This window comes from Chiloscyllium plagiosum, unplaced genomic scaffold (genome assembly GCF_037043375.1).
Source record: "Chiloscyllium plagiosum isolate Xiang-an unplaced genomic scaffold, Cpla_swu_hap1 HiC_scaffold_5, whole genome shotgun sequence".
In the NCBI taxonomy this organism is placed as follows: Eukaryota; Metazoa; Chordata; class Chondrichthyes; order Orectolobiformes; family Hemiscylliidae; genus Chiloscyllium; species Chiloscyllium plagiosum.
The window spans coordinates 33,308,417-33,452,595 of NW_028270143.1; the positions used below are offsets into that span (position 1 = coordinate 33,308,417).

At 40.3% G+C, this 144,179-nt stretch overlaps 1 protein-coding gene across 1 annotated transcript; it reads left to right on the plus strand.

Annotated features, from left to right (window-relative positions):
* The first annotated feature begins 28,990 nt into the window (after positions 1–28,990).
* macc1 (MET transcriptional regulator MACC1) lies at positions 28,991–96,897 on the plus strand. Its single transcript, XM_043689784.2, has 5 exons — positions 28,991–29,128; positions 70,379–70,487; positions 70,897–72,959; positions 93,755–93,943; positions 94,053–96,897. The coding sequence occupies exons 2-5, from the start codon at positions 70,391–70,393 to the stop codon at positions 94,263–94,265; spliced, it is 2,562 nt and encodes an 853-aa protein (XP_043545719.1). The 5' UTR covers positions 28,991–29,128; positions 70,379–70,390; the 3' UTR covers positions 94,266–96,897.
* Positions 96,898–144,179: the final 47,282 nt, after the last annotated feature.

Sequence of the window (144,179 nt, forward strand, 5' to 3'; positions counted from 1 at the left end):
CTCATCAAATTCCTTGGGCATATGACTTCCTTCAATCCTGGCTGTAGAGAGCAAGAATCACTGCTTTGATGCAAAGATCTTGTCGAGCTCTATGCCTCACGTATCTTTCCTCCTTCTCCCAGGGTTCACCCCTTTCTCTTCAGTGGCTGCCCCAATTAAATAATTTTCTGATTGCTCTACTCAGACAGCAAAATGCAACAAAACTTGCCTCCATTGGTCAGAAAGCTTAATTTGAATGAGTATTAGTTTTCCTCCCCTTGTCTAAAAGATATAAAGGAAAAATGTACAAAGTTAAAAATCATACAACACCAGGTTATAGTCCAACAGGCTTAATTTGAAGCACTAGCTTTTGGAGGGCTGCTCCTTCATCAGGTGGTTGTGGAGTACCCCGGTCCAACACCAGAATCTCCAAATCATGGAAAAATGTGAACTACCGAATGCTGAATTTTACAGAATATGTGGGCTGCTTTCTGATGGGTTCTGTCATCTCTTAAATGATTTTAAATCACTATCTAACCAACTTAGTGCTAGCAGTTAGGTGACCAATGTCTCTGTTGGGGGAGGTCAGTTTCAGTTTAGTATTTGAAAAGCTTTATCCTTCCTGGACTTGACATCAACAACCTATGTTTTAAACAGTGTCTTTTTTTCCCCAAAACAGGATATTCTCTGGTGAAAACCTTAGATTACAATAATAACCCTTCAAAAGGACTCGTTTCACAAACTTGGAATCTTTTGAGGATGCAGCCCACACCTATGATAAGACAGAACCAGTGGATTTAATATATTTAAAGTTCAGAAAGCCTTTGATAAGGTCTAATAGCGACATTAGTGTACAAACTTAGAGCATTTGGGATTAGGGGAAATATAGCAGCATGGATTGAAAACTGGTTAACAAACAGAAACAGAGTAGCAATTAATTGGTCATTTTAAAATTGGCAGATTGGTGGGGTACTGCAAGTGCTTGGGATCCAGCAAACCAAAACTATAATGATTCCCTCAATCAGCGGATAAACATAATAATTCCAAATCTGCAGAAGACACAAAATGAAGTGTAGGTAAGAGCTGTGAGCAGAATGCTAAGAGGCTTTAAGGAGATTTTGAGAAACTAAGTGAGTGGGCAAAAATTTGGGAGGTGGACAATCATGTAGAGGAGTATGAGATTATTAACTTTGGTAGGAACAAAATGAATATTTCTTAAAATGGTGAGAGGGTGGGAAACATTGAACTTCAAAGGGATTTGGGTGCCTCTGTTCATGAATCACTGAAAGTGTCATGACAATGATTATAGCCTAACATGCTGAATTCTTAAATATAACAGGTTTATTATATGTTTCAGAAAAATTCCTGTGTGGATTATATCCAGCCTTGAGAGCGAGCATGGAATGCTGGACTTTGGAGGACATCAGAGATTTTAAAAAAAGCTTCAAAGCAAGAGATACAATGCAAAAACTGGCCCATCTCTTGTGTGTTTCATCCCCAGACAAAAAACAGGGTAAAACAAAGCAGTACTGGTGAAAGATATGTCGGTGCTTCCTCCGCCAGGAATACACAAGGAATTAAAAGTCAATTATGCCCCTGCAATGTGTGTGCACTAGTTGGAGTTCTAGTGCGAATGGGTCACACTGTGATGTGAAGGTTACAGTTGAAGATCAGCTACTAGACACTACTAAGCTTACTACTAAGGAGGAAATGTCTTTCACTTCTCTCTCAGATTACTGGAAGTACTACTATACAAAAGGTTTTTTTTTCCTCTTTTCAATTTATAAAGGTATAATTTGGGATTAATGGAGTTATATTATTCAACTGTACTTAAAAGAATCTTTGAATTTATGACATACAGACATAGCTTGGTTTATTCCAAATTATCTTCACTTTTTTTTAACATGATCATAGAAATTACAGTACAGCAGGAGGACATTTGACCCATTGTGTATGTACCACCTCTCAACAGAGCTGCCCAGGTACTCCCATGCCTCTGCCTATCTCTGTGACCCTCTGAATTCATCACTTCCAAATATATGCAGTATCCAGTTCCCTTTTGATAACTCCTGAGGAATCCACCTCCACCACTCTCCTAGGCAGCATATTCCAAATCTTAACAAAAATTCCCAATATCTCCCAATATTGGACAAACCTCAGGACCTTTCAAAGCTTTCAAAAGGTAAATGAAAGCTGGAATGAGCCTATGGGAAATACACAACCAGCTGGGCCTGGGAAAGAAGGATGCTGTCTGGGACTATTGTTCAGCCTGGAATAACAATGAACACCTGCTCTCTCAAAGAACAATCAACTGAAACCAACTGATGCTAGCCCAAGACAGCTTTTAAACCTCAGGCTTAAGAGGCCAAATAGGATTAACAATAGCAGTGTTTAGAACTAAAGGTTATTATAACTAGTTTCCTAATAAAATTGAGACTGTTTCCATTGGCACCAGCTTGTGTTCATAGTGATTTGACCAGTTCAGTATTGTGGGACACCTCGACAAATTCATTCATAATATTCTGGATGGAGATGCCTAACTTGTTTTAAGGGGGCACTAGCTCTTTCTTGAAACAACAATGTTTTGGTCTCAACCACTTTTCTATGGTAGTGAATTCCACAGGCTCACTGTGAAGAAATTTCTCTTCAATCCTAAAAGCTGTACCTCAACAACTCCTTGTATAATTGCAGCGAGACATCTTTTTTCCTGAAATTGTATGCTCTCATTATGATGGCCAACACAGAGTTTAAGAAGGTTTATAGGGTCATTGAGTTTATAACTAGACACATAAGAGTATGAAAGCAAGGAAGTAATGTTACACCTCTACAAATAATTGGTCAGACCACATTTGGAGTGTTCTGTTCAGTTTTGGTATCTTATTTGAAGAAGAGAGTGTAAAGGAGATTTAATAGAATGCTACCAGGAATGAGGGGTTTTAGATATCAGGAAACAGTAAAGAGTTTTATTCTCCTTGGAGCAGAGAAGATTAAGAAGATTAAGATACCTTTTTGATATATTTAAAATTATAAACATTTTTGATTGGGTAAAGAAGGATATTCTGTTTGTATTAGTTGGTATGTCAGTAACGGGGGTCAAAATTACAAGACTGTCAGCAAGAGAGCTCTGAGTGAGACAGACGGAAACTTATTGACTGTCGCGTTCTGGTTTGCAATCAATTATTTTCTGATTTTTTTTTAAAAGTGGTTCTCATCACCTTCAGATCCCTGGTCCTAGACACTGGACCTATTTAGGGAATTTTAAATGAAGAAGGAAATAGACAGGTGTTTCAGAGCAATAGAATAAATAATCTGCATTTATTTAAAATACAAACGGCAAGTAAAATTCAAGAAAAATAGGTAAATGCAATAAATAAGGAAATTAACACAATTAATTATACAGAGAACAGTAATACTATTAAATACACTATTAGCTAGATTAATACTACAGAATCTTATCGTACAAACACTCAGAAAACAAGAGTTGTAATTGCAGAGTCTTTAATCAGAATTCATGCTCTGGAGTCCCAATGCACTGTCATCATCCACCATTCCTTCCCTGCTAGCTAGGTCGGAACTTTAGGGTCTCAGGAGTTTAAGCTCACTACTGAGAAGCATGGTTTTGAAGTGTGCCCGGTTGCTGAGGTTCTTGTCATTGATTCTCCAGGTTCAGGCCTGTGTCTGGTAGTTCTTGATTGAGAAGCTGTGATTGGCTTCCCCCTCTCAGATGTCTTTTGTTCCAAGCTTGGTTGGCTTCCCTGTTCTTGGCCTCTGTGATTCTTGGTTCCAAAGCCACTTATTGTGGGTAAAAACCTGTGGGAAAGCTGTCATGCAAAAGCTTTTTGTTGCAAAAGGCTCTCAGCTCAGGTGAGATCCGGGCTGGTAGTTATACTGACTGTGTTGTAGATATGGGTATGTTCGCTGAGCTGGGAAGTTGATTTGCAGACGTTTGTCTCGTGTCTAGGTGACAGCTTTGGAATCTCCCGTGAAACGCTATTGTGCTGTGTCTTCTGACTGTGTGCCCTGTTATCTCTCTTCAAATCTGTAATTTTCTTTAAACTCTTGACATTCTGTTCTGAAGTTAATTGGCTTTCTGATGGTTAGAGTATGTATGAATGGATTTTGATCGAGATTGAATGTCCAGTATCGCTGTCGGCCCTATACTCTCGCTGCAATTATACAAGGAGTTGTTGAGGCCTACCTGGAATATTGTACACAGTTTTAGTATCCTTAATTGACCAAAGATGTTCTTGCTAGAGATGGAGTACAGCAAAGGTTTACCAAATTGATTCCTGCAATGGCAGGACTGATACATGAGGGAGAGATTGAGTTGATTAGGATTCTAATCACTGGAATTTAAAGGAAGAGGGTGATCTCATGGAGGGTAAATGTAGGAAAGACTGTTACCAATGGTGGGGGGAGTCTAAAACCATTGGTCATAGTTTAAAAGTAAGAGGTACAGCTTTTAGGACTGCAGAGAAATTTCTTCACCAGGGAGTGGTGAGCCTGTGGAATTCACTACCATAGAAAAGTGGTTGAGACCAAAACATTGTTGTTTCAAGAAAGAGGTAGTGCCCCCTTAAAACAAGTTAGGCATCTCCATTCAGAATGTTATGAATGAATTTGTCTAGGTGTCCCTCAATACTGAACTGGTCAAATCACTATGAACACAAGCTGGTGCCAATGGAAACAGTCTCAATTTTATTAGGAAATTAGTTATAATAACCTTTAGTTCTAAACACTGCTATTGTTAATCCTATTTGGTCTCTTAAGCTTACAATACTTCCCAAATCTCTTGGAGATTTGCACAGTCGCTCTCTCTGACTCTGTCTCTGTGGATCTGCAAAGCTTTCTCTCTTTCCTCCTCTTACACTCTCTCTCTCTCTCTCTCTCTGGGTCAACTGGTCTTTCCTTTTGCCATATTGGTCTCCTCAGAAGACCTTCAGAATGTCCAAGAGATCAGTCTGTAGCTGAACCCTAGTTTTATACGTTTTTGATAATTTTCTGGAACTTTCTATAGTTCTGGCCAATCAAGGAGATTTGTTTAATAGTTTGGAACATTGACAATGATTTGGACAGCTTGCTATTGCTTCACTGTTTGTGCAGCAGGACCTGGTTCATTTCTGCCTGGGCCCTCCTTTGTATGGTGGATATGTTATTGGGGATATGTCTGTCCAGGATAACTGTTGCCTTTTACATTGTGCTAATGTCATTAGCATCTGGCTGCTGTGTTTGCACTGCACCTGGAGTCTAGGTTTTGTGATTTCAAAACTTTACTTGGCCAATGTACCCAACATCCTTGTTGTTTGGCCAAGTTACCAATCTGTGTTTTAGAAGCCATGAGGCTGCTACAAGGGGTCAAGGGATAGCGAGGCAGGACAGGATGAGGGCACTGCGCTCAATGATGAGGTATGAAGGATCGAATAGCCTACTCTGCTCCATCTTCCATGTTTCTTGAGGGATGTAGTGGTATTTGAGGCAATTCAGAGGTTCACTAGATCGACTGGAGTCAGCTATTACGAGGGGGCATAGCTTTAAATTAAGGGATGGTAGGTATAGGACAGATGTTAGGGGTAGGTTCTTTACTCAGCGAGTCGTGAGTTCATGGAATGCCCTGCCAGTAGCAGTGGTGGACTCTCCCTCTTTATGGGCATTTAAGCGGGCATTGGATAGGCATATGGAGGATAGTGGGCTAGTGTAGGTTAGGTGGGCTTGGATCGGCGCAACAATGAGGGCCAAAGGGCCTGTACTGCGCTGTATTCTTCTATGTTCTATGACTCCAGAGATGAATAGTTTGTCTTGTGAGGACAGATTGAGTAGGTTAGGCCCATACATGCTAGAGTTTAGAAAAATGAGAGGAGATCTAAATGAGGTGCGTAAGGTACAGAAGGGAATTGACAAATGAGACGTAAAGAGGATGTTTCCTCACGTGGGCAATCTAGAATGAGAGGACATCGTTGTAGGAAAGGGATAACAGATTTAAAACATAGATGAGAAGAAATTACTTCTCTCAAAAGGTCATGAATGTGTTGAATTCAATACCTCAGACAGCAATGGATGCAGCATCATTGAGTTAATTTTTGGAGCAATTGGAAACATTTTTAATTAGTAACATGTTGAAGGATTATGGAAAGCAGGGAGAAAAGTGCAGTTGCAACTGAGATGACATTATCCATGTTGTACCAAACAGCAGGGTAGGCTTGAGGGGCTGAATTGCCTACTCCTGTTCTTATTTCCTATGCTCTTAATATTAGCTGGCTCTTAATAGCAGTCAAAAGCCACAGACAAGCAGGAAACTAGACAACTTCTTTTGGTAAATGAAAGCAAAACATTGTGAATGCTGGAAATCTGAATTGAAAACTGTGAGTACTAAAGAAACTCAGCAGTACTAACGAAACTCGAGAACAAAACAGGGTTAATACTGAGTCTGAGTACAGCAATTCCTCCTTCCTTATTTGACTGGAAATATACTGATGTGGACATTCTTCAAAACACTTGATAGAAACTCATGCCTGTCTTTACCCTTACATTATTACCATCTCAATCAATGTTATACAATACAATACAGCGCAGGAACAGGCCATTCAGCCCACCAAGCTTGTGTTGATTCCGAATCCTTATTTAAGCTACTTATTGCTTATAGGTGGTTTCTATCCCACTGTATGTCTCCCATTCATGTATCTATCAAGATAAGCCTTAAAACATTGTAACGTGCTTGCTTCCACCACCTCCACTGGCAGTGCATTCCAGGCATCCATCACCCTCTGTGAGAAAAAGTTTCCTTGCACCTCTCCCCTACACTTTTCTCCTCACCTTGAACCTGTGCCCTCTTGTAATGGACCTTTCCACACAGGACAAAGCTTCTGACTATCTACTCTATCTATGCCTCTCATAAATTTTGTAGACCTCTATCAGGTCACCCTTCAGCTTCTGTCTTTTCAGTGAAAACAATTTAAGTTTATTTTTGATTTGATTTTATTTATTATTGTCCCTTGTACGGAGGTACAATGAAAAGTGTTGTCTTATGTGCTTTACAGGCAGATCCAACTATCCTCATAACTAAACCCTTCCAGACCAGCCAATCAAAGCCCACAATGACTCTATAATTCTTGTACCTCTGTGAATACCTCACAAATTTGTTCCTTCATTATCCTTATATTTTTAAGATTCACTCATAATACGAGCGTCACTGGCTGGGCCAGCATTTGTTATTCATCTCTAGTTGCCTTTGAGAAAATGGCCGTGAGCTGCCTGAATCACTGCAGTCAATATACTGTAGACTGACAATGTAGCTGGAATGGAAATATATTTCCAAGTCAGGACGGTGAGTGACTTGGAGGGGAACTTGCAAGTAGTGGCATTCTCGTGTTATCTGTTGCCCTTGTCCTTCTTTATTGAAGGGGTTGTGGTTTAAAAGTACTGCCTAAGGATCTTGGTGAATTTCTTCAGTGCATCTTGTGGTTAGTACACACTTCTGCTTTTGAACATCTGTGGTGGAGGGAGTGGATGCTTGTGGATGTTGTGTCAATCAAATGGGCTGCTTTGTTCTGGATGGTGGCATACTTCTTGAATGTTGTTGAAGCTGCATCCATCCAGACTAGTGGGGAGTGTTCCATCACACTCCTGACTGGGGCTTCATAGATGATAAAGAGGTCATGGGGAGTTAGGAGGTGAGTTACTTTTTGCAGTATTCCTAGCCTCTGACCTGCTCTTGTAACCATTGTATTTATATGGTGAGTTTCGTTGAGTTTCTGGTTAATGCTAACAGTTAATAGGTTAAAGGTGTGGGATTCAATGATGGTAATGCTACTGAATGTCAAGGGGCGGTGGTTAGATCATCTCTTATTGGAGATGGTCATTACCTGGCATTTAGGTGGTGCAAATGTTACTTGCCAGTTGTCAGCCGAAGCTTATTCAGATCTTGTTGTATTTGAACATGGACTGCTTTTGCTGGAATGTTGTCGGTCCATAGCCTTTGCAGTATTCAGTGCCTCTAAATATTTCTTGACATCACATGGACTTAATCAAATTGGCTGAAGACTGTTACGTGAGATGATGGGGATCACAAGAGGAGGCTGAGATTGATCATCCACTTGATACTTCTGGCTGAAGATTGATGCAAATGCTTCACAGCCTTATCTTTTACACTGATGTGCTGAGTTCTTCCATCATTGAGGATGGGGATATTTGTGGAGCGTCTTCCTCCGGTGAGTTGTTTAATTGTCCACCACCATTAGCGACTGGATGTGGCAGGACTGCAAAACTTAGATCTGATCCGTTTGTTGTGGAATTGCTTAGCTCTGTCTGTCACTTGCTGCTTAAGCTGTTTGGCAACCAAGTAGCCCTGTTTGGTAACTTCAAGAGGTTAACACCTCATTTTTAGTTATGCCTGGTATTGCTCCTGGCACCCCTCCTGAATTTTCCATTGTTGTTGGCATGTAGAATACACACAGTAATATAATGTTGTCTTATTTTTTCCTTAGCTCTAATTAAATAGATTCTGTTCTTGTTATCTCTGGCACACCTTCTCTCACAAACATTGTAATGTTATCATTGATCAATACTGCTACCCATCCTCCTTCCTTTCTTTCTTTCCCTATATTTCTTCAAAACCTTGCATTCAAGAATATATAGTAATTAATTTTGCTCTTCATGATAACAGGTTTCTGGCCTCGTACTGGCTGATATCAGATATCAAGCAGCACTGGAATAAAGCACTTTTAGTTAAAAGTGATAAATGTGATATGTCCCAATCTGAACACAAAGAGAATCAGAAATCACTACATAAATAACAAGAGGACAGTTTTTTTTTAATGAGGACCAACAACAACATAAAGCTTTTATATGTTCCTTGATGCAAAAGAAATCCCAAGTACTGGTACAGGCATAAAGAAAACGAATGATACCAAGTCAGAGAAAGGAGATTGATGTATTCCAAAGGGTTTTGGGTTGAGGCCCTGTTGTGCCCTCTACCTTAGGATCCTAGTACTGCTGAGTCTCAAACAAAATCTCTTTCATTTATACTTTATTTTCTTTCTGTCCTTAGCTTCTTTTTCTATCTATTTCATTTTGTTTCTCTCTTGTTGCTTACCAATTTATTTAGTTCTTCCTTACGCATCTCAATTTATTGCTTTTCTTTTCAGTTTTTGCTTTTATTCTTTCACTCTTTTGTCCACGCTCCTTCACATTGCAGAAAGAAAATTCAGTACAATTTGCAAATGACAAATAATGGGCGGCTCATCTTGTATATTTCAGAACGGAACTCCAGGGAACTCAAGGTGTGCACTTCCAGTATTATTGGTTTTTTTTTAACATTCTGGACTCAGGTGGGAATATGCAGGATGGAAAGCCTGTCAGGTTCCTGACAAATCTAAATTAAATCGGCAGCAGGGAAGGCTGAGGACGGCCTTCCTGCTGGAAGCTAATCAAGACCATTGAATATCCAATTAATGGGAAATTATGAGCCTCATCCTAGCCATTAGGTATTCTACCAAGAATGGGAAGATGGGTTGCGGTTGCATATACCAGATGGAGTGACTGCCAACTCTGCCCTTGTTATCCTCTGCGGCCTCAGCCTGGTGTCCCTCATTGGGCATACCAGTTGAAAGAGCCTTTCACAAAAATCACACCACTTCCCTTAGTGAACCCTGCTAGAGTGATGCCAGCACAACTCACCCACTCACTGGTCATCGTGAGTCTGGTCTGATGCTGATTCAGATTTCCCTGTAGTGCCAGCAGTGGTCACCATTCATTGTGGTGTTGCTGGGACTAAATAGCTGCCAGTTCTGTATGTGATTGGCCAGAAGATCTTGGAGATAATTATCTGCCTGATTGATGTTCTATTCCATCATGGTTTCCAGAAATAATCACAGCAGGGTTGTCACCAGCTTTCCAGTAGATGGATGAGCCCACTGCTGCTAACATTAAATTCAGCCCTAATTTTCATTTTTTTTCACATTTCACAGAAAACAGTGTGGAAACAGGTCATTCAGCCCATCAAGTCCACACCGACACTCTGAAGATCTTCCCACCCAGACCCACTCCCTTCACTATCCCTGCAATCCTGCATTTCCCATGAATAATCCACCTAGCCTGCCCATCCCTGACACTATGGGCAATTTAGCATGGCCAATCCAAACAGCTATGGGAGGAAACCCACGCAGGCATGGGAAGAATATGCAAATTCCACATAGCCAGTTGCCTGAGGCTGGAATCGATCCCAGGCCAATGGCACGGGGAGGCTACAGTGCTAACCACTGAGCCAGCATGGCGCCCATTTGATGAGATGAAATTAGTTAGGCATAAAGAAGCACAGGATGCAAAGCAAGAAGGCAGAAACGTATTTAGTGTTTATGAGCAAGAGAATAGGTAGGCAAAGAAGCATTCAAGGTATGCAGGAAGGTTGACTGACAAGAATTTTAATTAGAGTAGAATTGCACAGGCTGAGCAGGTAAACAAATAGCCAGAATGCATGAAGCATACTAGGAAACTGAGAAGCACTTAGTGACTCACAGATTAGGGTGGAAAGCACTCAATATAAATTAAGTGGACACGTAGTTTGGAATAGACAGAGCAGACAGAAGCAAGATAGAAGTGTTGGTAATGCACATATCTTGAATGAGTTCATTGATCGGATTTTTTTACGGCATGACTTTTCAAAACAAATGGTGTTGTGATAAGAACACACAATCCCTAAATGTCACCACAGCTGCAGAATGCAAAGCAACAATTAAAACAAGCGGCCTCAGATTGAAAATCTAACACCTCAAAAGATTCTAACAACTATTTTAAAATAATATTCAAGAAGTGTATTTTTCCTAACAGATAGGCAGTGTGTCAGAGTTAGTCGATAATAAATCTCCTCTTCTATACACAAGAATACCTTGTAATTTAGCTCTTTAATTTTGATTCAGTTAGATTTCAATTGAAATATAATCATTGTAAATTAATGAAGCATAAAAAATGTTGCAACTAATTGAGGGGTTTAAAAACAAGGGAGCTAAACATACCATTTCATCTGGTGAAAACAATGATCAAATGTATTCCTTTAGGACCTGCAAACTCTATTTGATTTTTTTCCCAAAAACTGCACATCTTTGCTTTTTGAAATCAGTCTTTTATGCTCATAAAACATCTTGGATTACAATCAAGAATGACTTTGCATACATTGAGCAAATATTCTTTATAATCTTAACTAATACTTGTTGACTATTCCTATATTTTAACTGGCCATCATTAATTAAGTATTTATAAATTATTTGTTTACAAGCTGTTTTACCAGTTTATCAAGGCCATTCAGAAGAGCAGTACAAAACACTTCTCAACACAAAATTTATGGAATTGTTTCTGACATGCAGTACATATTTAGCTGTGTTTATATGAGATCAACAGATTTTAGCAAGTCAAGAGCCTCGTAGATGTTTACAGCACACAACGAGATCTTTTGGCCCTTCGCATCCACAGAGTTCAAAGTTCTCACTACACTAATTCTATTTTTCAGCTCTTGGCCATAGTTCTGGAGAGAACAATAAATGAATTGATGAAATGCTGGAGGTCTCTCCCTCCTTGTCTCTCTCAATCTCAAAGTCAGTGCTAAAGAAAAATACAACTTAGGAAAATAGCCAATGTAAATGAATATGTAAATACTACTTAAATGTTACCAGAGTTTCTGTCTCCACCATCCTTTAAGATAGGATTCCATACCCTCACCATCCTTTGGATGAAAGAAAAACCTTAACTCCCCTCTTAATTTCCTACATCTTACAATAAACCTATGCCTATGGTTATTGACCCCTCTACTAATAGAAAAAGTGCTTTCCTTTCCATTTGATCTATGCCTCTCATAATCTTATACATTGTCATCAGGTCCCCACTCAACCTTCACTGCTCTGAGGAAAATAACCCCATCCAATCCAATCTTTTTTGATAAGTGAGAGTCTCCAGCACAGGCAGCATCCTGGTAAAACTCCTTTGCATTCTCGCTCTCTCTCACTGCTGCAATCACAGCTTTCCTAAAACATGGTGACCAGAACAGTTGTGGCCTAAGCAGTATTTTCGACTGTTCCAATATTACCTCCCTGGTCGTTCCTTTCATGCCTCGGCTAACAAAGACAAGCATCCCATACCTTTTTAACCTTCTAATCTACCTCTCCGGGTACCGCCAGGGATCTGTGGGTATGCACACCAAGGTCCTTCTGATCTTCAACATATTCCCCAGAGTCCTAATATTCATGGTGTAACCATTGTCTTTTTAGCCCTCCCCAAGTGCATTAACTCACACTTTTCCAGATTGTATTCCATTTACCACTGCTCTGCCAACCTGAATAGTCTGATGATATTCCCTTGCTGTTTATGGTTATCTGCCTCACTATTTATCACCCTATCAATTTTCAAGCCATTCGCAAATTTCATCATACCCCTGCATTTTAGTCAAAATCATTAATGTACACCACAAACAGCAAGAGCCCCAGCACCAAACTCTGAGGAAACAGACTTCCAATTATACCATCATCCTCTACTTCTTCCCTCACAGCCAAATTTGAATCCCATGTACCATCTTGTCTTGGGTCCCATAGACTTTTACTGTTTTGACCAGTGTGTTATGAAGGACCTAATCAAAAGCCTTGCTAGTGTCCATGCAGATCATATCAAATGCATAACTCTAATCAACACTCCTGGTTACCTCTTCAAAAACTTTGATCAAATTTGTCAAACACAGCCTTCTGTTAACAAATCTATGCTGACTATTCTTGATTAATCCATGTCTCTCCAAGAGCAGATATGTTCTGTTTCTCAGAATTCTTTCCAGTAACTTCCACACCACTGAGGATAGACTGACTAAGCAATTTCCTGGGCTATCCCTTCCTCCCTTTTATTATAATGGGATAACGGTAAAATTTTTGCAATCCTTGGTAACACCACACCCATGGTCAGAGAGGATCTGACCCCCTGATATCTCCTCTCTGGTTTCTCTCAACAGAATACAATACATCTCATCGAGGCCTGTAGATTTATCCACTTTTATGGCTGTAAAACCCACTCGCACCTCCTCTCTCACTATATTGTTTTCCTTTCACATTTCAGTTTTCCCATCCTGATGTTTACATCTATCCCCAGTTATTCTCTTGATCTCAATATGTAAAAAAAACCCGTTTGTATTGTCCTTCATTTAACCCACCAATACTTCCTCATGCACTTTCAAAGCTTACCTAATTTATTTTATAAGTTCCACCCTGCACTTTTTATATTCCACTAAGGGCTCGAGCCCTCACTATCTGCCTTGAACTTTTTTTTTAACCCTAACCTTTATGTCCACTGACATTGTGTTCTCTGGTCTTGATCTAACCCTTTGTCTTTATGGAACATATCTGCCCGATATGTTTGCTATTTCTGCCTTGAATGCTTTATCTGTAATAACATTCCTAGTCCACTTAGAACAAATCACATCTTACCTTAATAAAATTAGCCTTTCCTCAGTTTAAAACTTTTATTGCAAGCTCATTTTATTCTTTTCTATAACTATCTCAAATTTGAGTTATGGTCATCATCTTCAAAATGCTTCCTAATGATACAACCTCCCATCTACCTGGGTTCACTTTCAAGCAGCAGACTCATGAATTACCCATTTTGTGTTGGGCTTTCTACATACTGGCTTAAAAAGTTCGTCTGGATGCAATTTAAGGTTTTGCTCCTTTTCACCCTTGCACACTAAAACTTTCTCAATTAATATTTAGGTAGTTAAAAACCCTTTCAATTGCTGCCTTATTAATCTTACACTTCTCTGAACTATGATTATATATTTGATATTCTCTCCCTCGCTGACTGGAGACTATGGCACACAAATCTTTGCCCTTTTTCTTCAATCCATGGGGTCACATTTTATGATCTTTCCAATATTTAATTTCTCCTCACTGCTACAATTGATTGCTTCATTAATGTGATCACTCTGACTCCCGACAATTGTCACCCCAACTCCTCTGCAATCACCCTCTCTGCCTCATCTGAATAACTTGTATCAGGGAATGATTAGCTGCCAATCCTGCCCATCTTTCAACTAAGTCTTAGTCAGAGCTATGATAACATACTACCAATGTGCCCATGCCCTCAGCTGGTCTATTGTATTCCTCAAGCTCCTGGTACTAAAATACATTTCATTGTGCCTTACTCACTTTAAAAAAAAATCTAGCCTCTGTTTCCCTTGCATTTCAGACTCTCTGACTAGCATTTTAATTCCATCTAAGCTTCTCTCTCCTCTGAATTACTTGTCAGGATCTCATTCCCCTGACAATCTAATTTAAATCCACCCAACAGCACCAGCCAACTTCCCCATGAGGATGTTGGTCTCCTTCCTGTACAAACTAGTGTAGGTCCCATCACCCTAGGAAATTGTCTTCATGCATTATGAATCTGAAGTTGCATCCTGTCCCATCTCTGTAGACATGCATTAATCTGCTCTGTCCTTCTATCCTTGTACTCACTATTGTGTGGCAAAAATGATCATCTTTGAGGACCTGTTTTTCACTTCTTACTCTACTCCCTAAAGTCTACTTGCATGATCTATTTTCTCTTTGTTCCTATGTTATTGGTCCTAACATGGACCATGAACTCTAGCTGTTCATCCTCCCCTACAGAACGTCCTGCAGACATTCCATAACATCCTTTACTCTGGCACTTGCAAACCAACAGATCAGCTTGGAGTAATGTCTACAGTTGCAGACGTGTCTGACTATTTCTCACCTTAATGAATAAATTAGCAATATTGTTCTTCCATACTTTTTCCTGCCCTGCACCCCACAGATTAACACAGCCTTTGCTTTGACTGGCCTCCACAGAGGAACTGTCACTGTCACTGTTTTCCAAGGACAGAAATGGTTTGCAAATAAGATGCACTCAGGTGATCTCCTCTCTACCCATTTGGTCCCTTTCTGCTGTCTTGCAGTCACCCATTCCCCCTCTAACTGCACTTTAAGCTGCTGGGTGACCACATCCTAAAATGTGCTAACCATAAATCTCTCAGCCTCATGAATCCTCTGTAGTGTCCCTAGCTGCCACTCAAGCTCCACAGCCCAGAACCCAATTTGCTCCAGTTGGGGACACGTCCAGCACATGTAGTCAGCCAGACTACTTTGGAATAGCTAGGATTTCCCACATTGCTACACAAATCACCATCCTGAACTCCATAGTCTCATCTTACCTGAACTGAATATGGATCCTTGTTTTTATTTTATTCTGACTGCTACTTAAGTATAGGCTAGGAAAATCTTATTCTTGTTTATAACATACAATCAGAAATCTTCAACTCTATCAAGTGAAGAAATTTTGCTTTGACATTCTAAAAATCTTAAATACCAATAGAAAGTATTTCAGCTTGTACTTATGGTCTTAAATCAATATTCAGCCACAACAGACAAGATAGACATACCCACCAATAATCTACCAATTAAGGTTATTAAGTGTTGTAGAACAAAAGTTGGAAGATGAAGTTAAGATCATTAGAAATTGGAGCAGCAGTGAGTCATTTCATCCATCAAGCCTACTCTGCCTTTCAATGAGATGGTGATTTTTTTTATTAAGCGTTTAAGTCTACCTTTCAGGCTGCCTACCATAGCCCTTCTCTCACTTATCAACAAGCTGTCTAACTGAGCCTTGAATACATTCAATGATCCAATCTCCTCTGATTGCTGTGGAGAAGAATTCCAAAGATTGACTATCATCTGAGGGAAAAATTTCTTCCTCATGTCCATCATAAATGGGCAATTTCTTAACATTTAATGAGTTCCCTAGTATTGGATTATCCTTTTGTCATCTATCCTGCCAAGTCCACTCAGAATTTTGTATTTCAATAAAATTATCTAGGCCCAATTTGCCAAACCTGTTTTTCATAAAAGTTAAAAAATCACACAACACCAGGTTATAGTCCAACCAGTATTTTTGGAAGCACTAGCTTTCGGACCGCCACTCCTTCATCAGGTAGCTGTGGAACAGCATCATAAGACACACAATTTATAGCAAAAGGTCACAGTGCCATGCCATTGAAACAATACATTAAACAAATCTAGATTGCTGTTAAGTCTTTCATCTTTTAGAATGGGTTGCAGGTTTCGGTTCATTAATATTTAAATCTCAGAACTTCTTTTAAGCCACATTCTCGAGATAACTTAAGGTTTTATATTTTAAAAAGTGACATCTCAGCTCAGTCAATGTATTAAAGGTGTGAGATCAGAGTCTGTCTGTACCTTAATCTTGAGTCAGACTGATTATATTTGCAAAGTGGGAATTTATAAATTATTACATGGATTGGCTACCTGTAGAATGTGTGCTTTCTGAGCAAAATAGAATATATCTGCAAACACAATTCTGCAAATGCAAACTCACCCCATAGACATTTTGTGTGTGTGCATGAAAGAGAGAGAGAGAGAGAGAGAGACAGAATGTGTGCATGTGAGAGTGCGTGAGAGAACGTGTGTGTGTGTGCGTAAGTGTGACAAATTATAAGTCTGTCAGAGGGTGTGTATGTAGGCAAGAGTGCCCCCATATACTCCTCTCATAGGCTTATACTCTGCCACACTCACGGACACAAACACACACACTCTCTCCCTCTCTCACACACACACATGTTAATGGGGAGAATTTCCATTTGCAGATACATTTTGTTTTGTTCAAAAATAACACAACCTGCAGGCAGCCAATCCATGTTGGGATATAGACAGACTCTAATCTCACACCTTCAATGCATTGTCTGAGCTGAGATGTCACTTTTTTATTTATAAAACCTTAAGTTATCTTGAGAATGTGACTTAAAAGGATTTCTGGGATTTATATATTACTGAACCAAAACCTGCAATCCATTCTAAAAGATGAAAGACTTAACAACAAACTAGGTTTGTTCAATATATTGTTTCAGTTGCATGACAGTGTGATCTTTTGCTATAATTTCTCTGTTATGATCCTGCTCCACAGCTACCTGATGAAGGAGCAGTGCTCAAAAAGCTAGTGCTTCCAAATAAACCTACTGAACCATAACCCAGTGTTGTGTGATTTTTAACTTTGTCCACTCCAGTCCAACACTGGCACCTCCACATCATGTTTTTCATTAGCCACTCTTTCACCCCAGGAATCAGTTATGCGAACCTTCTCTAAACTACTCCTAATGTAAGCATAGCCTTCCTTAAATAAGGAGACCAAAAGTGCACACCAGCACTCAAGAATTCACCAAAGCCTTTTATAGTTGCATCAAGACTTTTCTACAGTTTTAATCCTTCCATTTACAGAAAAGGCATACATCCATTGGGCTTCCGAATTATTTATAATTTATCTGCACGGTAACTTTGCATGATTTTTTTTTGCCTTTATTCATTCACAGCATTTATTGACCATCCCTAATTGCCCAGAATCAACCACATTGCTGTGGGTCTGGAGTCACATGTAGACCAGATCACGTGAGGGTTGCAGATTCCTTCCCCAAAAGACATCAGTGAACTAGATGGGTTTTTCTGACCACCAACTATTTTGTCATGGTCATCACTAGACTCCTAATACCACATTGTTAAAAACTGAATTCAAATTCCACCATGTTGGGATTCAAACCCAGGTCCCCAGAATATTACCTGGGTTTCTGGATTAACAGTCCAACGAAATGCCACGAAGCCATCACCTCCTCGAGTACATATAGTATATCTGGAGGACACCCAGACAGGGAAGGTGGTGGCATTATCACATTGGACTTGTAATTCAGAGGGCCAGGCTTAATGATTTTGGGCATGGGTTCAAATCTCATCACAACAGCTAGTGGAATTTACATTCAAGTAATAAATCTGAAATATGAAGTTAATTTCAGTACTGGTGAAACTATTGTCAATTGTCGTAACATTAGGTCCCTTCATGGAAGGAAATCTGCTATCCTCATTCAGGCTGAGTTGCATGTGACTCCACACCCACAGCAATTCTGAATTGCCTCTAACAGGCCACTCAGTTTAAGGACAATACAAGGCAGAAACAATGGCTTTGCCAGTGCTGCCAACATCTCATGAATGAAAATAATTACAGAGTGCTGTAGTCATAGAGATGTACAGCATGGAAACAGACCCTTCGGTCCAACCCGTCCATGCCGACCAGATATCCCAACCCAATCTAGTCCCACCAGCCAGCACCCGGCCCATATCCCTCCAAACCCTTCCTATTCATATACCCATCCAAATACCTCTTAAATGTTGCAATTGTACCAGCCTCCACCACATCCTCTGGCAGCTCATTCCATACACCTACCACCCTCTGCATGAAAACGTTGCCCCTTAGGTCTCTTTTATATCTTTCCCCTCTCACCCTAAACCTATGCCCTCTAGTTCTAGACTCCCCTACCCCAGGGAAAAGACTTTGTCTATTTATCCTATCTATTCCCCTCATAATTTTGTAAACCTCTATAAGGTCACCCCTCAGCCTCTGACGCTCCAGGGAAAACAGTCCCAGCCTGTTCAACCTCTCCCTGTAGCTCAGATCCTCCAACCCTGGCAACATCCTTGTAAATCTTTTCTGAACCCTTTCAAGTTTCACAACATCTTTCCGATAGGAAGGAGACCAGAATTGCACGCAATATTCCAACAGTGGCCTAACCAATGTCCTGTACAGCCGCAACATGACCTCCCAACTCCTGTACTCAATACTCTGACCAATAAAGGAAAGCATACCAAACGCCTTCTTCACTATCCTATCTACCTATGACTCCACCTTCAAGGAGCTATGAACCTGCACTCCAAGGTCTCTTTGTTCTGCAACACTCCCTAGGACCTTACCATTAAGTGTATAAGTCCTGCTAAGATTTGCTTTCCCAAAATGTAGCACCTTGCATTTATCTGAATTAAACTCCATCAGCCACTTCTCAACCCATTGGCCCATCTGGTCCAGATCCTGTTGTAATCTGAGGTAACCCTCTTTGCTGTCCATTACACCTCCAATTTTGGTGTCATCTGCAAACTTACTAACTGTACCTCTTATGCTCGCATCCAAATCATTTATGTAAATGACAAAAAGTAGAGGCCCAGCACCAATCCTTGTGGCACTCCACTGGTCACAGGCCTCCAGTCTGAAAAACAACCCTCCACCACCACCCTCTGTCTTCTACCTTTAAGCTAGTTCTGTATCCAAATGGCTAGTACTCCCTGTATTCTATTCTAACCTTGCTAATCAGTCTCCCATGGGTAACCTTGTTGATAGCCTTACTGAAGTCCATATAGATCACATCTACTGCTCTGCCATCACCAATCTTCTTTGTTACTTCTTCAAAAAACTCAATCAAGTTTGTGAGACATGATTTCCCATGCACAAAGCCAAGTATTCATTCTCGCAGCCAAAAGTGGATAATATCATGTTTTTCAACATTGTAATCCAACTTGAAAATTTTGCCCACTCAATTAACCTAATTATATTATTTTGCAGACATTATATCCACCTCACAACTTGCTTTTCTATGAATCTTTAAATCACCAGCTACAGTACTCTCAATTTTTTTCATCCAATTCATTAAAATGAATCATATATAGTTGATGTCTCTAGCACTCTACTGATTATGGTTCACTGTAAAAAGAGACTTATCACTGCTGATTCCCATCACCCATCAGTTTTCCTAGCACATTTTCTCCAGTGTCAGTTTTAATTTCCTCCCTTCCTTTTGCCTCTTCTCTTCTCGTAATCTTGGCATGCTTCTAGTCCCATAAAGGCCATTTTAGAAAAATGATGGGGGAATCTCATGGAAACATATAAAGTCCTAATGGGACTGGACAGGCTAGATGCGGAAATAATGTTCCCATTCAGGACTGAGATGAGGAATTTCTTCGGTCAAAGTTGTGAACCTGTGGAATTCTCTACCATAGGAAGCTGTTGGGGCCAGTTCATTAGATATATTCAAGAGGGAGCTGGACGTGGCCCTTGAATCTAAAAGGATCAAGGGGTATGGGAGAGGCTGGGAATGGGATATTGTGATGGCATAATCAGCCTTGATGGTGCAGGGTCAAAAGGTAGACTTGCCTATTGCTGCACCTATTTTCTACAGTGAAGACAGATACAAAATTCTCAAAGTCTCTCCCATTTCCTTATTTTCTTTTATTAACCCATGGGTTTCTTCCGGATGCTCAGGTTTCTTCCCACAATCCAAAGATGTGCAGGTTAGGTGAATTGGCCATGCTAAATTGCCCATAATGTTAAGGTGCATTAGTCATAAGTAAATATAGTGTACGAGAATGGGTCTGGCTAGGTTACTCTTCGGAGCGGTGGTGTAAACTTGGTGGGCCGAAGGGCCTGTTTCCATAGTGGAGGAGATCTAATCAAAGCTGTGGTGGCTAACGGGATCAATTGACACGGAAGGAGGGCAGGATCAGGGTTTTGAGCTCGATGATCATCCATGATCATTTTGAATGGTGAAGCAGGCTGAGAGGTCACATGGCCTACTCATTCTCCTATTTTCTATGTTTCTATAAGCTGCACACTGCACATGGTGATGCTTTATTACTTTTCAGAAATAATGTAGCTTTTCCACTTTGTTGTTTAGCCACCACTACTCGATGAACTATGTTTCAGCATCTCATGAACCATGAATAGTTAATTAGCTGTCGGATCTGTGACCCACATGGGTGCATCTGCTTTACCATCTCCTAATCTTCATGGAATCATATCATATCACTGCATTCGTACCCAAAAAATCTTCTTTAAGTAGTGAAAATTTAAATAGTTTTGGGCAGCATATTATTTGACATGAGCATGTGATACTTGAAATATTCCATAATATTATATTTTCCATTTTTCTCCTTTGACAAAACAGAATACAAAGGAGAAGGTGTTGAAGGTGAATTGCAGTTCCCTTCTTCTGGGGATGTAGGATTGGGGCAGGTACTTGCCTAGCAAAGGTTAAAGGTCAATTTTTAAAAAGCCAGATCCTGCTGGGCTTTCTGCTGAATATGAACTTGTTAGCAGTGCTGCAGTAGGATACTCAAACCAACTGCAGACAAAGTAAGGCCACATAATGGTAAGGAAACAAAGTTGACCCTGGACTGATCTGAGGCACAAACCAGGGAAGATTTTGAGGCCCAGGAACAGGCAGCAATGTACTCCACGAAGAGTTTTCATCCAGAAATATCTTCATTCGGTCTCCACTGCTCTCCTAGGCACTGCCACCACCTGTCACTTGGTGGTCCTCAGGCCAACAAATACAAAACTAGGCAAATTGTCAACTTGCAACTGTACATTTTTATACATTGGTAAAAGACTAATGAGAAACTTTTTTTACTCACAAATATGTAGTAAAGTAATGACAGGCTCAAAATTGGACATTCTAAATTGACCCACACTGGAGAGATCAGTCCTGTCAGAAAATTAGCCAAACTAAGCTAAAAAGCAGCCAGCAGCTATTGGCTACAGAGAACAGTGGAAACAGAAGTCAGAGGTCACAAAGGTTTAGGGAGAACCAGTTACAAATAGTCCAAGGGTAGTGAAGTGGGAAAGTATCAATCAGACATTCTGACACCTTGACTTCCAGCCAGAGTCTGAGGACATGCACTTTACACCTCCTGACATTGCACCAGCGAAGGCTGTTGGCATAATCCCATTGGATAATTTGAAACCAGCTCACAATCCAATTGGCCAAAGGCCACAGAACATTCTGGAAGATCCAGGACAAGGGGGATAGAAACACACACATGAAAGCTACTCACTCGGTGAGGACTCACAAAACACACGTGGTAGAAGACCATGTGGCAAACTCAAGGAAGAGATAACCCCTGAACTGCAAGACCAACCTTTATAGAAGAGAGTCAGCCCTACAGCAGAGAGGAAAAAGATTGGCCCAGTTCAAGCACATGGATTGTTGTGGGTAATATCCTTTCTCAGATGGGTAAAAATAGGTAGAGAGTAAATATAATGAGAATTTGAGAAATACTCATATGATGCCTTTAATAAGGAATATTTTGTTAATAAAATAGAGTTGAATCGCAAACCGAATTCCATGCCCCATTGTCTACTTCACTGACAAGATCACTTGGGTAAATTGTTTTTATTACATAAACTGTTCAAAATGTCTAAAGTATGGATAACATTGTCTTTTCTGGGTGGACTTTGATTAGAAGTGTTTGTGTAAATCTCTGAAATGCAGTGTAAACCTGGATTAAGAGGGCAGCTGTCCCACGTGACTCAAGCTGGTGAAAGAGAGTAAAGGCTCTGACGACTGATTGGGCCAGAAGTCAGGAACATGTAATGTGAGGAGGACAAACAGCCAGAGTTAGTATAGTATTGGGGATGCATGGAAAAGGAAATCGAGGAAAAAAAAAGAGGCAAGGAAGCCGAATACAGGATCAGAGGACACACAACGTAGTGTGAAAACAGATATTGTTGGGGAACCATGTGGAAACAGAGAAGCTAGAGTAAGGTCATGGACCCAGAAGGTAAGAAATAGTCAAAAATGTTGGGGACCCAATGTCACAGAGAAATAAAAGAGCAGCTAATACAGGGTGAAGGACCCAGAGTAAGACAGAGTGTCAGAAAAGGAGAGAGCAGTAAATTAGAAAGAAAAAAATAAGAGGAATTGCACTGTGCTCAGAGAGGGAGGAGGTACAAAGAATGTACCTAAATAAGAAGAGGCCCAAGTGGATCAAACAAAGCAAATATTAGTTCTGAGACCTGCAGGACTGAAATGCGGGGAGGTGGTGTGGAAAGCTGAAGGGAAGTGCACTTCCAACCTCAGCAAGTCTATAGTGATAGCCAGCCGCATGGAGCAGCTGAGGGGATGCTAAGTAAGGAGCAGCAAAAGTGAGGAGAAAGTGAGGACTGCTGATGCTGGAGATAAGAGTCGAGGGGTGTGGTGCTGGGGGAGCACAGCCGATCGGGCACGGTCCGAGGAGTGGGAGAGTCGATGGTTTGAACATGGACTCTTCATTGGGAATCAGCTCTTCCTGATGAATAGCTTGTTCTTGGGGCCTTGGCTCTCCTGCTCCTCAGGTGCTACCTGGCTGGCTGTGCTTTTCCAGCATCACAATTTTCAACGTAGGAAGCAGAAACTGGAGAAAGTAAGAGTCAAAACCAGATGAACCAAGAGAACGTGGTGCACTTGTGGGGCAATCTCGGACCTCAGTGAGATAGGGCACACTGGGAGGCACAGCGTGCAATCAGTAATTGGGACACAGCCCAAAAAGCTGTGGACGAGCTGACTGAGAAATGCACATTGCGCTCAGAGTCCTGCACCAGCCAGACAAAAAAAAGAGAGCCTGTGCACTGCAGAACATTCAAAATGTCAGCGAGAGATTGAAAAATTAAAATCAAAACTTTAAATGGCACAGTGGTTAGCAGCCCTGCCTCACAGTGCTGGGTTCAATCCGGGTTAAATTCCAGCCTTGGGAGATCGTCTGTGTGGAGTTTGCACATTTTCCCCATGTCCTTGGGGGATGGGGGTGAAATGTGCTAATGCTCTTTGGAAGGGTTTAAGCTAATTCAGCAGGGGGACGGGAACCTGAATAGTAGCTCCAGTGTTCAGGAGGTTGAGAGTAATGAGGTCATGAATAAGGTTTCAAGGTTGCAGGAATGTACTGGCAGGCAGGAAGATGGTTTGAAGTGTGTCTACTTCAATGCCAGGAGCATCCGGGTTAAGGTGGGTGAACTTGCAGCATGTGTTGGTACCTGGGACTGATGTTGTGGCCATTTCGGAGACATGAAATGGTTGTTGCAGATTCCAGGGTTAGGTGTTTCAGCAAGAACAGGGAAAATGGTAAAAGGGGGGAGGTGTGACATTGTTAGTCAAGGACAGTATTACGATGGCAGAAAGGATGTTTCTATTGAGGTAGTATGGGCTGAGGTTAGAAACAGGAAAGGTGAGGTCACCTTATTGGGAGTTTTCTACAGGCGTCCAAATAGTTCCAGAGATGTAGAGGAAACAATTGCAAACATGATTCTGGATAGGAGTGAAAGTAACAGGATAATTGTTATGGGGGATTTTAACATTCCAAATATTGACTGGAAATGCTATAGTTCAAGTACCTTAAATGGGTCAGTTTTTGTCCAATGTATGCAGGATGGATGGTTTCCTGACACAGTATGTAGATAGGCCAACAAGCAGCAAGACCACATTGGATTTGGTTATGGGTAATGAACCAGGCCAGATGTTAGATTTGGTGATAGTGACTACAATTTGGTTACGTTTACTTTCGTAATGGAAAGGTATACAACGCAGGACAAGAGTTATAGCTGGGGGAAAAGCAATTATGATGCGATTAAGCAGGAGTTAGGATGCATAGGAAGGAAACTGCAGGGGATGGGCACACTTGAAATGTGGAGCTTGTTCAAGGAGCAGCTACTGCGTGTCCTTGATAAGTATGTACCTGTCAGGCAGGGGGGAAGTGGTCGAGCAAGGGAACCATAGTTTACTAAAGAAGTTGAATCTCTTGTCAAGAGGAAGGAGGAAGCTTATGTAAAGATGAGACGTAAAGGCTCAGTTAGGGCACTTGAGAGTTACAAGTTAGCTAGGAAGGACCTAAAGAGAGAGCTACAAAGAACCAGGAGGGGACATGAAAAGTTGTTGGCAGGTAGAATCAAGGAAAACCCTAAAGTTTTCTATAGGAATAAAAGAATGACTAGAGTAAGATTACGGTCGAGGACAGTAGTGGAAAGTTGTGCTTGGAGTCCGAGGAGATAGCAGAGGCATTAAATGAATACTTTTCATCAGTATTCACACAGGAAAAAGACACGTTATCGAAGAGAATATTGAGATATAGGCTATTAGACGAGACGGGATTAAAATTCACAAGGAGGAAGTGTTAGCAATTCTGGAAAGTGTGAAAATAGGTAAGTCCCCTGGGCTGGATGGGATTTATCCTTGGATTCTCTGTAAAACTAGGGAGGAGATTGTAAAGCCTTTTGCTTTGATCTTTATGTCATTATTGTCTACGGGAATAGTGCCAGAAGACCGGAGGATAGCACATGTCCCCTTGTTTAAGAAGGGGAGTAGAGGCAACCCTGGTAATTAGAGACCAGTGAGCCTTACTTAGGTTATGGGTAAAATGTTGGAAAGGATTATAAGAGATAGGATCTATAATCATCTCAAAAGGAATAATGTGAGTAGGGATAGTCAACATGGTTTTGTGAAGGGTAGGTCATGCCTCACAAATCTTATCGAGTTCTTTGAGAAGGTGATCAAACAGGTGGATGAGGGTAAAGCAGTTGATGTGGTGTGTATGGATTTCAGTAAATCTTTGGTAAGGTTCCCCTTGATAGGTTATTGCACAAAACACGGAGGCATGGAATTGAGGGTTATTTAGTAGTTCGGATCAGAAATTGGCTAGTTGTAAGGAAACAGAGGGTGGTGGTTGATGGAAAATGTTCATCCTGGAGTCCAGTTACCAGTGATGTGCCATAAGGATCTGCTTTGGGGCCACTGCTGTTTGTCATTTTTATAAATGACTTGGATGAGGGCAGAGAGGAATGGGTTAGTAAATTTGCAGATAACGATAAAATTGGTGGAATTTTAGACCAGAGAGATAAGTTGCAAAGCTGGGCTGAGAGGTGGCAAATGGAATTTAATGTGGAAAACTGTGGGGTGATTCACTTTGGAAGGAGTAACAGGAACACAGAGTACTGGGCTAATGGTAAGATTCTTAGTAGTATGGATGAGCAGAGAGATCTCGGTATCCGTGAACATAGATCCCTAAAAGTAGCCACTCAGGTTGATAAGATTGTTGAAAAGTTAACAGTGTGTTAGCTTTTATTGGTAGAGAGATTGAGTTTCAGAGAGAGGAGTTCATGTTGCACCTGTACAAAACTCTGGTGCGGCTGCAAATGAATCAAAACCTATTTCTCCCACTTTAATGTGAGCCCTGCTTTCAACTCTCTGGTCTTATTTATTCAATGCTTCTTTGCTCATAGCTTAAGTACTAATCCAGAGATCATTATTTTTGCAGGTCTGATTTTAATTAAGCTTTTAGTTGCTCATATTCCCTTCGGAAAAGGTCTTACTTAGTCTCAGCTAGGTCTTTGATAACCACATGCATCACAACAACTGGACTTTTTCAATACCATTCCAAGTATCACTCCAGACTAAAAGAGATGTCTTTCACCCTGGCGTTGGGCAAATTGGGTCTCTTGTCCTTGGCTGCAGAAACAGTACGTGTCCCTCAACTATGTGGTTCCCTTTTACTTCTGATGGTGGTGCTTTGGTCAGTTTGTTCATTCCACCTTGCACTCCATCCCATTGCCCACAGAAGCTGCAAGAACATCAAATCCAAAAGACAATTTGCAAGAGCTGAGGATCTTCTAGTCACATTCCCTTGTTCTTTACTACAGACAAAAATCTGCAATGTCTAGTTTCAGAGGTGTGACTGTCTTCTGGAACAAAACATACTAATGGGAAATCAAGTCAGAAATTATCTCATTCCATTAGAATAAACAAAAGGGAGATGAAATGGAGCATGTTTCAAGGGAGCCAAATCAAATGAGTTAGATAACTTTACTCAAATAAAAGCATAATACAGCAAATGCTGAAAACTGAAGTAAAAACAGATCATATTGCAGAAACTCAGCATCTGTGGAGAACGAAAGGATAACATTTTAATGTTTAAAAATCCTCACTGTTAAACTAGAAAAGTTATGAATTATTTATCATTTTGTGTGTTACAAACATGGGAGTTGCTGTTAACACTTAGTCAGTGTTGGAAGTAAGTCTGGAAGCTAAAACAGCGTGTATTGAAACTAAACGTGGCTATGGATAATGTTTCCAAACAGCATGTGAATAAGGACAAGGAGGGTGTCAAGATGAATCTTGGAGTACAAAATTCAAGCGAGATACAAACAGCCTGACAATTCAATAGCACCAATCTTAATACAGCAATAATATTCCAAATTACGTCCATTGTCTTTACCTGGAGAAATACGCTGCACGCCAGAATTATTGGCTGTTGTGTATGTTACTTCTTGATGTTCTGACTATTAGTAAAACCAATCAGAACAGATTCAGAAGGGTAGACCCTGCCTGACTAATGTCATTTTACTCAAAGAAATGACAACCCAAAAACACTATAATAAGATCTGCAATCAAGACTGATATTCAACTCAGTACAGAAGGAGTATATCACTGTCAGACATGCTATCTCTTAGATGAGGCACATAAAACAAAGTACGATCTGTTCTCTCAAAAGGACATATAAGATCAAATGTCGTAATTTTAAAGCACAAGAGAATTCTCCTTAATGTCGTGACCAATATTTTACCCTCAACTAATTTCAGTTCATTTGGTTATTAACACATCACTGTTTGTGGGACATTATTAGAGTCATAGTCATAGAGATGTAGAGCACAGAAACAGATCATTCAGGCCTACTCATCCATAGCGATCAGATATCCCAACCCAATCTAGTCCCACCTGTCAGCACCCACCCAACCCTAACAACATCTTTGTAAATCTTTTCTGTACCCTTTCAAGTTTCATAACATCCTTCTGACGGGCTCACATTTATTGGCATTTCTGGCACTAAAATAACGAATATACTCATAGCTGACAGCTACTTTGGTATGTCCCAAAGTCAGAAGAAACTCGTGACCAATATCACCTAAGGTTGAAGAGAGCAAACGCATGGAAACCTCACCAACTGTTAGTTTTCTTCTAAGACACACACCATCCTAACTCAGACCCACATCACTGTTTGTTCATTTTTGCTGGATCAAAATCCTAGAGCGCATTCTTGACAGCACTGTAGTGTATCTACATCCCAAGGACAGTAGCAGTTCAAGATGATAGGTGACCTCCATCTTCTTGAGGGCAATTATAGATGGGCCATAGGCCTAGCCAACCTTCTTCTGATTGAATAAAGAAAACTTCTTTACACAAGGAATGATTTACTTGTGGAATTAACTTCCAATTGATGTCATGGAGACATAGCATTAGGCGCATTTAGAGTCATAGAGATGTACAGCACGGAAACAGACCATTCAGTCCAACACATCCATGCCAACCAGGCATCCTAAACTAATCTAGCCCCATTTACCAGCACTTGGCCCATATGCGTCTCATCCCTTCCTATTCATATACCCATCCAGATGCCTTTTAAATGTTGTAATTGTACCAGGCTTCACCACTTCTTCTGGCAGTTCATTGCATACACACACCATCCTCTGCATGAATAAGTTACCCCTTAGGTCCCTTTTAAATTATTCCCCTCAACCTACGGCCTCTAGTTCTGGACTCCACCCTCACCCCCAGGGAAAATACCTTGTCTATTAACCCTATCCATGCCCTCATAGTTTTATAAACCTCTATAAAGGTCATCACTCAGCCTCCACTGCTCCAGCAAAAACAGCTCCAGTCGATTCAACCTCTCATAGCTCAAACCCTCCAACCCTGTCAACATTCTTGTAAATCTTTTCTGAACCCTTTCAAGTTTCACAACATCCTTCCGATAGGAGGGAGACCAGAATTGCACACGTTAAGAAGCAATTGGATGATACAACGTGAAAATTATAGAATTTCTCCCCAAGGGAGATTTAATATGGGCCAAAACAATCCCTTCATCAATTGTGTACATTTGCTGTCATTCTTGTGTATGTTTCTTCTTCCGATACAAAGTGACGGTCACGTTGATTCATGCTCCCCAGGACTTTGATACCTTATCCTAATACATATCCCATGTTGTGCGTAAAACGGAGACTAAACAATTCCTCAATTGGCAAAAAATATTTTTCCCAATCTCACTTCTTTCCCCCAAATAAAAAGTTATTCTGATCCTCCCCCACCCAGTATTTGCACTTTATATCACACCAGGCTGGAAACATTCTTACTACTTTCAACTTCCTGAGAGTCAATCACGTATCGAAACTTGTTTGAGGACCATCCCAAGATTCTGCACTTTCAGGTGCACTAAGCGGGCGCGCTGTGCACTCTGGGGATTGTAGTTCATAGCAGACCATTGGCAGGGGTCAATGAGCAATGTAGGGACTCCAAATCCCATACTGTAGTGGGCGAGCCGCAGGTAGGGCGTTGCCACGAGGGAGGAGCGTCTAAAACGTTCACCTGGATCTCCGAGAGTTGATTGCAGACAGCCTGAGAGTGAGCAAGGACCCAACTTTCAACTGCACATAAACATTACTGATGTGGACATCTACTCGCAGAGGGACTGTGCCTGAGGTTGATAGCATGGTAAGGGAAGGTTGCTGAGGGGGTGGGGTGGGATGGGAAAGGAAGGGAAATGCTCCGTTCTCCATTGTATCCAGCCGTTGGGACGCTTATGACATTTCGTTAACTGGAGAAATGAACTTTAAATCCTAACATAAAGAAGTCACGTCGTAGCATTGGAAATGACTTCTGGCGTAATGCTGCCGCCAATTTTGGTGTGTTTTACAGTTTGTAAAGAGGAAAACCCTGCACTCAAGTGGGCTTCTTGTGTGTTTTTAAATGAATTGATTGTTACATTTTCAAAAAATCACTTTGAGAAATGCTGATCAATTGATTGCAGTCAATGGTTGTAAATGTGGACGTTTCAGATCTCTAGAAGCTTAGTTCCGTCCTGTTCCTTTCGTCCATGCTTTCGGTAATTTTCACATTTTCTTGCTGTTCCTGCCCGGAACCACTGATTTTGGTTTTTTCAACATGATTGGCTTTTATTCAACGTGAAACACCTTTTTTTTGTTTTAAATGGCAACCTAATGTCTGAGAAGAAGCCGACTTATTCGTGGTTTTTCGAGTTCTTTGTTTTTGTGGAATATTTTGATTGCATAGCCGGATTGAGTCATACCCCTTTGCAGCTCTGTTTTGTTTCATTACTGATGGATCGGTGAAGATTTGCAATCCTGAAAGGCAAGCTAAACCCTGAGCTAATCGATAGATGTCAGCCTGGGTTGTAAAAAGTCTCAAAAGGAGTGGCACAGCCTTGTGAAGGAAGCAAAGCAAGTAGGGGGTATAGCCAACAGGATTGATAAAGGGGAACACGTTCATGCGTATTCAGACAATCCAGATTACATTTGGTCAGGCAAAACATTGCTACTTAAAGTAAACGTAATATTGAGAACCTATGAGCGTGGATAGAGAATTGGTTAATTAATAGGAAACAGAGTCTGAATAAATGTCAGATTTATTATCAGGGTAAGTGTGATTTTTTTTTGAGGTCGGCAGACTGTCACCAATATGTTCCACACGGATCAGGAAAAAGATCACAACTAACTGCAAATGCTGGAGAGCTGACACAAAAACAAATTGTTGAAACTCAAACTCAACAGGACAGGCAGCATCTCTGGGGAGAAAGCAGAGTTAATGTTTCAAATCCGGTGACTCTTCACCACTGATAGCATATTGGAAAAGTAGTATTTTATGCTGAATATGAGATGGGGGTTTGGGGGAAGAGATGGGAAATTAAAGGGATAGGCAGATGAGGGGTTTATAAGGATAGTAGGCCAGGACAGAAGAGAAGCTAAATAAGTGATCATGAGAATTGAGCTTAGGAGAGAATAGGTTGGCTGTGTTAGACCACCTATGTCATGATAGGACCGAGTGTGATGATGGGTGAAAAAACATGGGAGGGACAGAATCCTGCTCATTCAGTTACTGAGCCCTGTGCTGAGTGCTAGAGGTCATAGGGTCTCCAAGGGGAACATGAGATGTTCTTTGAGCTTGTGATGAGCCTCACTGGACTGTTGCAGCCTAAGACAAAAATGTTGGCCAGGAACAGTGGTGAGTTGAAGTGGTAGTCAGCTGGAAACTGTGTGTCATTTTTATGGACAGAATGTTGGTGTTCTGCAAAGCTGTCACCTGGTCTGTTTTGTCTCCCCATTGTGGAGCAAACTACATTGTGAGGAGTGAATACAGTAGACTGATTGCCATGCACTCCATTCAATCTACTCCTTCACCTGGAAGGTATGTCCATGGCCTTGGAAAATGAGAGAAGAGGCAGACAGGCAGGTATTGCACCTTCTGCAACTGAATGAGAAGGTGCAATAAGGGTGAGGTGAAGTGTTAGAAATGGAGATGTCCCAGAAGGAATGGTCCCTACTGAAGGCTGATGAAAGAGAAGGGAACTCTGTTGTGTCATGTATTGGTATATCATTGGAGATGGTGGAAGTGGCAGGTGATGAACCTTTGGATGCAGAGGCTGGTGGAGTGGTAAGTGATTACTGGGGGACCTTATTGTTGTTAGGGGTGAGAAGAGAAGGGGTGCAGGCAGAAGTGTGGGAGTTAGGTTGACGTGGCTAAGGTCCTGTGTAATCCTTAATTGAGAAAAAAACTAGACATTTCTCAGGTTCCCCTGTGGAAGTTGATACCATCAGAACAGACATGATGGAGAAACTGGAGAATGGGATGGAATTCTTGCAGGAAGCCAGGTGTGGGGATGTATGGTCAAGGTAACTGTTGGAGTCGAATATGCTGTCCATCAACATCTACGACAAACTATCTCCAGATGAGGAAACAGATGTCAAGGAAAGGAAAGCAGTTGGAGATGGACCAGGTGTAGGTGAGAGCAGAGTTGAAATTGGAAGCGAACTTGATAAGTTTTCCTGAATCTTAACAAAAGAGGGAAGGAGCATTGGTGATGTCATTGATATATCTGAGAAAGAGTTGTGGGTGAGGATAGGCGTAGGATTGGAACAAGGAATGTTCCATATACTCCAAAAAGAGATGGGCATTGCAGGGTCTATGTGGGTACCCATTGCCACATCTTTTGGCCTGAGGAAAGTGAGAGGAGTTCAAGGCATGAAGGAGGAGAGATTGTTTATCTACAGAGCTGGTGGAGTGGCCTAAATGTCTGCTCTGGAAAGAGATTTTTTTTATAAAATGTGGAAATTGAAAGCTGACAGCTGGAGGACTTAAGGTGAAGGTTTTTTTGATTTTCAGTAAGTGCTTGATTTTTTTTGTTTTAACACTTTTATATTTTTAATTTTTATCTTTTAACATGACTTAGATTACAATCTGTTGATAAGGAAGGATAGCTCATTTTTTATGCATTAAGTGCTACTTTTTAGGCATAATGTCACTAAGGGCATTCAAAAGATGACTAGATTTAGAGATGTGATTACATAGGATTAGTTAGTGAGATGGGTGACTCACAGGAAAAGTAAGGTAGTTCAGAAATTTCCTGTGGCTATTCCCCTATCAAACAGAATCTGTTTTGGGTACTGCAGAAGGGGATAATCTCTCAGGAAAATGTGACTGTCACATCTTGGGCACTAATAATGAATATTATGTCAAGCAGGGTTTGTCAAGATTTAAAAGAATAATTATTTTGGGGACTCTCCTGTCAGGGGCACAGACAGGAAGTTCTGTGGCAGTGAGTGTAAATCTCTAGGATAGTATGTTGCTTTCCTAATGCCAGGGTTAAGAATGTCTTAAAACATTTGAAGCATATTGTTGAAGGGTAGAGTGAGAAGTCTAAAGTTGTTGTACACATTGCGAGGAATGACCTAGTTAAGGGAATTGAGGCTTTCCAGACTGAATATAACAACCAAGATAGAAGGTTAAAATACAGAATCCCAAAGTAGTAATTTCTGGTTTACCTCCAGTGCCAATTACTAATGAGGGAAGGAATAAAAAGATAGGGCAGAAATTAATAGCTGAAGAGGTGGTATAGACATTCAGATTCTTGGATCATTGGGACCTCTTCTGGACCAGGACAAATCTGTTCAAAAAGGAAATACTTCATCTGTATTTGAAAGGGGCCAATATCCTGGAAGGGAGATTTGATATTTCTATTTAAGGACCCTGTAAACTGTTATGGAAGAGTGCGAGCCGATCCTATGGAACCATGAAAATAGAGAGACCGATGAGGATGGTTTTGAATCAGAAAAGACGACCAAGAGCAAGTCAGAGAATGAGGTAACTCTGAAGAATTAAACTGCATTTATTTTAATGCAAGGAGTCTTACAAGTAAAGCTGATGAATGCAAGGCATGCATTGAAACATAGGACTGGGAGATCATAGCTATTACAGAAACTTGGCTGAGGGAAAAGCAGGGACTGGCAGCTCATTGTTCCAGGTTTGAGATGCTATAGGGAGGTAGGAGAGTGGTGTTTTTGATTTTAAGGAAACCATTTCTACTGCAATTTAGTATATTTCTGAGGTATCGTTCAGTGAAAATATCTGGATTGAAATTAGAAATATGAAAGAGTCATAGACTTATAGTCAGAGGGAAATTGAGGAGGAAATATATAGAGATATACGTAAGAAAAGTAGGATTATAATAGAACAATTAAAACATAGAACAATACAGCACAGAACAGGCCCTTCGGCCCTTGATGTTGCGCCGACCTGTGAACTATTCTCAGCCCATCCCCTACACTATCCCATCATCATCCATGTGCTTATCCAAGGATTGTTTAAATCTCCCTAATGTGCCTGAGTTAACTACATTGGCAGGTAGGGCATTCCATGCCCTTACCACTCTGAGTAAAGAACCTGCCTCTGACACCTGTCTTAAATCTAATGCCCCTCAATTTGTAGTTATGCCCCCTTGTACAACCTGACGTCATCATCTGAGGAAAAAGGCTTTCACTGTCTACCCTAAAATTGTAGATAACTTAATTTTCCAACTATTGACTGGGACTACCATTGTGTTAAAGGTTTGGGTGGTGAGGAATTTATTAAATGTGTGCAAGAAAATTTTCCTTATCAATATCTAAATGTTCCTACTAGAGAAGGAGTAAAACTTGACCTTTTCTTGGGAAATAAGGTAGGGTAAGTGACTGAAATTAGATTAGATTAGATTACTTAGTGTGGAAACAGGGAACCAGGCCCTTCGGCCCAACAAGTCCACACCGACCCGCCGAAGCGTAACCCACCCAGACCCATTCTCCTACATTTACCCCTTCACCTAACACTACGGGCAATTTAGAATGGCCAATTCACCTAACCTGCTCATTTTTGGATTGTCGGAGGAAACCCACGCAGACACGGGGAGAACGTGCAAACTCCACACAGTCAGTCGCCTGAGGCGGGAATTGAACCCGGGTCTCTGGGCTGTGAGGCAGCAGTGCTAACCACTGTGCCACCGTGCCACCCACACCCACACAATCCAAGGATTGTTTAAATGTTCATAGGGGAATGTTTTGAGACTGATCATAATTCTATTGGTTTTAAAGTAGATATGGAAAAGGATAAGCCTTCCATGAAAGTTAAATTTCTTTCTTAATTGGAGTATTAAGAATTTTAATGTATGAGACAGAACTTTCGAAAGTATGGAGTAGATTGCAAGTAAAAAGACGAATGTCAAGCGGAAGGGTTTCAACCATGTGATGAGAGTTCAGAGGCATTATGTTGCTGTTAAAGTGAAAGCTAGGGCTGGTATGATTAGGGAACAATGGATGAATTAAGATAATGAGATTCTAGGCAAGAATAAAAACAAACCATACCAGATATGGACAACTGGGTTCTAATGAAACTCTTGAAGAATACAAAAAGTAGGGTTATTCTTGAGAGGGAAATCAGGATGGCAAAGAGGGGATATGAGAGCCTTGGTAGATAAGGTTAAAGATAATCCAAAGTTATTCTATAAAAACATTAAGAGCAAAAGTACAACAAGAGAGAGTCAAGCCCATTAAAGGTCAATGAGGTCATCTTTGTGTTGAACCTCAGGAGACGAAAGAGAGATTAAATGAATACTGTGTGTCAGTTTTGCTGTGGAGCAAGAAAGAGGCGAGAGAACACGGAAGCAAATATTGATATTTTGAAGACTGTTCATCTTACAGAAGAGGAAGTGCTGGAGGTCTTAGAAAAATAAAAGTGGATAAAGATCCGGGACCTGATCAAGTGTATCCCAGGCTGTGGGAAGTTAGGGAGGAAATTACAGGGCCCCCAGTAGAAATATTTGTATCAGCTACGAGTGAGGTGCTGGAAGATGAGAGAATGGTAATGTTGTCTTGACTTAATAAAGGTTGTAAGAGGAAGCCTGGGAACTTTAGACCTGTGTGACTAACATTGCTGCTGGGAATGCTATTGGTACTGATCTTGAAAGATGGGCTTTGCATGAATTTGGAGGGGCAGATTTAGGGGTAATCTGCATGGTTTTGTGTGAGCAAAATTGCCTTACAAATTTGGTTACATCCCCAAAAAACTCAACCAAAAAGATTGAGGGCAGAGTGATAGATGATGTTGATTTTAGTAAAGCCTTTGTTAATGTTTTGCATGGTAGACTAATTAGTAAAGTTAATCACGTGGGATTCAGGGTGAGCTTGCCAATTGGATGAAAAAAATGGTCTTTGAGAGGAGACAGAGGGTTGTTTCTTGAACTGGAGGCATGTGACCAGCAATGTTCCACAGGGATAGGTATGGGTCCACTTTTCTGTTTGTCATTTTTAAATTATTTGATTTAGAATATAGGAGGCATGCTCAGTAAGTTTGCAGATGACACCAAAATTGGTCCTTTAGTGGACAGTGTTCAATTTGGTTAATGGGCTGTACAGTGGCAGATGGAGTTTAATTAGGGTAAATGTGAGGTATTGTAGTTTGGTAAAACAAACAACGACTTATATAATTGATGGTAGGGCCTTGGGTAGTGTTGTAAAGTGGAGAGACCAAGGGTTTCAGGTACACGATTCTTTGAAATTTGTGTCACAGATAGACCGAGTGATTTAAGAAAGCATTTAGCTTGCCTTCATTTCTCAGATCTTCGAATATAGGAATTGGGATGTCATGTTGAAGTTGTATAGGACATTGGTGAGCTTGTTCTGGATTAGTGTGTAGTTCTGGTTGCCCCGTTTATCGGAAGGATATTGATAAATTGGCGAGTGTTCAGAAAAGACTGACTGGTTTGCTGGGAATGGAGGATTGGAGTTATAAAAGTAGGCTGGGACCCTTTTCACTGAAGTGTAGGAAGTTGAGGGGTTTATGAGGGGGAGAGATAACGTGAATAGCCAAGGTCTTTTTCCTAAGGTGAGGGAGTTCAAAACTAAGGGTCATATGTTTAAGGTGAGAGGCGAAAGACTTTTTAAAAGACCTGAGGGGCAATTTTTTTTTTTTTATACAGTTGTTCGTGTGTGGAATAAACTGCCAGAGGAAGTGATGGATGCAGGTACAGTTACAACATTTTAAAAGACATTTGGATAAGTACATGCATAGGAAAGGTTTGGAGGGACATGGGCCAAATGCAGGCAGGTAGGACATGTTTATTTTGGGAATATGGTTGATATGCACTAGTTGGACTGAAGGGTCTGTTTCCATGTTGTGACTCTGACTCTGAGAAGTCTTTTAAAGTGACGACAAGCTCAGACAGGCGGAGGGTGGAATTGGATGAGCTCAGTTCAGGCCTTCTTTCCAGGAAGTGGAGAGCCCTGAGACTATCCTGGTGGGGGTGGACATATAAAGGAATTGCATCTTCATGTGAAGAGAAGGCAGCTGGAGCGCACAAACTGGAAATTCTGAAACTAACAAAGCGTCAGAGGAATCATGGATGTAAGTGGGAAGGGATTGGACAAGGAGGGGGGAAAAACTTCAAGTTGAAGTAAGAAGAGAGAAGTTCTGTGGGGCAGGAACAGGCAGAAACAGTGGGTCTGCCTGGGCAGTCCTGCTGTGAATTTTGGGGGAGAAAAAGGTGGAAGGTGTCTGTACAGGGTTGGGAACTATGGATTAGAAGGTTGTTGAGGGAAATCCCCAGAAAGGTCCCTCTGGTCCTCACTTAGCATCCTACTGCCACCTACATCATAAGCCTCCATTTCCATCACTTACAAAGAGATACAAAGACCAGACACATTCTTCTCCCCTCCTTTGTCTTCATTTCACCGGGACTGTTCCCTCTAGGACACCCTGGTCTACTCCTCCTCCATTCCCAACATTTCCTCACACCACCACAGCACCTTCCCCTGCAATCATTGAAGGTGTAATACCTGCCAGTTTATGTCCTTCCCTCCTCACAATCCAAGATCCCAGACATACATTCAAGATGAGGCAGTAATTTACTTGCACTTCATTCCATCTAGTCTACTGTATTCACCGTTCACCATATGGTCACCTCCACATTTGGAGGGACAAAACAGAAATCTGGTGACAGTTTTGCCAAGCTCCTATTTCTGTCCATTAAAAATGACCATGAGTTGCCTGTCACTTTCACACGTGTTCCCATGCTAACATTTCTGTCTCTGGCTTCCTGCAGTGTTTCATCAAGCTACAGCAAACGTTTGAAGGACAGCATCTCATTTTCTGCTTGAGGATGCTGCAGTCTCTTGGACTCGACATCAAGTTCAATAACTTTGGAGCTTGATTCCATCCTTGGATGTCTTTTATCCACTTACACCTCTGGTCCTGTCATGACATGGGTTGCTTTAGCACAGTCAACTCGTACTCTCCCTCTTTCAGTTCTTTTAACATATTACGTGGATTACTTCCTGCAAAGCACTTGAATTTTCCCCTACTGTCAGCTCTCGTTATCACTATTCAGCTTCTCTTCAGTCCTCGCTTACTGTCCTTATAATCCCCTTGTCTGTGTTCCACATTCATTTCTTTCTCCTTCTGTCTCGTTTTCTGTCTCTCCATCTATCCACTCACCACTGCCTCCACCCTCGTCTTCAGCATAAATATCACCTTTTTCCATGTGGCTATCAGCTCTGATGAAGAGTCACGACTTGAGACAGGAATTCTACTTTCTCGCCATGGGCTTGCTGAGTTTCACCAGCTATTTCTGTTTTTGTTTAAGGTTTCAACTATATCACTTCAATGAAGGGGCCAAGCATATTGTTAAGTTTACAGACTGTTCAAAGTTAGGATAGTTGGACACAGCCTGCAAACCTTAATGGATCGGTTAAGTGAGTTTTTTTTTAAGAAATGGCTGTAGCAGTATAATGTTGGAATTTGAATAGTTGTCCATTTTGGGAGGAATGTTAAATGTTTTAAGTGGACAGAGACTTCAGAATGGTCTCCGACAGGGTCACGCGGGTGTTGTCTTATTTAACTCACAAGGTAATGTGCAGCTACAGCAAGTAATTAAGAAAGTAAATGGAATGCTGACTTTTAATATAACTGGGCTGGGATATAAATTGGTAACTCTTGTCTCAATTGTGAGACCACTCCGTAGATTACTGTGTACAGTTTTGATTTCCATATTAAGGGCAGATTTATCTGTTTAGAAGCAGTTCACTGAAAATTCACAGCTAGGTGTTGGGCTAAAATGTCTAATGAGTAAAAGTCAGGCAGCTTGTCCCTATGCTCATTACAGTTTAGAAGAACAAGATTCTAGGGGGGGGGGTTTAGAGGATTTTTTTTCCCCCATTATGGAATCTAGAATTAAATGGCACAATTTAAAAAGAGTGAGTCTCCCACTTAAAATGAAGATGAAAGACATTCATCTTTGGTATTCTCTTTTAGAGAACAAGAGAGGCTGAATTATTGAGCCTTTAATATATTCAGTTAGATTATTGATCATCCAAGGAAGCCAAATGTTATGAGGAACAACTAGAAAATATGAGTTAAGGCCACAATCCGATCAGTAATGATATGATTCTTTGGTGGTTTAGCAGGCTTGAGGTGCCAAATAGTCACTCCTCCCAGTTCTTATCTCCCACTCATGTGTATCTTAAGTTATTTGCAACAGGCGATAGAGATGTGTACACAGTAATGCTGACAGATGAAATACTTTGCTCAATCCTCTGCTCACTATTTTAGTTTTTGTTGTAGATGGGGTGTGGAGGCGCAAGGGATCATGGTTATGTTAATGTTTAGGATGTAGTTAAATGAAATACAGTATAGGGATATGAAGGGGAAATTGTGCTTCTACAAGAACCTTTCCTGCGTTTAGGACTCTCATTCTAATCTCTATGCCCATGGAAAATTCTTATGGCTGTGGTCCCTGAAATATATGCCAAAACATGAGATGTCATGGCAATTTTATGAAATAGATGGCAAGGGCATTTTTGACATTATGTTGCTACATCAAAGTATAAAGTTCCTTGTTGAAAGTAGTAATTAAATTCACAGCTGTGGGATTCAAGATAAGCCCCAAAGTTATCGATTGACAACACCTTCCAAACCTCTGACTTCTACCATCTGGAAGAACAAGAGCATCAGATATATGGGAACATTCATCACCCGCAAGTTGGTCTCTTCACAAGCTTTAGAATATCCTAGTTTGGACCTATGTTGCCATTTTTCAGTCTTGCTAGGTAAAAATCCTGGATCTCCTTACCTTGAGCACTGTGGGTGTACCTATATCAGAATGACTGACTGCAGCAATTCAGTATGCAGTTTATAATCGTTTTCTTACAGGTAATAAGGTAGGAGTAAAATTGCTGGCTAAGCCACCAAGGCTCACGTTCTGTGAAAGAGTAAAACCAAGTCTAGAAACAGGGTGGAATTTTAAGGAACAGCTCCGAAATAATTGGAAGAGTAAGGTAAAAGATATAACTGGGCTATTCAATAACAGGCAGTTGCAAAGTGCTGCATACAGAAAAGGAAAACAGATATTGCATATGTCCCATGAATAGTGTTCAGTCTTAGTGGCTTTGATGTTAGACATGCAAATCATAGAGAACAGTGAAAACACTACAATGTAGTTGGAGGAGATAAATGTTCTTGTGCACTAGTCCAACAAAATCTTCAGTATTGAATCCGATAGCCGTGCTACATGGTCATGTAGGAAAGAACCATGAGGCTATAGAATCTAAGCTATCTATAGGAATGCCAAAAAAAACTTTAAAGGTGGTAAAATCTTGAAATTGGGTCAATTTATCTTATTTTACTTATTTCACAAACTATGGAATTCTACTATTTCTGTGTAAGAGAGATTAATCTTGCCAAAAGCATTCTAGATTACAAAAACATTTTATGTGGGCCTCAAGGTTTTATTTTTTTTAAAAATTCCAACTTAAAATATGCCATTTGAATTTCCAAGTTCATACAGATCAATATTTTTGCTAAATATAGATTTTAAAATCCTTTCTGAAACATTAGCTTTAAGATTGGAGAGGGTTTTACCATACATCATAAAAGAGGACCAGATGGGGTTTATCAAGGGCCGTAGATCATCTAACAATATTAGAAGGGTCTTCAATATGATTCAAGTCTGTCATCTGGAAAGAATACTGGGAATAGTAGTCTCTTTGGACGCGGAGAAGGCATTTGACCGGGTTGAATGGTCATATTTTTTTTTACTCACTGGAAAAGTTCGGTGTCTGGGAAAATGCCAGAAAGATCTCTGTGCTAAATGGGTCTCAATATTGTACAATGACCCCAAAGCAGCCATGATTACTAACGATTTAGGCTCGGATAGCTTTAGGGTGGGTAGGGGCTGTCGTCAGAGATGTCCTCTCTCACCATTATTACTCATGCTCATAATGGCTCCGAGGGTTGGTTCGGGTAAACATAAAATGACTCTTTTTATGCAAATGATGTCCTTTTTTCAAGTAATCCTTTGATTTCCGTGCCCCGCTTAATCCAAGTAATCAACCAATTTAGTATGTTCTCAGGTTACAAAATCAATTTTACAAAATCGGAGGCCATGCTGATGGGTGGTCTTGTTAGTATGTCCAATCTAACGGACGGATCTTGCTTTCCCTTTCTGTGGTCTCTGGAGGGTTTTTTATATTTAGGTATTTTTATCACCCCAGTATTTGGTCAGCTGGATATAAAGCCAATTTTGTGCACCTATTAGAGAGGATAAGACAGGACCGTCAACACTGGGCAGATCTCCCAATACTCTGGTTAGGCAGAGTAGCTCTAATTAAAATGAATATTTTGCCTTGTCTCCTAATATCCTATGAAAATACTTCCTTTGATGTTGCCGAGACTGGCATTGCGTAAACTACATGTCTGGCTTGGTACTTTCATTTGGAATCATAGATGGCCCCTTATTAAACTAAAGAAGCTGCAGATCCAGTCCTCCTCTTCCAAGCAAGAGGAGGACTGGATTTTCCAGACTTTAGGAAGTATCAGTTGAGCTCTTTATTAAGCTGTGTAGCGATTGGGTCTCTGGTAACCCACAATCAATTTGGTTAGACATTGAGACTTCCCAAGCAAAGTGTCCCCTCATCAATCTCTTAGATAAGATGAGAGCTATTATGGACCATTGTAAAAACTCTATTGTATTAAATACAATTAAAACCTGAAGGATAATGCAGCAAGATGAGAGTAATTCACAAAAAACCTCTCCTTATACTCCTATAGTGGGAGCATGGGGTTTTCAACTGGGGCTCACAGATGCTACATTTAAAACCTGGAGGTCCAGAGGTGTTTCTTGCTTAGTGGATCTGTTCGATGGGGAGGTTATGATGTCTTTTGATCAGCTGGACCAGAAGTTTGGACTGTCTAATGGAGATCTTTTTCAGTATGTCCAAATTTGAGATTATATACAGAAGAAGACCACATTATTAGATAGTCCTTATAAATCGGATAGGGAGAGAAGAGTGTTATGGCTAATGGGTCCACCCTCGGTCAGCACTCTTTATCACTCGTTGCATAACGCGGTATCGAAAGACATGGAATGACTGATTAAAACATGGAATCAGGAATTGGGATTAGAAATCCCTTCAGAAATGTGGGATGATATGTGGGAAAATGCCAGAAATCTCTATTTATAATAGAGTTCAAGCTATTCAATTAAAGATAATTCATAGGACTCGTATAGCACTGGAACGACTGGGGATGTTCCTACCCTAAATTTTGCTAATGTGTCCTAAATGTAAAATAGAAGTGCGCACACTCTCGCACTGCTTATGGATATGTCACAAGATCAGCAAATACTAAGTCAGAGCAGCAAATGCTCTGACAGAAATCTTAGGAACGGAAATGGGATTGGATCCAGTATCTCTTCTCCTGGGCTTTTCAAACCTGCCCTCCCTGGATGTGCATGGGAGGAAACTATTTTCCATTCTCTCCTTTTGTGCAAGGAAAAATATCTTAGTGAAGTGGGTAGCTGAGGGCCCTCCAGGACTTTTGAATTGGCACAGGTTAATCATGGAATGTATCGCCCTTGACTTCCTTACAAATATGGTGCACCAAAAAACTGAATTATTTAATAAGATATGGCAGTCCTTTTTGAACTATATAGAAACAGATACTTCGGCCATATTGTCAAGGGCTTTTATCTAGTGGTGGTAGTGGTTCTGGCTGGTCCGGGGGCCCCCGGGGGGAGGAATCCCGTATGAATACGGATTTTATTATGACTTGATAATCCATTCTGAGTATGTACTTCGTTATTTAGTTACTATGTTTATTTCGAGTAATGTAAGATATTTTATTATATGTTTTGGTTATTTGTAGGTTTGGTTAGAAGTTGAGTTTTTTCTCTTTTTTTGTGTTTTGGTTTTTTAATATAAATATTTAATTGTATATTAATGTTTATATTTGTTTGTATTACTTTGTAAGTTTGTAAAAAAAGTTTTAAACTTTCCTTTTTTCTCCAATGAAAATATCTATTAAAAAAAAAAATATCAGTACATAGCTCAAGTTTCAGAACAGGTCTAAAACATTTAGATTAACGTTTTATAGATGAATGTTTTAGATTTGATTGAACTCCTCTCCTGAGAGGTGTGAAGAAACTTGTTTTAAAAAAGCCATGCTTGAGGTCTCTATTGATTTGATAATGTCCGACTGATGCTTGGAAATGCGTAAACTCACTGCATAATTATTAGCACATTTTTTCCACAGGACATTGGGAACTGAGTACAGTAACATAGTTAAAATGCCGATCTATATGGATTATTTCAGGGTGAAAAAATCTTGTGGTCAAGTTCAACGTGTTTCTGCTATATATGTCTGTTCAATCTGTGTAGAATCAGTCAAGCAAGCAAAAAATTGTACAGTTTTAACCTTAACCGAGTTATGTCCCAAACCACTTAAATGTGTGCTTTTATGCTGGCTCAGTATTTGATTTTCCAAAATAAGGGTTTATCCACTTTCAGTTGATGAAGCCACAATTGTGCTGATTTTCAGGTGCTGGTAGGGTCTGTTTTACAGCACAATTCAATTTAACAGACACTTGCTATGTTAATGAAACTAGTAAATGGTTGACTTATAGTACTGTTTTAAGAATTTCTTTTTTGCAACTTTGAATCTAGTTATCCATGGGTGGGAGGTAAGGCACTTATTAACATGTTTCTTTTTGGTGATAACTCCATTTTTTAAAAAAATTAAAACTGCATTAGGTTAATTAAATATATCGAATAATAACTTGTAATCAAATGAACACCACTGCATTTTAGAATTGGGGTTTATCGTCACATGTACTCAAACACAAGAGAACAGTGAAAAGTATGCAAAATTGCCATTCCAAGCACCATCTTGGGTACAAAGGTACATAGGTAAAACTCTTAGGTACAAAATAGAAAAATAAAGAAATACAGTTAAGTACAACATTACAATTCTCCTATAGCCATGGGCCTGCAGATACTCTATACTAGGCTTTCACTCTGCATTGGGCCAGAAGTCCCCACAGGAGCATAATCTCCCCTGTATTGGGCCAAGTCCCTCACCACCGATTGCCATCCTGACTTATCAGCTGTCATTTCTTGCTGTGTGTGTGTGTCTGCTGCTTTAGTTTTGCTTTGCTTTTTCAAATTGGTTTTGAGAAAGTCAGCAGTGATTCATTTAGAATAATTAAATGATACTTCAAGCAAGATGTAGAATGATTTCATTGTTTTGATTCTAGAGTTGGTCATTGAGCTGCTTCCCTTGTCACCATATAAGGCAAGAATCTAGGGACATCATGAACAGCTTCTGCTATCATATTTTGTTGTAATTTAAAGGTTAAGCATGCAAAATATGTATTTATAATTCCATTAACCATTTGTAGTAGAGAGTTGCTATTGGGAGAGATATTATTTTTAGATCTCCACATTTTTAAGGAAGAACTTCTTTATATTAGAAAACATATATTAAATGTACATAACCTGGGAAGGTTTTCAGTAGAAAAAACAAAAAACTATGCAACATGCTGAAATTGCAAATTATTGAAATTTATAAAGATTCGGAAACTTTAATTTGGCTTCTAATTTGAAGTGAACATTCTAATTCCATCCATTAAAACTTGCCTTTTGAGGTGCTTTATCCAACTCTACTTTAAAACCACATACTTGCATTGACAATGTCAAACAGCAAACTGTTCCAATTCATTTTTGTTTGTTTAGTATTTGAAAGCATATACAGGCATTGGGATGTCATGTTGCAACTATACAGGACACTGGTTGGGCTACTTTTATAATACTGCGTTCAATTCTTGTCTCCCTGCCATAAGAAATATGTTAAACTTGAAAGGGTTCAGAAGAGATTTACAAGGATGGTTTGACATTTTTTTTTCCCTGGAGAGTCTGAGGCTGACCTTGTAGAGGTCTATAAAATTGAGGGACATGGATAGGGTGAATAGTCAACACCTTTTTCCGAGGATAAGGGAGTCTAAAACTAGAGGGCATACGTTTTAAGGTGAGAGGGGAAAGATTTAAAAGGGAGTTGAGGGGCAGCTTTTTTGCACAGAGGGTGATCCATATATGGAACAAACTGCCAGAGGAGGCTAGTACAGTTACAGTATTTAAAAGGCATCTGGATAGGTACACTAATAGGAAGGTTTAAGGGGCATATGGGTCAAATGCTGTCAGATTGGACTAGATCTGTTTCTGTGCTGAATGACTGACTATGATGTGAATGCAAAAGTTTAGTCTGCAGCATATTTGAGAGCACAAGTAGGCCCTTTGTTTGGAGGGCTAGAGAAGCCATTCAGTAGATTCATAGATGATCTGATTACTCCATACTCCTGCTAACCTTTCGTCTCCTTGTTTATTGAGAGTCTTAAAAATATTCAAAGATCATCATTTTCAGGAGGACACTTCTTCCAAAGAAATCTGACCATCCCCTCATTGAGTGATTTGCTGACTCAGCAGACACATATTGGCATAAAAAACCCATTAGACACTAATTTCCCTCAGAAGTAAGGGCATGATCGTCCCCAACTCTGGGAAGAGACCATGGAGGTCAGCAATACTAAGGTGGGCTGTTTTAGAAGGCTTTTGTTGGTTGTTTTGGGGTATCACTTCGGAGCTCAATTAATTTGTGTTTTTGAAAAAAACACATGAAACCCAATTCAAGATTTTGTATGTCAAATTCTAAATCTCTTATGAAAACACAAAAAACTTTTATGTTCGGACCTGACCTGAAAGAAATCTGTCCTGGGGAAACAGGAGATAGTTTAAGCACTTGGCAAATGCTGGCTGATTAGATTAGATTACTTTACAGTGTGGAAACAGGCCCTTCGGCCCAACAAGTCCACACCGACCCGCCGAAGCGCAACACACCCATACCCCTACATTTACCCCTTACCTAACACTACGGGCAATTTAGCATGGCCAATTCACCTGACCTGCACATCTTTGGACTGTGGGAGGAAACCGGAGCACCTGGAGGAAACCCTTGTTACTCCTGATAGGATTAGAATGTCTGTCTGGTCTGAACCTGCATAATTAAGATGTGTTAGTCCTTTTGTCTTAACATTAGTAATCTTAGTAGAAATAGTAGACCTATATAATTTGAATGAATTGAAAAATTATTGCAGTTAGTAAATAAAGGTATAGATGATATTAAACTGATCTCCCGCAGCTGGGTCGTGAGATATTATCTACTTTTATTGGTTGTTGACAATTCCTGTACAGTCAGTCATGCAGTTTCACAGAAGCACTGTTTGGATAGTGTCTTAAATGGGGTAGTGGCGCTATTTAATATGCATTTTAAAAGTATAAATCCATACGTTAGTACAAGGTGGTAGTTAGTCCTAAATAAAAGTTAGAAATAGATAGGACAGTGTTATTGAAGTAGGTAGTGCATAAGGAAATTTCGAAGATAAAAAGCAGCAGACAATAGGGACATGCTGATGAGGAAACTGTTTGTTTGATGTTCTGCAGCCTATTCAGGTCCTGAGAGATAGTTACTAAGGGCTAATTAATATTCTAATCTTTCCACAGTTATGAAAAGAATGGCTGGGATGGCATTGTTCTGAGTCAGTGTGGCGCTGGAAAAACATAGGTCAGGCAGCATCTGAGGAGCAGGAGAGTCGACGTTTCGAGCATAAGACCTTCATTGTTTCATTCCTTTTTGACCGTGTCTCTGCAACATCTGCAGTCCTCGCTTTGAGTTCTGAATAGGTTACAGAATTAACACTTATTCAGGGGGTTGCCTTTGGTATAGGAACAGGTCTAAACACTACTTGCAGCATTGGGGTGATAAGAACTTAAAGGTGTAAAGAAACAGTAATGAATTAGTAAGGAATGTTTAATTTAATTTATCCTGAAAGAGTAAAATATACTACAAAAATGTGATTTTATGAATGGAAACTCGGTATTGTAAACACAGCACTTGTGAGTTTGTATTGTGACTCATAAAACAATATCTCTCAACATTTTTATAAAATTCTTTGCTATTGGAAATGATTTGAGGCAGAGACTGTTGAATACGCTGAAGGAAAATTGCTATATCTTCATCTTAAAATAGTTAAAAATGTTAAGTGAGTCTGGGATGCTTGAATTAGTTATAAATTGTCCTAGCCAATATGGTGGCATAATTGTTTCCTCTAGTTCCATGATGAATGGGTCAAATTCCATTTTCATTACGTTCACAAGATATTTTCCAAATTTCCATCCCTTTTCCCTCTGTTCTCTTCCCCATTCCAATTTTATGAATCATCATCTGCACTTGTCCATGAAGAGTAAATTCAGAAATGTTTTTGAGTTATAATCCAGTGGTACTCATGTGGAAAATTCCAGCAAATTCATTAATCTTATTATCAAATGTGGTCTGAACAAATGCCTGAGACCTAATAAAATGAAGGCCCATGTGAAATATTAATTAAGGGCTAATTGGGTGAGAATTGATTTTGTAATAATCAGTCAGGTGAGTGTTTTCTGGAGTGTAGTTAACTGAAATAAAGCTCTCACCAAAAGTATGGACTTGGACTTTGCATTTAAACAATGATCTTCTAGTGTATAACAAGTGGCAATTCACTAGAAAATTTGTCTGATTTTTGACATGATCCAAACACCCTCAAAGCATGAGAGAGAGAGAGTTGGGTAGTGTAGGGTTTAGAGTGCAACATATCCCTCTTCGACTCAATTTTATTGGCTCCCTCCCTGTCTTCCTATCTTCCTCTGTTTTTTATTATTGCTGCACTGCCCTGGTGGGTAGTGCATGGTAATTGGTATTTAACGTGATGTGGTGATTTGGTGGTTTTAAATTTTAAAAAAAAAGCCCTGTTGCAAGTGGCATGTGGAACATTTTCTACTTTATTCTGATTCAGGTAGCCTGCAATGCTAAATTTATCCTCCAATGTGTTAGTTAATAATGTGTTGCAGATTCTAATAGTTGTCATTCAGCATGTTTTAAGATTCATGATTGATTGACATTTACTGGTTAAAATCTTTGTTTACCTTTCCATCTTTCCTTTCTCAAGATCCTCAATCATGTTATTGTCACAAGGTTCCATACACACCCCTCCCAACACTGCTTGTCCGAAATCCTTTTTATCTGATCTTCTTTCTTTAATATCCAATTTATCACCACCTGTCATGTCTCATATTGTACCTTGTCCAAATTTGCTGCATGCGCGCTATCCTGAATTTCTGTTTATTCTTCCCCCGATTCATTGAGTTCTACATGTAGTTTTCCACTCACTCCGTGAACTTAATTCCCATTGCCTGCTCCCCAGATTCTTGTATTCCATATGTATCCTTTGGTTTTGGTACGGGTAGCCTTTTCTACATCCCACCATTGGCAAAACCTTCAAACAACCTTCATTCTTCTATCTGGGATTTCCTGCCTAAAGCTCTACCCCTGCATTGGCTGTTCATTTTAAAAAAAATTCCAAATCTACTCCTCCAGGATGGCATTTTGCACAACCCCCTACTGCACACAACCTGCTTTGGTACCCATTTCTTTATCTCCTTAATGTCTATAATTTTTATCCTTTAATTCTCCTCATGAGGGACATTTTCTATTTTCAAAATGCAGTAGAAGTGATAAAAATTTTAGAGCATGAGTATTGATGTGCTGTGTGAAGAGGAGTCAAACCTATCTCGGCAGCAAAGACTGCCTGCATTTTTATTGCACTTTTCACAACCGCGTGTCATACCAAATTGCTTGATGGTGAAGTATATTTTGAAATGTTTTTGCCCGTGTAATATCAGAAAGCCAACAGCCAGTCTGTGAAAAGCAAACTCCTACTAACAACAGTGTGATAATGGCCAAAAAGCCTACATTCTGTATTGCTGATTGAGGGTTCGATATTGGCTATCACATCAAGGCTAAGTAGCCTGCTGCTGTCCAAAATAACACCATAACTCTTCTACACCCATTGAAAATGTTGTCAAGACTTCAATTTTAGACTTCCTCAGGACTGCAGTAAAGTGTCAGTCTTCAGTTTTGTGTTGGAATGGGGCTTAAAATGACATCCTACACCCTCTAGTGAGGATGCTAGTTACCAACCTACAGTTGATACTTCATAAAACAAATCCACATTTAATTTGATAGTTCTTGTTAAGGTCCACACATCTGTGACCCTTATCTATGATAACTTTTTTTTATTTTGAAGACAAACCAATTTACTCTTTACTCCAGGGACAGGATTTTATTCTTCAGCTCAGGATGTTGGCATTAAATGAAGGTCACAAGCTTGTGGTGGGTGTGAAATGTGCATCAGTGATCTCCCCAGATTAGTCAATTAGTGGTCACAGCTTGCAGTCCGATTAATAATGATGGATTGGCTTTCAAGGGTGGGCAGCCAATAGGAACGCTGTCAGCACGAAAGAAGCACCATCTTGCAGCTCAATAAGGAAGCGAGAGAGACTTCTATTTTTGAGGCACTCTCTCTGAAACTTATTAAACAACTAAATTTTTTAAAAGTTTCTTTTTTCATCAGGCTACTATCATGGAAGGAGAATCTCTCCGCTGGATGAAAGCCAGCAGGCAGTACAGGCTGCAGTGCCTATCTGGAGCACTGGTCCTATGGCCCGTCACCTGGAACCTCCTCCTCAATGTCACAGGATGGTGACAGGAAGCAGTGGGATCTGAGGAGCAACTGAATAGATCTGTCAGAAACAGTTCAATTACCTTTTTTAAATACCTTCAGTTAATTCTACTTGAGGGCTGGGCCCCCCCAAACCCCACCCCCAAACCTTTATTCAATCCTGGGTTACAGCTGAAATGTTGACATTTCCACTTCCTGATGCTGCCTGGTTTGCTGTATTCTTCCAACTCCCTGGTTGTCTCCACCTCCCTCCATTTCAACACCAACTCCTGCCATGATGCTGGCTCCTATCATGATCTAGTGTTTGTATCCCCATGTCAGTCTGTCGTCTTGTTTCAAGCAATTTATTTAGCTATGCATTTTATCATTACAAATAATTAAAAGAATTGAGAATACTTAGTTTAAACAAGTTTTTTGGCACTTCTAACAACAACAATTAATATATATGTTCTGTCACATGTACATGACCAGAACTTCCCTATTTAGATTGGGTTCCAAAATCAATTGTGAAATTTCACCAAAGTAACTTAACAGAAACAACAAATAAACGTTACAACGTGGTCACTACATCACAAGCTATATCTTCCGCGATATGATCCTTCTGTTCTGACAGACTGTCAGAAGCAGCTTTGAAAACTTGACACTAACAAATTTTCCAGTTTTAAAAAAAAAATTGGGCCGTTAACAATAGCCAAATGCACTCTGGGCATTTGACAGTCTCTGTATGACCTCGAAACTAGTATTAGTTGTCATAAAACCGGTTCGACAACACAGAGCAATTACGGCATATGTAAACGAAAATGCAAAAAAGGCTTTTATATTAAAAAAAAGTTTCCTTGTGGCTGCATTGGTGCTTGCTTTGATCTTTTGATATATCAATAATTGTCATGGTGATCTCCCTAAAAGCATGACCTCTGGGAATTTATCATTGTCTTAGGATCCTATCCTTTCTGCAGAAGTTGCTCATGGAACTCTTCCATTTTCAGCTTTAATGAACCATGTGGTGAGGGAATTGATTACATGATGGAGTTTCTCATTACTTTATTCATGGAAACAGAGTTACTTCCTGCAGGATCCTTTCCTTTGAAGTACTAGCTTTTCTACCAGCACACCAAAAATTGTTTAGAACCAATAATGGCCATGTCATTTAATCTTGAGCAACTCGCAAAAGGTAGAAACCATCAGCCCATGACATCTGAAATCATCCTGCTGATACAAATACACTAAAACAAAAGGCAAAACTTTGCAAGTACTGGAAATCTGAAATTTAAACAAAAAACAAAGATATTTAACACTTCAGGCAGCATCTGTGATGAGAGAAACTGACCTTTCCAGAGATGTTGGTGTCTGTCCAGTTTGTGGTTTTTTTTATTATTGTTATAAATATAGCCAAGTCTATTTAACATTTAATGCTGCTCAATTTTACTCAGCTTATTGTGGGAGAGGGTTGAAGGAAAGTTAAACTACTGGGTTCAGAAACCTGACTCTTTCAAGTTGATCTAAAAGTTGAGCAAGGATCATGCATTGAGGCTCCCAATAAAGACGTAAAAACTATTAGAAGAATTTTACCCCAGCATTGGCAGTCCAACAAGGCCCTTTTTTAAATAAAGCTTCTCACAACTTAACACTTTTTCATTTTCATGCAGTATTTAGTACATCTCTAAAGTTTTCAAAATGCAATTCAAATGGGAGATTTAGTATTCTTTTAACAGACATTTTGTTCTGATTAGTTGCGTAGTTTTTTTTTGTTTATTCATTCACGGGATGAGAGTGTCGCTGACTAGGCAGCATTTATTTCCCATCCCTAATTACCCAGATGGCAGTTAAGAGTCAACACATTGCTGTAGGTCTGGAGTCATTTGTAGGCCAGACCAGGTAATGATGGCAGTGACCTTTTCTAAAAGGGCATTAGTGAACCAGATGTTTTTTTTCCTGACCAATGGCAATAAATTGGTGGTCATTGTTAGATTCTTAATTCCAGATATTTATTGAATTCAAATTCTACCATTTACCATGGTGGGGTTTGGACCTGGGTCCCCAGAGCGTCATCGGAGTCTCTGCATTAACAGTAAGGTGTGTACTTTATATATCTTGTAATATCATTTATTTTCAGAATTTGATTTCGAAATAGGAGCATATGGGTTAAATCCTTCGTATAGGAAGGGAGATGAATAATTGATTAACTTTCCAGTATTTCTGAAGCTATCTTTTTTAAACCTATATGTGAGAAACACTTTCAGTAGTGCTTATGGGGATTTTTTTGTTTGCATTGGAAGAGTTTAACAAGCATACCCTGCTTTCAGTTAGAAAGATAAAGACTTTTTTGCCTAGTGCAAATGCTGATGGCTTGAAACCATTTTGGTTGTGATTTGCAGATGTCCTGACTGAAGATGGATGTATGAAACAGTATCCTGGAACAAGGAGTTAGTTCAGAAAAGTTAGTGATATGCTAACTTAGTATAAAGGTTTAGTTTGAAAATTCCAGACCAGTAGTGTTTAGTTAACAACCTGAGAGAATTATTTGAAGCTGAAAAAAGCAAGATTAGTTGTGTGAATACTGAAGGAAGAGACTATCAGACACTCGTGACCAGGAATTTAAAGCGTTTATGTTTGGAGACTGTAAAGAGATGCTGATGGGATGGATGAGATATTGTAGTTGTTGGTCAGTTCACCAACCAGAATCATTTTTCTGGGATATTGTGTTTTATTGGTCTTTGAATTCTTCCACATTGTTAGATTTTTAAAAAGCTTGGTCCATTTTATTTTATTATTACCTTTGCATGATGATCTGCTTTATTATTAAAACCAATTATACAGCAATGATGCTTATTTTTCTATGTAAGACTACCTTGTTTAGTTTTCTTTTTAAAAAGTATGGTCTATTAAACTAGATTCAAGTCTGAAATTTGACTTTTCTGGTAATAAAGTCATCTCGGATCATAATACTTGAAAGTTCAGTTGTACACTCCTCTCTGAATTTGATCAGTCTTTGTCTTATTATTGTTCCAATGCTGGCTACTTTTTCTTTTGACTTCAGAAAGAATGAACATTCTAACTTAAGTGTCTTACAAGTTATAAGTAGAGTTTAATTGTAACAATCCTTCATTGAATACAAAAATTTTCTCGTGAATGGCATCAAGGTGATTTTCATCAGTGCAATTCTACTTGAGGTGAAGCTTTCAAGATACTGGAAAGTATAACATCAATTTGAATTGAACTTTCCTGTAATAGTTTTGTGTAGTCAACAGTAGATGGTGACAGTGTAGTTTGCCTGCTAGAAATGGTGGGGACTGAAAATAAAGCATTGGGAATTGGGTTCTTGTGCCAGTTGATAACCAGGTGAAAAGTAAGACTTGCAGGTGTTCTAAAGGTAGCAGAGCAGTTGCACATTTTAGTTAGAAGCAATTGCATTGTAAGTGTATTAAATAGACACTTTGCAAACTGCTATCAGAATTGCTCAAAATAGGTACCACGCTTAATATGGTCCAAGTAGTGTGTTTGTAATTGAAGTGTGTGGAAATGGTAAATAAACAGTACCATATTTACAATCTGGGCATTATTTAGAATGATGTTTCTTCATAAATAAACACATCTCTGATTTGTTTCCTCATGTTATCCAACTCCAATTCTTCAATATCCATTCTAGTAAAAAGCTCCTCAGTAAATTAGAACTGCACTTTCAAACTTCCAGTTGTTTAGCTTTTATCCTTCATGTACTATCACCCCTTCAGCTTTCAATCTGCTCAGCCATTGCACTGCCTTCACTCTTTGCAATCCTAGTGAAGCCTTCTCTTTCTCCAAACCCGACAATTCCATCACAAACAATCCTGACTCCCTATCTCAAATATTGAAGTCGAAAGTATATACAATGGAACTTTTGTCCAACTGGATTACATGTTCTAGCCTCTTCAGCTAGATTTAAACGAAGCACTAACAAGTCTTACTATCCTGTGTCAAATGTGCACACTTGTCAGTTTTTCCTAGTGAGCAAATATAACTAACTCTTGCCATTTTTTTCTTCATTATCAAACATATTCTTTCAGCCCTCTCAACCCACTCCCACAAAGAGTTTAAAACTTTTGTCACATTCTACTCCTGGCCATCAATCCTCCCTTCATCCAGCCCAGCCTCTGGTCTTGGTCACTTTCTGGCTCACTGAGTACTGGCCAGCATTGGCTCTCTCAGATTGCCAACTGCATTTAAATCTGTTCCTGGAGGTTACATCACATTGGCAAGATCCTGCTTGAAACTTGCCTGTTTTACCAATATTTTTAGTTATCACTGCTATCTTTTGGTTCAGTTGTATTTTTTTATGAGATAGGATATCTCATAGGATCATGTCCTGACTTAGAAATAACCTTGAGGTTTTTGAAGAAGACACGTGCACATGAGGCATGCTCAAGCTATTCATTGGTTATATTACATATATTGTATTTAAAACACTGGTTTGTGGAATTGTTTGAGTCCAAATCTGTGCTTTCCCGCCCCACCCCCACCAACATATTTCAATGTCAAAGTCGCCTCCTACTGTACAGGGCAGATGATGGGCCAGTTCTGCCTGAGTTGTGGTCTGTTTCACGTTCTTCTATACACCTGTATTGCCTGACACTTTGGGAATATTTTTCCTTTGTCACTGCCTGCCCTGTACTTTGATGTGATTTTATTGATCTATTTATAAATAATTGTGTAATTTAAACCCCATTGAATAAACTTCTCACAGTAGGATTATAGGCTTAACGCAGTCAACAGAGCAACGATCCCAATTGACACAGATACTTTAAGGTTAACCATCACTTTTAGATCAAGTATATTACTTAACAACAACTTACATGCTTATGAATGAAACACAGATGTCAGTGTTTGGACAAAAATAAATCATGTTTGGTTTGGGTGCATAAAGTCTTGGCAGTCTGGGTTCTTCAGCAAAATCCTGGTTCTTGCACTAGCCAATGTTTGAATCTCTAAGCTGGTATTACGTACAAGTAGACTCTTGCCTTCGAGTAGAAACAAAGGCAGAATTAAGTTTTGCACCAGGTATATTTCTGATTGAACAGTGAAAGTGTTTGGACCCATTTATTGGGATAGGGAAAGAAAATAGGATAGCTGCACATGAACCCCTAAATGTTCTAATGGCAGCTTTGGTACTCCCCTTGGGACAAGCCAGTCTTACAATTTGTTTTCTTTCTCTGCTTTCAAAATACTGCCAGGATTGTCCACTTCAATTCCAGGAATTGGGTACTTATCACAGTCGGCAAATGATTTATCTTGTGCATCCTGCAAGTTTTTGTTTTTGGATGTGACTCTAATTTAGAAGTATTTACTGACAGGTATCCTAACTTAAAGTAAAAATGTTCCATCTACATTTTACTAGAAGTTAATGCTATAAGGGCTGAGTGACCTACTCTTGCTCCCAAATCTTCTCTTCATAGGCTAGATAATTCAACAGTAAAATGGAATGTTTTGCATGTTCCAAATTCTCTCTAGCTTGGAAGTTAAGTTGAAAGATAAACAGCAAGCTTAGGACATCTTTGTTTTATATTTTGTCCATTATTCTGAAGCTAACATTTTTCAAATTCTTGTAATTGTCCACAACAGATACGGTTGATGCATCATTGTGGTTGATTACATTAGAACAAAAGAAGTAGAAACCATATTATTTATGGTACATTTGATTTTGTATAAAGACATTATTTTTGTCTAATCCAGTTTTTGACCAGTTGTTTTATCCTTATTTACAGTTGAAACATTTCATTGTGCCCTTTAAATTCATCTTTGTATGCAATTTTTTATTCAAAGTGAATCCTTATTAGAATCATAGAGATACACAGCACAGAAACAGACCCTTCGGTCCAACTCGTCCATGCTGACCAGATATCTCAACCCAACCTAGTCCCACCTGCCAGCACCTGGCCTCTATCCCTCCAAACCCTTCCTATTCATATACACATCCAAATGCCTCTTAAATGTTGCAGTTGTACCAGCCTCTGGCAGCTCATTCCATACACGTACCACCCTCTGCGTGAAAAGATTGCCTCTGAGGTCTCTTTTATCTTTCCCCTCTCAACCTAAACCTATGCCCTCTAGTTCTGGATTCCCCCATCCCCGGGAAAAGACTGTCTACTTATCCTATCCATGCCCCTCATGATTTTATAAACCTCTAGAAGGTCACCCCTATCCTTAAATGCTTCTAACATTTTATTTCTTTATTTGCAAAAGCTGGACATTAATTCCCATTCTGAAATTTTGATGTAATAAGTTATGTTGTCAGCATATTTTGAAATCAGTGGAATATGTAATAATCTCCAAAAATACTTTTCTACAAAAAAAGCTTAGATGAACAGTGGCTGTTTGTTTAGTTACATAAACAAACCAGTGTTAGATGTGTTCAGCTCTAAAGAAATTTAAAAGGACAATCCATATGTAAAATATCAACAGGAAAAAGAACAAACCATAGATGTAGATATTAGTTAGAAAGTCTGCAGGGTAAACACAAACCATGTTTTTGATAGAGGACATGCTGTATTCTTATTGACATATATTTGAGTGTCATGGAATTCTCATTTCTTTTGGATAATGTTTATACTACAATATTAAACTTGTGTGCAGTTATTTGGACAGCCTGGTGTCAGTGGTGGGTGGCCAGTGGACCTGTCATGGATGTTGGGTCCTTGTAAATATGCTAATTTAATTCCAAGTGCCAGCTTTATCCTTTTAATGCTACTAATTTGTCATATTTGTGTCCAGTTGCATTTTGAAGTTGTAGTAGAATATACATTTCAGATTTTGATCGGTCTGTGAACTAGTTTGTTGTCAATTATATGAACATCTGTAGCCTTTGGTAACAAAGACCTACTTTACTGCAGAAATTGAGTTAGTTTTGCCTGAACTATCAAAATCCGTCATTAATTTTGAATACCTGGTGGGCTTCTCTACAACCTTTTTTCCTATTTGAAGAAGAATCTCAGCTTCTGTGATCACCTCACATAATTGCAGTCCCTCATCCCAAGTTAATTCTGGTAAACCTGTGCACCATCTCCAAGGCTTTGACATCCTCAAAATGCATTGCCCATAATGTACACAGTACTCCAGTTGCGACTTAACCAATAATTTGTAAAACTTTTTCATGGCTTCATTGTTTTTTTTTTGTATTTATTGCCCCTATTCATAAAAACAAGTGCACTCTTCACTTGCATAATGGTCTTATCAACTTACTCATTTAATCTTGCACTTGGTTTTCTAGAGTACCTTCTGGACCATGCTGCCTCAGTGGTGTTCATCCCAAAGAGTATCACTTCACACCTTAACTATTTGAGGTTACATGGACCTGTGTACCTGCTCATTTCACCAGTTTTTGTGCTCCAAATGTCTGGGGGGTCTTCTAACTTTTACTTTGCTAAATTTTGAAGCACTTGCAAACTTTAAAATTGTACTCTCTTGTGGCCAAGTCCAGATAATTTTTTTTTCAATTATCCTAACGCTGATCTGGGGAGTTGAAAATGTGTTGCTGGAAAAGCGCAGCAGGTCAGGCAGCATTCAAGGAGCAGGAGAATTGACGTTTCAGGCATGAGCCCTTCTTCAGGAAGGACTGATCTGGGGAATGCCATTATATACCTTTCTCCAGTGTCATTCCCCAGTGTATTCTAAATTGCTAACTTTTAGAAGCAGATACAGAAACCTGCAAACTTGATGGCCTAAGGGTTTTCTGAGAGTTAACTTGGAGATTGGAGAGGAGTGTGGTATCAAAGAGGGAACAAGGGAAGCATTCAAACTGATATGAATTTCCCTGAAACCAATTCATAAGGATATTGATGCCAAATTTATTGGGTCATTCAGATACAAAGACATTGTCTCAAGCTCTGAAGTTAATACACTGTAGACCACAATGTAGAATGTATAACAAACATAAACCATTCACCTTATTTGGAAAAGTGCTTTGAACTTTTCAAAAATAGTGTAGTGAGACAGCCATGTTTGTCTAATTTTAAAATCTGCAATAGCTTTCTGTGGATGGAAAGCTATCAAACTGTCTGCAAATATTCAAAACAGCCTAGGTACTTAGCAACAATAGCTTTTAATTAGAAGGTTCCAACAGTGAGGACGTCTTCCAGAATCATCTTCAAATTGAAGTTCACGGGAGAGCTAATCTTCTAACAACTTTACAGAAAAACCCTCTTAGTTGCAAAGAATCCTTTGCATTATAAGACCGATCCTCACTTCAGTTTTAAAGCATCAACTTCATTCAAGCAATCCAGCTAAGCAAATAGTCTGTAAACTAGAAACTGAGTTGACTCCTAATTTGTTCTAGTTTTGCTATGTATACCTGTAATCAATCTTTATGCAGGTAAGGATAACTGTGTAAGTCTTAAATTGGGACTAAATAGCCTTCTTTAAATTAAAATTCTCAAAAGCTAGCTACTCAAATTACTAGTCAGTACACACTGACAATACAAAAACTTCTTGCCTCTTCCATTTGAATTCTATGCTGAAGCACATACTGAACACTGTTGGACCATTCAGGAAACCACGTATTTACTCGTCTTTCTGTCTATAGTACTATCTTTTAGATAAGCTGTCACTATCATTCATCTTTTCTACTTCTAGATCCAGAAAGATTTTTGAATGTCTATTTTTTTACAATTCTTGCACCACCTTCATCAGCCATCACTTCCTCTTATTTCTTCAAAAAAAAAAGTTAACTTTTGTCAGATCCGATTTGTGGTCAGTAAATACTGCTGCCTGTTCCTTTTTTTTAAAATAGCCTACACTTCTCCATTTTAAAAGAAAGTCCAGGAAAACTCCTGGATAAAATGATATAACTAGTCACTTGAGCCATTCTCCCAGCTTTTCAACTAACAATGGGAGATTGAGAGATAATCTGTGGAAACTAACAAATGGTTTGATAGATTTTATAAATTCTGTGGGTAACTAGATCCTTTTTATAGAAACTGAATAACTGCCAGTTTTTTTCAAATGACTCCCACTATCCAATGTTTCTTGTTCAATGTGAAACATGCTAGTTTTGAAATAAGGGTTTAGTAGTGAGAACTGAAAATGTGTTGCTGGAAAGGCGCAGCAGGTCAGGCAGCATCCAGGGAACAGGAGAATCGACGTTTCGGGCATAAGCCCTTCTTCAGGAATGAGGAAAGTTTGTCCAGCAGGCTAAGATAAAAGATAGGGAGGAGGGACTTGGGGGAGGGGCGTTGGAAATGTGATAGGTGGAAAGAGGTCAAGGTGAGGGTGATAGGTCAGACTGGGGTGGGGGCGGAGAGGTCAGGAAGAAGATTGCAGGTTAGGAAGGCGGTGCTGAATTCGATGGATTTGACTGAGACAAGGTGGGGGGATGGGAAATGAGGAAACTGGTGAAATCCGAGTTCATCCCTTGTGGTTGGAGGGTTCCTAGGCAGAAGATGAGGCGCTCTTCCTCCAACCGTCGTGTTGTTGTGGTCTGGCGATGGAGGAGTCCAAAGACCTGCATATCCTTGGTGGAGTGGGAGGGGGAGTTGAAGTGTTGAGCCACAGGGTGGTTGGGTTGGTTGGTCCGGGTGTCCCAGAGGTGTTCTCTGAAACGCTCCGCAAGTAGCCGGCCTGTCTCCCCAATATAGAGGAGGCCACATCGGGTGCAGAGGATGCAATAGATGATGTGTGTGGAGGTGCAGGTGAATCTGTGGTGGATATGGAAGTTTCCTTTGGGGCCTTGGAGGGAGGTGAGGGGGGAGGTGTGGGCGCAAGTCTTGCACCTCCTGCGGTTGCAGGGGAAGGTGCCGGGAGTGGAGGTTGGGTTGGTGGGGGGTGTGGATCTGACGAGGGAGTCACGGAGGGAGTGGTCTTTACGGAATGCTGATAGGGGAGGGGAGGGAAATATATGTAAGGATGCTAGGAGAGAGGGTCATGTCATTTTGTGGCAAACACATCCAGTTAGACCCCCATCTACCACTCCCTGAGAAAAAGAGCAGGAAATGACATTACCAACCCAAAGATATAAATAGAAAGCAGGAATCATATACAGTGCTTCGCCTGAGGCCCACTGAAGATGTTCCCCTACTGTTGCCCTCTGTCTTCTGTTGCCAGCCAATTCTGTATCCAGTCAGCCAGATTTCCCTGTATCCCATGCTTCCTTACTTTCTGAATGACCCTACTATGTGAAACCATAACGAAAAACCATATAAACTACATCCACTGGTCTACCTTCAATGAGTTTTGTCACATCCTCAAATAATTCAGTAAGGCTTAAGGCATGATTTGCCCCTCTGAAAGTCATGCGGATTTATTTCTAATCAAATTTATGCTTTTCCAAATAATCATAAATCCTGTCTCTCCGAATCCTCTTCAATAATTTGCCCACCACTTTCATAAGGCTGACTGATCTGTAATTCCCAGGATTATCCCTATTCCCTTTCTTGAACAAGGGAATAACGTTTGCCAATCATCTGGTACTGCTCCAGTGAATAATGAGGATACAAAGATCATTGCCAAAGTCACAGCAATCTCTTCCTTCACTTTCCTGTTAACCTTGGGTATATCCTGTCTGGCCCAGGGGACTTATATATTCTCATGTTTTACAAAACTTCCAGCACATACTCCTCCTTTAACATCAACCTGTTTGAGCATATCAGCCTGTTTCACACTGTCCTCACAAATGACAAGGTCTCCCTCACTAGTGAATACTGAAACAATGTATTCATTAAGGACCTCCCCTACATCTTCCAACTCCAGTCATGAGTTTCTGATCAGCTCTACCCTCGCTCTGGCCATCCTCTTGATCCTCATCTAGAATGCCTAGGGGTTTTCCTTAATCCTAACCACCAAAGCTTTTTCATGGCCCCTTCTAGCTGTCCTAAGTCCATCCTTCATTTCCTTCCTGGCTACCATGTAACCCTCTAGAGCCCTCAACCATAATTAAGTTTCCTCCTTCCACTTGAGTAGAAGTTCCATATCTTGTTTTTTATCCAAGGTTCCTTTACCATCCCTTCCTTACCTGATTGGGACAAACCTATCCAGCACTCACAGCGAGTGCTCCATAAACAACCTCCACATTTCTGTTGTGCATTTCCCTGAGAATATCTGGTCCCAATTTATGCTCTTGCCTAATAGCATTTTAATGCCCCCTCCCTCAGTTAAATGCTATCCCATATTGTCTGCTCCAATCCTCTCATGAACATCGCTAGATCAGGGAGTTCTGATCACTATCACCGAAATGCTCTCCCACAGAGATCTGACACCTTGGAAGTAGGACAGATGGGTCTACACTTAAAAAAATATATATTTCTGGTTAGAAAGATGCGGTCATCAATAATCATCTTGCGTCTAAAAGCTTTTTCTTTTCAACGCTGAAGGTTTTTAATCAGTGCAGTTCTCTTCCTCTGGGAGCAGCGGAGGCAGGATCATTAATATTTGTAAAGCTGAGTTAGATTTTTAATTGGCAGGTGTTAAAGATTATAGTTTTTCTTTCCTAATCTCCAGAAGTGCGCTCGCACGCAAATGAATGTTTGGTGGTTTTTTTTCCATCACCAGGTCAACTGTAGTATTTTGTTCCATTTATGAGCCACTGCCAGTAAATCACCTGTTTCCAATTGAATTATTTTACTCACAACCTGTTCAGGGCAATGCAAGCTAAAGGTGAGGGGGATAAATCAAAATGGAGTTTGAAGAGGAGCTAGAGCACTCCATATTGGTGCCCACCTCTCTCTAAATGTAAGTAGATAGGTAAGTTGAGTTGAGGCAACAATTAGATCAAATGTGATTTCATCAAGTAGCAGAGCAAGCTTGAGGAATGGAATGGAGTCTTCCTATTCCTTATTCTGTCTAAATTTGTACAAACGAAATTTTAAGTTTTGGATATTGCAAGAGCAGAAAGCACCATAAAGTTGTTTGTTGGTTACAGGTAAAATAGTGCAAAGTAAATTACCTCCAGAATGATTGACTGGAAGTACAAGATGACAGTGCTAAAAGGTGGCATGACTTTATCATTTTTAACTTTCCAAGGTGGAGAACACAGACTGGTAAAATAGTTAGAACAGTTACTACTTAAGATTGGCAAGATAATACGTTGTGTAGCCCGCATTTAAAATATGTCACAGACGCTAAGTATAACACTTATGCAGCATGTGCCTCATGGTGGCCTGGTTAGCAAGGTTTGATCATATGGAATACAGGGAGAACTAGCCATTCAGATACAGAACTGCCTCGAAGGTAGAAGGCAGAGGGTGGTAGTGAATGGAGGCTTTTCAGACTGGATGCTTGTGACCAGCATTGTGCTGCAAGGATTAGTGCTGGGTCTGCTGCTTCTCATTTAAAATAATGATTTGGATGTGAACATACGAGGTATAGTTAATAAGTTTGCAGATGACACCAAAATTGGAGGTGCAGTAGACAACAAAGAAAGTTACCTAAGAGTACAATAGGATCTTGATCAGATAGGTCAAAGGACCCATAGTTGCAGTTGGAGTTTAATTTAGGTAAATGTGAGGCGCTGCATTTTGGAAAGGCAAATCTAGGCCAGATTTGTACACCTCAATGGTAAGGTTCTGGGGACTTTTGCTGAACAAAGAGACCTTGGAGTGTGGATTCATAGTTCCTTGAAAGTGGAGCTGCTGGTAGTTGGGATAGTGAAGAAAGCATTTGGTAGGCTTGCCTTTATTGATAATATTGAGTATAGGAGTTGGGAGATCATGTTGCAGCTGTACTGGACATTGGTTAGGCTACTATTGGAATACTATGTGCAATTCTGGTCTCCCTCCTATAGGAAGGATGTTGTGAAACTTGAAAGAGTTCAGAAAAGATTTACAAGGATGTTGTCGGAGTTGGAGTGTTTGAGCTTGAGAGAGAGGCTAATAGGCTGGGGCTATTTTCCCTAGAGTCTAGGAGGCTGAGAGGTGACCGTATACAGGTTTATACAATCATGAGGGGCATGGACAGAGTAAATAGACAAGGTATTTTCCCTGAGTTGTGGGAGTCCAGAACTAGAGGGCATAGATCTGTAGTGAGAGGGGAAAGATTTAAAAGGATGTAAGAGACAACTTTTTCACGCACAGGATGATGTGTGTACGGAATGAGCTGCCAGTGGAATTGGTTGAGGCTGGTACAATTATAACACTTAAAAGGCATCTGGATGAATATATGAATAGGAAGGGTTTAGAGAGCTATGGGCCAAATGCTTGCAAATGGGAACTAGATTAATTTAGGATATCTGGACAGCAACTAAACACAATGGGCTAAATTTTACTGGAAATTGGCTGTAAATGTTTGGCACATTTCAGGAAGGGTTTCGCTCTGAGATGCCTACTGAGTTTTCTTGCACTATCTTCCCAAACCCACCTCAGTATCTCTGCAGCACATCCCTAAGTCACCCTGTCTATTGTATTCTCTCACCCACTGTAAATAGAAATACTCGCCACTGCTGATCTCCAGCCATGCACCCGACCAAGTGCTCTCAGTACAGAATCGTCTTGCTTCGTGTGAATTGCCCTAGACAGGTCAGACAGAGAAAATTTGGCACCCCACTTTGCTAGAGATAAAACAAAACTGCAGATGCTGGAATCCAGGACCTGAAGGAGGGTTACACCCAAAACATGGACTTTTCCACCTCCCTATGCTGCCTAGCTTGTGTTCTTCCCACCTCCTGCTGGTCTGTCCCACTTTGCTGACTTGGACCTGGAGCTTGGGGTAGTGCAGAGGAGGGATGTCCACTTCCTTGGGGCTAGCAGAAGAGATCACACCCCTAGATACTGTGGGCCTGGTGTGAGTTTGCCTGAATTAATGCTGTTTTTCCTCCAGTCCAGTGTAGCACCCAGCAATGCAGGAAGAAGGTCAATGACTTTTCGCACTTAGCAAGGGTAACTGTCAGCCTCATCTTTGTTTCACACACTCTTATCCCTGCTTTTTGCATATACCTCCCACTAAGGCTCATGGTCTATCACTATCACTATATTACATGCAACCCTTTGCCCTCATTCTTACCCACCCAGTCACCCCCACATCTTTAATCCTGAATGGCATCAGTACTGCCTGTGCACTTAGTTGGGGGCCTTACCACCTTTTCACCCACTTTTAAACTCGCCTGCAACAGCTGTACCCAGCCACTTTCATCTCGCTCAATTCCTTCCTTTGTCTCACTCCAGGAGAAGATTGCAGCTCACAGTAGGGCAGAGAGAGTCCAGATAAGTGCAAGAGTGGTGCCCATGACATTTGGATTCTCGCCTTCTACAAGGAAAGGGTCCAGAATCTGGCCACCCCAAATGGCCAACTGACCATTCCCAAGCCTTTGAACTGATGTCAGAGGCTGCTCTTGACTAGGACCCCTCAATGAATAGTGACTCCCTTAACTTTGCTGAGGACTAATCCCCCCCCCCCCCCCCCCAAAAACTCTGAGACATGGCCATTTGGCTAAGGTACATGCAGTATGTTTGTTGCATATGCTACAGGTGTATGGTGAAAGTGTGAGGTTAATGTGGCATGATGATATATCGAGCTTAAAAATGTGTTGCTGGAAAAGTGCAGCAGGTCAGGCAGCATCAAAGGAACAGGAGAATCGACGTTGCGATCATAAGCCCTTCTTCAGGAATGCCTTCCTTGAAGAAGCTCTCCTCGCAAATCTTCTTGCAAGGATGCCTTCCTTGAAGAAGCTTTCCTCCTCCAGTTTCTTTGCCTGACCTGCTGCGCTTTTCCAGCAACACACTTTTAAGGTCTGATCTCCAGCATCTGCAGTCCTCACTTCCTCCATGATGATGTATAGTAACATGTTCACTGTGGCTGCTGACCACCATCTCCAACTATACAAGATTATCTTGACATGCCTTTTAACCTGGAAACCTAAGTATTGAGCCTTGAAGTACTGGCAAAGTAGGCAGTTAAAGACAAGACATGACCAGGAAAAACAGATGTGAGCATCAAAATGGGCACAAAGTGAATAGAATGGTGCCAGTTTCTGTAGTCGATGGTTGCATGTGGTCACTGCCATTTCCAGTGATGTTGATTGTTCAGTTGGAGGGCCAAAGGAACTGAAGTCACCAGGTTACTCCTCTGACCACCATTTAAGAACTGTTATTGTTTAGTTTCTATGTGGTGGTTGGGAGAAATAGAAACTGCATGTAAATGAAGTGACATTCATTAATGACGAGATGTCCCTGCACCTCCCCTCAAAATGGAGTCAAATTCAGAACAAGTTTGAGAAACACTTATCTACAAAGCATAAGTTAGGACTGTGATGGAATACTCCCCTCTTAGCTGGTTGGGTGCAACTCCAATGACATTCAAGAAACTTGACACCACCCAGGATAAAGCTCCTTGCTTGACTGGCACTCCATTCAGCACCTTCAACATTTACTTCGTCCACCACTGGTACACAGTGGTAGCAGTTTGTATCATTTACAAGATGTACAGGCAGTAATTCATCAAGACTCCCCTGACAGCTCCTTTCAAACCTGCAACGTCTACCAAGGGCAGCAGACATTTGGGAGTGCCATCACATTGAAGTTATATCATTGTTTCTTCACTGTTGTTGTCAAAATCCTGGAACTCCCCTTCCAACAGCACTGCATGCATTGGACTAGAGCCCCAGTCTTAAAAGGCAGCTCACCATCACTTTCTCCAGGGCAATTTGGAATGGTAAATAAATGGTAGCCCTGCCAGAAATATCCATGTCATAAAACATAACCTGGAGATTAATTCGGTGTTGTCTCTTAATGTGTTAGTTTTTGTGCGCTGAGTAAGTGCATTTCATGGGGCCTAGATGTCTCCTTGTAAAGCTCTTATACTCATTGTTCTGATTTTTCAGGTTAGTTCTCTAGTATGGTGCTGAGTCAAAGAACAGTTCTATCTGAACTGCCAGGTCCATTCAGTTCAACTGAGGCAAACTAGCATTTTCTTTTCACTTGTATGGCATGGACGATGCTGGTTGGTCAGCATTTATTGCCCATCCCTAGTTGCCCTTGAGAAGGTGATGGTAAGCTGCCTTTTTGAATCACTACCATCCATATACTGTAGGTAGACCAACAATGTGAAAGCGGAATACTGTGGATGGGAGGAAATCAGCTAAAATAGAAGTAAATTTAGTGAAATACTCGCCAGGCTGTGCCAAAACTGTGGAGATATAAACAGATCTAACATTTCAAGAACTGTTTTTCATCAGAAATGGACTATGCAAATCAGGACTGAGTTACTTCAGATTCAGTGCAGATTATCCGGCTTAGACGTCACAATGTATACCCTCTGCTTCCTGATTTGACTGCAAATGGGGTGATAGATTTGGGTTGCTTTTGCATTGCAAGAGATCTTTTTGGTTAATCTTGAAATGCATTCACCTTATGCTGGCATTGTTATATATCGTAACATTCTATTCACTTGTTAAAATTCTTATCTCCATAAATTGCCTTCAGTATCTTACAACCTAAACCAGTAATCCAAAATTTTAACCACCCAGTATGACTTCAACACTTCTGTCCAACCCATTGGACTATACCAGGGTTGGGAAGATGGGGAAGACAATGGCGTAGTGATAATGTAACAGGATTATTAATTCAGTGACCTGTTCTTTGGACACTTTGACCAGTTTATGTAGTAAGAACTCTAACTCAAGTGCTCTTGTTAGTGAGGTAGACGAAGGAAATAGAATTTGCAATTCAGCCTGTTTTCGCTAACAAAATATTCCTTGGTAAAAACATCAAGTCAGCATTTCCCAAATTCCAACAATATTTACTTTCTATCCATCTCTGAAGAAACAGCAATATTCATGAGTGTAGCTGGGTCAAAATTTTAGAATTCACGCACTTGTATCAGAAGAATCTGAGAATTTTGTCTCAGCAGGAGTGAAGAAATGGTGATAAAGGTCCAATTTACAGGTGATAGTGTTCATATGCATCTGCTACCCTTGTTCTACTAGGGGTTGAATTCATTGGTTTGGAAACTGCTGCCAAAAGAGCCCTGATGACTTACTGCAGTGTATCATGTAAATGACATACGCTCTCCTTCCTGATATGTATTAATGATCTAGGTCTTGGAGTCCACAAGTTTTACAATGTAAAAATTCAAAAAGGACAATTTGACAGAATTAGTTGTCAATAAAGTTCATCATGGAGAAATGAGTGTAATTTTTTTTGTAGGAAGAACATGGAGAAAGCATATATCATAAAGGGACAATTCTAAAGGGGATGCAGGAGCAAAGCTACCTGGGAGTTTGTATCCAGGACACTAAAGGTGGCAGGATAGATGGACAAATGAGTTTTTTTTTAAAATTGTACTGGTCTTTGTTAATAGTGGCTTCTGTGCCCAAGTGAAGGGAGAATGTGCTGAACCTATATAAGATTAGATTACATTCCCTACAGTGTGGAAACAGGCCCTTTGGCCCAACCAGTCCACACTGACCCTCCAAAGAGTAACCCACCCAGACCCACTTCCCTCTGACTAATGCACACTAACACTATGGGCAATTTAGCATGGCCAATTCACCTGACCTGCACATCTTTGGACTGTGGCAATAAACTGGAGCACCCGGAGGAAACCCACGCAGATGCTGGGAGAATGTGCAAACTGACGTTGCTTTCACCTGAGCTGGAATGTTGTGTATTGTTCTGAGTTCCACAATTTTGCATGTGATCATAGTGGGTTGAGTGCAGAAGCGGTTGATAAGAATCATTTTCAGGATTGTGAAACTTGACCTTTGAAGATAGGTTGAGAAGTTGGGCCTTTCTCTTTAGAGAAGGTTAGAAGGCAACTTGACAGAAATTTTCAAACTTAATGCAGCTGGACAGACTAGATGGGGTAAAATCTGTTCTTGCTTGTAAAAGAATTGAGAATGAGTGGACACAGATTTAAAGTAATATGCGAAAGGAGTGCATTCTTGTCAATGGTGGCTAGGCTTTAGGGAGTTGGGAGGTGAGTTAATCGCTGCAGAACTCTCAGCTTCTGATGTGTTCTTATTTCTTGGTATTTATATGGGTTGTGCAGTTCTGTTTCTGTTCAAAGTTAACTCCCATGTTGTTAAGTGGGGGATTTTGTGACAACAGTGTCATTAAATGTCCAGGGGTGATGGCTATATTCTCTCTGCTTGTTGGACATGGCCATTGTCTAGCATTTAGATGGCAACTAACATTCTCACCACACATCAGCCCAAGACAGAATGTTGTACTGGTTTTGCTGCATATGCACAACCTGCTTTAGTATCTGAGGAGTCCCGAATGGTGTCAAACACTGTGCAAATATTCCCATATCTGAATTTTGTGATGAGGGTAGGTTATTGATGAAGCAATTGAAAATTGTTGGACCTAGAACTCTATCCTGAGGAATTCCAGCAGCAATATTTTGGGATAACCACAATCATTTACCTTTTGTGCTAAGCATGACTCCAACTAGTGAAAACTTTTCTCCTGATTCTTATTGTTCACTTTTGTTAGGATTCTTTAATGCTGCACTCAGTCAAATGTTTTTGGTAGTTGAAAAATAACACACATCTGTGAAAGGTATCTTGAAAACTGCCATAGTATCTCTAATCTGGAAATGTCAGGTCTCCAAGACATCTAAGCTCTTCAGATAGGCAGAGGCTGGATCTTTTACTATGAGGATACCCAATAAAAATATATACTACTCTCCCACTGACTCTTTGAAAGTGTACAGCTGAAGTAACATGAGCAACAGCAGCATGGGTTCAATTCCTGAACTGGCTGAGGTTACCATGAAGGACACTCCTTCCCAACTGTGGGAGGATTGAACTGTCGAGAGAGGCTGAATAGGATGGGCCTGTTTTCCCTGGATCATTGGAGGCTTGAGGGTATCCTTAAGATATTTACAAAATTGTGAGGGGCTTTGAGAAGGTGAATAGACAAGGTTTTTTTTTCCCAGGGTGGGCGAGTCCAGAACTAGAGGGCATAGGTTTAGGGTGAGAGGTGAAAAATATAAAAGGGACCTAAGGGGCAACGTTTTCAGAGGGTGATGCGTGTATGGAATGAGTTGCCAGAGGAAGTGGTAGAGGCTAGTACAATTGCAACATTTTAAAAGGTAAAAACAATGACTGCAGATGCTGGAAACCAGATTCTGGATCAGCGGTGCTGGAAGAGCACAGCAATTCAGGCAGCATCCGACGAGCAGCAAAATCGACGTTTCGGGCAAAAGCACTTCATCAGGAATAAAGGCAGAGAGCCTGAAGCGTGGAGAAATAAGCTAGAGGGTGGGTGGGGGTGGGGAGAAAGTAGCATAGAGTACAATGGGTGAGTGGGGGAGGGGATGAAGGTGATAGGTCAGGGAGGAGAGGGTGGAGTGGATAGGTGGAAAAGGAGCTAGGCAGGTCGGACAAGTCAAGGGGACAGTGCGGGCTGGAAGTTTGAAACTAGGATGAGGTGGGGGAAGGGGAAATGAGGAAGCTGTTGAAGTCCACATTGATGCCCTGGGGTTGAAGTGTTCCGAGGCGGAAGATGAGGCGTTCTTCCTCCAGGCGTCTGGTGGTGAGGGAGCGGCGGTGAAGGAGGCCCAGGACCTCCATGTCCTCGGCAGAGTGGGAGGAGGAGTTGAAATGTTGGGCCATGGGGCGGTTTGATTGATTGGTGCGGGTGTCTCGGAGATGTTCCCTAAAGCGCACTGCTAGGAGGCGCCCAGTCTCCCCAATGTAGAGGAGACCGCATCGGGAGCAACGGATACAATAAATGATATTAGTGGATGTGCAGGTAAAACTTTGATGGATGTGGAAGGCTCCTTTTAGGGCCTTGGATAGAGGTGAGAGAGGAGGTGTGGGCACATGTTTTACAGTTCCTGCGGTGGCAGGGGAAAGTGCCAGGATGGGAGGGTGGGTCGTAGGGGGGCGTGGACCTGACCAGGTAGTCATGGAGGGAAGAGTCTTTGCGGAAGGTGGAAAGGGGTGGGGAGGGAAATATATCCCTGGTGGTGGGGTCTTTTTGGAGGTGGTGGAAATGTTGGCGGATGATTTGGTTTATGCGGAGGTTTGTAGGGTGGAAGGTGAGCACCGACCGACTTGACACTGACATTTTTTTACAAACCCACCGACTCCCACAGCTACCTGGATTACATCTCTTCCCACCCTATCTCTTGCAAAAATGCCATCCCGTGTTCCCAATTCCTCCGCCTCCGCCGTATCTGCTTCCAGGAGGACCAGTTCCACCATAGAACACACCAGATGGCCTCCTTCTTTAGAGACCGCAATTTCCCTTCCCACGTGGTTAAAGATGCCCTCCAACGCATCTCGTCCACATCCCGCACCTCCGCCCTCAGACCCCACCCCTCCAACCGTAACAAGGACAGAACGCCCCTGGTGCTCACCTTCCACCCTACAAACCTCCGCATAAACCAAATCATCCGCCGACATTTCCACCACCTCCAAAAAGACCCCACCACCAGGGATATATTTCCCTCCCACCCCTTTCCGCCTTCCGCAAAGACTCTTCCCTCCGTGACTACCTGGTCAGGTCCACGCCCTCCTACGACCCACCCTCCCATCCTGGCACTTTCCCCTGCCACCGCAGGAACTGTAAAACATGTGCCCACACCTCCTCTCTCACCTCTATCCAAGGCCCTAAAAGGAGCCTTCCACATCCATCAAAGTTTTACCTGCACATCCACTAATATCATTTATTGTATCCGTTGCTCCCGATGCGGTCTCCTCTACATTGGGGAGACTGGGCGCCTCTTAGCAGAGCGCTTTAGGGAACATCTCCGAGACACCCGCACCAATCAACCAAACCGCCCCGTGGCCCAACATTTCAACTCCCCCTCCCACTCTGCCGAGGACATGGAGGTCCTGGGCCTCCTTCACCGCCGCTCCCTCACCACCAGACGCCTGGAGGAAGAACGCCTCATCTTCCGCCTCGGAACACTTCAACCCCAGGACATCAATGTGGACTTCAACAGCTTCCTCATTTCCCCTTCCCCCACCTCATCCTAGTTTCAAACTTCCAGCCCGCACTGTCCCCTTGACCTGTCTGGACTTGTCCGACCTACCTAGCTCCTTTTCCACCTATCACCTTCATCTCCTCCCCCACTCACCTATTGTACTCTGCTACTTTCTCCCCACCCCCACCCTCCTCTAGCTTATCTCTCCACACTTCAGGCTCTACACATTTTAAAAGGTGTCTAAATGGGTATCTGAATAGGAAAGGTTTAGAGGTATATGGGCCAAACATAGGAAAATGGGAATAGTTTAGTTTGGGAAAACCTGGTCGGCATGATTAGAATTGGACTGAATGGTCCATTTCCATGCTGTATGACTCTGACTTCCAGCGAAGGGAAAGTGGGTGTAGCACATTAGAGTGAAAAGTAAAACCACTTGCATCGTCTCAAGCTGACAGTTTTTTGAAGCCAGTTTCTAAGTATAGATTAGAATCTGGCTATCCACTTGGAATGTAACTTAATAGCTAAAATGTTAATGCAAAAAATCAAATTTCTCCCTCTAATAAATAATTGCATGATATTTCAGGGTATTGATAATTGCCTTAGTATATATTGTTAATTTAAATAGTAAAGTTGCAAAATATCTTTATTTTTGACAGAACTGAAGCAAAATGGCTGTTCGTTCTCCTCGACATGCACGCAGCAGATCAGAAGGAACATTAATTGACCTGGATGAAAACCCATCAACAAATAATGCGTTTTCAAAAGGTATTGAAAATTCATATACTGCAAATAAACTGTACCTTCAGTTCTGGTTTATTTCAGGCTTTGTTTGTGGATATGTTCACCTTTTTTGGTTGACTCAGCACTTAACAGTGAAATTTGTGTGGTTTGCCTATTTTGCGCCCTCAAAAGTATAGCGGACTTGGAGTTGGAAAGCCTATGTCTAACTGGTTTCCACCTATGTTCACCACTATCATCCCCACCCTTACCACAAAGCTTGTGATCTATCTGCTAATGCCCACTTTTTGATCACCATCATTTCTACCTGTTCCTGTGCATTGAATACTCTTAAGTAGATTGTGCAAGCAGGTTGTACATTCCTATATCTTAAATTTTTTGCTTTTGTTCTTTCAGAATTTATTGACTAGTTTTTTATTTCTCTAATTTTCTATAGACAGCAGCTACCGAGACACTTCTAATGGGCTAGAGACCGATTTACTGAAAGATTGGCATGAGGTCGTCTTTGATCATCCTAGCCATACGGTTTCTCAGCAGACAAATCCATTTTGGAATGGTTTGTCGGGATCGAACCCATTTTTAGATGAGATTGCCAAAATAGGCGAGAAGAAGACACCAAGCCCAGAATCTGTGTTAACGGAGGACCCACTGCTGCTGTTTGAAGATCCAAGACCTGCTGAGTCTGGCTCTTCAGCTGATGAATTGGATATTGATCACCTAATCTATATTGGAAAACCTTTTGCAAAACAGCATGGAAGATGGAAAAGTGCTTCTGATATTTTGGACTTTTCAAACAAAGAAGAAGTTCCTCAGAATAATCGTCCAGTGAGTCAATTTATGGTTCCCAATTTGGAGTCATTTCAAAATGACAGAGAAGCCTACAAAATGGCATGGCTGAGCCATAGGCAACTAACCAGATCTTGTCTCGATTTGGATATGATAAGCCAAAACCCAGGTTGGGGGCAGACACAGGCTATTGAAATGCACATTGTTTGTAAAATTGACCATAAAGGAGGATCTCTTCAGCTGCCTGAATCAGATGTAAGTGTCCACGTACCTGAAGGTCATGTTTTGCCAGGTGAAATTCAGGAAGTGGCTATAAAGTCCTTGCTTGACCCACCTCAAGTACTTAATAATGATCTTTGCACAACTATTGGTCCATTACTGGAACTGAAACTGAGCCATTTAAAGACCCAAGATTTTATTTCTTTGGAAATGAAGGTGACAGCTGAAGTGAAAACTGATCCTATGAGTCAGGTTATGACTGAAATTGTGTGTCTTTGCAGTGATGCAAAGGAGGGCCCTTTTGAGAAGCTGCACGACATTTACATTTATAAAGATGTTATGCAGGTAAAGCTGAAAAAACTGAGTCCTTGTATGTATATTGTAGCAGCTGTTCAAGCTAAAAGCATTCAACCTCCTGCATCAACAGTATGGGACTATCTGAATAAAATGATTACTTTTGGAATTTACGGTCCCAAACACATTCATCCAGTTTTTACTGCCGTTTGTGTTATCTTTAGTCACAATCAAGTTCCACAAAATCTTACAGATGTTAACAAAAGCAATAAAAATTTACCACCGGTTGTTCTTCAACTTTGGGGAAAACATCAGTTTCAGTTAGATAGGCCAGAAGATTTTGAAATTTCAATCTTTCCCACTGACTCCCGGTACGAAGTACAAGAAGCTGATCAGAATGAAAAGGTTAAAAGAAGTTTGTTAAAACTAGGTAGAACAGTTCGGCAGCCGTTTAATTTGTCTATGTGCAAATCCGGAGAAATCAGTCCATTTCAGCTCGAAATTGAAGTAGCAGGAACCAGCCATAATGTAATAACAAAATTCAGTGTCCAGACACCCATGCCAGCACCCAAATCAAATGTGAGAAGGCGTTTCCAAAGATGGAAAGAACCTATAACAGCTGTTCCTTCAGATGAAACATCTCAGCCAGTTAATTATCCCTCATTTCGAGAGAAACCTGTAAATATTCTTAAATATGGAGTGGCTCTGAAAACTGTGCTGAGGCAGCCAAAGATTGAATACCTACTGGAATATTTTAAAGGCGACACAATAGCACTTCTCGGCATGGACAAAGTTAAAGCAATTGGCCAAACAAAGATCAAAGAGTGGTATGTCGGCTTCATACGAGGAAAGATTGGCCTTGTACACTGCAAAAACGTGAAGGTGATTTCGAAGGAACAGGTCATGGACTTCTCAGATGTAAAGATTACAACCAAGATACTCCTCCATCAACTTTTGATACCATTTAAGAAGTTGACTTATATGTATTCATCCATCCGTAAACTCATCACTGAGAATATTTCCAATTGGAAAGCATTTGCTGTAGTGCTTGGATACACTGACCTCTCACTGGATAAAATCTGCAGGAGACCTGCTGAAAGTGAATCAGAACGTGTTGCATGTATATTGGAGAAGCTGAAAGAAGACTGTCACAGTAGTGACAATAGGACAAAAAGAAAATTCCTTTATGATGTTGTTCAGGCAAGTAGACTTGACAAGGCTGTTAGTTTGATACTGCAATGTGGGGGTAGCTTACTGCATTACCACTGTTCATTCTTTTGATATAATGTTAAACTGATATCTGTCTGTTCATTTGATTCAGATTATGTATGTGGCAGGGAAATTTCCTGATTTCTTCATTTATCAAGATTAATTTTACCAAAAATAATTTATTTGGGACGACTGGAAAATGACAATTAAATTCACCTGTGTAACAGTGCCTGCAACCGCTGGGTTACGTATTAAGCAATACAAGAGATTACTATTCTATAGCAGTTTGCTTTTGTTTGATAGGAAGAACTGACACTTTGAGCCGAATTTTAGAGAACTACACTACTGACCACTTTTCAGACCCACTCAATTTTGATGCAAGCAGGAGAATTTTAGGGACAGGGTCTGTAAGGAAAGCTGGTACCCTGCTCTGGCCTAGGGTGTGAAGGGGTGAAGCGGAACACCCTTTCTACATCTGGGGACTCAGTATTTCTAGTCCTGGTTAGCAGTGGGACTAAGGAGCTGCTGGACAATCTGATTAGTCAGCTGATCTCTGGGGTGGAAGCCTGTTTGCAGCCCATTGCTGACAGCGGAACTGTCATGTTAATACTCTAATGATTCTCATGTCAGAACAAAAAAAACCCTACTCTCCACTTTTTTCTTTCTGTTTTTATGTAACTTCCTGTGAAGTGGAATAGGTTCAGAATAATATTGCTACTCAGAATTTTGGGCATCTGAGGTGATCAGCAAAATATCCGACTGTAAACTAACCAGCATAGGCCTCGCTTTATCACTATCATCAAGTTAGGGGAACAGCTGTGATTTAATAGTATTGGAGAACATACCTAAAAGTGGGACACCAAACCTGGTGATGCCACAATACAGAATTATATGTATGCTAAGCACCAATAGCCATGTGTTGTAGATAGAACTAAGTAGTCCCACAACCAATTGGTCAAAGTTTTTTGCCACTTCCAGTTATGAATGGTGATGGACAACTAATTGAAAGAGAAAGAGACTGTACAAACATCCCCATCCACAACAATGGTAGAGCCCAACTTATCAGTGCAAAAGGCAGGGCAGAAGCATTTTAGAACCATCTCCAGACAAAAGTGTCAAATAACTGATTGATTCATTTCTGCTTCCTAGGTTATTAGCCTAGTCTACAGCTAATTCCATTCAGTCTGTGTGAAGTTAAAATGAGATAAAATGTCTTGATCCAGCAAAGGCTGTCAGCAGTCTAACTGCACCACTGAAGACTTGTGTTCCAGTACTGCCCACACTTTTGGTCAAACTGTCCCTGTACAACTACAACATTGACATCTACTTGGCATTGTTCAAAATTGCCCATCTATGTACTGTCCATAAATCCAAATTAGTCAATTACACTCAAGTCACATTCCAAGTGATGGAAGGTTTCACAAAAAGTATTACCACAGCAGTAATGTGCTCATTACTGATCAGTTTGGGTTCCACTCAGGCCAGTCATTTCCAGATCTCATTTTGGCCTTGGTCTAGACATGGGTAAAAGTGCTGCATTACAAAGGTGAATTCAGATTGACTGCTATGACACTAAGGTAGTATTTGACTGGATGTGGTATAAAGGAGCCCTAGAAAAATTGAAGTCAAGGGAACTGGGAGAGCAGAATGGGGGAAACCATTGAGTGATGTCATACTGATCAGAAAGCAAGATGTTGTTTTTGAGAGCTAATTTCTGTCCCAGGACTCCACTGCAGAATTTTTTCAGGAAAATGTTCTCTACCCAACCATCTTTAGTTGCTTCACAATGATTTTCCTTTTCTCATAAGTGAAAAGTTAATAGCTGCAGCTGTGCATGCAATAACTAAGGTTAAAATCCAGCCTCAAGCTGATAAGTAGCAAATGAGTGCTTGGAGGTTAGGAGCAATGAGCATCTCTAAGAGAATCTAGCTATCTTATTGAATGTTCAATGGCATCACCATTTATGAATCCTTCACTGTCAGAATATTTAGGATTACCATTGACCATAAACTTAAAAGGACCAGCTAGATTAGTACTTTGGTTACAGGAGCAGGTTAGAGATTGACTAACACCATCTGACTTGCTAAAGCTTTCCAACATCTCTTAAGCACAAGGAAGGAGCATGCTAGCATGCTTTCAACTTACCTGGATGAGGCCACTCCAACAAAACAGTAATCTTGACACCATCCAGGGCAAAACAGCCTGCTTGATTGCTAGCTGTATTTAACATTCAATTCCTCCACGACTGGTGCATAATGGCAATAGTGTATACCTTCTGCAAGAAGCACTGCAGCAGTCCACCAAAGCTCCTTCAGTAGCACTTTCCAAATATGTGACTGTACCAACTAAAATGACAAGAGGCAGTAGATGTTTGACAGTACGGTGATGTCTTTGCACTGGGGCAGTTGAGAGAAGATTTGCAAGGTTGATTTTTGCTGTTTGAAGGGTTGCCTTATGATGGTTAGGCTTTTGTTTAATGGAGTTTAGAAAAGTGAGAGGTGGTCCTCTTGGTGGAGTTTGACAGTGTGGATACTGACAGGGTGATTTTCCTTGGCAATGAATTTAAGCCCCTTAGGGTGCAAGAACAGCAAAGAATTGGAAAAGCTAATGTAACATTATCACTCATTGCACTCATTGAATATGAAAGGTTATGCTTCATTTATGCAGGGCATTCAGGGAACCAAATCTGGAGAATGTAGAGTACTGGCTACCTTTTTATTTAAGGAAGGCTGTAAATGTACTGGAAGCAGTGCATGTTTTATCAGATGAGTACTTGAAATGGGTGGGTTGTCTAATAAAGAAAGATTAGTCAAACTAGGATTGTATCTATTATCACTTAGAGTAAGAAGCTGTTTGATTGAAACACAAGATCCCAAGGGGTCATGACAGAATGGATGTGGAAATCCTGTTTCCTCTAATGGGAGAATGTAGAACTAAAAGTCATTTGTGTTTTAAAACTAAGTGATTGCTATTTAAAACAGATTGGAATAATTCTGTTTAGATTGCTTCTGCAAAAGTCTTTGAGTATACTTAAAGCAGTGATAGAGAGTAGGGTCAAGTGGCCTACTTAATTATAAGCTTGTATCCAATTTCTAAATAAGGAAGTGTACTTTTAAAATGGAAGTGAGGAATTCCTTCTCTGAGGATTAGGAAGCTTTGGAATTCTCTATTCCAAAGAGGTTGAATCATTTACTATACGTGGAAATTGACAGATTTTGAGCTACAGGGTTATGTGAATCTGGCAAGAAAGTAGAGCTGAGGCCAAAATAACTGCAGGAATGATCTTGCTGAGTCATGGAACAATCTGTGACCTATGCCTACTCCTTATGTTATGGGAACACCACAAGCTGCAAGTTCTCTTCCAAATTACATGCCATCTTGTTTTGAGATTGTATTACCAGCCTTCACTGTTTGGTCAAAATGGGGGAGTTGGCAGGAAAGTTGTAATGCTAGTGGACAAGTAATCCAGAACTGTAGGCTAATATTTTGAGATATGGTGAGTTCAAATTGCGCCATGGCACATGGTGAAACTTGAATTCCGTAACAACGTAGAATAAGAGACCGCCTAACAACATGTATGTAACCATTAAAAATTGCTGTAAATACCCAGTTCATTAATATCCTTGAGGAAAGGAAACTTGCTGTACCGACCTGTTCTGACCTACATGTGACTGTCAATCCTCAGCGATGTGGTTGACTTTTAACTGCTGGGATGGGTAACAGGTGCTGGCCCATCCAGTGACATCTGCATCTCGTGAACAAGCATGACAGCAAAGAGGGTAAGAGGCAAGTGTAGTGCTGGAAAGCATTGCCGGTCAGGCAGCATCTAAGGAGCAGGAGAGTCGACATTTTGAGCATTAGCTCTTCCTGATGTGACCAGCTGTGCTTTTCCAGTACCAACCTATTTGACTCTGATCGCTAGCATCTGCTGTCCTCCCTTTCTCCTCACAGAGAGTAAGGCTACACCACAAGAGACTGCAATTATTCATAAAGGCAGTTGGTTGCCACTCCGCTGCATACCATTTCTTCCAAATATCATAATGACCTCTTGAATGTCTCAAGTGAGCTGGCGTCCATATTCCCAGGCAGTGCATTCCATATCCTAGCTACTCACTTATGTGAAAAAAGTTTTTTTGCATTACCCTTGGTTCATTTCCACATCATTTTAAATCTCTGTCATCTGTTATTCATTGATGAGCAGGAGCAGCTTCTTTGTGTCTGCTCTATCCAGTCCACTCGTGATTCTGAAAACCTTTATCAGATTTCCTCCATCGTCATCTCATCAGTGAGAACAATCCCAACTTCAAACAAACCTGTGACCTCTATCAGTTAGAAGGACAGGTGTAATAGATGCATAGGAACACCAACACCTACAAGTCATCCTCCTAGCCCCACGCCATCTTGATTTTAGAACTGTACTCACTCTTACTGTGTCAAAATCATGGACCTGTTCCTTAATGGCACTACAGCTGTCCTAATACAGAAAGGACGATTGCACATCCCCCCCCCCCCCCCCCCACCCCACCAAACCTGCAAACTTCACTTCCTCCCACCCCCCTCTCCCCCTCCCCTCCCACGTCCTCATTATTCCAGACCCTCCCACCACCTTCATCAGCATCCCACATTCTCAAACTTTTCTCATCCTCCTGTCCTGACTGGCTCACTTTACCCTCTGAACTCCATTTCCCTAACCCATTTCTTTTCTGCTCATGACATCATTGGAATCCTACATGACACAGCATTTCTGGAATTGGATGCATGCATGGTTTTGGGATTAGCATATGCAGTGGCAAATACTGAATTTGCTTTGCCTCTATGATAATAGCACCCTGCATTTTAAATAAGTACAGTGACCTTAGCACTTCACAGTAGTAGAATCGAGCACAACATAATACTGTGCTAAAGATGATGTAAGGTCATGTGATGAATTGTTTGGGCAGTGTGATTTGGAGTGAGTTAAGGATGAATTTGCAGAGTTTGGGACCCCGAGACACACTTACCCATTCTAGGTCAAGACATCTGGGGAATGCAGGAGAAGCTGGTTGCTGAAGATAGGAGGTGGTTGGCAATAGGAAGGAGCAAAGCAATGGAGAGATTGAAAGGAAGGCAGACAAGTGTAAAATTATAGCATTACTGGACTGTGAACCAATATATCAGTGAACACAGGAATGTTGAATAAACAAAACTTAGAGTTATTGTACGCACAGTAGATAAACCCAAATTTGTAGGTGTGCATGATAGGTGGTTAGCTAGAAAAGCATGAACAGATGAGACCAGTCAAAAAGTGGGGTGGGTGTAAGAAAGGCATGTGTGAAGGGTTGGTGGAAATGGGCAAGATTGAAATCAGTGGCCGTAGTGCTAGAGGACATAGTGTTCATAGATTCAGGTCCATATCAATAGTTGCCAACATTACAAACATTCAGTCCGAAACTATCCACGGTGAAGCATAGAATCAGTGACAAGGAGAAAGCATTCATGATAGGAGCAGAAGACAATTGCTTCATTCCTAACGACGGTTAGTTGGAGTAAAGTTCAGCTCCTCCAGAACAGCTGTTGAGCATGGACTCTTAACATTAAACATTAAGTAGGAATTAAGAAAGAGGATGGTGAGAGAGTAAGGTGTTCTCAATGTATATATGAAACATGACAACTTTTCACTGAATAGTGGTGCCTAAATGGAAGGGGAGCAAGGATAGATCCTTGGATATCTGCAGATGTAATAATTTGGATGCTGGAAGATGAACCATTCCAAGGCGAGTTTAAAACTGTGTAAGAAGGCCAAATAATTTAAACAAGTCATTGATATGCATAGCAATAGCACTTCGCTTCTGTATTTTCTAACTTTATTTTGGAGGAAGAGTAGAATAATTTTAAAAATTACAGTAATAATCTTTTGCAGTCATTGCTGCTTGGCAAGAGAAACAGTCTGTAACAAATATACATTGGTGTGTGTATTTCCCAGTTTTGACATAAAATTCAAACTTTTGAGTTATGTATCAAGAGAAATGTAACCATTCTCCTGGTCAAGGACATTGCCGTTATAACATGTTAATATCAAGCTCTTTGGGACCCTTATTAGTATCATTCTCTAAACAGATCACAATGTATCAAGTTGAGAAATTTTCCTTCACCATTTACAATAATTTGTTTTGACTATCATGACTACAAGTCATCTTTAGAACCGCAGCATCTTCAAGCAATTTGTACTTGAATGGCTGAGATACTTGTTAATTGGCATTCTCTCCCTTTATTGCAAAATGGTTGCTTATTGGTATTAGCAGAGAAGCAAGTATGCATTTTGGAAAGGGACTTTTTTTTTTACCAACTACTTTTCCATCAAACTGTAAGTGATATTAACACTGGATAACTTGGTGTTCCAGCAATCTCATTCTGAATGACTGACTTTCTACAACAACTTGCATTTATGTAGCACATTCAACATAAGACATTTTACTATAATGCTTTGAGAGCATTATCAGACACCTCAGGCACAATCTGACATATATTAGAACAGGTGACCAATACCTTGTTCAGAGGTAAATGTTAGGGAGTTGCGTAGGTGAAAAAGGTAAAAGGACAGAGGTTTAGAAAGGAAATTCCAGAAATTGATATCTGTAGCTCGAGATACAGCTATCAACATTTGAACAAAGGAAATTGGAGATAACTGGGGCCTGAATTGCAGAGGCACAGATATAGGAGTTGTAGAGTTGGAAGTGGTTTGAGAAGTTGGTATCTATGCCAATCCTTCACCTTTAGTTTAAAGTTCATGTACATCCTTGCAGAAAAAAAGGAACTAGAGTAGGCAATTTGGCTTAATCTACATTTAATACTTTCACTCTTGAGTGGCATCTTATCGAATGTGCTTTAAAATCTAAATATGCTGTATTTTGTGGTTTCACTCTTAACCAACCATCCAATTATTTACATGTTCAAACAACTTAACGGAAGGCCTATTTTTTAAACGTGTTAAGTTCCAAGAACAACCAAGAGGCCGAAGCATTAAATTGCAGGAGCTTTTGAGGTGTTCATTCTACAGGCACCAAGGTTAGACTAAGCTGTTTGCTGCCCAAAAAAGTCAATGATGAGATTCTTTAAGTGATGGTCCATCATGTTTAGACAAATATATAACATCCCTTGCCCTTTACATCAAAGGTTCCTGCAATGAAGATATTCACAATAATCAGTAGGTAAGACGTTGTGGAAGATATCTATTCCTGTGTGGCTGTCAGTATACTCGAGCATCTGTTTTTCTCATTGGCTTTAACCTCTGGTATTTTAGGTATTCTAGGAACATCACTTATTGTATTTTCTTGAGATGACTGAATGTTCAGAAGTTTGCACTGTTGTGGTATTCTCTGCTAAAGTTCTGTCTCCCTTTAGATATTCCAGTGATTTTTTTCTGTCATTGGGTATATCTAAGTCTGTACTTGGCACAGTTATTTGTGGATCTTCAATTGCTGTTATCTATAGTACATTAGTTGTCAACAAGAGTGATCAAAAATGTGGAAAATATCTACAGGCATACTATTTGTAGATAACTCATCACTAGGTAATCTAGAGAGCCTTTAGCATTCCCTTGTAAGCTGGCTTGCCAATACAGGTCATTCTGCTATAACGCAGTGGCTCAGTGGTTGTCACTGTTGCCTGATGGCACCAGGGTACCAGGTTCAATTCTAGCCTCAGACAACTGTCTGTGTGGAGTTTGCACATTCCCTCCGTGTCTGCGTGGGTTTCCTCCGGGTGCTCCAGTTTCCTCCCTCACTCCAAAGATGTGCAGGTGAGTTGATTTGGCCATGGTAAATTGCCCATAGTGTTAGGTGCATTAGTCAAAGGAAAATGGGTCTGGGTGGGTTACTCTTCAGAGGGTCAGTGTGGACTAGTTGGGCCGAAGGGCCTGTTTCCGCACTGTCGGGAATCTAATCTTTAAAAAAAGTTATATTCCTCTGTAATCTTGCGCTGTAGAAAATCATGCTGGAAAGGATCGCTAATTGAAAATCGCTATATCTGTCCAGTACAAAGTTCACGTTATCCGAACAATGTCCATAATTGGTCAATTGCATTGTAGCCAATTTGTACTGACGAAATGCATGTTATAGCAGAACAAACTGTACTTAATTGTGTAACTGTGAGTTGATAGCAACAATGCCCATCTCTGCATATGGCTCACTGCTAGAGAAGGTACCCCTGTACAAGGCACAGATACTATGGTCAATTGTCTGATGTCTATTGGGGTAAATTCCTGACCATACAGGTATGGGTGAATTGTGCAATGCAAAACGTGATATTAGATTACTTAGTGTGGAAACAGGCCCTTCGGCCCAACAAGTCCACACCGCCCCGCCGAAGCGCAACCCACCCATACATTTACCCCTTACCTAACACTACAGGCAATTTAGCGTGGCCAATTCACCTGACCTGCACATCTTTGGACTGTGGGAGGAAACCGGAGCACCCGGAGGAAACCCACGCAGACATGGGGAGAACGTGCAAACTCCACACAGTCAGTCGCCTGAGGCGGGAATTGAACCCGGGTCTCTGGCGCTGTGAGGCAGCAGTGCTAACCACTGTGCCACCGTACCGCCCACGATCTAGAGCTGCTTTCTCTATCTTTGCATAGTTAATTTTGTTTTGTTTTTTTTTAAAGCTCTTGATACAAGAGCTTTCGCACGCCAGGTCTTCCAGTCTGTCTTGCTCCACTCTGGGTTTTCAGAATTTTTTTTTGATACAATAGTTACTGTCTTCTCTTCACCTCTCACTCACTCCATATACTGATTTTCACATGCTAGTTGCACTGACAGCTTTGACTCCAATTAGACCAGGACTTCATATTTTAATAGTGCTCACTTGACATGTGTAAAGGCTCTTTCACATTGATCTTCTCATTTCCAATTCTTGTTATAGTGTAATAAATTGTGCAACAGCTTCAAAACGGTTGCAAGATTTGGGACAAAACTGCCGTAGTCATTTAGCAAGCCCAAAAACAAATATTAGTCAGTTTACATTTTAGGTGTGGGAGCATTAATTAGGATGTTTGCTATACTTTTGAAGGTGACTTCTTTAGTCCATTGACGTAATGACATAGCCTAAATATTATGAGGTTTAGAAAATTCACTTTAATCTTTCTTCACTCATAGGCCAAAATCTTCAATTCTCGTAGAGTACCATCTAACTTGTCGAACGCCTTACTGAAGTCCAATTAGATCACATCTACTGCTCTGCCCTCATCAATCCATTTTGTTACTTCAAGAAACTCCAATCAGTTCGTGAGACAGGATTTCCCACACATAAAGCCATGTTGACTATCCCTAATCAGTCCTTGCCTTCCCAAATAAATCTTCGAGGAGAAAGTGAGGTCTGCAGATGCTGGAGATCAAAGTTGAAACTTTATTGCTGGAACAGCACAGCAGGTCAGGCAGCATCCAGGGAACAGGAGATTCGACGTTTCGGGCACAGGCCCTTCTTCAGGAATGATGAGAGAGGCAGAGAGCTTCTTCAAGGAAGGCATCCTTGAAGGTCATTCCTGAAGAAGGGCCTGTGCCCGAAACGTCGAATCTCCTGTTCCCTGGATGCTGCCTGACCTGCTGTGCTGTTCCAGCAATAAAGTTTCAACTTCCCAAATAAATGTACATCCTGTTCTTCAGGATTCCCTCCAACAACCTGCCCACTACCGACGTCCGGCTCACTGGTCTATAGTCCCCTGGCTTGTCCTTACCACCTTTCTTAAACAGTGGCACCATATTAGCCAACCTCCAGTCTTCCGGCACCTCACCTGTGACTATCGATGATACAAATACCTCTGTAAGAGGCCCAACAATCACTATTTTACTTTAGCTTCCCACAGAGTTCTAAGGTACACCTGATCAGGTCCTGGGGATTTATCCACTTTTGTGTTTCAAGACATCTAGCACTTCCTCAGTAATATGGACATTTTTCAAGAAGGCATTATCTATTTCCTTACAGTCTATATCTTCCGTGTCCATTTCCACAGTAAATACTGATGCCAAATACTCATTTAGTATCTCCTGCGGCTCCACACAAAGGCCACGTTGCTGATCTTTGGGGGCCCCTATTCGCTCCCTAGTTACCCTTTTGTCCTTAATGTATTTGTAAAAACCCTTTGAATTCTCCTTAGCTTTATTTGCCAAAGCTACCTCATGTCCCCTTTTTGCCCTCCTGATTTCTGTCTTAAGTATACTTCTACGACTTTCATACTCTTCTAAGGATTCACTCACTCTATCCTGTCTATACCTTACATATCTTCCTTCCTTCTTTTTCTAAACCAAACCCTCAATTTTTTTAGTCACTTAGCATTCCATACATCTCCCAGCCTTTCATTTCACTCTAACATGAATATACTGTCTGTGGACTCTTGTTATCTAATTTCTGAAGGCTTTCCTTTTTCCACCCATTCCTTTACCTGTGAATATCTGTTCCCAATCAGCTTTTGAATGTTTTTGCCTAATACTGTCAAAATTGGCCTTTCTCCAATTTAGAACTTCAACTTTTAGATCCAGTCTATCCTTTTCCACCACTATTTTAAAACTAATTGAATTAGGGTAGCTGGCCCCAAAGTGCTCCCCCACTGACACCTCAGTCACCAGCCCTGCCTTATTTCCCAAGAGTAGATGAAGTTTTGCACCTTCTCTAGTAGGTACATCCACATACTGAATCAGAAAATTTTCTTGTACATGCTTAACAAATTCCTCTCCATCTAAACCCTTAACACTATGGCAGTCCCAGTCTATGTTTGGAAAGTTAAAATCCCTTACCATAACCACCCTATTATTCTTACAGATAGCTGAGATCTCCTTGCAAGCTTGTTTCTCAATTTCCCTCTGACTATTAGGGGGTCTATAATACAATCCCAATAAGGTTATCATCCCTCTTAGTTCCTCCCAAATAACTTCCCTGGATGTATTTCCAGGAATATCCTCCCTCAGTACAGCTGTAAGGGGTTGATTTTACCATGAGATATATGGAAAATTCCAGATTTTTTGACCAAAGGTAGGGGGTTGATTTTTTACATGAGATCAACTATTACCATGCAGTAGTCTTTGAATTAGGATTGTCAAGTATTTCTGTGACTGAGAATCTGCATTCATCAGGGTGTAGGCTTGACTGATCTCAATATTTTACTTACACACATCCCACACCCTCTCTCCACCATGAGTCATCAAGAGGTCATTAATTGAAGGCAAAGGATATTGTTGAGCACCTGGTACCAGGTTAACAGCGAACTTAAAATTACTGCAAATGAGTTACCAGTCTCTCTCCTCTTTATTATTGGTACAATAAGTGTGACCAAGTCACACTTATCTATGGGTTCAAGGACTACTGTCTTCACCAGCCTCTCTCATTCTGCCTCAACCTTCAATCTAATTGTGGAAGGCCATGGTCCAGTCTTCGTGTTATCCTTGATTTTCAATTTGACATGCTTCCCAAGGAATGGTTCCTATCATTTTGTGAAGGTTCCTAGTCTTTAGATTCATTTATAATATCCTTCCTTGATGGTTATTTATGTATAAACTTGGACCAATAATGGCAGTTGGATATTCAACAAGGAATCCATTCACACTGTCTTGTTATTTGTCTGTAAAGCATATTCCTCCCCACCACTGAATATTTAGGAGCTTGAATATCTTGGTCTTTAGTGCCAGTGAAACATTCTTTGACACTTGATCCTTAAGCAACTACTTCTCCTGTCTCACTTGACTGTAGCTGTTTAAACTAACCAAAATTGATCAGTAGTAATCAGTACTTGAGACTATTTGTGATTTGTAGAATGAGAAATTTTGAGTATAATTGAAGAAGCTTTCTGCTCTCTCCTTCCATCACTTAATTTTAGTGTTTCAATGCCCCCTAGCTGTATCTTCAATAACTCTGAGACATGCACTCAGACATGACAAAAAAATTAACATAGCATAAGATACGCTGCAGAGTTTACTGCTACAGCTTCCTGATCAGCCAGAGAAATTAAAACATTCCACAGCATCCAGGTGTATTCTAACTGATTTTGATGGTACCAGTGAGTGCTACAAATGCTTAGTTTACTGGTCTTCTGACATTGACAACTACAAATACATTCACTGAAGCAAGTAATGCAAACTAAATAAGTATGAAAGCACTGATTTAAAGAAAATAGTTTTAAATGTTGTGTGAAAGCATGTAATTTAAATTACTTCCACAAATTTAATCTGAAATTAATAATTTGTTAATAACATAAGTAACTTGAGCATTAAATACATTTTTGTACTTGTAACATTTCGAGCTTTTTCAGACATCATTTTGCTTTTAACAGTTTTACTAGGTTAATCATGAATTTGAGCAAAAGTACCTTAGCTTTTTGATTTTTGTGAAGAGTCTCAGGACATGTTAACAGTGCAAGATAGCTGATTTGTTGCACAGCACAAGATTTGTGGTTACTGTTTTCGAATAAGAATGCAGTAGATTTTAGGTAGAATTCCTGAAATGTTGTACCACAGGATGAAGAAATGCCACGTTTAAAACTTGAACAACAATGTTAGACTATACATTCACATGCACTTAGGAAAAGTGCATATTATATAGATTTATATGCACTTGTATCATACAGAAACTGGAAAGCAAAAAATAGAAAGTGCAGCAATTATTCAGGTCATGCAGCATCTTTAGAGAGAGAAACTGAGTTAATAGTGCCAGTGTCTATCGGAGAACTTCCAAGCTGCTGGTGTGTCCTAACTCCCAGGTCATTTCCTCAGCCCTGAAGCTCTTCAACCATGTCCTGAAACAAACTCGCTATCACAGCCACATTTGCTTCCTCAGTGCCTGTCTCCGTAACCAACTCATCCCACACGGACTCCGGACCACCTTTAAACCAGCAGAGTTCGGACCCGAACAGGACAGACAGTACAGACTACAGATTCAAAAACACCAGCAACGGTTCTCCATCAAGATCCTCCGCTCCACGCTTGCAGCAATGCACCGGTACCTAACCTCTCTACAGTCAGCCCTGCCTCAGCTGAGGGCCACACTCTCTCAGAATTGCAAAGGACCCACTCTGTACTACATCCTCAGGAGAATTCATACTCTCAACAACCAGTATTTCAATTCCATCTCAACATTCCTCGAACATTCCAGAAGATTCCCCTGGCCTCGGAAAGATTCCCCAGCCATGCGGCTGATGCAGCTACCACCCCCACGCTTATTGATGATGTCACTTCTGCCCCTATCATGGCCACTCCCACAGCCACTTCCAGCCCTCACATCATCGCCGATGCCACACGCTCAGTGACTTCCGCCACCCCTACTGCCGTGTCTGCCACCACTTCCGTCCCCACCAACGCCACTCACCTGCATTCTGCTGACACGCCCCCCCCCACAGACCCCACTGTCACTATCCCCACCCCCCCAGAACCCCGAGGGGAACACTACCCCTGCTCATGACTCTACCCCCATTCCCCCCACCATCACACCCACTCCAGGTACTGGCTCCGACCCCACTCCCAGCTCCCAGCCCTGCCGAGTTTTCACCATCCCCCCAGACCTCCCCCTCACTCAGGACGAACGATCAGTCCTCAGCAAAGGACTCACCTTCGTCCCCCTCCGTCCACGCATCAATGAATTTAATACACGCCGTGACATTGAACAATTCTTCCGTCGCCTCCGCCTCCGAGCTTACATTCACAATCAGGATTCCCGCCCACCTTCCGAGGACCCCTTCGCCCACCTCCAACACACTGCATCCACCTGGACACCCCGTGCTGGCCTATTACCTGCCCTCGACCTCTTCATTTCCAACTGCCGCTGGGACATTAACCGCCTCAACCTGTCGACCCCCCTCCCCCACTCCAACCTCTCATCCTCACAACGCGCAGCCCTCCAATCCCTCTGCTCCAATCCTGACCTCCCCATCAAGCCAGCGGACAAAGGGGGCGTAGTGGTAGTCTGGCGCACTGACCTCTACATCGCTGAAGCCAAACGCTAACTCGAGGACACCTCTTCCTACCGCCCCCTTGACCATGACCCCACCCCCCCATCACCAAACCATCATCTCCCAGACCATACAGAACCTCATCACCTCAGGAGATCTCCTACCCACAGCTTCCAACCTCATAGTCCGGGAACCCCGCACTGCCCGGTTCTACCTCTTACCCAAGATCCACAAGCCTGACCACCCTGGCCGACCCATTGTCTCAGTATGCTCCTGCCCCACTGAACTCATCTCTAACTACCTCGACACTGTCCTATCCCCCCCTAGTCCAGGAACTCCCCACATACGTTCGAGACACCACCCACGCACTCCACCTCCTCCAAGACTTCCGTTTCCCTGGCCCCCAACGCCTCATCTTCACCATGGATATCCAATTCCTCGACACCTCCATCCGCCATGACCAGGGCCTCCAAGCCCTCTGTTTTTTCCTCTCCAAACGTTCCCAACAGTACCCCTCCACCGACACACTCATTCGTTTGGCCGAACTGGTCCTCACCCTTAACAATTTCTCCTTTGAATCCTCCCACTTCCTCCAGACCAAAGGGGTAGCCATGGGCACACGTATGGGCCCCAGCTATGCCTGTCTCTTTGTTGGCTACGTAGAGCAGTTGATCTTCCGTAATTACACCGGCACCACTCCCCACCTCTTCCTCCGCTACATTGATGACTGCATTGGCGCCATCTCGTGCTCCCGCGAGGAGGTTGAGCAATTCATCAACTTCACCAACACATTCCACCCTGACCTTAAATTTACCTGGACCATCTCTGACACCTCCCTCCTCTTCCTGGACCTCTCCATCTCCATCAGTGACGACCGACTTGACACTGACATTTTCTACAAACCCACCGACTCCCACAGCTACCTGGATTACACCTCTTCCCACCCTACCTCTTGCAAAAATGCCATCCCGTATTCCCAATTCCTCCGCCTCCGCCGTATCTGCTCCCAGGAGGAGCAGTTCCACCTTAGAACACACCAGATGGCCTCCTTCTTTAGAGACCGCAATTTCCCTTCCCACGTGGTTAAAGATGCCCTCCAACGCATCTCGTCCACATCCCGCACCTCCGCCCTCAGACCCAACCCCTCCAACCGCAACAAGGACAGAACGCCCCTGATGCTCACCTTCCACCCTACCAACCTTCACATAAACCAAATCATCTGCTGACATTTCCGCCACCTCCAAACAGACCCCACCACCAGGGATATATTTCCCTCCACACCCTTCTCCGCCTTCCGCAAAGACCGTTCCCTCCGTGACTACCTGGTCAGGTCCACGCCCCCCTACGACCCACCCTCCCATCCTGGCACTTTCCCCTGCCACCGCAGGAACTGTAAAACCTGTGCCCACACCTCCTCCCTCACCTCCATCCAAGGCCCTAAAGGAGCCTTCCACATCAATCAAAGTTTTACCTGCACATCCACTAATATCATCTATTGTATCCGTTGCTCCCGATGCAGTCTCCTCTACATTGGGGAGACTGGGCGCCTCCTAGCAGAGCGCTTTAGGGAACATCTCTGAGACACCCGCACCAATCAACCAAATCGCCCCGTGGCTCAACATTTCAACTCCCCCTCCCACTCTGCCGAGGATATGGAGGTCCTGGGCCTCCTCCACCGCCGCTCCCTCACCACCAGACACATGGAAGAAGAACGCCTCATCTTCCGCCTCGGAACACTTCAACCCCAGGGCATCAATGTGGATTTCAACAGTTTCCTCATTTCCCCTTCCCCCACCTCATCCTAGTTTCTAACCTCCAGCAACACGATCCCCTGACTTGTCCGGACTTGTCCGACCTGCCCAGCTCCTTTTCCACCTATCCACTCCACCCTCTCCTCCCTGACCTATCACCTTCATCTCCTTCCCCACTGACCTATTGTACTCTATGCTACTCTATCCCCACCCCCACCCTCCTCTAGCTTATCTCTCCACGCTTCAGGCTCTCTGCCTTTATTCCTGATGAAGGGCTTTTGCCCGAAACGTCGATTTTGCCTGCCCTCGGATGATGCCTGAATTGCTGTGCTCTTCCAGCACCACTGATCCAGAGTCCTGTCCTGCCCCAGTTAAGAAGCCTGGAGTTAATAACTTGTAATAATAAAAGGTTCCTGTCTGGATCTAGTCAGATTGAGTGATCAGATTTACTTTGCTATTGGATGGGAAATACTCCAGAAGAAATTCATTCCAGGCTGAGGTGGTTCACCTGCTTAGGATAGCGATCGCTTTAAGGATAGGATGCAACATGGTTCATGGATTGGGAATTGATTCTGGGGTACAAAGCAGATTGAGTAGAACAGGGTGGGGAGGACTAGTTATGACAGGATGGTGTGGAAAACAGGTTTGCTTTGGAAGCTAAGGGAAACATTGCTGACTCTCGGCCCACAAACAGTACTGCAAGGGGATGTAACTCTCCCATGTTGCAGTTCCCACCTGCGTATCAGCTACCGAATTTCCTGGGGTGTTTAATACCATTAAACAGCGTTGAAATTGGTGGACACGAAGTTTCAACCAGAGGTCATCAGTAAAGTAGTTAACTGAATGAATGAATTCTTTGCATCTGCCTTTACCAAGGAAGCAGATGTTACTCAGACCACCATAAAATAGAGGGAAACTATCACTGGAAAAGTTCAAAATTGATGAGGAGACTTCCAGTCAGTGATCAGTACTTAAGGTTAGGAAACTGGGATTGATTGGATTCATCCAAGGATATTGAAAGAAGTGAGATTGGAAATTGCAGAGGCACTGGCTTAGATTCGGGATGTACTGGAGAATTGCAAACCGTGTAACCTTGTTCAAAAATAGTTTCGAGGATCAGGCCAGTAGTGAAAGGACAGTTTAACTTTGGAGGTCTGGAAGCCTCTAGGAATAATTAATTAGATGGAATTAATAGTCACATGGAAAAATATGGGCTGATTGGAAAGAAACAGCATAAATTTCTTCAAGGAAATTCACGTTAGGCTAGATAACTGGAATTTTTCATGAGGTAAATACTACTGATGTAATATATGGACTTTCAAAAACCATTGATGCACAATCACGCAACAAACTTGTGATCAGAGTTGTACCTCATTGAATTTAATGGTCAGTACAAATACAAAATTAACCATTACTTGATTCCGTATTATTTGACCAGTGGGAACTTTTTCAGGCTGGAACAAGATTTGTAATGTAGTTCCATGGGGTCAGTATTGACACTCTTGTTTTTTTTTAGTGCTCTAGATTTTGGTGTGCAGGGAATCATTTCAAAGTTTGGTGATGATTCATAATTGTGAAGCATTGTAAACTGAGAGGAGGGCAGTGTAGAACTTTTTAAAAAGTCATTGACACGTTGGTGGAGTTGACAAATAGTTCAGAGTGAGATTCATTTTGGTAGGAAGAACATGAAAGATACTTCTCTGAAGAGAGTTCAAGAGCAGAGGGATATGGGGTATCCCACACAAATCATTTTAAAAGTAACAGGAGAGGTTGAGAGAATAGTTAATAATAAAGCATACAGTACCCTGGGCACTACTAATGGTGCAATAGAGTACAAAATCAAGGACATCATGCTGAACTTGTCTACGTCACTAATTAAATCCCAGCTGGAGTTTTGTCGTGCCCAGGCGCTTAAATGATAACCGATTTGCAAATTTCGGTCTGCTTTCATTGGAGATGGTTGAGAGAAGTTTTCAATCATGAGTAATTTGGACAGCTTGAGCAAGGAGAAACTTCCCACTTCTACAATGATAGGAAATAAGAGGAAACCGATTTAAACCGATTTAAGTAGCAAGTGCAATGTGTGAAAAGCCTTTTCACAAAGTGCTTTGTGTGTGGAATGCATAGAATGATAGAATCCCTACAGTGTGGCAAGAGACCATTCAGCCCATTGAGTCTGTACAAATCCTCCGAAAAGCGTTCCACTCAGATCCCGTCCCCCACACTGTCCTGATACCCCCCCCCCCCCCCCCACTATTTACCATGGCTTACCAATGAGCTGACACTACAGGGCAATTTAGCATGGGCAATCCATCTGAACTATACATTTTCGGACAAGCATTGCTTGGAAGTGTGGTGCAGCAAATTCAATTGAGACATTCTAGATGGTCTTTAGATAATGATCTAAAGACAAACATTGGCCAAATGTACAGGAAAAAGGCACAAATTTGATACTAAGTCACTATGCTCACTTGAAGAGCCAATTCAGACACCATTGACTGGCCTCCTCATGCTGTTGCAGTTCTGTGATAAGAGAATGTTGACCGCCCAATTCCACCAACTCCTGTTTAATTGAAAATAGGTGGGTTGGCTTGAGTTGAGACTTGTTTATATTGCACCCATGAATTTTGTGAAAATTACCCCAACATACCAAGTTATTAAACTTTTGTCAGAAGTTTTCAATAAAAAAGCTGTAATAATGACTGCAGCCACATACATTATGTAGAGGACATGGGTGAGACCTCTTCTGGAATTCTGTGTCCAGTTCTGGTTGCCCAAATATAGGAAGGATATTATCAAGTTAGAGAGGATTCAGAAGAGATTTACCAGGATGTTGCCAGGCATGGAAGGTCTGAGTTATAAAGAAAGGCTGGATAGGTTGGGACTTTTTTCACTGGAGCTTAGGAAGTTGAGAGATGACCTGATAGAAGTTTATAAAATAATGAGGACTACAGATAAAGTTAATGGTAGTTGTCTTTTCCCTAAGATGGGGGATTTCAAGACTGGGTGGTACATTTCTCAAGGTGAGAGATTTTAAAAAGTCATGAAACACGTTTTTTGCACATAAGGTGGTTTGAGTGTGGAATAAACACCCAGAGAAAGTGGTGGATGTGGGTACAATTACAATGTTTAAAAGACATTTGGTTAGATACATGAATAGGAAAAGTTTGGAGGGATATGGGCCAGGAACAGGCAGGCAGAGCTAGTTTGGGATTATGTTCAGCATGACTGGTTGGACTGAAGGATCTGTTTCCATGCTGTATGACTAACTCTCCTAGATAGTCACTTGTTAGTACAGAGCTTAAGTTTCGTTGAAAAGGAGAGGCTGTCTTAATTTTCTCATTCACTTAGCAGGAGAATTGCAAGAATGTATATGTGTTATGACATGCAATCAAATTAAATCAACACCCCCCCCCCCCCCCCCCCCCCAAAACAACACGTATTTTCAACGCAACAAAACTAAAACCCTCAATGATCCTCAAAATTTACCCTAATGGTTCCTTGCCAGACTTCTTGAATAACCAGTACCAGACTTTGAATAATCAATACTAGACTCCAGCTTTATAGCTTAAAAGATTTATCAACTTATTAATATAGTAGCTTTAATGGAGCAAATTTTAAAGCATGTGGTAAGTTTAATATCTATGATTTAAACCCAATCGTCTTTGATTCTTATCCTCACTCAGACAAATGGACACAGTGTGGGATAAATAAAAAAGAAAGAGGGAACTGGCCATTTCACTGAAACAGCCTCTACAGGCACATATGATTGTATCTTGCTTGTAATATCACAGGCACATATGATTGTATCTTGCTCGGTTTCTGAGGATACCACTGCATGCAACTAGATTTCAGTAGGTTTTAAGGAATGTTCATTTAATACTTATTATTTGAGATTCTATTCTCCAAATTTTCAATAAGTTGATAATTGAAGGAGAACCAGGGAGTATTCAAACCTCTGTGCTGTAACCTTGGCAGGTGCAATTCTAACAGACCCAAACACAGTTTTTCCTCACTTTTTGGAAAAAACATCTGCTCCAGTCCAAAGGTCACCTTCAGATCTTGGTTCATAGTTAACATCTCCAAAACAAATCTTATTAGAAGTAAAATACTAAAAGTTTTAGCATACTGCATAAGAGAAGGAGTGCAGATCAGTTCGCAAGTCTGTGCTGGTTTATTAAGACATTACCAAGGAAAATGCAGCAAGGATTTTTTCCTTGTGCTTTTGCACTGACTGGACACATTTTTTTTTTTCTTCTTGCAGAGAAAATGTCCCTGTAAATGAGTATTTATAGTTTCTGGCAAGTTTATGTGGGCTGCATTGTGAACCTGACTGATAATCCTAGATTGGCCCTTAGTAGAATCATTAGCGCACACAAAATTGTTTAATTATCATTCTTTTTGACTTAAAGTGCTCAACAAAAATCTGAGCAATAGGTGAAAATACTATACCATAGCACCACAGAAGTGTTTTATCTGAACAAAATACGACCAAGTCCAAAAAGGCATTCTGGAGTATGCAAAGTTTTACACTGAAAAACAATTGAAGGTTATCGTTTGGACTCACGATGCGGCTCATTACGCTTCTTGGAAGTTACATAAATTCCTATGAAGGGATCTGCTCTGCAGAAGAACAAGGAATTCAACACAACGTGGAGAGCTATCGTCCCCTTGTGCATTCTCCATGACAATCCATTGAGAGATCAAAGTAACCTTTCCAACCAATCTGTACCCTTTCTTCTCAAACAATATAAACTTTTGCTGTCTTTGAAATTTGGCATTCCAGAGTCTGTCCTAATGACCTCGAGACAAAAGCTTCAACAGCTTCTCTTTGTTGGTATTCTATGTAATTACAAAACCATATCATTCCTCTGCACGTAACTGAATTGTACTCTGGAGAATTATTTTACTTTTGTTTTATAGTGCTACCATGGGCTTGATTAAAAAAATCTAAAGGTTTGAAAATCTAATCTTGATTGATGTATAACATTTTCATTCCAAGCAAAGCTATCTTTCTCCAGCTACTCTTAGCCAACTATAGATATTTAAAGTCTGTGTAACAAGCTGAAACTTTGTCATACTAAGCTATAAACCATTTTCTAAATGACACACTTGTTGTTTTCTAGGGACTTTTAAAGCTTGATTGCCAAGGAATAGTTGCTCGTCTTGTTCAAGATGTTGTTATGCTCTCAACAGCTGTGGAGCTTGGTGTCCGTTGGAGAGAGTTAGGGGAAAAACTATCCAAACTCTCAAAGCAGCAAATAGAATCATATGAAGCACCTCACAGAACTAAAAGTGGTGAAATTAACCAGGAGGTGGGATATTGCTTTGATGGTGTAACTATGCACATTATGCAACAATCCAGCATTTTTTTTTCGTGCATTTTGAACTCTTTCATTCACATTTTATTTGTCCTTTTTACAGACCATGTGGAAGCCAGCATATGATTTTCTTTATACATGGAGCATCAAGTTTGGAGATGGATACCGGGATGTACTGCAAGAATTGCACACTGCACTGGATAGAATGAAAAACCCAATTACAAGACATTGGAGACAACTAACAGGGGTTCTTATTTTGGTGAACTGTATGGAAATACTAAGAGCTGCTGCATTTGCCAAGCATGATGAGGAATAACTCTCTCTTAACTTTTTTTGTTTTATAGAAAACAGGCACTAAATCAATTCTTAAACTGTTTGTGAAGTGGGGGAGAAAGAGAAGCAAGACTGTTCTCCTAGAATGCAATTACATATTTGATAAATACTATCAAACAAAACGTGATAAGTTATAGGGTTCATGTATGTCTCAGGTGAATTGAAGATGGGTTAAGATTTGGGAATCATTCTATTACTTTTGTTTTCAAATATTTGTAGCTTAGCACCAAATAAGTTGAACCTATTTACAGAAGTGATGTGTTTGTGAAAAATATTGGGTTAAGTGACAAGCTGTTTCTTTATTTTAACTTTTTTAGCATCTGTATTTCACTTCAGAGCATGATAATATTTGGACTAAGTTGTTCCCTTTTTCAAATAGTTTTAAAAATTTAAACCATAGTTCCTTCATGATCAGCAATTTAGGGAGAATTTGATATAGTATGCATGATAAACCAGGATTTATTTTCTGTGGGAGTTGTGGGCTGCCCCATTATCTCTCAATGTTGACTTCAAAAACTTGATTAACTGCATCTATGAACATAGTGGCACACATTTGTATGGAAACATTCTCATTTATAGAGACTTATATCTCACCAAGCTTAAACCAAAACCTATAGTGCACCACTAGGGTCATATATTTAATAAAATATGCACTACTATTTTTGGCCAACATAATTTTTGGAGTCTTTACATGACCATGATATTTGTATGTTGTTCTTTGTCTGTTATTTTAATGTGAGCATTAACACAGTGTCTTAATATGTCCAAATCAATAATGGTAAAGGAATAATATGTGCATACATTAAGCACTCGTCTGATGACCACCAATTTCTAGGCTTTATTTTCAAAACTGATAATATAAAGTACGTAGTTCCAGCAATGCAAAAACATATGCTATGACCGATGCTTACAATATTCTTAAATTGACTCCAATATCATCTTGATTTGTGTGAATTGCTGTCTCATTTTTTTGGATTTAGTATTCTTCTATAGATCCCATGAGAGAAAAGATCATGTTTTCAGATTCACAACCTGGAGCCTCCATACTTGATGAGGAGTTTTCCATTTTTATTCTCTTCTTGCAATTATTTTAATAAGGCATAGCATTTCAAAGTTATGTATAGATATAAGCAATGCTTATAATGTTCCATCTTGAGAGTAAGGGTCATTTTTATAAATGCATGTCCCTGTCACACAGTGTTACATACAAATTGCTCATCAGGAATTCACATCCTGAGATCACTAAGTTTTGCGGGATGTTCAAAAATGAATAACCGATCATTTGGGCCTGATTCCCTAAAAGGTTCTCCTTATGTATAAAGTTCTTTTCTGGGAATACAGTTTGTAAAATTGCTTGTAAGGAGTCATACAAAGAACGATTACAAAATAACATGAGGATCATCAGGTATGATGAAAGGAAGCTTTTTCTAATTGTGGGTGATGTGTGTGTGTTAAGCGATGAGAATAAGTGTCTAATCTTCATCCACAGTTTAGATACCAAACATTAATAAGTAATATGTTCCATATGCCCTCATTAAACTCTGCCAAAAGTTGATATACTGCCATGAGAAAGAGTTGGCAAATATCCAGTATCCTTATTGTACCTGTTACGAAAGCTGCCAAAATTTCTAAAATGCTGGGATCAATAGTGATTGCATTAATGATGTACATATAATTTACAGTTTTTCTCTGGGGATAAGTTATTTCCTTTTGTCTTGTCTTCCTCCTTGAACTTTTAATTTATTTTCACATATATATTGTATTAAATAAAAATTATGACAAGGAATATTGAGGAATACAAAGATATGTTGTATTATCTGGTGCAGTATGTAGTTCTTTTGCAGTAGGTTATAATTACTTTTTCTTCCTTCCTTCCTTCCTTCCTTCCTTCCTTCCTTCCTTCCTTCCTTCCTTCCTTCCTTCCTTCCTTCCTTCCTTCCTTCCTTCCTTCCTTCCTTTTTTCCTTCCTTCCTTCCTTCCTTCCTTTTTTCCTTTTTTCCTTTTTTTCATTTTTCCTTCCCTTTCCTTTTTCCTTCCCTTCCTTCCATGGTTTGCTGTGTTCTTGTTCCTAGGGCTGAAGGGCACTCAGTTACTGACTTCTGATTTTCTGTAACTGTTTCGGGTAACAATGGCATGTTTTCTTAGCAAAGTAAAGTCATGTAATGCAATATGTGCTTCAAAGAAATTGAAACTTGACATCTGTGTTCGCCAACTGTTAAACAAGATATTCTGTGGTTATCCAGCTCTCTTTTTTTTTTGTTTTACTATTTGTATAGTTATACATACTAGTCCTTTATGTCATTTCAGGTTATATTTTGGGATTGTTCAGAAAAATGGCAACCATTTTAACTTTAGATTTAATGTTTAAAAGCTATGACAAATGTTTCCATGTTATTAGTTTGAAATATTCCTACTATTTTCTGATCAATTTCTTCTTGTAACAGCTAATTTGGGACTATAAAACGGTGCAATTGCTTATGTACAGTGCAAGGCACATAGGACATAGCTGAATGTTTTTTAATATAACCTTTTCATGCAAGTATCGTGAAATACAACTTGAAAGAAATACTTAGCAGCATTATTTACTCACTTGTCAATAAAGTTCTAAATTAGAATTAAGCTGCATCTTGTGATTAATCGCCAAATTTCACATGGTTTATAATGGTAACACTAATAACTGAATAAATCAGATCACGATGAAATCTGGGTTGGTGTTTTTTTTCGTATTTTATTTAATGTGGTCAGTCACATGGCTGCAAAGTTTCTTGAACAATGAAACATAAGTTTATTACACAGAAGAAATAAATACAAACCATGCTGCCTAAATGTAGAAACAGTTCAGGAAATAAAATCTTAAAACACATGGCAAAATAAAGTTTTTGACCTTCTTTTCAACACCACAAACTTACAATGATTCAAATCCAAAGAATCTGAGGCTCAACAAGTAAATACAGTAGGTCATATTGTGCAATGTTATTAATTACCAGAATATTAAAGTACACATACTTTTGATGTCCTAAAATATTTAGATTAGTTCAAAATGAGAACAAATAAGATCTTGCAATAACCAAAGTGAGAATGTGGAAAAAGTCTAATTTACCAATCCACCAACCACTGAGGAGGAATTACGATGTCCATTCTGATCAACAATTCATGGAAGCCAGCCCAACTTCTACAAATTTCAGGATATGTTCAGGAAGAAGCAATTGCTTGGTTAAAGTATCCAGGTTACTGCCATGTAAAACTTCCAGTTTCAGTCAGAAAGATAGTCTTATTCAAAAATCCAGTAACGCCAGAGCAGCTGTCGTCCATGATGGAATTCAAGAGATTAAAGGACCCCTGCGTGATGTTATAAGACAGCTACTTGAGGCCCTCTATGAAGGAAATTTGGAAGGTTAAAGGTTCTTCAGATAAGGTTATGGACTAACAACTCCAGATACAAGGGATAACATCTTCCATGAATGATATCCGACAGAGGAAAGATTCCCCAACAGAGAAATGATCCACAGATCAGAACTAACATCAACATTTCTCAAATAAAAGGTCTATTACTCATCCGAATCTGAAGAGGGTATTTAGAAAACTGGAAATGACCAGACCACCAGCCCTTGTGAAATCCTAGATATTGTGGATTGGGTTGATGGGGTAGTGGTAAATAAAATATTGTTACACACGTGAATGTATAATGTTTACCTACAAAGAAAATGAAGGTTAGAGGGCAATCTTACATAAAGTAATGGTTCTGCGAAATCGATGTTCTGTTACATAAAATTTTACTCCGTTTGATGTAACACAGTCTTTGGATGGAGATACTTGAAATGTGCTTGAGTATCTAATGGAAACATGTGTCCTGTAAAGCTCCCAAGAGTTCTTGATAAATAGCCTAGCCAGTAATTGTAAACTATAATTATTGCTATTGTGCACTAAACTATTTTATGTTAAACAAGTGCCTGTTCTGCTTAGATAGCCACCAGACACCGTGTAGAGAAAGGAGAATTAGAGGCAGTAAACTATCTAAATCAGAATGCTGGCAATAGTGATATTTGAAAATGATTTTTTCACAAATGCAAACCTTAAATGAATTCAGTTTTAACAGTGCTTCTGTTAGTGGACACTTGGTTATCAGTATAATCTTACCTCTAAACTTTAATGTATGAAATCTGCAATTTAGTGACAAAGGACTCTGATATATAAAAACGTTTTGCATGCTGATAGCGAAGTGTGGCTTGGAAAAGATGCTTGCTGTCTCAGTCTTGTGGAGCAGAATATATTTGTCATTTTTTTAACATGTCAATGTTTCAATTGTTATTTCACGCATTGTACAACAATAAATAGTTTTCGTCAAACTCATTGTTAGAGCTTCCCGAATTAGAAGTTTCCAAAATCTCTCGGTAAGATTTTAAACAGTTTTATTTGTACATAATTTTTTTGTGGCAATTCTTAATTTACTGTTTTATTTAAACGTGTCAAGACAACAGCTGTATTTACAGCCTACGGCTTGACTATAAGGAAAATGTTTAATAGGTAACTTTTATTTTATGGAAACATCATTAAACTACTTCAATCAGTAACGAATAGAAGGTAGAGGAATAGGAATGTTTAAGGTTGGATTTTCTTGCTCAAAAGATGCATTTGTTCATATTAGCTAAAAACATTAATAACTTATGTTATATGACACTTCAGAATTATTCTTTTTTTTTTGGTCTTAAACATTGTACGCTGAACACTTGTTGACAAAGTCAGTAACAAAACAAATTATGGGGCCTAATGGCTGATTTCTAAAATGTGTCTTCTCTAAACCAAAGGCAAATATTGAAACAGCAGTGATCAGAACTGTTTGTCCACCTCAATTGACCAACAATCCTTTATTTTTATGTTTCCTGACCTTTAATGTCATGTTGATCAAATATGCCTTATTTAATTCTTCAAAAACATTTATAGATGGAATTATTTTTAAATGGAAAAATTATGGCAGTGTTAGAGGTTTCTAAGGATCATGGAGCCTGTCCATTATAGGTTCATTCCAATTACAATCATTCTCTGTTTGCATAATGGATCATCCTCCATGTGGCTCTGTAATTTGTTAATGTGTAATGAAGTGACCTGTTTCTTCTGGTCTATGACTTAAACTGTTATTGTCCTGACAACTCAAGTATCTCAAGTAAAGTGAGCTAATATAGTCTCAAAATGGTTGAGTTAAAAATGATCCCTTGGGTAGTGTTAATTTACTGGAATTTCCTGTTATGTGAAGATTGCACCTGAATCAACAGAATTATATGTCACTGCTATTTATTTATTTTAATTTATGATCTGCATCATGTCTGGACCTCACAAGTTGCATGCTTTATGCATGATTACCCTTGGAATTTTAATACTATGCCAGGTGATATTGTTAGTACAGTATACTGAAACATGTTTACTGGAAGTTACAAGAGACATTTGTAATTATCTTCGTATTTCATTAATCCTCTTATTTATTTATGTTGCTAGTTTCTATTTTGATATGTGCTTATGAAAATCTTTGTTCAATCAACTCTCATCATTATTATTGTTTTACCCATACTGACACCAATTTCAATACAAGGATCACCCTGGTCACCAGTTACAGTTATTGGAAATATATTTAAAAGATGGTAATGATAGTGCCATACAGGGTGACCAGAAAAATAATTGTCAGTATGTTAAATTTCCTCTCACTTTATATTGCTTCAAAGTCAATTCCCTTGTATGAAATTCCCAAATCATTCAACTACCTATTTAGTAATTTCAGCAACAGTTTACCCATTTGAGTTTTATGAGAATGGTTTATGTTATAGAGGTAGAGTACATTGACAGACTGAAAATGATATGCTGTACCATTATTGCTGATGAACAAATTCTCTGGTCCTGAAAAATTTAATGTTAAATGCCTGGAATGTCATTGCTTCCATTTCATGCCTCAGCTTGAAACATTTGCAGGCAGTTTATTATAAGGTCAGCAGCCAGCACTCTGTTCATCTCTGACCAAAATATCTCTCTCTTGTTAATCAGTGTCTACCATTGTGAAGTCTTACCATTTCTTAAAATGAAACATTGACAGAGAAAAAAAAATCCTATATGATGGCCTGTCTTTCTCGCCAAGGAGACACAAAGCCTGATCCTTCTCACGCTAATACTCTCATCCTGGTATTCACACAAACGATAGATTGGTTTAAGAAATTTGGAATATTTATATTAAACCATAGCAGGTATGAATAGAATTATTGAAGGAAATTACCCAGTAGCACCATGTCTCATGGGTGGAATCTTATAGGGGCCTGAATGACATTGCCAATGGCAAGATTTCTGGCAGAATCTGACAAGAAGTCTGGCAAGGTTTATCTTGACAATTCCCTCCATTTTCTATGCGTTTGCTGAACTGTGAGGTGAGTTTTTTGCATGGCAGTAGTGGGTTGTTAATTAAAGAGGATCATAGCTTGTTTAACATCATCCTAATACCATAACTACCCTCATGAATGCTCAGTTTCTGCATTTACTGAACATTACAAACAAGTTAGATATTGAAAATTCTTAACATTCAAGTCAGTGTGGCAACTGCAGCACTAGCTGCAACCAGCCTCCGTGTTGCTCTGCACTGAACAGCAACAAAGGGCACACCCCCTCATCTGTAGACATTGGCACCTGATATTTGCCAACCACTCAGGATTATCATGGGATCTCTCCTTCATTTACAGGATGCATAGGAAGTGCAGACTTGCAATAGAGGGTGCAGCAGCAACTAGAATTGAAAAGCTGACACTACAGACAGCAGCACGCACTCAGCTCATAGTTTGGACGAGGTTGCATCTCTGGGCTGATAATTTGCTCTCTCAGTGCTCGCTCACTTAGCACCTACACGCATGCTCACAGCAGCAATGTCTCTTTTACTCTGCCAGTTGGAGCAGTCACATAACCAGACAGCTTGCTTTGCTGGTCAGCATTCCACAGTCAGGAGGTGTAGGTATTGATGATCAACAGTGTACTACATCAATCTCATACCTGCACCATGGGCCAGCAGCTTACATGACAAACACTAGGAATAGAGGACCATGTGCAGGCAGATGAGGTCAGTTTAGAATGGCCAGTACAGACAGAGTGGACTGAAGGGCCTGTTCTTGTGCTGGATTGTTCTATGTTCTGAACACACTGCATGTGCAGCAAGCAAGCAGTTACATCTCAAAGTCTGAGGTGAATAGTTCTCACTGAAGTCCATGGCGGCATCTGTCAATCAGGAAGTCCTGACACATTTGAGTCAAAGGCTGCCTCCCTTACCAATATATAGGCTTGACCACAGTCAGGTACCCCATTGAGGTATTCTCCAAGAGAGTGAGGGGAGTGGCTCTGTGCTTCTGTAGTTAGGGAGTGGGTCACTGTCAGTCTTTATGCCTGCTTAGCCCTAGGGATTAGGGCTAATGCAGTTGTCAAAGAGATGTATAGGCATCAATTAGGGATCTGCGCATTTCTCCTCCAGGCCTGGCCTATTAGGTTGCTGAAGGAGGAGAGCCATGGTAAACTGTTGTGTCCATCCAGAGAAACTAGAGAAAAGGGGAGGGAGTACCAAGGGTGGTGATCCCATCAGAAAAAGACCCTGGAACCCATTGCGTGGGATCGAGGGTTCTGAAGTAAAGTCACTTGATTTGAAATGTTGACTCTAATCTTTCTGTACAGGTGTCAGACCTGCTGATTGTTTGCTGCAATTTCTGCCTTTGTTTCAGATTTCCAGCATCCACAGCTCTTTGTAGAGTAAGAGCCTTGGTCGGAGATGGGTGCAAAAGCAGAGATAGAGAGAAATGTGTGACATAGACCCTGGTCAGGCAGAGCGGGTCATTGTGCTTCTTACAGCACTGCTGGCCATTCCTCCACATCAGCAAGATAGCACTGATCTCAAAGCAGGCTGCCTAGTTTTGGTGGTATAGCTGCCTCTGCTCATCTTCCGAGAAGCACCACTTCTTTGCATCACGCCTACCACCAGAATCTCCAGGTCCCTGTCGGAGAATTGTGGTGCCATCTTTTCCTCCACCTCCTCCTCTTCCTTCTATTCTGATATGTTCGGAATCTATCCATGACTGAGCAGGGCAGCTTCACAATATCACTGCTTGTCTGAGTCCACAGCAGCCTTTTCAAAATGGCATAGCTACCAGGGATGCTGTTCTTTCTGTGAATATCTGTTCATTGGCCAATTGTTCCAGGAATGGCACCTGGTAAGGTGGGGCTAGAGTCAAATGTAAGGAATACCATTGGGACCAGGTAGATAGTTAATGCAGTCAATATGGTAATATTTGGCAAGAAGTCCTACTAGACCTCAGTGAGAAACCTGCACAAAACCTAACATATTTTGTGCTTAGGTATAAGATTCAGTGATCTTTGTTTTTGCTCCATTAATGCCTCTGATTACTTTGAGAAGATTTACTTCTTTTTACATTACTTTATTCATACATATTTTGTACATTCTAAGTCCTAAAGAATATGGCTGAATAGGGAATATTTCTTTAATAGCATATGAGCATTGCTGGCAAGGTTAGCAATTGTTGCCATCCCTAATTACCGTTGAGAGGTGGTGGTGAGCTATTTTCATGAACTGCTGCATCCCACCTAATGCAGGAATACTCTGTGCCATTAGGAAGAAGTTACAGGATTTTGATCCAACTACGGTGAAGGAATGGCAAAATATATCAAAGTCAAGATCATGCAAGGTTTGGAGGAAGGCTTACATAATGGTGTTCCCACGCACTTCTGGCCATATTCTTCTCGGTGATCAAAGCCACATGATTGGAAGATGCTGCTGAGGGAACCTTGGTGAGTTGCTGCAGGATATGTTGTATTAGCAAGTTTCTGTTTGAAACACTTGCAGGGAATATCCTTAGTTCTCATGGGTTACTGTTGTGTGATATAAGGTGTGATATATAGGTACATATAAGGGCGGGTTTAATGTCTATAATTAACTTGTATTCTTGAGCCTTTTCTTTTAAAGAAGCATGCAAGGGGATTCCATGGGATGACATTAGGAATTAGTCTGCACATACTGCTGCCACTATGTACCAGTGATGGATAGTAAATTCGCTGGTGTACGAGGTGCTGCTTTGTCCTAAATGGAGTCAAGCTTCTTGGAGTGCACTCAAGGCAAGCTGCAAGTATTCTATCACATTCCTGACTTGAGTCTTGTAGATTGTGGACAAGTTTAAGGAGTCAGGAGGTTCTATAATCATATTGGAATTCCCAAACTCCAAACCACACTCAAAGCCATAGTTTGTGAATATATCTGCTCCACTTCAGCTTCTGGTCAATGGGAGCTCCAGGAAATTGACATTGGGGACTTCAGTGACAGTAACACCCTTAGCTATCAACGTGAGATTTTTAGATTCTTACATTTATATATTGCAGGTAACTTAATTAAAATGCCCTCCAAATGAAAATAACCAAATTTCAATGTCTGATAGGATGATACAGGTGATATAAATGAGAATTTAGAAAGGCATTTGGGAATGTTCAAGCTCCTGGTTACATCCAAGAAGACCATTCAGGTGCAAAATGCATTGTAGGTGTTTTGGTAGTTTAGTTGAAATAACCAGAAGTATAGCCAGACTGGTGAACTGCCTGCAGGAGGATTGATGCTGAAGTGATTTTTTTTTGAACCACATGAGGTGTTCAATAAGGAGGTGGAGAGGTGCTCATTGTAGCCACAATTGAAAAGGCTGGATTCAGTGCTGTAGACAAGTTGAAATCTAGATATACAAAAATCAAAACAATCAAACATTATATCAACCATGTCAAATATTATGGGATGTGATTTCCCTTCTATGTAGTTTAACCACTGTTCTTTAAATATGTAGTATTATGGTGAAGATCCTAGCAGAGTCAATTGTAAAGTGGCATGATCCCAGCAGATGTTATTTCTGGGCACATTATCTCGCACTGAAATCTGGCTTGATAGAACATGTTTTGTTTTCTTTAAATACATATGTATAATTAATATGGTGATTTTCACTGAAACACCAGTACACAATTCTGTAGATTCAGTTTTAACAATAAACCAGAAGTTTGTTGCATGAGGGAAAAGACAAAATAAAATAAACCAAGCTATTTAATTGTGACACAATTTGAAAGATATTGAAATGTAGTAAAATACAATCACTTCTAACCCAATACCATAAGTTTACAGTACTGAAACACAATAGAGATTTTGCTCCTCTATCATATCCGTAGGCTTAATTTAGCTGTTTCTTTCAATTCTGCTCTTGAAAGTTTGGTAGAGCCTTCCTGGATTAGTCACACAATTGAATTTAGAGTTTTTCAGCTTCAAATAACTCTTCCATGGTTTAGCCAAAATACTTCTGGTCTGCAGCTTTCAACTAAAACCTTTACACTAAGGCAAAAAAAAAACCTACCATTTCTGAAGTAGCACTTTTCTCATTGTAAAAATGTGTTCTATTTCTAACTTCAAACAGGATTTCTGCAAAATGAAAACAAAGCTTGTCAAGCCATGAGATTTTCCTCTAAGCAAAAAGAATCCTGATGATTCTAAACAGTAAGCAAGCTACATCTCTGCAATCTTTACTCTGCTTGTAAAACTCATCCAATGAAAAGAAACTCCCATTGTCACCCTGTGGGCTCCTTCTTTCATGCTGTTTAAAAAAACAGCTCAAGAAATACTGGCATGTTAAAGTCATTAACCCCCCAGAAATGTGGAGGTATATAATGTTAATTACACTTTACATCACAACAATGACCCACAAGAACTAAGGATATCTTCTGTGAGAGTTCCAAATAGCAAATTGCTAGTGACTCCCTCTCTCATTCTAAGTACTCATTTAGTTGCTGGTTGCCCTTCTACCATAAGAGATTAGCACAATTCTCTTTTGTGACTTTCTTTACATGATTTTATGGTTTCCTAACTTTGTACCAGATTATCTTGAAGATTGAATTGTGCTACCATATTGCTTTATTTCAGGCTTTTCATCAGGTCTGTGAATTTGGGGAGAGATGCCAACTCTGATTTTTATGCATTTTATGCATGCCTTCATGGATAACTCCTGTTCTCTGAATCTGGCCTCCCTACTTTTGATCAATTTCTTACTAACTCAGCAATATAGCCAAAAATCTCTTCCTGCTTGTTCAGGAACTTAACCTCATTTTTTTATAGCTATTGATGCTTTAAATTTCTGTCAACAGTAAATTGAGACTTAATGGCTCAGAACATGGAGCATTAGCAATTTGGTAGTAAATACACATGTTTAATACCAAAACATTGAATACACATCCTTTATATTAATTGTCAGAAAATAGGACCTGTATTTTACTGCTTTCACCTTCAACCTAATCCATTGAATTTACTGCTTTTAATTTGGTTTTCACTTAAACAGATTAAGGGAACTCCATACTGCCAACTGCAATTGTAAATATGAAGTAACATTTGAAATGAAGTCTACAACAAAATGTTTATATTACTACATCTGGGCGTTAGCTAGAATATTGTTTCTTTTGTTACTCTAGAAATGTGACTTATTCTTAACTCAGCACATTTTAGAACAGGTCCATTGAGACCAAGCGCACATGAATAAGGAATGACTTTGTGGTAAGATGCATGTTTAAGGGACACTAGACTAGCACAGGCAGAAATCGATTGAGCTGTGACACTTAAGCCGTCATTGATAGATGCCTTTCTTCCACCCCACTTTTCTGCAATCAAGTCACTTCAGTATCAAGTTGGCAAACAATGAAATGTTTGCTCACATTTATATTGCACACATCATTGAAAGGTTTGAAGATCATTTTATTCAGTGTGTATTTAGACTCAATCTTTACATTTTAATATCTTAGGCTTAATAAAAAATTATCAGACTAGATTAGTGTCAATAGCACAAGTTTCAAACCTGAATCCAGCTATGAATGGATTCATGACCTGCCACATTGCTTTATTTTTTATGGAGACTGTGATGCTATAAGTTGGTCCTGCTTCAGACAGCCAGCCAAGGAGTTTAAAAACAGTATCTGCATTGAAATAAAACTTGTATAATTTGTAAATACCAAAGGAATTTTGACCCATAATCCCACACTTACCATAGAAAACCTTTGCTATATTTCAAATGAAAACTAGGGTGGCAGGTTCTTTGTATTCAAAGTCATTCTTTGTATAACCTACCTTCTCTGATTCCATTACCTGCATTCCAATGTTAACCTCTGCCGTTTAACAGGTAGGCAGAATTCTTGCTGGATGGCAATAGGGTGTTACATTAAATATACGGAATGGACTTACCTGCATTATCAGAGATTGATTTCAATCTTAGTACAGACTTATTTTGAAAAGCCTTCCTTATTTTTCCATACATCCAAAATTATTGGGAAGGCATAGGGGCGTAGTGCAATAAAACCTACAAACGCCTTTTTCACTATCCTATCTACCTGCGACTCTACTTCCAAGAAGCTATGAACCTGCACTCCAAGGTCTCTTTGTTCAGCAACACTGCCTAGGACCTCACCATTAAGTGTAGAAGTCCTGCTAAGATTTGCTTTCCCAAAATGCAGCACCTCGCATTTATCTAAATTAAAATCCATCTGCCACTCTTCAGCCCATTGGCTCATCTGTTCAAGATCCCGTGGTATTCTGAAGTAACCTTCTTCGCTATCCACTACACCTCCAATTTTGGTGTCATTTGCAAACTTACCAACTATACCTCTTATGCTCACATCCAAATCATTTAAATAAATGTCAAAAAGTAGTGGACCCAGCACCGATCTTTGTGGCACTCCACTGGTCACAGGCCTCCAGTCTGAAAAACAACCCTCCGCCACCACCCTCTGTTTTCTACCTTTGAGCTAGGTCTGTATCCAAATGGCTAATCCTCCCTGCATTCCATGAGACCTAACCTTGCTAATCAGTCTCCCACAGAGAACCTCATCAAATGCTTTACTGAAGTCTATATAGATCACGTCCACTGCTCTGTCCTCATCAATCCTCTTTGTTACTTCTTCAAAAAACTCAATCAAATTTGTGAGACATGATTTCCCACGCACAAAGCCATGTTGACTATCCCTAATCAGTCCTTGCCTTTCCAAATACATGTACATCCTGTCCTTCAGGATTCCCTCCAACAACTTGCCCACCACCAACGTCAGGCTCACTGGTCTATAGTTCCCTGGCTTGTCCTTACCGCCCTTCTTAAACAGTGGCACCACATTAGCCAACCTCCAGTCTTTTGGCATCTCACCTGTGACTATTGATGATACAAATATCTCAGTAAGGGGCCCAGCAATCATTTCCCTAGCTTCCCACAGAGTTCTAGGGTACACCTGATCAGATCCTGGGGATTTATCCACTTTTATGCGTTACAAGACATCCAGCACTTCCTCCTCTGTAATATGGACAGTTTTCAAGATGTCACCATCTATTTCCCTACATTCTATATCTTACATGTCCTTTTCCACAGTATATACTGATGCAAAATACATTTAGTGTCTTCATCATCTCCTGCGGCTCCACACAAAGGCCACCTTGCTGATCTTTAGGGGGCCCTATTCTCTCGCTAGTTACCCTTTTGTCCTTAATGTATTTGTAAAAACCCTTTGGATTCTCCTTAATCCTGTTTATCAAAGCTATCTCGTGTCCCCTTTTTGTCCTCCTGATTTCCCTCTTTAGTGTACTCCTATTCCTTCATACGTGTCTAAGAATTCACTCAATCTATACTGTCTATCCCTGACATATGCTTTTTTTTAAACCAAACCTTCAATTTCTTTAGTCATCCAGCATTCCCTATACCTACCAGCCTTTCCTTTCACCCAGACTAGAATATACTGTCTCTGGATTCTCGTTATCCCATTTTCCAGCCATCCTTTAACCTGCGAACATCCGCCCCCGCTGCCCCCAGTCAGCTTTGAAAGTTCTTGCCTAATACCACCCAATTTAGAACTTCAACTTTTAGACATTGTCTTTCTTTGTCCATCACTATATTAAATCTAATAAAATTATGATTGCTGGCCCCAAAGTGCTCCCCAACTGACACCCTAGTCATCTGCCCTACCTTATTTCCAAAGAGTAGGTCATGCTTTGCACCTTCTCTCGTAGGTATATCCACATACTGAATCAGAAATTTTTCTTGTACACACTGAACAAATTCCTCTCCATCTAAACCTTTAACATCATGGCAGCCCCAGTCGGATTTAGGACCATTCGGCGCAGCTATTTTGGCGCGAGTGATTTGGCGTGGCCTGTTTGGCGCAGCCTATTTTGTCATAGACCCATTTAGGTGCAGAACTATTTTAACGCAGATATACGGTAGTCATCAAAGAAAAACAACATCATAGTAGAATTATTTAATGGGTAATTTCCAGTAGTTTGTAGTTATTTGTGTATCAACTGCATTGAGTCTGTGATTAGTCCAGTCCTAACTGTGCTTCCTCAAAACCCATTAAATTCCCTGAATTTCTTTAATTTCAATGGAATATTGTGCCCTGCTACGAGATGTACAAGTTCACAGTCACGGTTGATAATGTCAGGGCGGCATTCAGGCTGTATTTCCAGAACCATTTCAAATAATTTATCATTTGTTGTTCGTAGCTTATTTGGGAGTAAAACATACAACAGTAGGAACACATCTTTATGTATTTCCCATAAAATAACATAATTTTGTGAAAATGGAGGTGGGGAAACTTTGAATGTTCCATCAACATATAACTTTTTTGATTGTTTCAAGAAACTCTGCACTCCTTTTTCTTCCAAATATTCTGCAGGTGGTGCTACCACTGTCGGCGAGTAAAAATTGTTCTTCATTATATTCATTAACAGAATATGTTTTAAAGCTATCTGGAATTACAAGTTCTTCTAAATTTCTTGGCTTTACTGGGTAAGCAGCCATTTCTTTCCTTGTCCTACGAACCATTTTCTTCAGCGCTCTGTTGTTAGGCATCATTCCGACAAATTTTCTAGGCACTCGTTAATCACTTGTAAAGTTCCCTCTACAGTTGTTTTTCTTTGATGACTAGTTATTTTAATAATAACTACAAACTACTGGAAACTACCCATTTAATAATTCTACTATTATCTTGATTTTCATTGATGACTATCGTATATCTGCGCTGAAATAGTTCTGCCCCAAAATGAGTCTGCGGCAAAATAGGCTGCGCCAAACAGGCCGCATCAAATCGCTCGTGCCAAAATGGCTGCGCTGAATGGTCCCTCTCTGGTACCAGTCTATGTTTGGAAAGTTAAAATCCCCTACCATAAAACCCCTATTATTCTTACAGATAACTGAACTCCTTACAGGTGTAAGGTTACAATTTCCCTCTGATTATTAGAGGTTCTGTAATACAATCCCAACAAGGTGATTATCCCTTTCTTATTTCTCATTTCCAACCAAATAACTTCCCTGGATGTATTTCCGGGAATATCCGCCCTCAGTACATCTGTAATGCTATCCTTTATCAAAAATGCCACTCCCCCACCTCTCTTGCCTCCCTTCCTGTCCTTCCTGTAGCATTTGTATCCTGGAACATTAAGCTGCCAGTCCTGCCCATCGCTGAGCCATATTTCTTTAGTTGCTATGAAATCCCAGGCCCATGTTCCTAACCATGCCCTGAGTTCATCTGTCCTCCTTGTTAGGCCCCTTGCATTGAAATAAATGCAGTCAAGATTAGAGTGGCGCTGGAAAAGCACAGCAGGTCAGACAGCATCCAAGGGTGCAGGAAAATCAACATTTCAGGCAAAAGCCCTTCATCAGGAAAAGCCCAGCATCTCCAGTAATCTCCAGCAACTGCAGTATCCACTTTTGCCTGGTTGAAATAAATGCAGTTTAATTTGTCAGTCTATCTTGTTCTCTGCTTTGTCCCTGCCAGCCCTGACTATTTGACTCACTTCTTTTCTTGACTGTACCAGTCTCAGATTGATCTCTTTTCTCACTATTTCCCAGGATCCCACTCCTACCCCCACCTTACAAATCTAAATCCTCCTGAGCAGCTCTAGCAAATTTCCCTGCCAGTGTATTAGTGCCCTTCCAATTTAGGTGCAATCAATCCTTCTTGTTCAGGTCACTTCTACCCCAAAAGAGATTCCAATGATCAATGTGAATCCTTCTCCGACATACCAGCTCCTCAGCCACGCATTCATCTGCTTTAACCTCCTATTTCTACCTTCACTAGCGCGTAGCAATGGGAGTAGTCCAGATTTATTGGTCAGACTATTGAGTACAAGAGTTGGGACGTCATGTTGCGGCTGTATGGGACATTGCTTAGGCCACTTTTGTAACATTGTGTGCAATTTTGGTCTCCTTCCTATCGGAAGGATGTTGCGAAACTTGAAAGGGTTCAGAAACGATTTACAAACATGTTTCCAGGGTTGGAGGATTTGAGCTATAGGGAGAAGCTGAACAGGCTGGGGCTGTTTTCCCTGGATCTTATAGAGGTTTACAAAATTATGAGGGACACGGATAGGATAAATAGACAAAGTCCTTTCCCTGGGGTCGGGGAGTCCAGAACTAAGGGGCATAGGTTTAGGATGAAAGGGGAAAGATACAGAAGAAACTTAAGGGACAACGTTTTCACGCAGAGTGTGGTTTGTTAATGGAATGAACTACCAGAGGAAGTGGTGGAGGCTGGTACAATTGCAACATTTAAGATGCTTCTGTATGGGTATATGAATAGGAAGGGTTTGGAGGGATATGGGCCGGGTGCAGGAAGGTGGGATTAGATTGAGTTTGGATAGCTGGTCAGCATGGACAAGTTGGACCGAAGGGTCTGGTTCCATGCTGTACATCTCTATAACTCTAATCAAGTTCTTTTTAATTTTTGTTTTTATTTTGTGCCGGTCAAGATGAAACAAAATTCTCTTCTGCGCCAACAAGCAAGACATGAATGTCACTTGCCTGGATTTTGCCCCAAAAGCTCCGGCCATTTCCACCCATCCATTTAGCTTTGTGCTGGTGTTTGTCCCAGCAGACACCTGCTCCTGACTGAACTCTTCTACAGCTGTCAGCAAATGTAGCTTCCTGCTCAATTTGGGCAAGTGATTGATGACAAGCATGCATATTAAGGTGGACCGTTAAAATCACTCCAATCTCTGTCAGGAGGGACAGATGGCATTCCTTCCCCTTGGTGTCAAATGGGATTGATTATACATTCAATTAGAAGCCATCTAAATACTGTAGAAGGTGACTCCTGAATGCATTGAGTTTGGCAACAACACTTTAGTAATCTTTCCCACCATAAGGTGAAATTCCAAGCAAGCCTGTATTTCCAGTTTGCTATTGGCTCAGTAAGTTTACCATGTAGTTACATCACCACCAAAGTATACATTGGAGACAGCTGTTTACTTATTGAGTTACAGCTCCTCTTCTGGTTATTCTACTGTGGTTGACTCTTAAACTCCCTCTGAAGTGGTTTGTTAGTCCATTCTGTTGCCTTCTGAAAGGAAAGCAAAGTTAAGCAATAAGTACTAACCTAGTCATCAGTCTCTGATGACTAAACTCAAAAGCATTGTAATCAATATGAGATTTCAACCTCTAAATTCATAGCTTTTGGGACATGCATGCAGGGAAAACCCACCAGGCAGTCTAAGATAACCAGACAGGTGATGTAGGAGTCACTGAGGTTATTCTCAAGAATTGTTTTTTCCATTTTAGATCCTGGATGGATGGCTCTGCAGAGCAGCACAACAATACCAGGTTCATGGTATTACTAGTGGGCCTGTTGTACAGGAGGGAAGGGCAGTAGTGATAAGGGTAGCTATGATAAAGTATAAAGTCTTATTCTTCCTTTTACCATCCTCTTACTATTAATGTGCTTCTGGAAGACTTTGAGACTTTCCTTTATCTTAGCTGTCAGTCTCTTTTCATAATCACATTTGCTTCTCATTATTATTACAGTTTCTTCTCGAACTTTCTGTATTCAACTTGGTTCTCCAATGCATTTACTACTTGACACCGGAAATAAGCACATTTTTTTTATTGAGCTCAATTTCTATCTCCTTCTCTTCCCAGGAAGAATCCTCAGTAACTGCAACAGCAATCGTTCCAAGCCTGAAACAATCTTCAAATAACACCACTGAGGTTGAACAGGTTGGATTCATCAATAATGTGATCTCTGAGGATGCATTACAGAGTCTAAACCAATCAATGCACATTGTAGTAAAACCTTTACATGCTTCAACACAAGTCTACAAGCAGATCTGCTGACCCTGTTTGATGGTGTGGTACATAATACCAAGGAAGCTGCCAGTAATTTATAATGATTCAAGATACTGCCAGGAGAATGTTGGCTGTTTCAGCAGGGAAGGTGCCTTCCCCAAGGAAAATCCAAGTGGTTAGAGATGCTACAGTTTGAAGTGATTTACAGACCTTAGACTTCAGGAAGGGGAACTAAGACAATAGTCTTCCACCCAGCAAACTAACACATTTCCAGATAAATAACAAAACTTACAGATTATCTGAATTTGTAAAGTCATGTACTTTTGGGATTCTGGGAATAGGATAATGTAATTTAATACGATACATTTGTATATTTATAAGGAAACACAAATTTGGCGAGAGATCTTGTATATGGGTCTGAAAGGGTTTAATGAAGGTTAACATGAGGAGAGCCATAAGTGCTCCAGATGCAGGATTTATTTTACAAACAGGATCGCCAGATGTGCCCCCCCCCAAGAAACTTTCGATGATCGATTATTAGTTTCTTTATTTTGAATATTTCAAAATGTACTGCAATTCTGACTTTTACGCTAAATATACTTTGTCCTGGAAAAGCCATATAAGAGTTAGCTATTTGTAAAGACATTTATTGAACTTCAGGGTTCAGTTCTTTCCACTGGGAATTTAAACTGAAATACAAGAACATCAAGACATCCTACTACATGCAAACAAGCACCATATTTTAATATTAACAGACAATATCCATGTGAAAAAACAAAACTGACAATATCCTTCTACAGAAAGTAAGCAGTAGTTCATCTTCTTCAGAATTGACGAAGCCTGGCTGATTGCTCCAACTGCTTTATTTCAATAATTAGCTCTACTCACACACCCAAGTGAATATCAGATATGTTATTTTCACCCTCAGTTGCTTGCTGGAACAAATACATATTCAGTGCTGTCAGCTAAACTTAATGAAATTGCCCAGTATATCCATTAACTTAACTTGTTAGTTCTCTAAATTAAAGGGCTCCCTTGTTGAAGAGCTCATTTTATATTTTAATTTCTCTGTTCACTTATGGAAATTCATTGCCTCCATCCTAATTTTTGTCCTTCTCATGTTGCCCTTGAAAAGACAGTAAGCTATCTTCTTGAAACGATGCAGTCTTGGGTATAGGTAGTAAAGGAGTTGTACCATTTTGACTCAATCACAATGGAGGAATGGTGATTGGAAGGAGTTGGAAGGAGCCTGATTTTGGGAGAAAATTGGAAGTGATGCTGTTTCCATGTGCCTGCTGCCCTTGTCCTTCCAGTTTGGAGAGTGCAAGTAGATTCTGTCAAAGGAGGTTCAGTCCTTTTTATAACTGGAACCATATTTAGCAACGTGATGTTGATGATGGAGGTAGTGAGTATTTGGGGCTGTGTGAGTATGTGACTGTTGTGGAGCAAAAGCTCAACCAGTTGGTGGTGATGGGGTCAGGATGCAAGATGTTTCTTATGGATAAAAGGAAGGATGCAGTTCAATCAGCACGTATGAGTCCGTCAGTAGCAACCATGCAAGGTCAATCCAGACTAGACAAAAGCCAGATGCAGGTTAGTGTCCTTAATGTCTACATCTAAGTCAGGTTCATTCAGTTCTGATACAAGGAAAAAGGTACTCTGAACACAACAGAACTTTGCAAGTAGAGTTGAACCATTGTTTATTAAGTAAGCTAGTATGTTTCTTAAATTGTTATATTTGAAAATAAATTAATTTATGGTACAATTGTACTGTGTATAATTGGTCTAAGGTAGTCATCACTTAAGTTTGAACTCAGAACTGACCTTCAGAGTACTACAATTTTAATTCATTCATATACGTTGGAATTTGTTGGAGGCTTGCCAGAATAGATTCATAGAGTCATTCAGCACAGAAACAGACCCTGCAGTCCAATCAGTCCATGTTAACTGCAATCCCAAACTAAACTAGTCCCACCTGCCTACCCTTGGCCCATATCCCTCCAAATACTTATTACTCATGTTCTTATCTAAATACCTTCTAAACATTATAACTGTACCCCCATCCATCACTTCCTCTGGAAGTTCATTCCACACACAAACCAAACTTTGTGTAAAAAATAAAAATTGTCTCTCATGTCTTTTTGTTAAATCTTTCTCTTCTCAGTGTAAAAAAGGCCCCCTAGTCTTGAAATACCCCACCCTAGGAACAGACACCTAGCATTTTCCTGTCCTAAGTCCTGAGCTAGATCAATCCATAATAACTATTATGACCAGACAATTGGAAGAAGATTAGTTTGACCTCATTCAAAATGCATCCATGAAAACCATAGGCCAAATTTTGCTGTAAAAAGCATTAGTGAAATTAAGAATACCATGATACAATGGGCAATGTCAAGCATCCACGCACACAAAATTAAGCATAGCAATGTAAAAATTATTTTCAAGAAATCTCTCGTTTTCCACAACATATTCTTTTGTAGCCTTATCAATGGAAAATGCATTACGATTACTATAATAACATGAGCTTTGGTTAATTTGCCTACTAGTTTCACACTAAAAGTAGCTAGAAAATGCAAGAATTGTTAGATTTGGGAGTAAGTTATGCCTTACACAACAAAATAAGTAACATTTGATGCTGAACAATCTCTCTCTGTCTTGAACAAAATAATGCTATAATGTGGACACACACTCCTGCAGAAGAAACAAATATTTTCCATCAGTGTTGACAGTGGAGAAGGACCTGGAAGATAGGGAACTTGGGAAATAAATGGTGATGTCTTGAAAAGAGTTCATATGAACTCTGTAATATGAATTCTTACAGAAGAGGAGGTGCTGGAGGCCTTAAAATGCATGTAGGTAGATAAATCCCAGGGACCTGATCAGGTATTACCCAGAACCTTGTGGGAAGCTAGGGAAGAGATTGCTGGCCCACTTGCTGAGAGACTGCAGGTTCCTGAAAGACTGGAGGTTAACTAATGATGTGGCATTGTTTATAAAAGGTTGTAAGGAAAATCTAGGGAACTATAGACCACTAAGTTTTACCTCAGTGGTGGGTAAATTGTTGGAGGGGATCCTGAAGTACAGGATTTACATGCATTTGGAGGGGCAAAGACTGATTAAGGATAGATAACATGGCTTTTGCACAGGAAAATGTGTCTCACTAACTTGATTGAGTTTTTTGAAGAGGTGACAAAGAAGATTTGATGAAGGCAGAGTGATAGACATTGTCTATATGGACTTCAGCAAAACATTCAATAAGGTTCTGCATATTAAACGGGTTAGTAAGGTTCAGTCACATGGGATCTAGGGGGTATCTAGCCAATTGAATACAAAATTGGCTTGAAAGTTAAAGACACAGGGTGGTGGTCAAAGGTCGCTTTTTGACTAGAGGCCTATGACCAGCGTTGTGCCACAAAGATCAGTGCTGGGTCCACTGTTTTCCATCATTTATATAAGTGATTTGGATGGGTTAATAACTTTAATAAGTTTGCAGATGACACCAAAATAGATGGTGTAATGGACAGTGAAGAAGGTACAGAAAGAATTTGCAAGGATGTTTCTGGGACTAGAGAATTTGAATTATGTGGAGAGGCTGAATGGGCTCGGACTTTTTTCCCTGGAGTGCCAGAGGCTGAGGATGACCGTGTAAAAGTTTGTAAAATCACAAGGGACATGAAGAGCATGAATAGGCAAAATCTTTTTCCTCGGGTGGAGGAGTCCAAAATAGAGGGCATAGGTATAAGGTGAGATGGAAAGATTTAGAAGGACCTGAAGGGTAACCTTTTCACACAGAGGGTGGTGTGTGTATGGAACAAGCTGCCAGAGGAAGTGGTGGAGGTGGGTACAATTACAACATTTAAAAGCCATCGAGACAAGTAAATGAATAGGAAAGGTTAGAGGTATATGGGCCAACTGCTGACAAATGGGACTAGGTCAAATTGGGCAGTCTGGCCGGCACAGACGAGTTGGACTGAAGGATTTGTTTCCATGCTGTATGACTCTATACATTAAATATTGAAGATTTGACACAGAAGCACTTTTTGACTATCCCTTTTATATCATTTTCTTAAGCCCATCTGTGCTTTCCAATTTTATTTTTCTTCCCTACAACATTAAAATCTAATTTACACCCCAATGTTTTATACTTCATGGTTTTGATTCTTTGTGGCTCAGTGAGAATTCTTCAGGAGTCTAGATGTTCAAAGACATCATAGAGACTATGTAGAGGGTATCTTATTGAAACAAACAACTATGTAGTGGGTAAAAGCAAGTCTAGGATGTAAGAGCTCTCTTTGCAGAAGCTGCCTGGCTTGGTGGTTATTTCAACCACTTTCTTTTTCATTTTGGATTTTCAGCATCTGCAGTATTTTACATCAGTCTTGGTTAATGACTGTTTTAAAATGCTTTTAACAATGGTAGTTAACCATTGATTAACACACTAGTAACCATCTTCTGCTTTCAGACAAATTCACTGCTGAGTTATAATCGAATGTTTTTTACACAGTTCACAATGAGGATTTGAAAATCTAAAACCATATTTTAAACAAGAACAACTTTTGATAATGATGTCAGTAAATTGTTGGCAAGCTTATAAAGTAACTTATTCTTTCGCTGATGCATATCCAAGTCTGAGTAATTAAACTGCTTGTTTCCCCTGCAGGCCTTTTCCATATGAAAAATATTTTAACCTCACAAATGTGTCTCCTGTGTAGCAATAGCTCTTCCCTTTAGAGAATCTATAATTAATTGAAATGAGGCAAAATGATTTGTAAGTGATTCCTGAGGACTACTTAATTACAGTCGTCGTTGGGTTGGGAGTAGGAGGGGTGATTTTCTGGAGCCTAGAAGAACAAGAAATGTGGTGTGTGGCGTGAGTTAATTGCATTTCTTGATGTGCTGCATTGCAAAGATCAAGTCAACATTGTTTGTGGTATGTCAAGCAATACACCAAGCTGTGGCAGGTTCCTACTTGCAATACATTTGTGGGCCATGTATCACAGAATCATTACCATGCAGAAAGAGGTCATTCAGTCCATCATGCCTGCACCACTTCTATTTCCTGTTGACAATTTTTCAATTACACTCTAAATTCAAAACCAACTCAGTGGTACCTGAGAATCTCAGAGCACCTGGTAACACAAGATGTTTAAAGGTGACATGCTCGACCTTCAGCTTTGTTATATGTAAGGTCAACCTTTACCTAGTTTTGTATAACTTGACAGCAGCAGGGAGGAGAGTCAGAGAATGAACTCTTACATTGAGGTTAGGAATTAGCAAAGCTGAGTCAGTAGTGTTGGGTTCTCTTGGAGGGGGGGTGGGGGTTCAGGCCTGAAGGGATAGAAGAGGCATCCAAAAGACTGAATAAAAGATGGCACTGTGGACATGGAGGAGTTCATTGTCACTCATGAATAAAGTTATCCTCACATTTCCCTTGCATATCTTGGCCAAAATCTCAAATCTGTGTCTTCTAGTCCTTCTTACCATTAGTTAATGGAAAGAGTTTTTCCTTGCCTACCTCCCCTTACATTTATTTCCCAATTCAGCAACCTTAGCATAGTTTTAAAACCTGATTATGCATTTTGTTTTCCATTGAAGTTCCAGGGGCTGGAGTGGACATTTACAATGTATGCCTTGGAAGCATTTTGTTTAAAAACTAAGTGAGCCTGTCCAAAATGCTCCCCAAAAAAAATCTTTCAGCATGACTGTCTAGAAATAAATCCAAAGGACTGTCTGATCTGAGTGATTCACAATCTTCTAACACATTTACAATTCAGTTTATGGAGAGGGGTTTTTGTTTGGTGGTTTCAAAGCGGCTTTTTTTAGGGATCTATGGTGTTGCTTGTGGATTGTCTGATATATAGAGCTCAGTTTGAATTAGTGGCTGTTAACCCAGATAGTCCCTTCAAGGCTTCTCCATTGATGTTCCCAGTAGAATATAGTCTTAACAGGTCTCCAAGAAATCAAATTTTACTGCTTTACAGAGTAGATTGCCAGAGGTGATTAATTATCTAGCTACAATTCGAAAACGCTTTCATGTTTTATTCTTTTAGCAATGAATCCTGTTCAACTTTTACTGTAACTGATGCTGTTGAAATTTTACATTCTAGCTGCATGCTATACAAATATAATCTGATACTTCAATTACATGTTTCCCTATATTCCAATCTTTTGACCTGACTTGACATACTGTCTCCAGATGAATAATAGTTCTGTAGGATCAGTAATTTTCCAGTAAGCCACTGACATAAATGTTATTTACACACAAATTTAAACAATAAAAGTGAATATGCAATTCATCTGTCAAGATATCACAACCAGGTTTGATCTTGTTAACAACAGAAATCTATGACATCAGCAAGAATCATTGAATAATAATCAGAAGAGGGAATTTCTCTCTTTAGTTCAGATGTTGCCTAACCTGCTGGCATTTCCCACATTTTATTAATAATTTCAGTACTTATCTTTCATATTTTTTAATCAAGCAGTTCAGAGATGTCATGACATACCTCTTGGACAGATGGGACTTGAACATGGTTCTCCTGGTCTTGAGGTAGTGACAAGCATCCTCTAGCATTTTAATTGCATTCTAGCAGCTACGTTTTACCCCAGGTGATATCCCAATTGCCAAGTTAAAGTCTTAAAGATAAGCTCACAGTTAATTTGCAGGTTTATTGCGAAGAGCGTTCAGTTAATCCTCTAAGTAGAGTGCGCGAAGAGCATTTTTCTGCCAAAGTATAAACATCAATTGTTATGTAATGTTAAATATTCTGTTTGCCACATTGCTTTTATATATATATTTATTTTTCTATTATTACACTTTTTATATATTTGCTCTATACTGTGAGCTTTTTAATTCAAAATCCGTGAATGTAAATTAACAAATTGGTGATGGTTGGTGCCCTACAATGCAATGTCATGAAACAGTTTTCACTGTATGTTGATGGTAACATAGAAGGAAATTTTCCATATTTTGGCTAAGTGTCAACCTTAGGGAGTTTCATGGAAGATTTCTTTCTGTGAGCTCTGGAGACATTTCACACACAATTCTCCACTGCTCACCTTATTGATTATGCATCCTGCCTCCACAGCACTGTGCTCATATAATCTTGCATTCAGGAGAGGCAGAAGTGTTTGCTGGTACCAGGATCTTGCAGCGTTTGTGCTGTAGGTGCCATATTATACCCCCAGCTGTACACTAATTCAAACTCTCAAGACAAGAATTGCCCTTAACAGTGTGCTGCTGTTCATTGCCATGTATGAAAGAGACAAATTGCCACCTTGATTTTCTGCAAAGGCCTCTGAGAGTCTAATGGCTGGCGTGGTGGCTCCAGGCTTCCAGAGCAGACTGTGGCACCAGACCCTGCTGGCATGATCCAAACTTGCCAACTGTGTCAGTCTGGCATCTACAATCTGGAGGAACATGCAGCGATTCCACAGGAAGGTTAATGACCTTCTGCACTGCACATGAGTAAGTGCCACTATCTTCTCTCCTCTATCCCATGCTCACAATAACTCTGCCATTGCACCTCCCACCAAGGCACATTGTCTACCACTTCTCATTATTGCATGCAGTAACTTCACACAAATGCTCTCCCCCACCCCATCTCCCTACAAAACTACCAAGCTGTCTGAATTTCTTACTCGGTCACTCAGATCACCTCATTACCTTTCTTTCACCTCCATAGCTAACAACTATAATGATCACTTGCATCTCATTCAATCCCTCCCTTTGTCTTACTATGGGAGAAAATATTCCAAAATAATGCTTGCAGCACAAAGACAGGCAGCAGAGTGACTAACATTTCCCTTCTCTCGCCCTATAAGGACAGGATCCTTGAATTATTGGGAGTGAATTGAGACGGCTCATATGGGCATATCAAGATTTCCAAGTCCCAGCAATAAAGTGAGATTAAAAAATAAAAGCAAATTACTGCGGATGCTGGAATCTTGTCACACAGCACTGGCTTCAGCCTTGGTCATTCACAGCTCCTAATCTCCCTATAATCTCTCTATGCACTGTCATTATCCCGTCTTTATTGCTACCTTTGCTTCTGGAGCCATGACTCACTTTCTCTCAGCCTCGTATAAACACCTCCCTATTTCTCCCTTTTTTTAGCTTCAACAAAGGGTCAGTTAGACTCAAAACGTCAGCTCTTTTCTCCCTTTACAAGTGCTGCCAGACCTGCTGAGATTTTCCAGCAATTTCTCTTCTGAATAAAGTGAGATTCATTGTGTTGTGTTGTGCTGTGCAGCTCCCCTAATACATCCACTGTGAAGGTATATTGCACAAATCATTCCCTCTCTTGTCTTCTGCAGTTACTGGCAGCACCCACACAGCCCCTGCTGCAAAAGAACAACTCCTCCAGCAACCAGCTCCTCCTCCTCCTGAGGAAGAAGATCAAGATCCCTCTGAGGAAGCAAGGTTTCCTCCTGCATTCTCCAACAGCTCTGTTTCCATGCTGTACATCTCTATGACCCTATAATGCTTCCACCTCAGTGAGTATTTCACCTAGATTAGACTGTGAAGCACATTTTGGAGAAGACACGTCTTCATGACTGGCTGTGGGAAAATGGTCCCGGTCACCAGCAGGAAGAAGATTCCTGACAACCAGGTACCTGCGCAGCCCCAAGCAGGAGAGGACCCCCATGGGATCAACTGTTAATAACATTGTCAAAACACACACACACAGGAGCAGAATACAGGGTTTGTCAGAGACACCCTGTGAACAGGATAAGATGCAGGCCCCAGTGTGCATGCACATGTCTCGGGGTCTCCTGGACAGGCTAACAGCTGCCATTTGAGGCTCAGGCCCAACAGAATGCTCAGTGGCTGCCAGAATGCAATCTGAGTTGTGCCATGTTAGTGTGGTGAGGCTGGTACTTTGCCAATGCCAGCTTCTGTTGCAGTTGCTGTCCATGCAGCATGCCCTAAGATGTTGGCGAATGCTGACCAAACTGAAGGTCTGGAGAAAATGCCAGTCAGCCGCAGCTTCCAGGGAACAACTCTGACTTTCAAGTCAGGAATTAGCATTGTCTAGTTTCTTTTCTGCTTTGCTTTGCTGGATATCCATCCGAAAAAAACAATATTTGATGCATAGTTTTAGCAAAAATGCCTTTTTAATGATATATTATATCACTTGTTTGCATAAAGGCAGAAATAAAACTGAAAAATATAACTGCTGCACCATTCTCTCCTTATGATAGAGCATTTAGGTCACTGAGCAGTACTTTTAACACAACGTGGTATTTCTTGCGTTCTGCAGTAAAGCAATCCAGATATCTGACACAGCACTAGCTGCTTTTGTACAGCTGAGATAACATATTTTCTGCAAATAATGGTTGTGGGAAGTGAAAATACCAGAACTCACCAATGTTGTTAATTTGATAAATTGAGTCATTAAGATTTTTTTTATCTGCTGTTTGCTACTTAGAAGGTACTTTTCACACTGAGTGCAATGAAGTTTAACAGTTCTGTTTTATAAATCCATGCTTTCCCATTCATTCTCCTACATAAGCTGACACTTCCAGAAAGATATAAATGAGCAAATTTTGAACTCAGCGTGTGGTTGAAGGTACAAGCATAGCATCTTTTTGTTGACTGTACTCTGGTAAATCAAATTATTTCAACTCTAAACAATTTGCCTCTACTTTCTAAATAATATCATGTCATCCTTCTTGGATAATAATGTGACATTGAGAGTGAGCACAGAACAGGACAATTTGTGTGAAGGAAACAAAGGAATGGAGGGAAAACTGTTAGGGGAAGGTCTTACATGGAATCCTAAAAGGGCAGATAGATTCTCTGAGGAGCATCCCACCCTAGTCCTGCAAACATGAGTTTACCATAGTTAACCAACCTAGCCTACAGACCCTTGGATGCTTCATGGTAATATAGCAAGGCCAATCCACGTCTTTGGGCTATGGAAGGGAATCGACACAGACATGGAGAGAATGTGCAAACTACACACAGTCACCCTGTGGCTATTTTCCCTGAGGCTGAGGGGTTGATCTTAAAGAGGTTTATAAAATCATGAGGGACATGGATAGGATAAATAGACAAGGTCTTTTCCCCATGGTATGGAAGTCCAAAGCTAAAGGGCATAGGTTTAAGGTGAGAGGAGAAAGATTTAAAAGGGACCTAAGGGCTAACATTTTCATGTGTGGGTTGGTGTGTGTGTGTGAAATTAGCAGTCAAAGGAGGTGCTGGAGGCTGGAACAACTATAAGTTTTAAGGACATCTGGATGCATACAAAAATAAGAATGGTTTGGAAGGATATGGGCCAAGTACTGGCAAATGGCCCATATCTTTTATTTAGGATAACTGGTCAGCACAAATGAGTTGGACGGAAGGGTCTGTTACCATGCTGTACAGCTGTATGTGTGTAGGACTCAATGTTCTTGCCCTATGGCAAGGTACCAGCCAATGGGCTGTTAACTGGCTCAAAATGGGCTTTGTGCCAGCTTCCATACAGAAAGACCCACTTCTGAGAGCTCTCTAATATCCGCAGTACCACCAAGAACAGTCAACTTTGCATTCCATTAGTGTTCAATGGAAATCATTGCTGAAGCCAGGCCACCAAAGTAAATGAGGGAAGGGGAGGAGGGGAAGTGCAGTGAGGCAGGTTGCGGGCGGGGGGAGGTGTTGGGGTGGTGACAGTTGGGAACCAGTGGACAGGCTGGGGGTGTAGAGTGGCTGGGGATTTGGGGTGTGTGGATGATGGTTGGGAACCAGGTGACCAGGGGGACAGGCTGGGAGGTACAGAGAGGCTGGGGGGTGGTGGTTGGGAACTAGGTGGACGGGCTGGGAGGTGCACAGAGGCTGGGGGGGTGGGGTTGTGACAGTTGGCAACCAAGTGGGCAGGCTGGGAGGTACAGAGAGTCTGGGGGTGAGGCTGAGAGAAATGCCTCCATTAAGTCTGGGTGTGATGGAGGACAATATTTAACTTGAGCCAGCAATTGATTATTTAGTAACCTATTCTCAGGTATGCAACCACTTCAGAATCTCTTCGTGTTAGTTGCTGCTAGAGAAAGGGCAGTGAAGAAAGCAGACAGTGTGATGTTTCCATGCTTGCTGAACTGAAAGCAATGGGTCCAGCTTAATTGGCAAGGTAATCCATCCTGAAGGCAACACCTATTTGCAGGGGAAAGTTATTAGATCTCTGATCTAGTCAGTCAACAGGTTGTAAATTCTTCAGATAATGAGTACAGTTAGCAGAGAGAAAAGTTTGAAAAAATGTTGTGCAATATATTTTATGTAACTGCAGCTGGGAGAGAGCAGAAAAGTTCCATGTGGCCAAATTGTAAGATGTCATGTTTCCAAACTAAGTGCATTAAAACAAATGCCTGAGTGTCATAATATTGGGACTCTTATATTCATTACAAATGAATATTCCATGTTATGAAACAGTCCCAATGTAAGCAGTTGAAGAACGATGACTCCAGTTCCTGCTTTTAATTTATTTGCAGCTAAGTGCATCATATTTTAATTGAGCCTCTCAAAACCTTCTTAGTTTCATAGCCTATTTGTCAGGGGATATTTTCTTCTTAATTTCATAGAATGAATGAAAATTACTTAGACTTACAGTATGTGGGAGCTGTGCCACAGATATACTATAGAGCCTGCCTAAATAAAATTCTGCTCACGAAGAAATTTCACTTGCTATAGAGCTGGGTTATTGCCATATTGCTTTTCACTCTGCCTGCTATGAATCTTATGTTACTAAGCAACAGAATAATCTTTGTTTGAAAAACCACTGCCTCTACAATATCTCCAGACTTGTCAATCATGGAATCACAGAATCCCTACATTGCAGAAGCAGGCCATTTGGTCCATCAGGCCCACACTGACCCTTTGAAGAGCATACCACCCAATTCCACTTCCCTACCGTATCCCTGCAATTCACATGGCTAATTTACCTAGCCTTCAGGTCACTAGACTGTGAGAGGAAACCAGAGAACCCGGAGGAAACCCATGCAGTCAACCAATGGTGGAATCAAATCCAGGTCCCTGGCACTTTGAGGCAGCAGTGTTAATCACAAAGCCACCGTGCTGCCCCACCAAATTAAATGGAGTCTTCAACATAGATGTGTGAAAATAGGTGCAGGTTTGATTTGACACAATCCACACCACGTGCCACATGCCACAACATATGCCATTCGTGGTTCAACCATGTTTGAAGCACCTTCCAAGATGCATGTAGCCAAACTTATCAGTAGGCTATATTTTTATGGGAAAGGCAATCACCAACTTAACTGAAAGGAAAGTAAAGCTCAGAATCCATTAATACATTTATCCTTTCTATATTGAAAATCCTCTTCACTTGCAAAATAAAGTGTTTGCTAAAAGTGTGATATTTTATGTCATTTAACATTAGTACAGTGCAGTAGCCAGACAGCTGTTAACAGAATAATTATGTTGACTCCTATTCACAAATTTGTTTTACCTAAAGAATATCATGCTTTTTCTGCTTTAAGGAATAAGAAAATATTTCGTGATAATTCTGGTATTTTGAGTTTTTACCAAAGTATATGAACCATAGCCTTTATAGAATAGGTCTATTCTTAAATCCTGGTTTTTTGTTTGTTTTGCATGCAAGTTTTGTAATTTTTATGACAAATTGTATAGCATGAGAAACACAGTAAATCAAACATTTTTTTTGCCTCTCCTTATGTCCACATATTTCAAATTTTGGGCGGCATGGTGGCACAGTGGTTAGCACTGCTGCCTCACAGCGCCAGAGACCCGGGTTCAATTCCCGCCTCAGGGGACTGACTGTGTGGAGTTTGCACGTTCTCCCCGTGTCTGCGTGGGTTTCCTCCGGGTGCTCCGGTTTCCTCCCACAGTGACAAAGATGTGCAGGGTCAGGTGAATTGGCCAGACTAAATTGCCCGTAGTGTTAGGTAAGGGGTAAATGTAGGGGTATGGGTGGGTTTCGCTTCGGCGGGTCGGTGTGGACTTGTTGGGCCAAAGGGCCTGTTTCCACACTGTAATCTAATCTGTAATCTAATCTAATCTAATCTAATCTAAATGATGGAATATAGAGAGCTAGACTGAAGAAAAATCACTTTAGGCATACTTCAAACAAAATTAGTACGCAAAGATTATTTTCAAGTAAGTTTTAACAGAAGCATTAGTTGAGGTATTGTCAGCTTTGAACTAAGCTGCCATGGGGCACCTTGGCATATATATGTGAGAATATTCCTGTTGATCAAAATGTAGCATTTGAGAGTTTCATTTCATAGAGCAGCAGAGCTGGTAGGTGTGTGTTAAGTTTCACATGGGATCGCTGAGCCAGTAACAATGAAAGATAGTTTGACATTCCAGTAATTAATCATGCTGCTGCTGAAATTGCTCTATACAGTTGAACTCAGCAGGCGTCATTGTTAAGAAAGGTTAGTGAATTCTGCTGCTTGGAGGGATAATTGGTTCTTACTCAGGTAAGGCTTAATGGAAAATCAAATAAAAATTGAGACCTGTCAAGTGTTAAGTGAGAAATATAGAAAAAGAGAGAAAGTAGTCAGAAGATCAGCTTTAATTAAAGCAAGACTTGAATGCTCAATGCATAAAGACAGCAGCAGCAACTTGCATTTATTTGCCTCCTTTACTATGCTAAAGCGCCCCAAGATGCTACACAGGAGCATTAGCAACTTAATTTGTCACTGAGCCAGATAAAGAGAAAATAGGACAGTGATCAAAGGTTTTGGTGAAAAGGAAGCTTTGGTGAAAAGTATCTGTAAATGTACCTCATAAATGGTAATCATTTATGAAATTGGCCATTGAACCCTGGGAGTTTATTTGATTGTTTCACTATTAAGCTTAATCTTGACTTCCACAAAAAAAATGTATGTGCAGTAAGGTTCACATAACAGTCATCAGAAATAAGAACTTTGATTAATTTAATCTTAACATCTAAAGACTACTAAATTTGCCAAAATTTCCCTAAAAGATTGCACAGCTCAAATAATGAATGATACTATTTTCAAGGGTTCTAAGTCTCACAGTGTGAGGGAATTTATTTGGCATATTCAGCAATATTAATTGGTCTCTTTGTTTAACACTGCAGGCTAGATATTACAGGTGGTGATTTTAGTTGACAAATGTTTAGTAGATTCGTGCATCACAACTTGTGATCAATTTCGAAGAGTCCTTAATATATTTGCTTTAATAGCCTGGACTTTGCTAATGTTTGCAAAACTGTCAGTTTGTTGACATTTATTCATCAAAATTGATGCTAACTTTAGGGGGTTTGGACATTACGTCAAGTAATGTGGAGATCTAGATTTTGCTGTTAGTGAGTGTACTCTCCTCCATAGGGTGCATTGTGAATGTCCCCACAACTTGCCTATCTCCTGTAGAATCATGACTTAGTGAAAACTTACACAAATACATTGTTAGATGTCTTATAAAAACCTTAGTGATTTGGAGATGCCGGTGTTGGACTGGAGTGTACAAAGTTAAAAAATAACACAACACCAGGTTATAGTCCAACAGATTTAATTGGAAGCATTAGCTTTCGGAACACCGCTCCTTCATCAGATAGTTGTGACAAACACCTGATGAAGGAGCAGTGCCTCCGAAAGTTAGTACTTCCAATTCAACCTGTTGGACTATAACCTGGTGTTGTGTTATTTTTAGCTTGGTGAATGAGGTATTGCTTAGTTTTTAATGCTGGAAATACTTCACAATTACTGGAAATACTCCTACACACCCTGTTATGCCAGCCATATCTCAAATGGCACCACACTTAACTCTATGTCATTGAATACTGATTTAAAGTCTGTCTCCTATACTAAGGGTGTGTTGCACTATTAAATATACCATCTTTTAGATGAGACTTTAGACCAAAGGCCTGTGCTCTCTGATGCATGTTAACAATCACTTGGCTTCATTTAAAAAGGAGCAAGGAAATTAGCCTACATACCTTAGCAAGTATTTATCTCTCAAACAACATTACTGGAAGACAGATTGATTATAATCACATTGCTGTTTGTGGGATTTTTATGGTGGAATTTTCTGAGTCCTTGAGGGGTGTCAACAATGTTGGGATTTTGTGAAAATTTGGGAGAATCTGGTAAGAATGAAAAAGGCTAATTCTTGACGTTGAGAAAAGAAGGCCGATTTTCACCTTCAGCTATCAAGACAAGATTAAAAAATACATCGTAAATGGTGAGGACTTTACTTCTCTGCATTTGCATCTTATTATTAGCTAACTTCACCTTGTTTCTATGCAGTTTACAATCCTCCTGTTCACCAGTGAGACAGTAGATGTCCTTGATCCCTACCTTGATTGGCAGAGCAGATATAATTTCCTATTTGATTCTTTGGGCCTCCATGTTCACCTTTATTCCCTAGCATCTCTGTATGAATACCAGCCTCACTATATCTTTGGGGTCAATCTCAGACTAAGGTTAGAAGACACTTCAGCACTTCACTAATACATTTTTGAACTTCACAACACCTTACAATGCTCCTGTCAGGTTGCTCCACATGCAGGCACACATTCACCATCTCATACATTTGCAGTGAATCCATCTTTGTTAGTGCTCACGGAATTTGTGTTTATTTGGATGCTCATAGCATCTCCACTTTGCCTTGCTCACGGCAGCCTGAAAACCAAGCATCTTGTCATGTTTGTCAGCACTGAACAGTTAAGGGACCGGGTATGTTGGTGCACTGCACCATGGTGCATCAATGCACCAGCAGCTCCTGTGACAAACACACTGCATATGCTTCAATGGTTTATAATGCTTGGAGGTTTAAGAAGAGTGTCCTCAGCTAACTGAAGGAGACCTATGTCAGTCATGGATAGAGCCATGGTAAATCCGACCTCTGTCCACAAGTTGTACATGGTCAGTAAGGTACTTTGTGTAATAAGAGTCTCTTATGTATCTCTCCAGTCCAGTGACTGGGTCATGGTCAGCCCTGCAGTTCAATTCTATCTGGTCGAAGGAGCACAGTAAGTGAATCCAGGAAGGGTCAAGGGGATTGGCAGTGTTTAGTCAGGGCTGCCCTCACAGGTCAGTTCATTATGGTGGGTTGTGGGTGGTTGTAATTAATTGTCAAAGGCGATCCATGCTGCTTTGGGGAAAATGGGAATCTCAAGTTAGTAGTAATGGAGACATTATGCTGGGATGCAGAGGGAATAATGAGGGAAACTCCATGTACAAGGATCAATCTGATACAGCATGGGAGGGCACAGATTACTTTACAAGGGTTTTTCACAAATAACACTGCTTCAATGTCAGTGGATAGTGATAGTGAGATGGCTAAGTGGGCTGAGGAGAGCAAAATAGGGAATTGTCAAATAAATGGATTGGATGAAAAGGTGAGGTGAGTGAGAGTAATTAAAGGAAGATGTTGCATGTAATAATGGAAGTGGTAGACCAATCACCTGAGTGGGAGGTGTGTGTAATGTAATAGCAGAGTTAGAGACAATGTGAGGCACAGAGAGGAGAAGGCAACATATTCCCTCGTGGCATTACTAAACATTTCTCACTGCATTGACCCGAGTGGCTATCTCATTCGATCCTGGCATGATTTGTGCTGTGGCTTCCTTTCGTAATCTTGAGGAAATTGGACAGCTCTGCTCTCCCCCATGTTATCCACAAGAACCTCCAGGCCCCTATCTGTGAAAAGGTGTGCTGAGTTGCCTTTCATGGCCATCGCCTGTCGAGCAGCAGACGTTGAATGGCAGTTCCTGGTTTGCAACATTTGAAGTGGTGCCCACCTGGGTTTTAATCTGGTGCCCACAGTGTGAACAGGAGAAGATTCCAGCGACGGTGAGCACTATCAATCTCTTGTGACTGCACAATTCAATGACAAGGCTGTCATGGATCCTGGATACATACTTAATGAGCAGCGGAAGGCCGCAGCAGAAAATAACCATGGCCCATGGGGCGAAACATTTCATGAAATTCCCCTAAAATGACACTTAGCCAAATTAGGGAAAATTCAACTTGCCGAATGCAAATTGCTGCTATATTTCCTTCATTACAATGATTATACTGCAGAAGTTAATTCATTAGATGGAAAATGCTAAGACAAAGCCGATGGTTGTGCAAACCACTTGATGAACTCAAGTCATTTTTTGTTTTACTTTCTTTCAGAAAAGCTAATGTATTGCGGAATTTCAAAATGCTTCACAATTACTTTAAAAGTTCTTCGTAAGAATTTTTTTTCTATTTTTCAAGAAGTTTGAGTATCTTCACCTTAAGCCTTTAGTTTAATAATTTATTTCACTGTTTGAAAATGTAAACAAAAACACATAACTTTGACGTTTTTGTTTTCTATTGTGTGAATATTTCAATTGGATTAAATGCCGGCCGAGGTTTGCAGACATTACAACCGGAAGCTGAGATTTCCCTTTAACGCCAAATTTAAACTGCCATCAGGAACAGGAAATTCCTATCACAGTTTTTGCTAAATCTTTGTTGACAGCTTTCTTTGAAGTTAATGGTGGGCACCCTTGTTTTACTTTAGACTGCAGCCTCCGGATCAGTGTTTTACATCATTGTCCACCAATATCTGTAACTTGTATCTTTACTTAATGGGTCATTTCAAGTTGGGCTCACATCAATGCTGTACTAACACTCTCTAGTTAACCAAAACGCTGATTGCATAGTGAGTGAGTGTATCACATACTTTGCTATATATGTTCTAACAAGGCCTCACTACCTACTTGAGCCATATGCTCAGATATTTTCCTGATCCTCAGCAATAATGATAATTGCTTTTAAATAAGCCTTTTTCTCTCTATGAACTGGCATGTACTTCAGCCAATTTGATGTTAAACTTCTCAAACCGCTCCTTATTAAGATGCTCTTCTAAACCTACCTTTCTCTTTGAGCTTTTGGTCAGTTGTCCTAATAGTCTTTTATTTGACAACAAAGCTATAATTTTGTCTGGTTAGAATTTTGTGAACTATTTTTACTAAGTTAGAAGCACCAAGTAAATGCAAGTTGCTTTTGTTATATGTCTTTCATCTTTTTAGAGTGGAAACATTAACTTTTAAAAAAATTTTTAGTAAGTTAACAGCTGTTTGAAACTAGTAAACAGAGGAAGGTGAGCCGATAACTAGAGAGCATAGGTTTGAGGTGAAAGGGGAAAGATTTTAAAAAGAACCTGAGGAGTAACTTTTTCATGCAGAATGTGGTGTGTGAATGGAACCAGCTGCCAGAGGAAAGGGTGGAGGTGGGTACAATTGCAACATTTAAAAGGCAACTGGATGGGTATATGAATAGAAAGAGTTTAGAAGGATATGGGCCAAATGCTGCCAAATGGGACTAGGTCAGATTGGGATGTGTCGACTGCATGGATGAATTGAACCAAAGGGTCTGTTTCCATGCAGTATGTCTCTATGACTCTAACAACATTGTTTATTATTATCGCCAACAGGAATTTTGTCAAGTGCCTACTTACGATGTGATGAACATATTTTGTAAACTTTATCACAATTTGTTCATGTTTTTATTCTCTTTCTCTATCTCATTTTAAACATCATAAATCAGCTGAAATAGCTAGTGTTATACAATCATTTTTTAACAGTCCTTATTGCAGGAGACAGATCTTATTGCATTCATCATGGTAATAGTCCTAGCAGAGACTGGAAACCAAAGTAAATTATAACTTGTCATAAAGGTGCTTTTGATCATGATTGTTTAGGAGCTGAGCTGGAGGCAACAAAACCTGTTCTAAAAGAATCTCCTGAAGTTGATTTTACCATGGACCTTAATTAGCAAAATATTGGAGACTGCAAAGTTGCCCTAAGCAAAATTAATATTGTTCTCACTCTATTGGGTTCAGCTTCTTCTTCTGCTAATGTGAAAATTGAACAATTATAGTTCATGAGTTAGGAGCATTTTTCTTCCTGTGGATTCCATTCCAAATATCCTGCAGTCTCAAATAGGCAAAAGTGACAACTTCAGACAGAAAGCTTATTTCCTAATGCCTAGACAGTGACAGATTAAACAAGACAGGCTAGTCTTTTGTTGAACAGTCTGTAACAAGAGAACATGCAGATTAAAATTCTGTCATAACAGGAAACAAGTCTCGGAATTCAGAGATCCATTGTCACAGGATTTTGGACTCATGCTTTTATGTGCCTGAGTTCATTGGAGTTTGATGCGTATGTCAATCAATGGAAATAACTTTTAGATATTAAGTACATTTAAGTACACACAATCAGATTATCACACTGACTCCAAAACTCACCTCACATATTAAACTGACCATAAAATGAAATAAGAAAATCATTGCCAACATATGGCAAGTTGAGCATTTTATTTACTTGCTAATTGACTGTAAAAAAATACTATATGTACTTTGTACTGTTCTGGCAATTTCTAAATAAACAATATTAGTTTCTTGGTATTTTAATTAATGGAATGTCATCAAAAGTGATATAGTGCATTTTTAATACATGCTGATTAATCATGTATTACTGTTATTGTTATCCAGAGTATCACATTAGTCTATTTCTAAGAAGAACAATCACTATTTCACGGAAGAAATTTCAATGTTTCAGTTTTGAAGGCAATTTTTGTTTCTAATGTAATGGAAGTAATTTTCACTTTCACTGCCCTCTAATACATAATTAAACTAGTTTTAATTTCCATTTGCAAGTAGGCATTTGGCATGTTCTGTAAAAGAAGGACAATCATCACTTCCAATTTACTACTCAAGGCATGATAGTAAAAATCTCTCCCATTGTTCGATGTGAGGGAGCTGTGAAGTGTTTATATTATAGCAATAACATGATTTTTGTAATATTAAAGTAGCATAGACAACATCTTATATTATGGATATCTTCTTTACTCACTTTTTGTGTTCAAGTGCTTGTGTTGTTGGGATGATTTTCTTGAGTTTCTTGATGCCAAGTAGCATCTGAAAAGTATTTATTAGATACACAATTTTCTTTCTAACATGCCATGCCAGAATGTGTATGTATGGTAAAGTTGTGATCTATGTTTCCAATGTACCAGATCATCACCTCTTTGTGATGTTATTAGGGTGTCACAAAGATAGTTTCTCTTAATCAACACTGTATTTTGTCTGACAATATGCAAAACAAAGTGTATTCTCCATAAGACAAGCAATCATAGTATTGTGGCCTAAACTTCATAATAAGAAACAACAGGTAGCACTTAGTGGACCAATTCATAGGTAATTCTCTTCTATTCTTCAATGACTTTCTCAGAGCTTTGAGCCAAATCTCCCATGGATTGTACATCCATTCATTTTGATTTACACTGACCCGTAGCTTTGTGTTACTGTCCTGAAAATTCTGATTGCAGCCTGTTTGGAAATATGGAACAATCTGTTCAGGGAGCCTTCGAGCCCAGCACAGGATCAGCACTGGAGACCAGCCATGACCCTTTTTACAGCAGTAACTGCTGTACTCAGGGATTATCGGTCCCAAAGGTATAGTGACGAGCTAAAGAGAGAAGGTAAGTAACGTAGGTGGGTGAGGGAGGATAAGAGATGATAAGGTCTCAGATAGATTAAAGGGGTTATTGCAGCAAATGGCTGAGTAGGCAGGGTGTAAATGAAGGGTTGGATGAGCAGGTATAGAGGGTTTGGATTTGAATATTGGGTGGAATTTGGGCATTGGGCAGTCAGGTGGGTCAGTTGTTGTGTGAGGGCGGGTGAAGGACACTGTCGTCTGTCAAGTGGGTGTCAGATGTCAGGTTGTGGGGTTCAGTCTGAGTGTTGAGAGGTTAGTTTCATGGTTGAGCAGGCGTTGGTAAACATTTTAATCTTTGCAGTTTTTGTTGGCTTACTATTCAGGTAAGCGAGTAAGAACATTCCTAAGTCTTTTAATCTAATTAAAAGTTGGAGAATATTACAGAGGATTCCAGATGTAGAATAATTGTCCATTGGAAGTTTAAACTGCCCAGGTAATTAAAGTGTAGACAGTGCTCCAGGACTTCAAAGGAGTCCCACAGTATATCTTCCTCAGTACATCCATTCTCCAACTATCAGGAGACTGGGCCTAGAGAATTTTACCACAGCAAGATCAATGTAAATAAAATCTTTCAGTTGTTGTGTCTGAAACCTTTCAGCCTCCTTGTCCAACAGGTTTTCTCCTTTGATTTTAAAAACATAATGTAAGTATTTTAAATCATGTAAGTTTTTGGATGGTCTTCTAGTTGGTCTGATTTCTGGCATATGGAATGATGTTCAATGACAAGCTTGTGTACTACATTCCCTGGTAATAAAGGGTAAATCAGGGCACCAGATATTAACCCTGAGATCTCAAGTTCATTGTTTGCACAGTCAAGATCCCTGATAGTTCATTTCTTTCACGGGTCAACTGATTTGTATCCAGTTTACAAAATTGCCACCACTAATTATTTCAGCTTCATTTGTATCAGGAGGGTGGTCCCATCCAGAGCATTAGTTTACAAATAGTTTTCAAGTTAAAATCTTTAATTCTATTGCTGCAATGTTGTCAGGGCATACAGCCTTGGCAAAACGTAGTATCTCCAACCATTTCTTGATGTCACATGAGGTGAATCAAATTGCTTGAAAGCTAGTGGCTGTGATGCTGGGGATCACTGGAGAAGGTTGAGATGGATCAACCAATTGGTACCCCTGGCTGAATGTTTTTGCAAATGCTTCAGTCTTGTATTCTGCACTGATATACTTCATTCCCCCACCACTGAAGATGGGAATGTTTGTGGACCCAACTGAGTTGTTTAGTTCTCCACCACCTTTCACAACTGAGTATGTCAGAACTATAGAGCTTAGATCTGATTTGCTATTTGTAGTATCTCTTAACTGTATCATATGTTTTCCAACATGCACAACATGCAAGTAATGCTGCTTTGTAGCTTCACCAGGATAACACCGCATTGTTAGATATGCCTAGTCTAGTGTTGCTGCTGGTTTTTACAACAATTTATCCATGTCATCATTAGATCATGATTGGGAGATGCCGGTGTTGGACTGGGGTGTACAAAGTTAAAAATCACACAACACCAGGTTATAGTCCAACAGGTTTAATTGGAAGCACACTAGCATCACTCCGAAAGCTAGTGTGCTTCCAATTAAACCTGTTGGACTATAACCTGGTGTTGTGTGACTTTTAAAATCATTAGATCCGTGTTCAATTCCAGATTTAGTGATTGAATTCAAATGTCACATCTACCACTGTGGGATTCATACCCCAGTACCCAGAACTTTAGCCGTAGTCTCTGAATTACTAGTTTAGTAACAATATTACATCACTATCACTCTGAGTATTTACAGAACCTTTTCCTTCTAGTTAATCAGTTCGGTTTTATTGCTATCAACTGGGTTTCATGTCAAGCATTAGTTTTCTGTGTTTCTTTCCATGTAGATAATAAATTCCCATGTGTGTCATTAGAGATCAGCTCTTACTGATCGCTCAATGAGGTGTGCATTCAAATCTGTTCACAATGCATTGAAAATAATTTAAGAATTACTGACAGCAGTCAGCCAAGGGGCATAAATGACTCTTACATTAGGAACTAATAAAACTGTCAGCATCAACACTTGTTACAATTTTGTGCATAGCTCAACAAACTGCCCGCAGCTCCTGCCAGATACTATTTTTGGATACAAGTAAGTCTGCATTATTTAAATGAAAATTTGTTAAAGGAAAACTGATCGGACACCATGCTGTGGTGAGGGTGGGGGAATTGCTTTTTTTTACAGTATGTGTGTGAACTGAAGAAAATCACTTAAAATTAATTAATTAGAATTAATTATGGTTAAAATTAGTTGTTAATATAATCTCTTTCCAAGGTTCACTCACTCTGGCTGGAAAACTAAAACTATATGGTTCTTGATTACTGAAATATCACAGAGTAGAGTAACTGCTCAGACTCGATCAATGAAAATTAATAACACAAATCATATAGCAAAGTCTGCTGTTAAAAGCATGTCTTATTTTCTTCCATTCTCTTATTCCTTGTGTTCTCGTAATTTGTCTTGAAATTAAATTCTTCTAATTGCACATATAGGACATGTATGAAATCCCTTTATCATCAATTTTAAGGCTAGTGGTCATTTAAAACAAAACAAAATGAAGGATGACAAAGAAAGAATTTGACTTCATTGTTATCTCTTGTTTTTTTTTCATCCTGTCCTCATTATCTCAGAGGCCATCATAAGAATGATTAATGCCTTATGTCCAATTTTAAAAGAAGGGCAGATTGTAGGTGTACAATTTTTGCAGTTGAGATTTCTACCTGGTGGCTATCTTTTGCTTATTCCAATTCCAAAACGTTAGGAAGAAATGTTTTGATAACAAGATTTAGTGCCTTTGTACCTGATGCACTGTCATTTGACAACATGATTGTAAGGTACTTTTTAGTGTTAAACAGATGGTTAGAAACAAAAATGAACCTCATCTTTTCTGAGATCACACCCTAATTTATAAACGATTGAGTGTAAATCTAGTATCACTTCGAGAAAAAAATCTTATTCCATATATTTGGGACATAGTAGAAAACTTTTATCACATATAATGAGACTTGTGTTTCTCCTTGAAGTGTGGTTGTCCTGAAACTTAGTACAGCATAAAAATGTTTTGAGGCAAGAGGTGTCATGGGGAAGGTTGGGGAGCTTACGAGAGCTACACTGCCTCTAGAGAAGAATTGCTGAGCTATATGCCAATCAGGCAGTGGGTAAGATCACTGATGTGCGGTTTGCCTGGAATCTAGTCCCCAGGTGCAGAGGGCTCACCCATCAACCAGAGGTCAGCAGTTCTTGCATTCAGCAGGACCCCAGAGGAGACTGTGGCTGCTGCAGAAAGTACACCTCCATCAACATCGACCTGGCAAAGGAAACACTTACCACACTTTTAGAAGAGACCATCACACACACCCCAATCACCATCAATCACATTACCAACGAAAACATCATGAAGCTAGTGGACCTGTGCCTCACCACCCACGTCACCTTTAACAACATAATTTACAAACAAACCAACGGCATACCCATGGGATCTCCGCTATCAGGATTCATAGCAGAAGCAGTAATGCAAAGACTAGAACAAACAGCCCTACCAACCATCAAACCAAAAATCTGGGTCCGCTATGTAGACGACACCTTTGTCATCACAAAACGAAACAAGATAGAAGAGACAATTAACATCATCAACAATACCCTCACAGGCATAAAGTTCACCAAGAAGGAAGAAACCGACAACAAACTCGCATTCCTGGACATCACAGTCGAAAGAAAGGACAACGGAGAACTACAAACCTGTGTATACAGAAAACCGACAAACACTGACCAAATACTTAACTACACAAACAACCATCCTAACACACACAAACAAAGCTGTATCAGAACACTATTCCAATGAGCCACCACACACTTCAGCACAGACGAACTTTGGAAAACAGAGGAGAACCACCTACACAACGCATTTGAGAAGAACAGATACTCAAAAAATACAGTCCGCAGATTCCTCAACAACAAACCACAACAAGCAGACCAAACACAGCCAGAAACCCTAACCACCTTACCATACATCAAAGAAGTTTCAGAAATGACAGCCAGACTACTAAGACCTCTCGGAATCTTAGTAGCACACAAACCCACCAACGCTCTCAAACAAAAACTAACAAACTTAAAAGACCCAGTACAACCCATGGAAAAAAACCAACATCATCTACAAAATTCCATGCAAGGACTGCCACAAACACTACGTAGGACAAACAGGAAGAAAGTTAACCACCAGGATACACAAACACCAACTAGCCACAAAAAGACACGACCCTCTCTCCCTCGTAGCCCTACACAGGGATGACAAAAACCACCATTTAGACTGGGACAACACATCCATCCTGGGATAGGCTAAGCAAAGACATGCCAGAGAATTCCTAGAGGCCTGGCACTCCAACCACAACGCCATAAACAAACACATAGATCTAGATACCATCTATCAACCCCTCAGAAAACAAACAGGAAATGACCTCACCACAAACTCCAGGAACCCCATCTAGGACAAACATATAAATAGAAAGCAGGAGACAATAGCTTCGCTTCACTTGGAGGTCGCCACTGATGATGTTAACTAGCCAGGTAATGAAACGTCTGGATATCAAACCTACAGCTCAGCGAGCAAACCTACACCCTAAACCTCAACCTGAACTACAAACCTTCACAAACCTTGCAAAGTTGAGATCATTAATTGATCCTTAATCCATCTTTCAAGGACCAAAACCTAGGGGTTCAAGCATGTGGTTCCTTGAAATTGGTGTCACAGGTAGACAGGATGGTGGAGAAGGGATTTGACGCTCTTGCCTTCATTGTTCAGAGCATTGAGTAGAGGAGTTGGGACAACAGGTTGCAGCTGTACAGAACATTGGCGAGGCCACTTTTGGAATACTGTGTACAGTTATGGTTGCCCTGCTATTGGAAGAATATTATTAAATTGGAAAGAGTGCAGAAAAGATTTACAAGGATGTTACCGAGACTAGAGAGTTTGAGTTGTTAGGAGAGGTCGGATAGGCTGGAACTTTTCACTGGAGCATAGGAAATTGAGGGTGACCTGGGTAGAAATTTCTAAAATCATGAGAAGCATAGATAAGTGAATAATAAAAATCTTTTCCCTAGGAAAGGGGTATTCAGAACTAAAGGGCACAGTTTTAAGCTAAGAAGGAACGATGTAAAAGGGACCTTTTTCACACAGTGGATGGTGCAGAGGTGGTATGAACTGCCAGAGGAAGTGGTGGATGCAAGTATAATTACAACATTTGATAGATACTTGGACAGGTACGTGAGTAGGAAAGGTTTAAAGGGATATGACCCAAATGCAGATAAGTGGGACTAGTTTAGTTTAGGGAACCTGGTCAGTAGTGAGGAGTTGGATGGAAGGGTCTGTTTCCATATTGTATGACTCAATTACACCATGGTGAGGAAGAAAGTTAAAGCACAGCCTCCCCTACACACGGATGAAAGAAAACCACCAATTTGACTGGGTCAACACATCCATCCTGGGACAGGCTAAGCAAAGACATGCCAGAGAATTCCTAGAGGCCTGGCACTCCAACCACAACGCCATAAACAAACACATAGATCTAGATACCATCTATCAATCCCTCAGAAAACAAACAGGAAATGACATCACCACAAACTCCAGGAACCCCAGCTAGGACAAACATATAAATAGAAAGCAGGAGACAATAGCTTCGCTTCACTTGGAGGTCGCCACTGATGATGTTACCTGGCCAGGTAATGAAACGTCTGGATATCAAACCTACAGCTCAGGGAGCAAACCTACACCCTATACAGTCTCCCCACCTAGAAATACATTCTGGTGAGGTGGCAGGCTTTGCGTTCACTGCCAGTCCTCTTGACTTATTTCCCTTCTTGCTTCCAAACTCACCCCCTCTGGGAGTGGAGGATGTATCCCACATAGTCACATTAGGCAAATTAAATGTGCTTGGCAAAGCTGCAAAGTCATGTGTTCACAGTATTGACAAGTTCCCAATGTAGGATGCAACATTCCAGCCCTTAATTCATTCATGCTGCATGAACTATTTGAGTAATTTTTAAATATTTATAAAAAGCTTGTCACATAATGTCAAGCACAAAAGAAAAAAACCCTAAAAGGTCAGGCTTCCTTCGGGGATTATGCAAGCTGAAGGAAGTTAGCAGTGAAAGAAAATGAAAATTCCTGACACTTTTGCAGAAAGTATGTAATAAAATCAATGAGAATGCCTTCTCATGAAATATTGCAGCCACAGCGATGAAAATATAATGACAGTTCTTTCATGTGAAAATGTGAAAACACAACTCAAAGTCACCACATCGGTGAGAGGGTAAATTTTCAATGGGTAGTATCTGCAACTGTGGGTGCCCTGAGCCAACTATGATGGCAAGCCGAAAATGTATTGCAAGGATTTTGGCTTGCTATACTTGAGGTCTGACACATATTGAAAGCAACAAGTCTCCATCCAAACTAGAGTGAAATCACTATACTTATTAGCTCAGCTCTAGTGGTATCCAGATAGTCAGAGGCTGAAAGCATCAGTATATCTCCAGTGTCCCTATGCAACAACAATGTGGGACTCTCCCAGAACATTTATATTTCTGATGGGCAAATACTCTGTGTCCCAAGCCCTATGAAAAAGTCAGAGACATGGAGGATTTGGACTCATTTGCCTGAAAGATTACCCAGGATTTATTAGAAGAATAAACCCCTGAGTATAACACATTGGTAAATACATAATTGAATGTTACTCAGCCCCTGAAATTTTATTGAACCTTGACCCACCCTACTGACCCTCTAGCTCCCTCCAAACTCCCCAACCCTATCGGACTAATACCTTAAGCTGTCCTGACTGAACCCTGAGTCTTTGACTGGCCCCTGGACATTCTGACTTTTCCTGACCCCCCTGGTTACACCTTGAAGTCTCAAATATATCCAGATCCAATACAATTAACTCCCAACCACTCCCCACTCCCCAACTCAGTTGTGCACTGACACCCTAAGTATTTCCATTAACTCCCAATCAAAGCCACCCAGCTACCTTCTAATGACCATCCAACTCCCTCTGTTAACTCAACAGCAACTTGACCTGCCACCATGCCCCTACCCAACTGCTACTGTACACATTTTGCCACCTGCTAACCTACCTTCTTACCCACTTTCCTATCTACTCTCTTAGCTGCCTACCTGCTTCACCCATCACCCACTTACCTTGCACATCGCCTCTCCACTGTTTCTCAAAGTACGTTAGTGCGTTTCAACTATTTACTGACTGGAATTTGACAGCGCGTGCTGTAACAAGGCACTCTGCTTCTCTGGTGTTTCTCTCTGCTGTACCCCTGAAGATTTCAAAGGATGGCAAGTTCTACAGAATACTCCATCAGAAGACTAACCTAAAAGGTCAGAGGTAAGTAAGTATGTAATTTTCTTTTGCGTAATGTGGGTTGAACATATGGATTCCAACCCAGACTCCAAACTTGTCCTCATCCCTCAGTGCTGCCCCAGTTTCCATGTTTTAAATTGGAAAAGTATTATTCAGTGTCATTTTCTGTGTGATCCAAGTTCTTTTCCTTTTCCCTTCTTCAACTTTAAAGAAACATCAAAACTGCTTTCAACTGGCCAGCTACTAGTTAAGACATGGAAAACATTTATTTTCACCTGATGATCAGTTACTTCTGTAGATAGGAGTATTACCAGTGATTTTATTTAAAATAAACCTCAAGAATGGAAAAGCTTAAAGATAAAGGGACAAATGATTCATTCACCTTGAAATGGCCATGAGATCATTGTGCGTGAACAGGATGGCACAATAACTGTGACTCAGCTGATTCAACATGGCTTTTTGGTCATTGGTCATGGAGAGTGATAGGCAGAGAGGATAGATTATCCAGAAAGCAACAGCTTTTAACATGCCATTGTTTTTACTTCTAGATAGCCTATTTCTCTGACTGCAGCAGATTTTCAAGGACAAAAATAAGAGGTTGCCAAGACGATGGTTATGACCTTGCAAGGATGTTATTCAAATATCTTTCATGTGCTGAGGTCAGTTGGTAAATGAAGACAGCCCATATATTCTCCTGGAAGTAGTGCAACAGGAGAGAGTGATTGCACTGTTGGTAGAGGTACAATGGGCCAAATATCATTCAGGCTTATTTTAGACTCAAATGGTCCTCTGCCCTGACCCTCTATATGGCAGCAGATGGTAAATCCAGTTCATCCTGCCTTCTGTGTCAATTGGTCATGGGAGAACATTTCTTAATGTACATAAGAGGGCCAAGATACAACAAACCTCAACTCACTCATGGTTATCTCATACATATCACACTCAACTATTAACCTGATGTGGCATCAGTGATGTAGCACAGGAAATAGATTATCCTTCACCTATTGCCAATATTTCTATGTTTAGATTGCAGAAGGATAATTTTATTTTGTTAAAGCCCAGAATGCTTCTGATATCATAGATCTGATATCATATTACAGTCCCGGATTAAACTCAATTTTGACAATACTTGTTTATGATATTTTTAGGCTTTACACGTTGGAATAGTGACTGGTATACTTTATTCCTAGGGTTAGCAGCTGTATATTGTGAAAGAATAAATTGTCAAATCAAGGTGAAAGTTGCTCCTATCCTAGAGGACCGCAGGCTGATTACTTATTTGAGAGAATCAACAGGGGGTGAGTTTAACCTAAGGGTCACTACACCTCAGGTGAGAGAAAAGATTGAGAAGGCAAAGGCTTTCAAAGTGATCTGAGCTGGTGTAGGAAATGAGCTTGCATTGTTGGCAACACTCTGCACCTCAAACCAGCCTTGCAGCCAACTGTGCTAACCAACCTCAATGGCATCTGGACTGAGTCAATTCACACAAAGTGGCTATCTTGTCTGTCACTTGGTTGATCTAGGTTATCTTGAAGACTGCTTCACTTTAATAAAAATTAAAACACATTACCAAGGATCATGCTTCTACAAGTATAACATTGCCTGAAGTCTAATATTAAAGTGGCTGTCAGAACAGGTTATTTCTTGAATATTTTCACTTAGTCAGAACAGTTCAAAGAACACAATAGCCCCACCTCAGTGAATTATACATTGTAACAATTTAATGTTAACTCTTTTTAGATTGAAAATAATTTATTTTGTGGTTATGGCGATTTACGAAGGAAAGAGATTGGCAAATCTGACTCACCAGACACTTTGGCATCATTTTAATTTCCCAGCAAACCTTTTAGACTAGCCCAGTCTGGTCCCACTGAAAGGGGCAAACAAGATATATTGGAATACACTGAAATGTAATCTCCTGCTATTTTTCATTCTTTTGGGGTGAATTACGCTGGGTGTCCCTTTTGGAGTGGGCTTCAAAGAAAGTCCAAAGCCTTGAAAGAATTCAGTTTTTTTTTGATCTTTTAATGCATTCCACTTAGTTTTTTTTCTTTATATGGACTTCTGTTCCCAATATTTTGTGAAGAAGATTTTTGACGAATTACTTTCTTTTTTGATTTTCCACACCTGCATGCCACATTTATGTGGAAGCTAATATTGAATATTGCCTACCAGTATATATGAATGACAAAGATCCTGAAGATATGGGAAAATGGAGGACAAAAATTGACTATTTCTACAAAAGAAATTATCAGAGGAGCTGTCAAAATTGATAAGATGCATGGCAGGTCTGTGGCCAAGCCACATGATGAATGAAAATTGATGTCCGAGGATAGATTTGACCATTGCAAACACAATGGGTTCAATTTTGACTTAAGGCACTGAAAATCTATATTGAATGGATGAGATGTCTGTATTGCACTCTAATAAGATATGCCTTCCTCTACTTTCTGCTCCCTTGAGCATCTCACCTTTTTTCCAACCTTCTTACCTCTCATGTAAAGCCTTGTTTTTTCTATCATTTCCCAGCCTATCCCCTACATAAGAAACATCCTTTAATTCTACTTTTTTCCTTCCAAAGTGGATAATTGAACATTTCTTCCTACTGCACTCTATCTGCCAAATGTTTGCCTTCTCATTTTGCCTCTCCAAATCTCTACACATCATCTTTGCATCCTTCTCACAATTCACACTCCCATCTAGTTTTGTCTTACCTACTATTATTTTCATTTAATCTTCATATTCAAACATTCAAATGTGAAACCAGTTCAATTCTTCTTGGAATGTCATTTTCACTGCACTGTACAAACATCTCTACCTGATTGTCCTTTCTAATTGAAATAACGACATCTTCCCAAATCTTTATTTTTGTTTTGATGACGTGATCTATTTTGTTTGCTTCATCGCAGTTTTTACAAATCTGCCTCGATGTTGCTTTAACGTGAATGTTATCAGCAAATATGAAATTGTTTAAACGCTTGCTTCACAAGGAGACTCCCCCAAATTCAACTTTTGGTTCAAGATTCATGACCGCTTCCTATAAATCAGATGACAGTATGCATCTCTCTCTCGGTCTATATGCTGAACTGAAACATTCCTTTAGTTTCCTATCCATTCAGACTGTAGGTGTTTTCTATCAATCTGACTAGCTTCTCATGAACACAATAAATCCTTAAGACATACCATGTTCCTTCTCACCAATCACTGACAAAGGCCTACTTCAAACCTTTGAAGTTTTTGAAACAATGGGTTGTGTGTTCTGAAAATTGCTCCAAAATCTGTCCAGTCACAAACAATTGATTTATTGTGCTTTATCCTCTTTTTCTCCATGCATCACCACTTCTATTACATTTTTATTTTCCAGTGATTTAATAAACACTGTAACTTTCTGAATTTACTTGACAAGTTGATTTATTGTAATTACTGCATGTGTACCCTTCTGTTTGAAGATTTCTATTACTGTTACCTTTCCACAGTCTTCAGTTACTTACTATTCTTTATAGATTTGGTTCACCAGCCATTGCGTCACTTTCTCAGAATGTACTTACCTGCCTGAGTCAATGCTGTAGTTATACTGGTGATGCTAGGCCTGGTTTTGTTCCAACCGATCATTTCAAATCTGTATTTCAACTTGCAGGAAATATATTGTGAACTCCTCTTCATTTGCAGAGGTGGTTTCTCCAAAAGTGCTCAATTAACTTGATTCTTTGTAATTTTTAATATTCAAAATATTCCACACCCTACTTATTCCTCACTTGTTCAGCCTCCATTTGGAAAACTTACAAAGTTCTCTTATCTTATATTTGACTTGCTTCACTGTAACCATTGAATCCCTACAGTGTGAAAGCAGGCCATTTGGACCATTGAATCCATACTGAATCTCTGAGCAGCATTCCAGTCACACCCGCACCCTATCC

Coding starts and splice junctions, on each gene's coding strand:
- macc1 (XM_043689784.2), top strand. CDS start 70,391: ATGGCTGTTCGTTCTCCTCGACATGCACGCAGCAGATCAGAAGGAACA. Junction 70,488..70,896: donor AAATAATGCGTTTTCAAAAG/GTATTGAAAATT, acceptor AATTTTCTATAG/ACAGCAGCTACCGAGACACT. Junction 93,944..94,052: donor GTGGTGAAATTAACCAGGAG/GTGGGATATTGC, acceptor TCCTTTTTACAG/ACCATGTGGAAGCCAGCATA.